Source organism: Grampus griseus (assembly GCF_964374135.1).
Source record: "Grampus griseus genome assembly, chromosome: 5".
In the NCBI taxonomy this organism is placed as follows: domain Eukaryota; kingdom Metazoa; phylum Chordata; class Mammalia; order Artiodactyla; family Delphinidae; genus Grampus; species Grampus griseus.
Genome location: NC_138998.1, coordinates 13,371,457 through 13,515,635, shown reverse-complemented (window position 1 = coordinate 13,515,635; position 144,179 = coordinate 13,371,457). Strand labels below are relative to the sequence as shown.

The window sequence follows — 144,179 nt, the reverse complement described above, 5'->3', positions numbered from 1 at the left end:
TAAGATTTTGTTTTGAAAAAAAAGTACTTTAGATTAAAAATTATATCAGGAGAATGAAACTACTGCCACAAAGTGCGTTATGCTGGGCAACTTCTAAAAGATGTTCACTGAAGCCTGCTGGTAGAAAAGGTCAGAATCACAGAGAGTGGTCTGTAGAGAATCCCTCTCTCAGCAGCCAGCCTTCAAGTTCTGAAGCTCAGGAAAGAGAACGACTCTAAGGCAAAAAAGAAGAAACACATGGGTCTTCAGGGAAATGCACAACTTAACCTGGAGTTGAGGTGGTCCGGTGCAGCAAGAACGGAGAGGGCCAAGAAAGGAAAACTGCTCCAACAGTTCAGGGGTTTATCTGAGGGAGTAAGGGTGCTGCGCAGGGCATTTACACCCTCAGAGGACACCAAGATAAGAACACAAAGACATTCTTGGAAACTGCTCAGAAAACATGAGTTAGAGCTCTGTGGAATGTGGTGGGAATAAAAAAGCAGTGGGGTTTTTAGTGTTGAGAACAATGGCGTGGCGGTCTCGCTGAGTACGAATAAGGGTTGTTGATTGTCCTTGCTGGAAGCTGAGGAGTGGGATTTCTTATCCAACAGGAATTTGTGCCTGCACTGAGGGATTTGTGACAAGTATGTATACAAGGATGTATAGTGCATGAATTTGGAGGAGTTTATACTACCCAGGCTCTTGGCTTTGAGTAGTTCAGTTCCATTTTTAAAAATTATTATTAACTGTTGAAATTTACTTGGAGCTTTGAAATCTTCTCTACCCTGGTATATCCTATGCTCTTAGCATTTCACTTTATGCTGTTCTAAATATTCCCTGCCCGTGCTTAATTTGGTATATGTGATGATTCATGTTGTTTGCACAAAAATAGTAAGTCTGGTAGTCTGAGGAAAGAACAAATAAAGTTGTAAAGAAAGGGCAATATTAATGTCATTCAGTCTCAGTCTTACATATTAATACTATTTTACTTTTTCCTGTTGGAATTGATATTATTAACATGTGACTATTTTGTTGATACTTTGTGCCCTGATATTGCCCTGATTTTGTGATTTGGGTTAAGGAATATAGGAATCTGAGTGTAACATAGAAACAGGGAGGATAAATTTCCTATAAAGATGCATATTGATATGTACAGAAACCATAATAGAAAATTTTATTTAATGATAAATAAAAGTGGTCCTACCTATATAGAAGTAGAGGGGAATTGTAGCAAATATCTTTGGAAACACAGAGAGAGCTATGAAGCCACTGAAAACCATGCCACATGAGAAGCAGCTGAAAAACTAGGATTTCTTAACTTAGGGAAACTAAACCCACTGAATATAAAAGCTGTCTCCAAATAGTTGGAGGCTTCTGGAAGAATAAAAGATTGGGCTTGTTAGGTATGGCCTGAGGGACAGATGATGAGAGATGCAGTTTCCTGAAAAAATGGAGCAGAATGTCTGTGACATTCACATCTCTGCTTCTGGCTCTGAGAGGAAATATAGCACCCGGGTGTGCAACGCAGCCATGGTGGCCACATGCCCACCAATGGAGAAGACAAATAAAATGGGAACATATTGACAAAGTGTCTGCTCTGCTGACTGTGCCTGCACCATGGCCAGAGATAAACTGTGACCGGCTCCTGACTTGTTCTCCTGAAATCTGGCCCCAGGTGTAAAGGGGGAGATACATAAGCCAAAATAAAGACAAGGTAGATAACAGGTGATTTCAGATTTTTGTAGAGATTAGCAGAAATCAGGTATCAGGTTTTTGTAAACCTTAGAGACAGTGGCAATTCCAAAGAAAAACCTATGTGAAGACCAAGTACAGATTCTTCCCATCTGGCCAGTGCAGCCATGGACATCCCAGCAGCACCTACATTGATTTGGTCTACTGTATGCTTGCCCCATGCTGGTCTCTGGGAAAACTGCTGCCACAAGGATTTGAATGCTTAAGAGTTTGGGAGTGTATATTTGATTTTGTCCTTAAAAGCTTAGTATCTGTTCCTGGAGGTCCTTGCAGCCCACGTGTCAGACGACTTGAGTAGTTAAAAGAACTGAAGGGGTTAAGAACATGTTAGCCTATACACACTACCAAATGTAAAATAGATAGCTAGTGGGAAGCAGCCGCATAGCACAGGGAGACCAGCTCAGTGCTTTGTGACCACCTAAAGGGGTGGGGTAGGGAGGGTGGGAGGGAGGAGATATGGGGATATATGTATACGTATAGCTGATTCACTTTGTTTTACAGCAGAAACTAACACACCATTGTAACGCAATTATACTCCAATAAAGATGTTAAAGAAAAAATGTTACCCCAAAGTATACTACACGCAGGGGCATGGTAGCATGCCTGATGCCACAGGGTCTAATTGACATGCAAAACATGCTATAGGACAGTGGTCCCCAACCTTTTTGGCACCAGGGGGACCGGTTTGGTGGAAGACAATTTTTCCATGGATGGGGAGGGTGTGGGGTGGGCGGGGGGAAGGTTCAGGCAGTAATGCGACTGATGGCGAGCACTGGGGAGCGGCAGATGAAGCTTCACTAGCTAGCCCACTGCTCACCTCCTGCTGTGCGGCCGGGTTCCTCACCTGTCCACGGCCTGGGGATTGGGGACTGCTGCTATAGGATGTGTCTGAGAGGCAAAATGTTGTCCAGGGTGCCAGGGTTAAATCCCACTTCCACAAGTGATTGGCTGTGTGACTTAGGCAAATTCCTTATCTTCTCTGTGCCTTTACTTCCTCTTTTGTAAAATGGAGAGAACAATAATAGTAACTACATCACGAAATGAGGATTAAAGGAGTTAATTCACGGAAAGAGCTTATCTCAGTGCCTGGACATAGCAAGCAATTAATAAATGATTATTATTTGAGTATCAAATTGGTTTTATCATCGCTGTGCTTAAGTCAAAGACAGAATCAGACTCCTGCTTCCCTGTAAGAAAAATAAGCCTAATCTAGTTATCTAAGTATTTGGGTATGATTCTTGACAAAGATGTAGAAATACATATGCCCAGGGGCATGTTGATGTTTCCTACCTCTTTCTTCCTTTATATCTCTAAACAAGAGTTTACCACAGACTCACTACTTTATCCTGTCCATCTGTCCACTCAGTAATTCTAACTTTAATAAACATTCATTCAAATATTAAATTCCTCAGTAGATCTATAAGTCTAGGTATCTTGCAGATACCTCCCAACATTCCAAACACTGAAGTCTAGTTCTTCTCTTTGCATTTCTAATATTTGACAGTATACTTAGTCCTTTCCAGAATCATCTTTGGCTTAACAATGCTACCTTACCGAATTTCCCTCAAATCCATTTTTCTCTTTAAATCTTACTATGGACGTACCCAGATTCAGGGCTTCTTGATTTATTGCTTGGACTACTAAAAAGGATTCCAGCTCTAACCTTTTATTGTCTCCTGTCTCTCTCCTTTCTTCTGCATAACACTTCCCTCTTCTACACGGTCATCTAGACCTCTCTAAAATGCAGATTTGATCAAGTTTATATACTCCTCATTGCCTATATTTTAGAGTCTAAAGCTCTGGGTGAGGTATTTATGGTTCTTCATGGTTCCAGTTTACCCTTCCAGTCCTGCCATGTCTTCCTGTGCTATTCAGACTTGAAGACTATTGGCTGATTCTTCCCCACTACCTCCCCTGTCCCAGACAAACACAGATTACCCAGGACCCTTCTGGGCCTTTGCTCATGCCAGTTATTTTCCTTAATGCCCTTTCTCCTTTCTCTACCCTGAAAAGCTCTCCTCAGCCTCTAAGATCCAGCTCAAACGTCACTGCTGTAGAGGTTTCTTTGCCTTCAGCTTCCTTGCACAGAATCCCTTGGCATTGCTTTCATATAGCATTTTGACAGCATTGAAGACATAGCTGGCTTAAAGGCAACAGATTAAATGCATAAGTGGCTTACTGTGTTGATTAGATTAGGTGCTTTTTAAATATATGAATTCTTTCTTCTTCTACATCTTAACCTCAGTAACTAGCTCAATCCTTAGCACACAATAGTTAATCAAGTAGGTTTATTGAATGAATGAATTAATGAAATCTCCCACCTCCAGTATATTTTCACTTTTCGTCAGCACAATCAAATAAAAGTTTGATTGTTTTGCTTTAAGTTATCTGTTTACTAATTTCTAGCAATCTACTTATGCGTGGGTAAATGCCACACTAGAGAGATGGTTCTGCTTTTCTTTTGGAATGCCAGTGGACTCAGCTACAGGAAAGGGGTGATGACCACCACTTATTTATTCATTGCTTATTATGTGTCAGGCCCTGTTCTAGGCTCAGGTGATTCAATGAAAAGAAACACAGACAATGCCCTTACTTTCCAAGATCTTTAATTCTATAAAGAAGAGACAGAAAATAATCAAGTAACCAGAAAAACAAGGTAATAGTGTCTAGCGATAAGGACAGAAAATAATCAAGAAACCAGGAAAACAAGGTAATGGTGTCTAGTGGTAAGGACTAAAAGGACCATAAAATTGGGTGATATGGTATATTGTAACTAATTAGGGATGGGGGTTAGAGTGGGTGGTTCCTCTCTGATGAGGTGAGATCTAAATGTTGAAAAGGAGCCAGTCATGTAAGATCTGGGAGTGGAGAGGACAGCCAGGGCAGTCTAAAGATAGGAACTGGGAAAAGAAAGGCAATAAGTGTGGTTGGCACATCGTCCGCGAGGAAGACCATATAGTGCCAGATACTTACTACCTGCTTTCCATATTTCTGCCTTTACATCTAATCACATCCTTGGAAGAAGGTTGTCCACATTTTATAGAAGAGGAAACTGAGAGTCAGAGCAGTGAAATAACTTTCTCAAAGTCCCATATGTTGGAAATGGAAGGAACAATTATTCTAAACAAATTGTGACTGTCTCAAAAGTTCAGGATCAAAGTCAGGCTTAAGTAAAATGATTTTAGATATCATTGCATCATTACAGTCTTTTGATAAACTACTGTGTGAAAAGAAGCAAATACACTGAAATCCCTTAATATATTGCTGATATTAGAAGAGATGATATTGCCCACCTTCAAGGGTAAATGTACTTTTAACTTTAAGCTTTTCCTTGTTTGCAAGTTATATATTTCAAAAATAATTTTTATCCATTTAGAACTATGGTAGAAGCTATGTAACAACAAATTTCATTTTAATGGAATTCTAATAGGTCAAATTAAAATGCCAATTGGTATAAACACCAATAAAATGAAAACTCATGGTTTGATGAGAATATCGACTATTTGAAAGTTTTTTTCTACTGAAGTATAATTCACTTATTATATTGATTTCAGATATATTACATAGTGATTCAATATTTTTATACATTACAAAATGATCACCCAAATCTGGTTACTATCTGTTACCATACAAAGTTATTACAATATTAGTGACTGTATTCTCTATGCTGTATATTACTTCCCCATGACATATTTTATAACTGAAAGTTTGTTCCTCTTAATCCCCTTCACCTATTTTGCCCATCCCCTCACACTCTCTGTTCTGGCAACCACCAGTTTGTTCTCTGGGTATATGAGTCTGTTTCTGTTTTGTTATATTTCTTCACTTGTTTTGTTTTTTGGATTCCACGTATAAGTGAAATCATACAGTATTTGTCTTTCTCTGACTTTGTTTAATATAATGTAATATCATCTAGGTCCATCAATGTTGTCACAAATGGCAAAATTTTATTCCTTTTTTTTTTTTTTTTTGGCTGATCAATATTCCAGTGTGCAACTTCCCTGGAGGTCCAGTGGTTAAGACTCTGTGCTTCCACTCTAGGGGGCACAGGTTGGATCCTTGTTGGGGGAACTAAGATTCCACATGCCGCGCGACACAACCAAAAAAAATAATTCCTCTGTGTGTGTGTGTGTGTACTACATCTTCTGTCCATGAACATAGGTAAATAATGCTGCAATGAACATTGAGGTGGCATATATCTTTTTGAATCAGTGTTTTCTTTCTCTATGGATAAATACCCAGAAGTGGAATGCTGAATCATACAGTAGTTCTATTTTTTATTTTGTGTGGAACCTCCATACGTACCATTTTCCATAGAAGCTACAGTAATTTACATATCCACCAGCAGTGCACAGAGGTTCCCTTTTCTCCATATCCTCTTCAACGCTTTTTGTTTTTGACTCTTTTGATGATAGCCATTCTGACACATAGGAGGTCATAACTTGTAGTGGTTCTGATTTGCATTTCCCTGATGATTAGCTATGTTGAGCATCTTGTCATGTGTCTGTGACCATCTGTACGTCCTCAGTGGAAAACCTTCTATTCACGGGCCTCTGTACATTGTTTTTTTGGTCCCACAGCACTGGGATCTTAGTTCCCTGACCAGGGATTGAACCCACTCCACCTGCATTGGAAGCACAGAGTCTTAACCACCGGACTGCCAGGGAAGCCCCTGTACATTTTTTAATTGAATTGGTTTCTTTCTTTCTTGTTCTTCTTCTTCTTGTTCTTCCTCCTCCTCTTCTTCTCCTTCTTCTTCCTCTTCTTCCTCTTCTCCTTCTCCTTCTTTGTCTTCTTCATTTTTTGTTACTGAGTTTTATGAGTTTTCAAAATAAATTTTGGATATTAACCTCTTATTGTTTGCAAATATTATCTACCATTCAGTAGATGGCCTTTTGTTTTACTGATGGTTTCCTTTGTTATGCAAAGGCTTTTTAGTTTGATGTAGTCCCATTTGCTTATTTTTGCTTTTGTTTCCCTTGCCTGAAGAGACAGATCCAAAAAATTAATGCTACAACTAATGTCAGAGAGCTACTGCCTATGTCTTTTTCCTAGGAGTTTTACGATTTCAGGTCTTCCATTTAAGTGTTTAATCCATTTTGAGTTGATTTTTGTGTATGGTATAGAAAGTGGTCCAGTTTCATTCTTTTGCATATGGCTGTCCAGTTTTTCCAACACCATTTATTGAAGAGACTGTGCTTTTAAAGTTTAAGGATAAAATAAGAGGCAATTCAGTGTTAAAACACAACATTTTTCTGTTAAGCCTTGTTTCCTATTGATATTAAAACATTCTACCAATTCTTCAGGGCTGACATAGCACATTAAACTAATAGGAAAATGCAACCATGAAACAATTGTGGGCACTTCAAAAATAGCATTCAGTTTATAGTGAATACAATGAACAGATATGCCTCTGTTCTGTTTTTAAAAATTAATGTATCAGTGGTCAGTGATCATGAAAAGGCTGATTAAAATGTTAAAATCCCATGTAACTTTATTCCCTTGGGCCAGAATAAGCTTGAGGTGATATGGAAATTAATTATACTAACACTGGGAGATATTTCTTAAACCAAAGGTACCAACAGACTCAAAATTAGAGTAGTATCTAAATTAATGGATATAGAAAACTTGGCCAGCTGCCTTAAAGAATCAGGCTGCCAATTTCTAGAATGTACAGGAAGAAAAAGTTGACCTTCAAAGTCTTGTCTAAGAAACATGTCTCCTCTCAGCAGTAAGATTCAAGTTTTGAGAAACTGTCTTGGAGAGGAACTAGTATAGGAAAACTTTATCTATCTGGCAACTACCAGGGTGTCGTGACCATAAATCATAAAAAGGAAGTAAAAAGGATTTGGGCCCGTGTGTTCCTTAACCATCAGAGAAATTTACTAGTGTAAATTCCTGAGTCTTAGACACATGGCAGAATGGGCAAGGGCTGTTTGCTGAGATTTATTTTTCGCTCCAGGTATGCTTTTCCTGTCCCAGTGATCTCCTGGTAATAATAAATATCCTACTTTACATCCAAAAACCTCATTAGAAATAAGGACCATAGTTATCAATTTGGTTTTAGGAGCAAGAGATTAGAAGTGATGTTTCCCTGACTTTATACAGTCTGCCTCACTTCAGAAGAGGGACAGAGCTTTGTCCATAAAGGTGTCTCCTTATAAACAAAGAAACAAACAATTTGTAAGGTTTTCTGTACATGCCTTGGAGATCTGTGCTTGATTAGGCTTCGGGAGGCTAAGGAGGAATATGACTCAATTAAGTTGAGATTTTGTTAAGGCACAGATGAAGGAGAACTGAGAGTTTTATTTTTAAACGACCCCCCTAGGGTCTTAATAAAATACGAAGTAGTCATTACTTAACGTACTCTTTGGTCCTTCCTAACAAAACTGGAAGAACTTTAAAGAGCATGTGATTTCCATTTTACCCCATGGGTCTATGTCTCTTGGTCAGTTTGGAAATCAAGCCTAAAACAACAACCAAAGAAACTTTAAATTTACATCCAGGTTAACAAACAGGTTTCATATTTCCTGCCAGATCTCATCAATTAGAGGTGGCTGCCTGGAATTCTGTGTTGAGCAGAATGGTAAAGTAGATTGACTCAGTGGAAAGGAAACCAGGATGGGTTATTTTTGTTTACCATGGACTCAGGGAGGAACTGTGACAGGGCCTATGCCATGTGTTCACTGACTCTGACGGAGATATTCAAAGAAACAGTGAAGACAGATGATTGTTTCAGGGATCATGATGGAGGAAAAATAAAACTTCCATACCAAGAAGGTAGAAAACATAAAAAGTACATACGTGTGTAGTGATTCCGGAGTAAAGTCATTTATTCATTCATTTAAAAAGTTTATTGCATGCTTATTTAATAATAATATTATAAAATATATTACATATAATATAAATATATTTTTATTTAAGATACTAATATATTAAATATATAAATGTAAAAATAATGTAAAGTATGCATTATATATGAATAATGAAACAATAAATATTTACTGAGTGTATTTTCCAGGTGCTAGAGATGTAATAGGAAACAAAACAAATTTCCAACTCTGCTATATTCCTTGTGAGGAAAAAAACAAACAAAAAAAAGCAGTTAAACAAATAAATACATGCCTGTGAGTTATAAAGGCTGAGAATAAAAATAAAGCAAGGAAAGGGAACAAAGATTATTGGGAGTGCTGTTTCATATGAAATGGTTGGTGAAGGCTTATCTGAGAAGGCAGCCTTTTGGGTCCTGTGGAGGACCCAAAAGAAGTCAGGGGCAGAGCTGTGCAGATGTACAGGGAGGGCACTCCTCCTTCAGGGAGGAGCAAGTGCAAAGACCCTGATGCCAGGATGTCCTTGCTGTTTGGGGAACAGCAAGGATTTCAGTGGGGCTGGAGTCGGGACCACTGAGAGTGGAGGGGATGAGGTGAGAACAAGGGCAGATGATGAGGGCCAAGCCTAGTCGGCCATGGTGAGAAAGTTGTCTCTTATTCGGAGTGAAACAAGTTACCAATAGAGAGTTCTGAGTGGAACAGTACCATGATCGACCTGGCTGTGTAGGGAAGGGAAGGGGAGAAAAATAGAAAAGAATAGACCACTTAGGAGGCTGCTACGATAATCCAGACAAAAATGATTGTAGCTTGAACCAGTTTAGTTGTGGCAAAGGTGAGGAGAAGTGATCATATCACGATATATATATATATATATATATATATATATATACATACACACATATTTCCATATCCATATAATATTTACATTTTTTAAATTTTATTCAATTTATTTAAACTGGAAAAATAAACTCAGCTTGCCCATTTCTCCTGCTCCCCACCCCCTGCCTCTTGCAGCCACCAGTCTGTCCTCTGTATCTATGAGTTTGGGTTTATTTGTTTATTTGTTTAGATTCCACATATAAGGGAGATTTTACGGTATCTGCCTTTCTCTGTCTTACTTATTTTATTTAGCATAGTGTCCTTGAGGTCCATGTATGTTGTCACAAATGGCAAGATTTCATTCCTTTTTAGGGCTGAATAATATTCCATTGTATATATGACTCCATTAAGTTGAGGTTTTGTTAAGGCACAGGTCAAGGAGACTGGGAATTCTTTACAACTTTTCTATTCATTCATCCATTGTTGAACATTTGGGTTGTCTCCATATCTAGGCGATTGTAAATATGCTACATGGAACATGGTGTTATATATATCTTTTTCAAATAGTTTTCGTTTGGAACCCTTATACTTTTTTCCACAGTGGTTGCACCAACTTACATTCCCACAATTTACATTCAAAAGGATGTATTTTGAAGGTAAAGGTGATGGAATTTGTTAATGGATTGAAAGTGAGATGTGAGAAAAAAATATCAAGAAAAACTCCAATATTTATGGCCTGAGCAGCTGGAGAAATAGATTTGTCATTTATTGAGATGGGGAAGATTGTGAAAGCAGCAGTTTTTCAGGAAAAATGTTTGGACATGTTAAATTCTTTTTAGCTTTTAAAATCAACTTCATTATGGTATAATCCACAATAAAATGCACCAATTTAAAGTGTTCAGTTTGGGGCTTCCCTGGTGGCTCAGTGATTGAGAATCCACCTGCCAATGCAAGGGACACAGGTTGGAGCCCTGGTCTGGGAAGATCCCACATGCTGTGGAGCAACTGAGCCCGTGTGCCACAACTACTGAGCCTGTGCTCTAGAGCCCACGAGCCACAACTACTGAAGCCCGCGTGCCTAGAGCCCATGCTCTGCAACAAGAGAAGCCACCTCAATGAGAAGCCCACACACTACAACGAAGAGTAGCCCCTGCTCGCCGTGACTAGAGAAAGCCCGCACATGGCAACGAAGACCTAATGCAGCCAAAAATACATAAATTAATTAATTAATTTTAAAATAAATAAATAAAGGGTTCAGTTTGATGAGTTTGGGCAAATGTATTCACTTGTATAACTACCATTGCAGTCAAGATATATAATGTTTTCTGTCACTTCCAGAACTTGTCCTAGTCCTTTCCCCAGCCACCATAGGCCCCAGGCAACCACTGATCTGCTTTCTATCCATATAGTTTAGATTTGTCTATTCTAGAGTTTCATATGCATGTGGTCATATAGTATATAATTTTTGGACTGACTCCTTTCAGTCCAGAGCAATATTTCTGTGATTTCATCCATGTTGTGTGTATCAGTAGTTCATTTCCTTTTATTGCTGGGTATTGTTTGCCTTTTTATTACTGAGTTATAAGAGTTCTTGCTATATTCTGAATATTACTCCTTTGTCAGATACATGCATAGCAATATTTTCTCTAGTCTGTGGTTTGCTCTTTTTTTGAAGAACAGTGCACATTGATGAGCAGAACTTTTAATTTTGTTGAAGTCTGATTCATCAGATTTCTTCTGTGGTTTGTGTTTTTTAATGTCCAAAAAAATGCTTGCTTACTCCAGGTTTGCAAAACTTTCTTCTATGTTTTCTTCTAGAAGTTTTATAGCTTTAGCTTTCAAGTTAGTTTTTTTTTTTTTTTTCGGTACACAGGCCTCTCACTGTTGTGGCCTCTCCTGCTGCGGAGCACAGGCTCCGGACGCACAGACTCATGGGCCCAGCTGCTCTGCAGCATGTGGGATCTTCCCGGGCCGGGGCACGAACCCATGTCCCCTGCATCGGCAGGTGGACTCTCAACCACTGCACCACCAGGGAAGCCCTCAAGTTAGTTTTTATATATGATGTACAGTTTATTTTTTTCAAATGGATATACAGTTTTTCTAGCACCATTTGTTGAAAATAATTTACTCTCCCCACTGAATTATGTGGGCACCTTTTTCAAAATTCAATTGACCATAAATGTGAGAGACTACTTTTGGATTCTCTATTCTGGTGAATTGATCTGATTATGTACTCTCATGGCAGTTTCACACTGTCTTGAGTATTAGTTGTTTTTTTTTTTTGCAGTACGCGGGCCTTTCACTGCTGTGGCCTCTCCCGTTGCGGAGCACAGGCTCCGGACGTGCAGGCTCAGCGGCCATGACTCAGCCACTCCATGGCATGTGGGATCCTCCCGGACCCCGGGCACGAACCCGCGTCCCCTGTATCGGCAGGCAGACTCTCAACCACTGCGCCACCAGGGAAGCCCCTTGAGTATTAATTTTATGGTAAGCTTTGCTTTGCTTTTTCCTTCCAGGTAGTGGTAGTAGCTTATTGTTGTTACCAATATCTGGATTTTCTCATCAGCCCTTGTTTGGCTTCTCAGCTCTTCTAATTAGCTGTGTTACTAACAAATACATTAAATTCCCTTTGCTGTAAATACTTCAAGTGGTTTAGGTTTTCCAGGTTTAATTTGACTAATATAAATTCTCACAAAATTGGTGGGTAAGTCCTATAATTATGCCCACTTTACAGATGAGGAAATTGAGGCACAGAGAAGTTAACTATTTTGCCTATAGTTAAAGAGCTAGTAAGTGGTGAAAGGCAAGTTTCAAAGCCAGGTAGTCCAGCTCCTGAGGTTGTGCCTTTAACACACTTCTCTGCTGCTGGCAGACTTCATTATACAGATGATATTCAAACCTTGAAGCTGAGTGAATATATGCTGAATGGAAATAGGAAGAGATGAGGTCAGAGGACTGAGCCAGGAGAACTCCAATATTTAGAGCTCAGAAAGATGAGGAAGAATCAACAAAGGAGACTGAAAAGAAGTAATGCATGAGAGAGGAAAACCACAGAAAGGAGTGTCCTAGAAAGCAGGGGGAGAAAGTGTTTCAAGAAGGAGGGAGTTATCGACTACATCAAATGCTGCTGGTAGATCAAATGAGGTGAGAATTGGGAAATGCTCGTTGGATTTGGCAACATAGGTTGTTGATGATCTTGATAAGAACAGCTGTGGTGAAACTGTAGGGGAGAATTAGCCTGATTAGAGTGGGCTCAAGGGGAGATGGGAGAAGAGAAAATGGAGATGGTATACACAATTCTTTAGCTTCGTTAGTTTTGGGGGGTATGGGTGGTAGCTTGGAGTGATAGTAGTAGGGGTAGATGAAGTCACGTTTGTACGATGATGTGGATGACCTAATGAAGAAGAAAATATCTGTGATGCAAAAGTGAGGAGAGAAAACTGCAGACCCCAAATCCTGGAGGGGGCAATTGAAGATGGGAGTTAGACCCAATGCCAAGAGGGAGAGTCAGCTGTAGGTAGGAGGAAAAATAACCCCTTTCTAGTAGCAGGAGAATAAGGCAGATGATGTGGGTACAAGGTGGTTTGACAGGTTTTGTGGTAGGAATGTGTGGAAGTGCTCTTCTGGGAGCTTGTATCTTTTCAGTGAAATAAGAAGTTGGACCATTAGCTGAGAATGAAGAGAGGCAAGAAAGTTACAGCAACTTAACAAAAATGGAAAAGGTATCAATTATGAGAGTGGGAATTAAATAGATCAGGGAAATATAGTAGAATTGCCAGGTGGTAGCACCAGGGACTTGCTTGAAGGTAATTATCAAACATTCAAACTGAGGTTCAGTCAGTTGATACTGAATAAGTAGCTCTCATTTTTTAAATGGCCACTTTCACTCCAGTAACAATGTTGGGAAAATTTAAAAAGCCAAATCTTTGAATTTTTAAAACCTGGCCAAAGGAATCGCCCTATAATTTTCCAATTAAATTATACTATTATATGAAGATAACTTTCTGATTTTGATCATTTTACTGTGGTTCTGTAAGAGAATTGCTTTTTTTTAGAAAATACACGATGATACTTGAGGGGACAGGGACATTATCTCTGCAACTTACTCTTAAATGGTTCAGAAAAAGGATAATGGGTATGGAAATGGAATATTATTCAGCCATAAAAAGAAACGAAATTGAGTAGTGAGGTGGATGGACCTAGAGTCTGTCATGCAGAGTGAAGTAAGTCAGAAAGAGAAAAACAAATACCCTATGTTAATACACATATATGGACTCAAAAAAAAAAAGGTTCTGAAGAACCTAGGGGCAGGACAGGAATAAAGATGCAGACGTAGAGAATGGACTTGAGGACACAGGGAGGGGGAAGGTAAGCTGGGACGAAGTGAGAGAGGGGCATGTACATATATACACTACCAAATGTAAAATAGATAGCTAGTGGGAAGCAGCCTCATAGCACAGGGAGATCAGCTCGGTGCTTTGTGACCACCTAGAGGGGTGGGATAGGGAGGGTGAGAGGGAGACGCAAGAGGGAGGGGATATGGGGATATATGTATACGTATAGCTGATTCACTTTGTTATACAGCAGCAACTAGCACAACAATGTAAAGCAATTATACTCCAATAGAGATGTTAAAAAAAAGAATAATGTGTATATATAAATGTACATATACATATATACATGTATATATGTACATTATGTATATTATGTGTATATATATGTATGTGTGTATATAGAGAGACACTGACAGAAAGGCAGGGAGAGCAAGAGGGAGACAGAGAGAGAGAGAGAGCGTGAAAATAGAGCAAATGTAGCAAGTATTAATATTTGGCAGAATATGGATAAAAAGAATCCAGGATTTGTTTACACTATTCTTGCAACTTATCTGTAAGTTCAAAATTATGTCCAAAAAAAAAAAAACCCACAAAAAGACTGGCTAAAGATTTTTAAGCCTATCTTTGAGATGAAACACATTTGAAAAATTACTAAAATCTGATTCTTCCTATAACCTTACAATGCCATGATTCAGAAATTTTAAGTAACTATTCAGAAGTTATATTTGAGAAAAAAGTCAAGGCAGGATTGGTGCTAGTTTATTTTTAGTCTGTGTCTCAAAGCATTAGGAGTACTCTTCCATTGAGATATAAATGTCTATTATGAAGAAGGAACATGGTTATACTGCTTGTTGCATAGACCCTCTCTGTATTTGCATTTTCCCCAGGACTGTGCAGCATAACAAAGAACTACTTACTCAACACAAAATTCCAAGAACCATAGTTGATTCCTCTCACTCCGTCTGCACATCTAGTGCATCAGAATATGCTGTTGATTTGATCTCCCATATCCATCCTGAATTCCTCACCTCACTCCGTCTCTGTGATCTCTTTGATCATCATTCTAGTCCATGTCACCACCATCACTGCCCTGCAAACCTGTTTTCACTATTGCCTCCCCCTCCAATTCATTTTCCACATTCTAACCAAGGTCTGTTTAAAGTCAGTCATGTTTATGACTGTTAGGGAGTTTGGGATTGACATGTACACACTGCTATATTTTAAATGGATAACCAACAAGGACCTACTGTATAGCACAGGGAACTCTGCTCAATATTATGTAACAACGTAAATGGAAAAAGAATTTGAAAAAGAATAGATACATGTATATGTAAAGAAAAGGTTTTTAAATGATTAACTGATGAGGAGAAATATTTTAGTTTTGAAATTTATTTCTAAATTTTCAAAGAGCAAATTAAAAGAGGACTCCCTTCATCAACAACAGCAAAAAATAAAGTCAGTCGTGTTTAGATACGTAAAATATTCCAATGCATTTGGAGTTTTCTGGGCCCTGCATAGGCGTCCAAGCATCTCTCCTCTCCTCCCATCATTCTTCACACTCCAACCACACCAAATTTTCCATGACTCCTGGAACAAGTCATGTCTGTTCCCATATCCGCTGTCTTGGCTGGAATGCTCTTCTCTCTCACCTCGCACATCTCATCATTCATGCAGCAAAGATTGACGAAGCACTTGTCATGTGCTGGGCAGTGTTCTAGGATTTGAGGTTACAATAATGAGAGTGCAGACATGGCCTTTTCACAGGGCTTACGTTCTTGTCAGTGACATACTCAGGATGCTTAGAGCCTGAAGTTAACATAAATTTGACAGGCCCTCACTGAGAAAAAAAGAACCTACAAATTACGAGTACAAAATTAGGTACAAAAGTTAGCACTTATTTAGAATAACAGAAGAAATTTCAACCACTTTCTTGGCCTTGGAGATCAAGCCTTCCTGATACAGCTTGCCTTCCCCTCTTCACCCTGAACACTGCACAGCTTCCAGAAACTCCCAGCACTTATAGGGCCCCCAGGCAAGACAGGGACTCTGAAGTTTAAACTTCACTAGCTTCATGGGAAACTTGCCCCTAATTCTGTGAACAAGACAGATAATAAACAATTACACCAAAAATATTTTTAGGGAGTGATAAGTACTATAAAAAATACAAAAGTAGGCCATGTGACACAGAGTGCCTGGGCAGACAGTATTAAATATATTGGAAGTGAAGATCTTAAACCTGATTCCAGAGTAAAGATCATACAAAAGCCACAAGCCTTTAAAGGTCACAAGTTCTTTGCTTTCTTAACTATTTCTATTGCAGCACATTTTAAAAAGGGATTTCATAGAAGGGTAGCAGAAGGCTATGTTGCATTTATTATGATACAAAATCGTTTATATCTTTAAAAAATCTATACATTTAGTTTTCAGAGAAAGGAAGGATTTTGCCATAAGATAAAGCAAGCAAGATAGGCAACTGTCACTTTTATCTTTGAGATTGTGTTTCAGATCATCTTGCAGGGTATTAAAGGCATATTAACCTACCCAAAGCCCTTTTGGAAATTGTCTTCAAACTCCAGGGCTTCTATTTAAACAGAAGCGCACAGTGCAGTATCTATTAGAGAAATTAATGGAAAGAAGAAATTGTCTTCAATTTTAATAGAAGACAAAGAGCTAGAGATGCGGAAATAGGAAAAGAATATGAAAAACATTTAAATTCTCAAGTACCTCACTGTAAATGGTAAAAACCCAAAGCCTGTGTGTCAATTTAAGCTACTGAAGGGTACGGTCATTTAGAGTCAGAGAGAAATGGAGATTGTCAGCAGCACTGTACTGTCTCAATCTGGAAGAAGAAAGAGATGAAAACTCTACATGTTTCTAGACTTTCATTGAACCACTTCTTTTAATCTACTTGAAATTGGACTTTGTCATTTTACAAGAACACTACTTAGCTCTGCAAGATTATCTTAACAAAAGAGTATTTCAGTTCAGGAGTTTAGAGAAATTAATCAAATGGAGTTGGCTGTCATAATGACCATTCTGGCTTTCATCTTCACTGAGATAAAGTTATACACTTATAAACAGTCAGGAATGAGAGTGCTCCCATCTCCTCTTTCAAATTCTCCTGTCAGAAAAGTTCAGAACAATTGATGCAAACTAGTTGCAGAGAATTTTTGTAATGGAATTCCTTCTGTCAGCCAGCTTTTTTGTTTGCTTATTTGTTTTGCAAAGGGTGGGAGTCTGGCTAATTACTTTTTATTTCAGGTGATATAGACTATGGTAATTTATTTTTTTTAAAGTCAGTAGACAGAAACATATACAATGCAAAGTAAATCTCTCTTCCCATTTCATGCCCAATCTTTCTCCCCAAATGTAACTAATAAGAATAGTTTCTTATGGACCCTTCAGGGAATAGGGGAAAGATATACACACACACGTACACACACGTACGCACACACACACACACACACAAAGGTATACACATGTTTAATGTTTTACACAAATTGCATTGTACACCAAAGAGTGTTTGAATCTTTATATTGTTCAATTTGAATAACTGTTGCCAAATTACCTTTCAAAGAGATGGTATATTTTATTTTCCCACCAGAAATGTATGAATGTGTCTGTTTCTTCATACCCTCTCCAACATTGAATGTTAGCAAACTTAAAAAAATTTTTTAATCTAAAAGATGAAAAAGATCATCATTTTTACTTCTGCTAATTATGAGTGAAAGTGAATATTTTTTCATGTTTTTTGGCCATTTATATTTCTCTTTCCATTAAGTACTTATCACCTTTGCATGTTTCTCTACTATATTTTGTTTAATGTGGCAATGTGTGTAAACCATTTGTAAGTTTAGAAAAATCACCATTTGTAAATAATATCTCTTACAAATACTTTTCCAAGATTTTAAAAGCACCTCCCATGGTGCTGAGACCCAGTTGTTTCTTCCTCAGAGCTTTGGTATGAATACCCTCATTTTTCTAATTATGCATGAATTGGAAGAATTAAGTTCAGCTTTGGACAACCACAGGTAGATGACCTTGCCTATGTGCTCTCTCATATCATTTTGTTAGAAATTCACCATATAAGAAAATGGACAAAAGACTTCAATGAGTACCTCACAAAAGAGGAAATCCAGGGACTTTCCTGGTCGTCCAATGGTTAAGACTCCGTGCTTCCACTGCAGGGGGCACGGGTTCAATCCCTGGTCAGGGAACTAAGATCCCACATGCTGTGTGGCCAAAAAAAAAAAAAAAATCCACACAGCCATCTCGGAAAATTGTTGGGTAGCACCTATCCACAGAATCTGACAGTATGTATACTCACTGACCCAGAAATTCAACTTCTAGATATATACCCAACAGAAGTGTTTCACATGTTCACCAAAAGACATATAAAATGGGTTCATAGCATTTCTAAACTGGGAGCTACTCAAGAATGCTTCAACTATAAAATGTGATATACTCATGCAATGGAATACTATACAGTAATAAGAATGAACAAATTAAAACTCCACACTATAATATGGATGAATCTCACAAAGATAATGTTGAGAAAAAAATAGAGAGAGAAATCTGTTATGGATTGAATGTGTTCATCCAGAATTCATATGTTGAAGCCCTAACCCCCATTATGACTGTATTTGGAGATAGGGCCTTTAGGAGATAATTCAGGTTAAATAAGTTCAAAGAATGGGGCCGCGATTAGATAGGATTAGTGTTCTTATAAGAAGAGACACTAGGGAGCTCACTTGCTTTCTCTCTCTGCCATGTGAGCGTGCAGCATGAAGAACTGTGAGAAATTAAATTTCTATTGTTTAAGCCACGCAGACTATGTGTTTTTTTTGTTCTTTTTGTTTTTTAATGGCATCCCAAGCACACTAATACAGAATCTATTATAGTAATCCTCCATTTATGTAAGTTCAAACACAGGCAGAATTAATCTGTGGAATTAGAAGTTAAAATAATGGTCACTCTTGGGAAAAGTAGAAAATGACTAGAAGGGAGCCCAGGGAGATGTCTGAAGCACTAGCAATGTTCTGTTTCTTGATGTGATTGCATGGATGTCTTAACTTTGTGAAAATTCATTGAGATGTACACTTATGACTTATGCATTTTTCTAAATGTACATTATACCAAAAAAATTACAAAAATTGTCTTTTAAAAAATTTCAGAGCCTTAGTTCACTGCTCCTAGCCAGGACATAGTTTTCTGGGGGTCTTATTTATTTATTTATTTTACATGGAGCTACTCTTAGGAAATAGCTCATTCCCCCCAATCAGCAATTTAAATAGAGAATCCCAGATCTTCAAGTCCCTCACTGTCTTTCAACAGCTGTAATTCACAATTCCCTCCCATTCAGACATTCTTTTTTAACTACAAAACATTAGTTCACAGAAAAGAAAATTAATTGGATTTCACCTGTAGTTGTCCAAGTGCCTCTTCTCTCAGATGATTTTATCTTATTTTCTTTTCTGGCATCCTCTATATTAGATCCCTAAACAACTTTTAAAAGATCAATTAATTTAGGAATTATTATAATTTTTTAGACTTCTTACCTAGCCTGCCTCCCAGAGGGTGAGCCCTGATGGACTTGCCTACCTCACTGATAGAAAGTGGTTTGTATTTCATACTCTCAAAGGATTTCGTATGTTTTGCCCAAGCTGACATCTTCATTTCTCCATTTTTCTTCAAACTGTGGTGATTGTCTGTAGGAGGGGAGGGGAGGCATGAAGGGGTGGAGATCAGTGATCCTTTAGGATACAATTCATATTCTTTCCCCCAGATGCTTATGGTATGGATGGAGGATGCCTATCATATTCTGGTTCTCTTTCCCTGGCTTGGTTATATAGCTATTTGTTTAAATCCTGCTCCCATAATAAAATTTTCTTTCAGCCGTGTCTGTAGTTTTCACTGTTTTAAACTTATTTTTAATTTTTAATAGTTTTTTTATTTTTGGACAAGGAAAGTTCTACAAATACAAATTTTTTCATTATCTTACCCCCAGAAAGTCCAAGTCAAGTTTTCCTAACTACCAGATTAATTTACTTAGTTACCATATCTTCTAAGATGCATTAGTAGGTAGTTGATTTAAAAACAAAAAACTTGTATAAACCCCTATAAATGACAACAATAATACATTTATGCTAAGTTAAAATTGTCAAAACTTTTAATAAAGACTCCTGATCATGATTGACCCAAAATGTTACATAGTAGAATTCTATCAGTTCAGACCTCAAGAAAGAGGAAGAACATCTCCTTCTCCTCAAAGGACATTTAACCACTGAATTATTTTTTTCTTGACGATGACAGTGTCTTATTTACTGTTCACTGTCCTACCCCCACTGCCAGCACCCTGGACAGTGTCCAGTTCTAAATAAATATTTGTGAGTGAATAAATAAACTAATGAATGGGAACGTAATCATAACCAATAAAATATAAATATAGCATGCTGAAACTGGAAAAATAGAAAGGAGAAACATCTCTTAGCCATTTCTTCACACTTTTTTTTTTTTTTTTTTTTTTGGCGGTACGTGGGCCTCTCACTGCTGCGGTCTCTCCCGTTGCGGAGCACAGGCTCCGGACGCGCAGGCTCAGTGGCCATGGCTCACGGGCCCAGCCGCTCCACGGCATGCGGGATCCTCCCTGACCGGGGCACGAACCCACGTCCCCTGCATCAGCAGGCGGACCCCTAACCACTGCACCACCAGGGAAGCCCTCTTCACACTTTTAAAGCACTTTGCCAGAATGGTACCAAAAATCAAACTAAACATTTCACTTAATAAGTTAGAAAATTGAAACCCAAGAATAGAAAATAATTTTAAAGGATGACACCAGGAATGAATGGAAAATAAACACATAAAGAATAAGTTGGTAAACAAAACCATAACCTGACTCTTTGAAAATGCCACAAAATGAACTATTGTTTAAACCTTAACAGGAAAAAGATTGAAAGGAAAACTCTATATTGATATATTTGAAACATCTCAATATTTTGTAAATAGTAAGTGTAATTTTCCAGTAAAACACCCATTTCCAAAATTACTCCAAAAAGGGGAAGAAAATATGAATTTGTCGAAGCACTACCCTCTCCAAAAGATACAGCTTCCAGATGATTTCATAACTGAGTTATTTCAAATCCTCAAGGAATAAATAATTCTTCTGCTTTCTAAGTGTTTCCAGATCTAGAAAAAGAAGGATCACTTCCAAGTATATTTTACGAGGTTAACATATTGATACCAAAACCTGGCTAGAGAATGATATTAAAATAGCTAATACTTAAAATGACCTTTTTGTATAACAAGCACTATTTAACTGTTCTAGGAAGATCAATCCATTTAATTCTCACAAAATGCTTATGAGATAGATGCATATTATCACCCTTTGCAAATAAGAAAACTTAGACACAGAGATGTTAAGTAACTTCTCTAAGATCTCACAATTAGTAAATGGTGGAACTGGCATGCAAGCTAGGTAACTTGGTTCTAGAAAACAAGCTATTAACCATTACACTTCCTGCCTTCCATAGAAAACAGAAACTACAGCCCTACCTCATTTATGAATGAAGATGCCACCATCTGAGATAAATTACTAGCAAGTTTCATTCAAAAGTATATTAAATGGTAAAAGAAGAAAACAAACATATATCATGACCAAAGTAGGATTTATATAAGAAAATCAAAGAAGATCAAGAGTATAAAAACAATTTATATAATTCTTAAATTCTAGGTAAATTAAAATTGTATGTAGTCATTCAATCAGATAAGAGAACAAAATAAATCATATATGAAAGAAGCAAAAATTATTTTTGTTCTTTCACACACATATATGAAAGAAGCGAAAATTATCATTATTAAAAGAAAATATAGGGAACACAAGAAAACAAAATGAAAAAACTTTAATAATATGAAAATTCAGTAAAGAGGTTGTTGAATAGATTTGACTGGGGGCAACTAGACCCAGAGTCTCAAAGCAGGAGTTGTTAATCAGTTGATCACTTTCTTGAATGATAAGGATAGGATAGAAGGTGGCCATAAATACAATACATGCCACCTAAAATTACTTTGGGCACTCAGTCAGAGGTTACTGACTTTAGGAATAGACCTTCGTTCATACTTGCCCTTTGGGAAGCTGGGGCAAAAATAATGTTCTGAGAGATTGCAGCAAAAGTATGTAATTTTGTGTACGTAAAACAGCCTCTTTGATCTGCAAATGTCCCTTTGGGCTAGCTAAAAGCTGAAACCACGTTATAAAGATCCTTCTTTTTAGCTAGAAGCGTTCTTAATGTGTTAAGTGAAATGCCTATGGTCATGATGGTTTACTAAGGCATTTCTACCCTAGTGCAGGTAATTTAGAGCAAGTATGTTGGCCTCTTTGGTCTTCAGTTTGTTCATTTGTAAAATGAGAGGGGTTGAACAAGATAATCTAAGGTTTTTTCCAGCCCTAACATTCCATGATTCTAAAGCCCTCAGATCCTTCCCAGAGGGCAGGTACTGATGGCTGTAATGGAAGGAAAGTCCTGAGGTCCTGATGATATTAAGAGAGAACAAAACATGGGTGGGATGGGGAGGGGACTTGATGCAAGGAGGGCTAAAGACAAATCCAAGTGTTTCAGAACTTTGTCTAAGGTATGCCTCATAAAAGGATAATTTTTTATGTAACATATAAAAAATTAGATGTGTCAGCCATACAAGTAAAAATTATCAAGCATTCTTAATTCAGCTTTGTTCTGAGATATGAAGTCATGGAGGTGACTCTATTAAATACTATAACAACCATTTATTTCTAAGATCCTGTTACTAATTCCTAGTGTGGGTTTTTTCCCCCACACCAAGCAATTCCCTGGCACCAGCTAGGTGTCTGTAAATTTAACTCAATTCTGACATTATGTACCTGGAGATAGCATCAGATTCCATAGTTAAGAGTTCAGTCCCACAAGACTGCCCTCCATTTTAGGTGCCAATAGCAAGTCCAAATTATTACCTGTGTTTCTAATGAACTGGCTATAAATCAGAGTTTCCCATGACCCCGCTCCTTGTGTTCAACTAATTTGCTACAGTGACTCACAGAACTCAGGAAACCAGTTTACTCACTAGATTACTAGTTTATTATAAAAGGATATAATTCAGGAAGAGCCAGCTGGGAGAGGTCCACAGGGCAAGGTATGAGGAAAGTATGAGGAGCTTCGATGCCTTCTCTGAGCACTACGCTCCCCAAATCTCCATGTGTTCACCAACCCAGAAGCTCTCCAAACCCTGTTGTTTGGGGTTTATATGGAGACCTCATCACCTAGGCATGATCAATGAAATCTTTGGCCATTGGTTATTAAACTCAGTCTCCAGCGTCATCCGCTTCCCCAGAGGTCAGGGGTGGAAGTGGGACTGAAAGTTCCAACTCCAGGGTTGGTTTCTCGGGCAACAAGCTCCATCCTTCGGTGACTAGGGCCTTTCCAAAAGTCACCTCATTAACAAAGACACCTTTATTATGCTCCTCACTTTGGAAATTCCGAGGGTTTTAGTAGTTCTGTGCCAGATAGAAACAGAGATCAAATATGTATTTCTTACTAAAAAACCGGAATATCACAACTACAAACTTGTATTTGTTACAGGTATATAGAAATGAAGTTGATTTTTTTTTTTTTTTTTTGCGGTACGCGGGCCTCTCACTGCCATGGCCTCTCCCTGCCATGGCCTCTCCCGTTGCGGAGCACAGGCTCCGGACGCGCAGGCTCAGCGGCCATGGCTCACGGGCCCAGCTGCTCTGCGGCATGTGGGATCTTCCCGGACCGGGGCACGAACCCATGTCCCCTGCATCGGCAGGCGGATTCCCAACCACTGCGCCACCAGGGAAGCCCGAAGTTGATTTTTTAATATTTACTTTTTATGTGTCTTATCCTTACTAAACACATTTATTAATTCTAACAATTTATCTGTAGGTTCTTTTAGATTTTCTAGGTACATATCATTACATTTGAGAATAACAACAGTTATATTCGTTGCTTTCTAAAACTTATAACATTTTTATTTCTTCATTCTGCCTTATTGCCCTAGTTAGGATTTTTTTGTTTCATGTTAAATTGAAATGGTGGTAGATGGCATCCTTGTCATATACTGTAATTCTTTTGTACAGTTAACTTTTATACAATTAGCATTTATTTAGATTTACCTATTTACCTTTGTCTTGCTCATCATTCCTTCCTGCCTTTCTGAGCTTTCACCTGCATACTTTTCCATACTTTAACATTTCTTTTGGTATGGATCTGTTGGTAACAAATTGCTTTAGTTTTTCTTCCTTTTTGAAGAACCTATTCTTTCAAAACTTTGAAGACTATCTTTCCATTGCCTTTGGGCTTCCATTCTTCATGTTGAAAATTTAGCTCTCAGCCTAACTGGTCAAGAGAGTTAGTCCCTAGTTACCTGTAAGAAGCAAACATAAATCTTTGTGGAGAAAGGTAATATAGGCTTGGAATTATATCACAAAATTTTTTGTATACAGTCTCCAGCACTCAATCAAAACTAACCAGGCATCTGAGAAGAAAAGAGAACAGAAACAAAACTTCGGAGAAACAGTGGACAAAACTGACAAAACTACAGGTAAAATCCTGCTTCCTCAGCCCCCACTGCTCCTCTGTTAACTGCTTTTAAGGCTTTTCTCCTTGACTTTGGCTCTCAACGTGGTCACTCTGACGTACCTAGTTATGATTTTCTTCTTTTTTTCTTTTCTTTTTAAATTTAGCTTCAGCTTTCTAAATCTGTGAATGATATCTTTTATCAGTTTGGGAAAATTCTCAGCCACTATCTCCAAATAATGTTTCTTACCCTACTCGCTCTCCTCCTCTGGGACTTCAGTTACAAGTATGTTACATCCTCTCAATGTATTCTGTATCCTCCTGCCTTTTACCTTCTTTTCTTTATTGCCCACCCCTTTGTCTCCCAGTGTTTCATTCTGGGTATTTTTTGGGTTTTGCTTTGTTTTGTTTTATTTTACTTTTCTGACTTAGGTTCAGGGTCATTAATCCTATACTTATCTTCAACTTAGTTCCTTCTTTTTTAAAGTTTCCAGTTGTGTGTCAAAATGCTCATGCTTCTCTTTTATGTCTTGTATCATAATAAGCATAATTATTTTAAAATCTATTTCTGATAATTCCAGTATCTATTTCTTCTCGATCACTTCTATTAGAGGTCTATTGTTTATGGAAAGTTTTGTTTCTGTTCCCTTTTTTGCTCGTGTGCTTGGTTATTTTTGATTGAGTGCTGAAAATTGTGTATAAAAAATTGTGAAATAATTCCAAGCATAGTATAATATTATTTTTCTCCACAGAGGATTTAGATTTGCTTATTTACTGGTGAGGGAATAACAGTCTTGGTTTACCTTAATCCAATTTAAGGGATAGATGTGTTTGACACTGGACTTCAGTTCCTGGAATAAAAACAGATTATTTTCGTACACCCTGATTCTTAACGTGTGGCCCTTTGGGTCTCAACCCAAAGCACAGAGACATTTACTATTTTGTTTGTTTGTTTGTTTTCTTTTGGCAGGTGCTAGCCTCAATTTTTTTCTGTCTAGCTGTACAAAACTTTTAAAAGTACTGCTCAATCTCAGGCTCTCAGACATCTTTTCAAGAATTGACATATGACCCTAGAGGAAAAGTGCTCCAAATTGAGGACTCACTTCCTAGGTTACCTTTTTCTCCTAGATTTTGACCCTGTGACTTTTCACTATCACTTTTCACTATCTTCCTTTGTTTTTCTGTTGTTCACAGTGGGAATTTTGTTCTGAATTATGCAGTCTGCTATTATTGATAAATTTATTGATAAATTTTTCTTAACCATAATATAGCTGGATAAAAGTTACTGACTGAGTGATCACAGAAGTACCTTATACATTTTATATTAAAAGAGGTAAAAGGATTTTAAAATTATATTTCTAGTTCTCCAAAGTATAATTCAGATAGAAACATTTATTTTTCAGGCAGGAAAACATGACCTTGTGTTCATTATGCGATTGATTTTGTTATGCCAACTGATCTCAGCAAATTTTACACCATATCATCCTCTTACAAGGGATATAATAATTGTTGTCAGGCAAAGGCAACCATACTACAAAATAATATTTAACAGAAAGTTATTTAGAATCACATTGTATCATATGGTGACCTTTCTGTCAGTGAGATATTTAGAATGTAGCAGTTAAATGTATAGCCTTTGGCAACAAAAACACCTGTGTTTGAGTTCTAGGCCCATCATTTGCTGGGGTAAATTAATTTCTCCAATCCTAATTTTCTTATTTGTAAAATGGGATTCATAATGCTATGTACCAAATCAGGAATATCTTGAGGTTAAAGAAACCACTATTTAGAAATGAATTATTTAGCATAATGCTTGGCATATGGTAAATATTTAATAAAGATATTTATTATTAGCCATTATGCTAGATCACAATTTTCCAACCTTGGCTCTATTGACATTTTGGGCTGGATAACTCTTTTTCTGTGCAGATATTCTATATATAGTAAAATTTTCACAGGTATCTTGACCTCTATTCACCAGATGCCAGCAATATCCCCTCAGTGGGACAACCAAAGATGTCTCCAGACATTGTCAAATGTTGCCTGGAAAACAAAAATTTCCTGTTTAAGAACCTCTGTGCTAGAGAATCATGTATATACAATTAGTCATCCTATTTAAGTGGGAAAAATGCTAAATTTGAAGTTAGAATATCTGAATTACTATCCTAGATTTTCCCATTATTAATCTATGAACTTCAGAAAATTCCTTAATTTCTCCCATCTGAGCTTCCCCACTGTTTCTGTATACACACATATGCATATATATGTTCATATGTTATATAAATGTGTGCAAATATATGTAGCTATTTAATATACATGGCAGTTCTTTTTATCCTTAAAAGGATCATACATGAGCAAACTGTGAAAAATAGCTTTGTAAACTTTCTCAATATTTCATTAGCTTGGTAAAGAAGAAAATAATAACTGCATACCTCCAGTTTTGAGACTTATAGAAACAGAAAACTGGGCATCACATGTCTTTTACAGTGAAGTAGAATCTTACTGAGAAGTTAGGTCAATTCAGTGGTAGACAAAAATTAGGTAGAGCCAAAATTACCCTTGAAAACCTATTAGAAAGGTGCTAAATTGGAGACCTTTTAATGACCTCTTAGTAATTAAAATATATCCAACGTTTAGTTCATATTGGAATAGATATCTGTTTCTTTAATTGAGTACTAGATGAAGTGTTTGGAGGCACATTTTTTTTTTTGGGAGGCACATTTTTTTTTTAACTACTGTATTATGTTTAACAACTGTATTAACCCTCCAATTAGCAAAACACTCAATGATGGGAGGCATAAGCGACAGACTAAAGAAAAGAAAAAAATCAGGCTAAAGTTTGTGTTTCATTTCTCTTGTTCATTCTGAGACAGGTATACTCCATTGCATGGCATGATGAGGATCATCACACACTGGTTGTTTATTCATTATTCATTTAACCACACATATGTCGAATTTAAGTAACTCAGTTGTATTGATGGGACTCTGAATACTCTTCGATTCCTTTGCCTTTGAACATGCTGTTACCTTTACCTGGAAGACTTTCTCCTCAATCTACCTAGTGAGCTTCTAGGTATCTGGATTCGTTTCCTAGGGCATCTTTAGCAAAGTACCACCACTGCCAGCTTAAAACAATCAGAAATTTATTGTCTCACAGCTCTGGAGGGCAGAAGTCCAAATGCAAGGTGTAGGTAGGGCCAGGCTCCCTCTAAAACTTGTAAGGGAGAATTCACTCTTGCCTCTTCTAACTTCTGGTATTTGTTCGCAACCCTTGGCATTCCTGGGCTTGTAGATGCACCACTCCATTCTCTTCCTTGATTGGTTGCATGGTTGCCTTTTCCCTGTGTGACTCTGCTCTGGGTCTATTCTCTTTTTATAAGGATACCAGGCATATTAGATTAAGGCTCACTCTAATATGATCACATCTTAACTAATTATATCTGCAACGACCCTATTTCCAAATAAATTCACATTCTGAGGTTTCAAGAAAGACATGAATTTGGGAGGAACACTATTAAGCACAGTAGAGTAGCGTTCGGCAGTTTCCTCAAAGATAATCCCTGTGAATTCTTCTTTGTGTTTTTAAATTGACGACTTTGGGCCTTCTTTCATCAGCACACTCAGGTAGCTGTAGCAACTGTTTCTCATTATCACTCTCTCCCCTACCAGACTGAGACTCTTAAGGAGAGAGAACACATTCTGTTTATTTTTATATCTTAAGCACCTACTATATACACTAGCACATGTATGTCCTTGATAAATGTTTGTGAAATGAAATGAATGAATTACGCTTCACCTAGATCCTGAAGACCCTCCAGATATAAAGACAGGTGGAACTGTTCTCCTTTAAATCTCAGCTAAGGTAAAGTGGAATGGAATATAGTAATACACAACTTTCAACAAAGTACAGGCTATAATTATCCTTAATTCTTTATAAAATCTATGTCAATAAAGTGAAATTTTGTCTCTTTATCTGTTACTACATAACAAAAAATAGCATAACAGAGTCTCACAAAATTTGAAGGGACATTGTCTAATTTAAAACATGAGCTATATGACATAAACAAAATCTACTTTGTAGAGCCCTGGGAGGTGCTTTAAATAGACAGGCAGTCATCGTCCAGAGCAGCCAAAGCTGAGGTAAAGTGAGGGCAGTGACTAATTAGAAGAAGCATTCCATACATAATAAGACACTGTGGTCATAAAAGAACAGTGTTTTCAAATTTGAACCAAACTGTACTGATATGGGCTGATGTTCCAGATTACTGTTGTTGCTGTATATGGAGCTGCTTTCACACAGGCAGCTTCGTACGTATGTATAGTGTCTTCCAGGATGAATAAAGAGGGATTGATTTTTTTAAGCCATTTGGGAGCTTCTAGCTGGTTCACTTAACAGAATCAAGGACTGTTAGACCAGGAAAGTATGTTAGATATCATATAGTCCAACTTGCATTTTGTAGAAGTGAAACTGAGGTTCACAGCTTAAATAAATATTCTGAGTTTCAAAAGTCAACTTTTAAAGACTATTTAAGATAGAAAATAAATATTTCCCAGTATTTATCTCTTAAAGAAGTATATAAAATTGTGACATAACCTCATTTATAAAATAATGTATATGAACATAGAAAAAGGGTGGAAGATGTATAGTAAAAGCATATACAAATACAGATGATTATTGTCTTCTTTACATTTTCTGATGTTTCCTATTTCCTATAAATAAATAACATGAGCTGCTGTGGTTGATCCCAAGGCTGGGCTCCCTAAAGTTGTTTGTTCACCTCTCCTTGCTCACCCATTGCCAATAGTGAAGGCACCTCCATGTAAAACTTAATTTCCTGTGGAGCAGAGTTTTAAAGTAATTAGGATAAACATTAAAGCAGTTTTTCCCAAATTTCAGTCATTTGTATTTCATGTTAGTGAGTTTGAAATATCTGAGTACCAGCTGAATATTACTTACCTTACTGAAAGTTTTTAAAAATTATTTTTGAACAGATACTTTAGCAACAAGATATAAGGATACCAAACAGGCACATGAGAAGTTATTCAAAGTCACTAGTCCTTAAAGAAATGTAAATTGAAACCACAATGAGACACACTACACACCTGTTCCAATGGCTAAAATTAAAATATTGACCATACCAGTGCTGGCAAGGATGTGAACCAAACGGAACTCTCATACATTACTGGTGAGAATAAAGAAAGCTCAAACCACTTTGGAAAACAGTTTAGCAGTTTGTTAAAAAGTTAAGTATGACTATCATATCCAGCCATTGCACTCCTAGGTATTTATCCAAGAGAAATGAAAGCATATGTTCATATAAAGGCTTGTACATTAGTTTTCATAGCAGCTTTATTTGTAATAGCCTAAGTAGGAAACAACACAAATGCTAATGGATAAACTGTGGTGTATCCATACAATGGAACACTACTCAACAATAAAAAGAATGAACTTTTGCTATTACATGGTTGAATATAAGAATAACTATATTAAGTGAAAAAGCCATACAAAAGAGTATACTTTTATAAATCTAACTAACTACATATATATGTGTATATATATATATATATGTAATGATTACATTTACATAAAATTCTAGAAAGTGAAAACTATCATATAGTGACAGAGAGCCAAAAATTGTTGCCTGACCATGAGAGAAAGTTAGGGGAGGGCAGGAGAGAAAGATTATCGACGGGCAGGAGGAACTTTTGGAGAAGGATGGATAAATTTATTATCTTGATTGTGGTGATTCTTTCATGGATATGTACATATGTCAAAACTTATCAAATTGTACACTTAAGTATGTGCAATGAATTATATGTCAATTAAACATTTATCACGGTGTTGAAGCCAAAATAATTCCCCCCAAAACTTGGATACTGTAAGCCTGTCTGATACAGTATCATTGGTGTTATTAATCAGCTACTTCTTTTGAAGTCTCTATACTTATAACCACCTTTTCCATTCCATTCTAGCTGGACTACCACTCACTTAACAGAACAAGTTTTACTAAATTTGGCTTAGCGTGAGTGACATTTGAGACCACAGAATTTTACAGCAGTAGGGAGTAATTGAAAGTTTTTGAACAGCTGAGGAGTGAAATAATCTGAGCTTCTGTTTAAAATAATCAACCAGGGAGTAAAGTGAACAATAAATAGGGATAAATAAAAGATGAAATTGTGCATTTGTAAGGATAATGATTAAAATGTTTGTATAATAATTCAGAAAAAAATAAGAGCATTCATGCTGGTTAATGTTGGCTTTGGGAATGGCACGTAGGGGAAGAATTCAAGAGATCCTGTGGAGATAAAAATGTTAGTACTTGGAAACTTCCTGTATGGGTAGTAATATAGAAATCATTAAAGATCACTTGGATGTGTCAAGCCTAGATGAACTTGGACAATGTTGATTCTATAAAATGTATAGGTTCACAAAAGCATGGGTATGTGAAATGTCCTGCAGATGGAAGGATAGGTGGGTCTACCACTCAGGAAATACACTGGACAAACTGATGTAGACTTGGTAGTTGTCTGTCATGAGATCATAGCTGAGATAATGAGAATGGATAAAAATAATCAAGGAAGAAATGGTAGAGAGAGATTGGTTCAAGATGGTGGAGTAGAAGGACATGCGCTCACTCCCACATGTGAGAGCATTGGAATCACAGTTAACTGCTGAACAATCATCAAAGGAAGACACTGGAACTACCAGAAAAGATACGCCACATCCAAAGACAAAGGAGAAGCCGCAATGAGATGGTATGAGGGGCGCAATCACAATAAAATCAAATCCTATAACCACTGGGTGGGTGACTCACAACTGGAGAACAATTATACCACAGAAGTCCACTAACTGGAGTGAAGGTTCTGAGCCGCACATCAGGCTTCCCAACATGGGGGTCCGGCAATGAGAGGAGGAATTCCCAGAGAATCAGACTTGGAAGCCTAGCAGGATTTGATTGCAGGACTTTGACAGGACTGGGGGAAATAGAGACTCCACTCTTGGAGGGCACACACAAAGTAGTATGAGCATCAGGACCCAGGGGGAAGGAGCAGTGACCCCAGGGGAGACTGAACCAGACCTACCTGCTAGTGTTGGAGGGTCTCCTGCAGAGATAGGGGATGGCTGTGGCTCACCACGGGGACAAGGACACTGGCAGCAGAAGTTCTGGGAAGAAGATGGTGGAGTAGAAGGATGTGCGCTCACTCCCTCTTGCAAGAGCACTGGAATCACAACTAACTCTGAACAATCATCGATAGGAAGACACTGGAACTCACCAAAAAAGATACCCCACATCCAAAGACTAAGGAGAAGCCACAGTGAGATGGTAAGGGGGCGCAGTCACAATAAAATCAAGTCCCATAACTGCTGGGTGGGTGATTCACAAACTGGAGAACATTTATACCACAGAACTCCACCCACTGGAGTGAAGGTTCTGAGCCCCACGTCAGGCTTCCCAACCTGGGGGTCTGGCAATGGGAGGAGGAGTTCCAGGAGAATCAGACTTTGAAGGCTAGCGGGATTTAATTGCAGGACTTCGACAGGACTGGGGGAAACAGAGACTCCACTCTTGGAGGGCACACACAAAGTAGTGTGCTCATCAGGACCCAGGGGAAGGAGCAGTGACCCCAGGGGAGACTGAACCAGACGTACCTGCTAGTGTTGGAGGGTCTCCTGCAGAGCGGGGGATGGCTATGTCTCACTGTGAGGACCAGGACACTGGCAGCAGAGGTTCTGGGAAGTACTCCTCAGCATGAGCCCTCCCAGAGTCTGCCATTAGCCCCACCAAAGAGCCCGGGTAGGCTCCAGTGTTGGGTCGCCTCAGGCCAAACAACCAACAGGGAGGGAACCCAGCCCCACGCATCAGCAGACAAGTAGATTAAAGTTTTACTCACCTCTGCCTGCCAGAGCAACACCCAGCTCTACCCACTGCCACTCCCTCCCATCAGGAAACTTGCACAAGCCTATTAGATAGCATCATCCATCAGAGGGCAGACAGCAGAAGCAAGAAGAACTATAATCCTGCATCCTATGGAACAAAAACCACATTCACAGAAAGATAGACAAGATGAAAAGGCAGAGGGCTATGTATCAGTTGAAGGAACAAGATAAAACCCTAGAAAAACAACTAAATGAAATGGAGATAGGCAACCTTCCAGAAAAAGAATTCAGAGTAATGATAGCGAAGATGATCCAGGACCTTGGAAAAAGAATGGAGGCAAAGATCTGAGAAGATGCAAAAAATGTTTAACAAAGACCTAGAAGAATTAAAGAACAAACAAACAGAGATGAACAACACAATAACTGAAATGAAAGTTACACTAGAAGAAATCAATAGCAGAATAACTGAGGCAGAAGAATGGATAAGTGACCTGGAAGACAGAATGGTGGAATTCACTGCCACGGAACAGAATAAAGAAAAAAGAATGAAAATAAATGAAGACAGCCTAAGACCTCTGGGATAACATTAAAGGCAACAACATTCACATTATAGGGGTCCCAGAAGGAGAAGAGGGAGAGAAAAGACCCAAGAAAATATTTGAAGAGATTATAGTCAAAAACTTCCCTAACATGGGAAAGGAAATAGCCACCCAAGTCCATGAAGTGCAGAGAGTCCCAGGCAGGATAAACCCAAGGAGAAACATGCCGAGACACATACTAATCAAACTGACAAAAATTAAAGACAAAGAAAAATTATTGAAAGCAACAAGGGAAAAAAAAAAAAAAAACATACAAGGGAACTCCCATAAGGTTAACAGCAGATTTCTCAGCAGAAACTCTACAACCCAGAAGGGAGTGACATGATATATTTAAAGTGATGAAAGGGAAGAACCTACAACTAAGATGACTCTACCCAGCAAGGATCTCATTCAGATTCGAAAGACAAATCAAAAGCTTTACAGAAAAGCAAAAGCTAAGAGAATTCAGCACCACAAAACCAGCTCTACAACAAATGCTAAAGGAACTTCTCTAAGTGGGAAACACAAGGGAAGAAAAGGACCTACAAAAACAAACCCATAACAATTAAGAAAATGTTAATAGGAACATACATATCAATAATTACCTTAAACGTGAATGGATTAAATGCTCCAACCGAAAGACACAGGCTTGCTGAATAGATACAAAAGCAAGATCCATATATATCCTTTCTACAGGAGACCCACTTCAGATCTAGGGACACACAGACTGAAAGTGAGGGGATGGAAAAAGATATTCCATGCAAATGGAAATCAAAAGAAAGCTTTAGTAGCAATACTCACATCAGATAAAATAGAATTTAAAATAAGGAATATTACAAGAGACAAGGAAGGACACTGCATAATGATCAAGGTATCAATCCAAGAAGATGATATAACATTTATAAATATATATGCATGCAACATAGGAGCACCTCAATACATAAGACAACTGCTAATAGCTATAAAAGAGGAAATCGACAGTAACACAATAATAGTGGGGGACTATTATTATTAATAGTGGGGGACTTTAACACCTCACTTAACACCAATGGACAGATCATCCAAACAGAAAATTAATAAGGAAACACTGCTTTAAATGACACAATAGACCAGATAGTTTTAATTGATATTTATAGGACATTCCATCCAAAAACAGCAGATTACACTTTATTCTCAAGTGCGCACAGAACATTCTCCAGGATAGATCACATCTTGGGTCAAAACTCAAGCCTTGGTAAATTTAAGAAAATTGAATTCATATCAAGTATCTTTTCTGACCACAGCACTATGAGATTAGAAATCAGTTACAGGAAAAATATGTAAAAAACACAAACACATGGAGGCTAAACAATATGTTACTAGATAACCAAGAGATCACTGAAGAAATCAAAGAGGAAATCAAAAAATACCTAGAGACAAATGACAATGAAAACACGATGATCTTAGAACTGCTTTTGCTGCATCTATGGGATGCAGCAAAAGCGTTGTAAGAGGGAAATTTGTAGCAATACAAGCCTATCTCAAGAAACAAGAAAAATCTCAAGTAAACAATCTAACCTTACACCTAAAGGAACTAGAGAAAGAAGAACCAACAAAACCCAAGGATAGTAGAAGGAAAGAAATCATAAAGATTAGAGCAGAAATAAATGAAATAGAAACAAAGAAAACAATAGCAAAGATCAATAAACTAAAAGCTAGTTCTTTGAGAAGATAAACAAAATTGATAAACCATTAGCCAGACTCATCAGAAAAAGAGGGAGAGGACTCAAATCAATAAAATTAGAAATAAAAATGGAGCAGTTACAACAGACACCACAGAAATACAAAGCATCATAAGAGACTACTAAAAGCAACTCTATGCCAATAATATAGACAACCTGGAAGAAATGGACAAATTCTTGGAAAGGTATAACCTTCCAAGACTGAGTCAGGAAGAAATAGAAAATATGAACCAACCAATCACAAGTACTGAAATTGAAACTGTGATGAAAAATCTTACAACAAACAGAAGTCCAGGACCAGAAGGCTTCACAGGTCAATTCTATCAAACATTTAGAGAAGATCTAACAGCCATCTTTCTCAAACTCTTCCAAAAAATTGCAGAGGAAGGAAAACTCCCAAACTCATTCTATGAGGCCGCCATCACCCTGATACCAAAACCAATGATACTAGAAAAAAAGAAAATTACAGACCAATATCACTGATGAATATAGATGCAAAAATCCTCAACAAAATACTAGCAAACAGAATCCAACAACACATTAAAAGGATCATACACCATGATCAAGTGGGATTTATCCCAGGGATGCAAGGATTCTTCAATATATGCAAATTAATCAATGTGATACACCATATTAACAAACTGAAGAATAAAAACCATGTGATCATCTCAATATATGCAGAAAAAAACCTATGACAAAATTCAACACCCATTTATGATAAAAACTCTCCAGAAAGTGGGCATAGATGGAACCTACCTCAACATAATAAAGGCCATATATGACAAATCCACAGCGAACATCCTTCTCAATGGTGAAAAACTGAAAGCATTTCATCTAAGATCAGGAACAAGGCAAGGATGTCCACTCTTGCTACTATTAATTCAACATAGTTTTGGAAATCCCAGCCACGGCATTCAGAGAGGAAAAAGAAATAAAAGGAATACAAATTGGAAAAGAAGAAGTAAAACAGTCACTGTTTCCAGATGACATGCTACTACCCATAGAGAATCCTAAATATGCCACCAGAAAACTACTACAGGTAATCAATGAATCTGGTAAAGTTTCAGGATACAAAATTAATGCACAGAAATCTCTTGCATTTCTATACACTAATGATGAAAAATCTGAAAGAGAAATTAAGGAAACACTCCCATTTACCATTGCAACAAAAAGAATAAAATACCTAGGAATAAACCTACCTAGGGAGACAAAAGACCTATATGCAGAAAACTATAAGACACTGATGAAGGAAACTAAAGGTGATACAAACAGATGGAGAGATATACCATGTTCTTGGATTGGAAGAATCAATATGTCAAAATGACTATACTACCCAAAGCAATCTACAGATTCAGTGCAGTCCCTATCAAATTGCCAATGGCATTTTTTAAAGAACTAGAACAAAAAAATCTTAAAGTTTGTATGGAGACACAAAAGACCCCGAATGGCCAAAGCAATGTTGAGAAAGAAAAACGGAGCTGGAGGAATGAGGCTCCCTGACTTCAGACGATAATACAAAGCTACAGTAATCAAGACAATATGATACTGGTACAAGAACAGAAATATAGATCAATGGAACAGGATAGAAAGCCCAGAGATAAAGCCACACACCTATGGTCAACTAATCCATGACAAAGGAGGCAAGGATATACACTGGAGAAAAGACAGTCTCTTCAGTAAGTGGTGCTGGGAAAACTAAACAGCTACATGTAAAAGAATGAAATTAGAGCACTCCCTAACACCATACACAAAAATAAACTCAAAATGGATTAATGACCTAAATGTAAGATGGGACACCATAAAATTCTTAGAGGGAAACATGGGAAGAACACTCTTTGACATAAATCACAGCAAGATCTTTTTTGACCCACCTCCTAGAGTAATGGAAATAAAAACAAAAATAAACAAATGGGACTAATGAAACAAAAGCTTTTGCACAGCAAAGGAAACTATAAACAAGATGAAAAGACAGCCCTCAGAATGGGAGAAAATATTTGCAAATGAATCAACAGACAAAGGATTAATCTCCAAAATATATAAACAGCTCATGCAGTTCAATATTTAAAAAACAAACAACCCAATCAGAAATGGGCAGAAGACCTAAATAGACATTTCTCCAAAGAAGACATACAGATGGCCAAGAAGTACATGAAAAGCTGCTCAACATCACTAATTATTAGAGAAATGCAAATCAAAACTAAAATGAGGTATCACCACCTCACACCAGTTAGAATGGGCATCATCAGAAAATCTACAAACAACAAATGCTGGAGAAGGTGTGGAGAAAAGGGAACCCTCTTGCACTGTTGGTGGGAATGTAAATTGATGCAGCCACTATGGAGAACAGTATGGAGGTTCCTTAAAAAAGTAAGAATAGAATTACCATATGACCCAGTAATCCCACCACTGGGCATATACCCAGAGAAAACCATAATTCATAAAGACACATGCACCCCAATATTCATTGCAACATTATTCACAGTAGCCAGGTCATGGAAGCAACCTAAATGCCCATCGACAGATGAATGGATAAAGAAGATGTGGTACATATATACAATGGAATATTACTCAGCCATAAAAAGGAATGAAATTGGGTCATTTGTAGAGATGTGGATGGACCTAGAGACTGTCATACAGAGTGAACTAAGTCAGAAAGAGAAAAACAAATATTGTATATTAACGCATATATATGGAATCTAGAAAAATGGTACAGATGAACCAGTTTACAAGGCAGAAATAGAGACACAGTTGTAGAGAACAGACGTATGGACACCAAGTGGAGAAAGTGGGGTTGGGGGGGTGGGGGGATGAATTGGGAGATTGGGATTGACATGTATACACTAATATGTATCAAATAGATAATAACCTGCTGTATAAAAAAATAGATAAAATTCAACAAAACAAAAGAAAAAAATAAGAAAAAGAAAAGAAATGGTAGAGAGATGAAAAGAGAAGAAAAGATGCATAATTTACTGGACACAGAGAGGGAAAAGAGGACAGGGGAGGCTAGTGTAGGCACAATGATAGCATAGTGTTGCAGAAGCTGAGAACTGAAAGTTCAAGAAATATATGTGTTAAAGATTTCCGGACTAGAAATAATGGAGAAAATTAAAGCAGGTTTTCAGTAAGAAGGGTGAGAGTGGACAGCTCAGAGTTAAGAGAGGTTTGTCCAGGCCCGGGATAAGGTAGGAGGGAACGTGGGCATCCCTATAACAGAAGAGCACTAACCTGACACTATTTTTTTGAGGCACTTTAGGAGAATATTAATCATTTCTTGCTAGAATGTGAAATGGTGCCCTAGCAATTTATTGAAGATATTGGAGGAGGAGAAAAATTGTACTTTATGGAGAAATCTTTTTTATTTTTATATTAACACCTACTTCAAAGAGTTACTGGAGAAATTAATCTGGCCCTGGATTCCTTAGCAGAAAGAAACTCACTAAGTTTCAAATGAGTAAAAAGCAGCCTAATGGACTGGGAAGAGGCTCCATTACCTTCAGCTATTTTAATACCCAGATACTGGCTCAATTTAGCAAGAATGTGACTGAACTTATCCCTTATCTTGTGACGTCAGGCAATCCTAGCAAAAACACCTTACTGAGATCTGCCTTCCTACCCAGCTCCAGAAGCAGCTAGAAGTGGGCATAACCAGAGAGATCAGGAAGAGATTATTTTCCCTTGGGAATGTAACTGCCACCTTTACCCAAAGCCAACAGGTATCACAGGTGGACTAGGGGAACAGACAATAACTCTTCTATAAAAATACAATTTGTTTGATAGGACAGAAAACATGACAAACCACATTGTTTAATAGTTTTGAATCTTTCAAGTACATCAGTTTTGTCCTATTCAAATTTCTTTAATTTTCCTGGCGTAGTTTTGAAAGTTACAACGTATTAATGTGTATTGAACAAACTATTGTGAAGTAGCACTCCCAAATCACCATACTTGAAAAGATTTTTTACTTTAAAAAGTATCTTGGGGCTTCCCTGGTGGCGCAGTGGTTGAGAGTCCGCCTGCCGATGCAGGGGACGCAGGTTCGTGACCCGATCCGGGAAGATCCCACATGCCGCGGAGCGGCTGGGCCCGTGAGCCATGGCTGCTGAGCCTGCGCGTCCGGAGCCTGTGCTCTGAAACGGAAGAGGCCACGGCAGTGAGAGGCCCGCGTACCGCAAAAAAAAAAAAAAAAAAAAAAGCATCTTGCAGCAATGAGCTGTTAGTTTTACTTAGGAACTGGCATTCAAATATTTTAAGCATTCTTAAATAATACATGCACTAAAAGCCACTATGTACATACATCTGCATGTACAGATCAGATTGAATTTTAACAAGTTTTCTTTACAGTTGAATTAAAGAATGTAGGTAAATGCAATAATCTGAGTCGGTAAGAATGTCTGGTGGAAAGGATAAAGCGATGGGGTTAAAATAAGCTTTATCTTTGCAAATGAACTGGTGTAGCATAAAGCAGAAAACATGAGTCTAAAATCAAGATATTTCTATTTCACTTGGCACTTTTCCTGGAAACATTAGGGATTCAGGAGAAGTTGGGAATCAATTATATTTAAAATATGAGTATATCAAGGTAAGATGCAAACTTTCCCCTTCACGGGTTGCTTAGAAGCCACATTTCTTTCCTTTATCTTACTTGTCCTAGTTTTGACTATTTGTAAACAGCCCTCTCCCCCTTCCGCAGTCAGAGTCAGAAAGTACCAGAGATTTAAATGTAAACTGTGCCAAGGCTAAACAGCTGTCCCCAATCTGGGTTCTTCCTGTGGCTGCTGCTGTGTAGTACTCAACTCCCTGCTCCTACCCCGAGTCAGGGCCACAGATGTCCACAGGAAATGCATCAGAGAGGTCTGACGGGAGTGAATCAGATGCATATGTTTCTTGGTATGTGGTGATAGGCATTCTCAAAGTGCCTGTCACAGGCAGTACTCCCTCCAGGCCAGAATTTGTGAATTTAGGTTCCAGGCTTGTGAATGCCAAGCATCCACACAAGTTTGCTGTAAAACCACCTCTCCTTCCCCTTTTCTGTACATGATCAGTTACGGAACTTTGGAGAGTTGCCGTGATGAAACGTGTAATCATTTTGGGATGTGGAGGGATGAGCACATCTTTGCAATTGAGCTTAGTCACGTCCTCATGTGAGGGGGGAGTGCAGGCTGTCCCCAAAGGGACTTTACTGCCCCGCAATATAAGAGCACATGGAACAGTTTAGCCAGAGAATAGGCTCAATTCCACGTTTTAAAATGTAATTTTCATTCAGTTATAGCCCGTCAAAAAACTGCTTGATGGGTGAAGCTTGAAGTTACAATGTTTCTGAGCCTTATTTGTCCATCATCACAATTAAGTATTGCCTTTGGCACATAACAAATATTTAGATGTTTTGCCAGATTGTCAGAAACAACAAACATCCCATTGTTATGTTCTGTCATATGACAGAAATGCTACAATTTCAACAATTTGTTCAACATTCTATCTACAACTCACCACCACCAGCACCAAGTATTCCCTGTCTCAGTGAAGTGATAGATCCAACTATTTGCCCCAAACTACAGGAGTCCTTCTAGATTCCTTCTTCTGTACCTTCAATATTAAAAAATCCTAAGGCCTATGGTTTCCACCTCAAAAATCTCTCCTTTGATTGCCTTTGATCATGTGTTTTTAAGACACCTCTCATAAGAATTACTGCGCTCGCTTTCTAACATCTCTCTGCCTTCATTTTTGCCTCCTCTGGCCATGCTTCTCATTACCATCAGTGCAGCATAGGTATTCTCATGTACAACTCCGACCTTATTGCTCCCTTGCACAAATTTTACCATGCTTTGTATTGCATACATCCAAATGTAAGCAATTTACAGAGCATACAAATTCCTTCATTATCTGGTTCCTACCTCTTCAGTCTTCTCTTGAGAAACTGCTCCCCCCTCTCCTCCCTCCCCATGCCTTTTATACTTCAGCAGTACCAAACTGCTCAAAGTCAGCAAAAGTTTGCAATGTACCTCATACAATATTCAAGACATAGAGAAGGTTCTCTATGTTCTCTCTGTCTTGAACGTTCTTATCCTCTCCTTTTTCTGCCAAATACCTCCAATCAAGTAAGAAATGTGTTAAGTGATGGAGTGTTCTAATGTACCCAATGGTAAAAAGTTGCCCTCTCACATATTTCAAATGAACTTTGTATATATTACTCAGTTATAAAAATAACCATGTTCTATTGTAAATGCTTGTTTGCATTTCTCTTACCCACTAAACTATGGCTTCCTTGATTACCTAATCATCTTATCTTTTGTTTTCTTTGTATCTACTCAGTCTTGCAAAGGATTTGCTTGCTTTTTCACTCAACGTTATCTTTCTGAGTCATCCATATCGATTCGTTTAGCTGCAGTTGGTTATTTGGCATTCTGGGTAGTATTCTAGTATTCCATTTTATGAATGTATTACAATATTTTATCCATTTTTCCATCAATGGACTTTTGTTTTCTTTCTAGTTTTTTTCTTCTTATTATTATAGACAGTGCTGCTATGAAGCCTTGCACACATCTCCAGATGCACATGTGCACAAGTATGTATTTGAAGGTAGACTTGCTGGATTGTGAATCATGTACTTCTTCCATTTTTCTAGATAATGCAAGTATTTTCCAAAGCAGTTTGCTAAAGTGTAGTTTTGTTTTTTTTCAAAACTATATTGGCCAGTCAAAATTTTATTGGCCAATGTCAGTTAAATGTTATGTTTGGGGTTATCTTTTCAATGGAAATCAGTAGAATCTCTGTCAGAAAAAGTTTATTTGCATTGTTTTAAAAACAATCATTTCTATTGCTGTCGGTTTCCTACAAATTACTAAATCTTTGAATACATTTACATTACTTTTGATTTCAGAGTTGTAAAATAGCATGGCCTGTAGAGAGTCAACTGCTGTATAGACCAATAGAATCAGTTAATCCTGGAGGATCTGCTAGCCAGGGATCTGCAAACTGTAGCTGGCTGGCCAAATCCAGTAGTAGCCTGCTTTTTAGGCCCAACATACTAAGATTTTTTTTTTACATTTTTAAAGAGTTGTAAAAAAAAAAAAAGCAACAAACATATGTGGACAAAGCCTAAAACAATAACTATGTGGCCCTTTACAGAGTAAGTTTTCCTACCTTTGTGCTAGCCAATTCCCCAAATTCCATTAAAAATAATCTCTTTTTTTTGGGTAATATATTTATTTATTTATCTCAGTTTCCCCATTTTTTTTAATTTTATTTTTTTAACACACACACACTGTATTTTATTTTTACAAGAGATAAATCAGCTGACACCAAGCATTGTTAATGGATGACCACAACAAAAGCAACAATGATTGCAATTACCAAACACAAAACACACTCATACTATGTCATAATATTGACATGCAGTCCAGTAATCCTCCACTGTAACAGCTCCTTTACTTTGCAGTGAAAATTGATTTGTATATTTTTTGCCTCTGAGTCCTTGTGGGATCTCTTTTGTCCTTTATAAGGACAATTTTTTTTTCCTCCAGGCAGATTGTACAAATTAATATTCTTACCAGTGGTGTGTAAGAAGTCAGATGAGTAAAATTTGGTTTTATGTTGGAATTTTAATTGGCATTTGCCTATTAATTAGTGAGATTGTGTATCTTCTTATATGCTATGGTCATTTCTATTTAATATTCATTTTAATGCCTGATTATGTCTCTTATTCATTTGGGGTGATTATTTGGCCTCCATTTGCAGTTCTTTATATACTCTAATAATTTTCCACTTTTATGTGTTGGAGATATCTTTCCCTAGTGCATCGCTTGTCTTTGTATTTTCTTTGCAAAGTTTCTTTGGCAAGCAAATAGAATTTAATTTGTAATTAAACTTATCAGTCTCTTTATGTTTTGAACTTTTTGGGCTTTGAAATCACTCCATATCACAAGGTCATAAAGATATTCTCATATATATTTCTAACACTTTTAACACTTTAAAAAATTTTGCTTACCACATTTAAATTTCTAATTCATGTATAACTAAGTTTTTGTACTGTGTAGAAATGCAGTATTTTTCCAGCTGAGGTCTCATCACAATTTAAAGAATTTTAAATTCTTTCTATTTGTAATATCAACTCTGCATATATCAAGTTTTCTTAAATACATGAGTCTACTTTTTCTATCCCTATTTTATTCCACTGATATATTTTCTTTGAACCAATAAACTACTGCTAATTAGTAAATTATTATTAAAATTACTTTGTAAGTCTTGTCATCTAGAAGGTCAAATCCTTTCTAGTGGTTCTTCTTTTTCAGTATTGTCTTGGCTATAGTTTTCTCTTTGTTCTTTCGTGAACATTTTATAATCAGCTTATCATCTTTCAAAAAAATGTTTTGGGCATTTGATTGACATCTAATTTAATCTATAAGAATAACTGATATTTCTATGATATTGAATATTCAACTCTGAGTTCTTGATTTGTCCCTTAGTTTACCTGGTTTTCTTCAGTAACTTTCAGTGAAGATTTATAACTTGCATGTCTTTTATGAGATTTATTTCTAGGAAATATCTTTCTGTATCTATAATTATATTTATATCTATCTATCTATACAAATATCTGTATTTGTTACTGTAGACAGGTCTTTTTAAGGTTACATTTTCTAAATTTTTATTTCTGTTGTAGAAAAATGCAATTAACTTTTTAATACTGACCTTATATTCATTGATCATATTACTCTTTTACAAATACTAATTTTTTTTATTGATTGCTTTCATTTTCCAGTATTGACGATCATACTATTTTCAAACAATGGAAGTTTTGCCATCATTTGCTTAGTTCTTTCCTTCTTTATTCTTTTCTCCTTCCTCCTGCCTTCCTTTCCCTGCCTCCTCTCTTTCTTTCTTTGATTACTTTCTAACTGTATCGTCTCAGTCCTCTAAATACTGTACTTAATGTTGAACCAAACTTGTATTCCTAGTTTTTGGGTCATTCTTATACATTGCCTGCATTCCGTTTGCTATTATTTTGTTTTTGCTTTGAAACTCATGAGTGAGTCTGATCTTAATTTTCCCTTCAGATACTCTCCTGTTATTGGTGTCAAGGTTATATTAACCCATAAAATGAATTAGGAAGTATTCTTCAGGAAAGTTTGTATGAGAATGGAATTGTCCATTAATAAGGTAGAATTTGCCTAAAAAAAAAGTCTAGGCCTGTTTCTTTTTTCTTTCTTTATGGGAAGATTCTTAACTGTTAGTTAATTTTATTTAATGATTATAAGATTATTTAGGTTCTCTATTTCTTCTTGAAACAGTTTTTGTAATTTGTATTTTCCTACGCAACCGTTCATTTTATCCAATTTCTTAAATATATTGGATATAGCAGAATATAACATTTTCATGCTTTTTTAATTTCTGCTTTATTTTTTGTTTTTTCTTTTATTCATGCCATATAATGTTCAATTACAACCTCCTGACTCATCCATCTTATTTAGCCTTGCCAGTTTTATTTGTCTTTTCAAAGATCCAACTTTGGATTTGTTGCTCTTCCCTATTATATATATTTCATGAATTTATTATTCTAAGGTAATTATTTATTTCCTTCCATTTTCTTATGATTTATTCTGTTGTTCTTCTTCTAACTCCTTAAGTTGGATGCTCACCTCATGAACTTTCAGCTTTTTTCTTCTAAAATAAAAACTTTTAAGGCTGTAAATCTCCTTCTAGATAAGTCAATTGTTATTGATATGCAGTATTTTCACTGTCATCCAGTTATGTTTTTTTAACTTTCGCTATGATTTCATCTTTCATTCATGTGTTATTTTAAAACACAGTTCAATTGAGTAAAATATAAAGATCTAATGGTATTTATCCAACGATTCAGGAAAGAGGCAGCATTCAACCTAGCAGGTAGATTGGAGCTCTGAAGAGCTATACAGGGCAAGAAATTTTATAGACATAAGGGAGCAGGAATATGGCAGTTGTACTAGGGGAAGAAAAGCAGATTAGATATTCCTTTGGAGGATGGTAGTGGTCCACCAGGCAGATTACCTAACAAGTGCTGATCAGGCAATCCTGATTGGCTAGTTTAAAATTCCATTTTTGGAGTAGCCAAACCTGTAATTACGTTCAGTCTCACTTTGGTGTTGTGGGGCTTAACATAAGCTAAACTCCATTTGGGGCCTGTTATCTTGTCTTTAACATATTTAAAAGTGTCTGTGTGCATCATTTAACAATTTCTAAATGTACATGTGGTTTTGATTTAGCTTTCCTTAGTTGTGCTAAGTTCCAAGAATGTGTTATTTATAATGAAAAGTCTTTGAAATTCATTGGACCTTGTTTAATGGCTTGGTGTATAATCAATGTTTATAAATATTCGATGGATGCTTTAAAAACGTGTGTTCTCCAATTCTTGGGTAAAATATTCAATACATTTCCATTAGACAAGCTTTTAGTATTGTTATTCAGATCTTCTGTATCATTACTGATGTGTGCACATGCTTTATCAAATATTGTGAACAGTGTATTAAAATCACCCATTATCATGGGGAATTATCAGTTTCCTCTTGCAGTTCTTCTGTTATTTTTTATAGTACACAGTTCAACTTTATGCTATTGGATGTAACCAAGTTTAGAATTGTATCACCCTTCTGAACTGATTACTGTCTTCTTTGGTAAATTGTAAGTTTATTTTGTCTGATTACAATATAGCTACACTACACCAACTCTCTTTTGGTTCAAATTTGTTTGACATATCTTTTTTCCATCATTTTGCTTCAACCATTCTATATTATTATGTTATAGGGGTGTCTCTTAAACAAAAGATAGCTGGATTTTGTTTATTTGTTGTATTACAATCTTTGTCCTCTAACTGGAGAATTGGATCCAATTATATTTATTGTGATTAATATATTTGGATTTATTTCTACCATCTTATTTCTAATATTTCATTTTTTCTCTTTCCTTATCTTCATTTAGATTGCTTTTTATTTAATTCTAGTTTTTTTCCTTATGCGAAATTTGACCTTATATACTCTATTCCTATTTTTTTGGTGGTTACACTAGTAATTTTTACATGTATAATTAATTTAATAAAGTCTAAAATTAATCAGTATCATTATCCTCCTTTGCAACAACATAAGTAAGCACTTTAGAGTGCTTTAACTTAATTAACACTTTCCCAAGTTACAATCACCATTGTCCAGTATTTTAGTTGACATTTTCTCCCCCACACATTTTTTTAGTCAATGTTTTCTTAGATTTACCTATATTGTTACTGTTTGCTTACCATTCCTTTTTGCATATCAGATCTTCTATCTAGTATTATTTTGTTTCACAAATTCATTCTCAACAAGTTCCTTCAGTGAGAGACAGGTGGCGATAATTCTCTCAATTTTTGTTTGGCACAGTCTGGATGGGACCACTTTACTATAATTTTTAACTTGGGAATTTTCAGGTCACACAATTAATATAAATCTCAGCCCTACATCCATCTGAAGTCTGATCTGATCATGAATTTTCACCAGAAGCTTTTTGGTATAAATTTACCTGCCTGAAGTAGAGGCTAAAAAAGCAAATATATTTATGTTTGGGGACTGGGAAAGAGTGGAAATGGGATTTGAGTTTTTTCTTTTTTCTAGTTCACCTCTTCACTGCAGATGTTTCTTTTCAGTAGTCTCTGCTTTATGTAGGAATCTCTGACCTGATTTTCACCTTGTTCTGCACTAGGTTTTGTAAGAAGTCACAAGTTGTGTTAAGATTGAAGCTCTAGGTCACCTAGGTTTGACAGGGCCTCCTGAGATAGGTAAATGTCCCTAGGGCAGCACCATCTTCATCACTCAAATACCCTTCTGGATTCCTAGCTCTCCATTTTTTGGCTTCTCATGTTTTCCTTCCCTTTCTTGCTGGCTCAATGGTGCATTTAAAGGGGCTTTAAAAAATACTTTATCAAGCATTTGTAAGTGTTGCATACAAGTACAGCTTTTAAGGATCTATTCTGCATCTTTCTAGAACCAATGCATTCCACTCTTAATAACTTATGCATGGCAGCCAGGAGGACTACTGTTGTTACCAAAAGGGGGACCCCTTCCAGGGCCCGAGAGTGGGCTCTTGTCTAACACTTGGAAATGAATTGTCTGAGGAGAAATACGTGCTGACAAAGCAAAAGACTTTATTGGGAAAGGGCACCCAGGTGCCCTAGTAGGTGCCCTACTACCCTGGAGAGTAGCAGGGTAAGGGAACCTAGGAGAACTGCCCTGCCACGTAGCTTGCTGTCTCACGTTTTATGGTAACGGGGTTACTTTCCGTGTTGTCTCTGGCCAATCATCTTCTCCGTGCCCATATTTAGCCTGATTCAAGGCCCTCCCTGACAGTGCGCAAGAATTTCTCAGACAGGATGGTTTCCAGCACAAGGATTTCTGGGAGGTTGGTGGGACATATTATGGACTGACATCTCCTCCCTCCTTTTGGCCTCTCCCGAATTCTCCAAGTTAGTTTTCAGCGGCAGCACTGTGTTCCTTATCGTGACCTCCTGTTGTAAAACAACTTACGCAAGTGGTTATTACCATGACTGGCCAAGGCGGGCAGTTTCAGTCAGCAGTTCCCTAACATTTTCTCCTCCATCCCTGTAACTCACCAAACTGCATGCCTTTGGACAACCTCCGCAAACCTCAGTTTTCTGAGTTTCCTTATCTGGTGCCTCCTTATTAGATCCGTTAAAACAGAAATTTTTTCCGTTTACATAACCTCCTTCAGGGAAGAGATTTAGCATTTTTGATAAAACCCTTAAATTTCTGGGGACCTTTAATAAAATTAAGACTTCTTGTAGGAAACACACACTTGCTAACAGGTGAAAGTCTCAGTCTAAAAATAACTTTACACTTTGATTTTCGTTAACTGTATACTCTATCCTCATTCTTTTCCCCTATGAAATACCCTTATCAAGAGTGAATCTTTGAATTGGATTCCTGCAGGGCTTTTTTTTTAATTTTACAATAAGATAGACCTAAATATATGATATATGATCATAACTGAATAGTCTGAAAAGTTTTTATTAGCTAATCTTTCATTTATAAGAAAATTTAAATGAATTTGTTTTCATCTTTCAGCTCTAAGTTTAGAGGCACTATAAACAAATCAGACTATCTTAGTTTCTACTGGAAATAAGATATTCCTGAACTGCAAAGATAAATATTACCTTCCAAAGGAACTTTTTCTGTTTTAAAATTTTGTGCAAATTTGAAAACAGAACCTAGCTTGAAAAGTTTAAACAGAAATGTTAAGACCAAGCCCATAAGTTTTACTTGCATTTCCTGTTTATATGCAAATTTGGTGATTATTCTGGCTAAGGTATTCCCCCTCTACCACAAACTTTCATCATTATGTTAATCAGAAGAAATGTATTAAATTTTTAATGACCATGGCTCCTTATGAAGAAACTAAGGACTGGCTACATGAAAAAAAGAAAAGACTTTTCTAGCTCATTTTAATTTATTGTTAATTATGTAAGTTTGAAATAACATTTTGATGATTTAGCTGAAAAGTAATAAAAATTAAGTACTGGAGTGTTAGAAAAGCTAGATTTCTCACAGATTGAATTTGAGTAAATCACCTTTCTATGCTTCAGTATTTTCTATAAAGGGAGGATAACAGTAACTCAGCATTTGAGTCAGAATGAACTGGATTCAAATTCCTGGCAGTTTGAACTTAGAAGAGCTCCTTATGCTTCTTTGTGGGGTAGTTACATCCATATTGTAAGGATTAAGTAGTGTCTGCACCATGCACCAAGAAAGAGTAAAGAATAAAGATATGAGGAGAGTACTTTTGCTGCCGGTGAATTTAAGGCCCTTTCCTCCTCGCGAAAGAATTCAGAGACAAAGTGATAGGTAAAAAGTGGATTTATTTAGAGATACCACAGACAGAACGTGGGCCATCTCAGAAGGCGAGAAGCCTTGGGGGAAGCACACTCCACAGACAGAGTGTGGGCCATCTAGGAAGGCAAGAAGCAAGAGGCCTTGAAATATGGGGTGGTTAGTTTTTAATGGGCTGGATAATTTCATAGGCTAATGAGAGGATTATTCCAACTATTTTGGGGAAGGGGCGGGGATTTCCAGGAATTGGGCTATGGTTGACCTCAAAACTGTCATGGCACTGGTGGGTGTGTCATTTAGCTTATGCTAACGTATTACAATGAACATATGATGAGGCTCAAGGTCTACTGAAAGTCAAATCTTCTGCCATCTTGGATCCAGTTGGTTCTCACTAGTTGTCATGTACTGTGGCTATGTCATTCTTTTAAAGGTTGTGCCCTGCCCCCTTCCCTCCTGTTTCATTTTTGATTTTGCTATATTAATCTAATTATTTAATGATTGTTTTAACTTTTTCTTAATGTCTCTCCACTGTATTCCCTTTACCCTTTCATTAGCAAGTACCACTTTTTCTCCTTGCTTTTCAACTTTCTCTACTATAAAAAGGATGCAAAATTTGTCAGTGCAAAGGGACATCTCTCAAGCACTGCATCATTTTGATGTTAAAAATAGCAACTGCATGTTCAGGAAAACCCACCTGTATTTCCCTATTAATTCCCCAGGGTGTGTGTGTGTGTGTGTGTGTGTGTGTGTGTGTGTGTGTGTGTGTGTGTGTGTGTGTGTGTGTTTGCAAATATATAAGGAAAAGGGGATCAATGTTAAAGCTACTTATATACTTGGCATTGATTCATTGAACCAAAAATCATGGAAGCAAAAAAAGAAAAAATTAGGAGAGCTTTAGTTCTTCTGAGTTTATAGCTGCTAAAAACAGCTTTTATAAAGGAATCGCCTTTGTGCAAAAAGTATTTTCTTGTTTTTTACGCCCTTGAAAAGGAATCACATATCATACATGAAAATGGTGTGCTGCTTGACTGCATCAAAATGACAAGGGTCCAGCAGACACATTATAGCTAAATTTTAGTAGGTAGAGCAGACACACTTGAGCTTATTTTTCTCTGACTTTCTCACTCCCCATTCCAGCCCCTCGGGTACGCACGTTACACGATTCCCTAGAGTCAGAAGATGGGAGTGGAGAATTTCAGTACAGAATGTAGCTCTGGACATCACCAAGAAAAAGGAAGGGAAGAAAGAGAAGAGAGGGTAAGCAAAAGGGAGGGGGAAAAGGAAAGGAAGGAGAGAAGGAAAAAAGGAGGGAGGGAGCGCAAGAAAAGAATGAAAGAAAAAAAAACAGAAAGCAAGGAGAGAAAAAAAATAAAGAAAAACTGAGAAAGGAAGAAGCTTCGCTGAAGGGAGGAAAAGGAGCGAGGAAGTGGAGAAGGAAGAGTGTGAGAAATGTTTTTGTCTCAGGTCCATTAGAGAGAGAAATAGAACCCTTATCAGCACTACAGAATCTCGAAGAGGCAGTGTATTTTCTTGAAAGCCCCGAAGCTAAGCAATTCCAAGAATGTTTGGCAAAGCCCTTTGGGGAAGGGTGAGGGGGGGGGGGCGGGCGTGGGGGTGGGGGCTTTCTCACACCCCCACCCCTGGCCCCCTCACAGGATGTGACAGGATTTGGGAGACCTAGAGGAAACCTTCAGGTCACCCAGGGAACTGCTCCTCTCGCTGGTCCTGCAGTGGCGAGGCGGGGTGGGGGTGGGGGGGTGAGAGCGCCGAGACGCGCGGGGCGCGGAGATGTGCAAGTGGCGAAGCTGGACCCAGCGCAGGCGGGAGAAGCCGCCCGACTCCCGGCGCGGGATCTGCTGAGAGACCAAGGTGAGTCTCTCCGGGTGCGGGTCCGAGAGATGTCCGGGTTCCCCGTCGCCCCCGGGCCCGGGCCGAGGCGGGCCCGGAACCTCCCTGGAGTCCGGCCTGGGCTCGGCGCCGCCGCCCGCCGCCAGGAGCCCGCGCTGCTCGGGACGCGCCTGGGCGGACGCACCGACCGACCAGCGCTCTGCGGCGCTCCCCGCCGCCCGCAGACCCAGTGCGCTCATTGGTCGGGATGTGTCTGCTCAGCAGCCTCCAACTTCTCCCGAATCCCATGGGTGAGTCCCGAGAAAGCGAGCTGGCACCTGGGAGCTGGGGGGAGATGGGTCCAAAGGGCGCGAGATTTCCCTCGGGGGCGGTGGGAGCCGTTGGGACGGGAGCCGGAGGGGAGCGGCGGCCGCGCGGAGCGGCTGCGTGGAAGGCGCACGGAGCAGGGTCCGTGGCTCAGGTCCGGCGAGATCAGAGCGCCCGGGACCCCGCGGCTGTGGGCGAGGGAGGCGTGCCCTGGGAAGAAGCTGCAACTGAGACTTGAAGAGTGAGGGACTGGGGTTAGAGAGGGTGACCTGGACGAGGGCTCTGCAAGTGATGTCAGGTCGACTCTTCAGGTTCATTTCCATAGCTTCCTGCAGCCTCTGCCTGGGAGAGTTACGTCCGGTTACTGAGATCAGCGCTACGAAATTGCAGGCTGGCTGATTTGGGGGCTGGGAATTTGCCATTCCGCTGTAAAGACACTGTTTGTTTTTGTTTTTTGTTTGTATTTTAAAGTAAGGTTTGTTTTCATTTTGGTTTCTGTCAGATTTTCTTCTCATTTGTAACTCACTTGCCTATTTTTACTTTCCCTACCCTGAAGATCTTTTCATTATCCTGCTTCTTCATCTTGCTTTAAACCTTAGTTTCCTCTTACCTAATTTATGCTGATAGAGTGCTTAAATCTCGAGGGTTGGTTGGTGGGAGTGGTGGTGGGAGTTCTTTTGCAGATGAAAGTTTCCTTAATCTGTCTTAATCTATTTGTAGTATTTGAACAAAAGAGTAATTGCAACTGAAGTGTTCTCTTTATTTATTTATTTTCCAATAAATTTATTTATTTTTGTCTGAGTTGGGTCTTCTTTGCTGCGCGCAGGCTTTCTCTTGTTGTGGAGCACAGGCTCGCGGGCTCAGTAGTTGTGGCTTGCGGGCTCTAGAGCGCAGGCTCAGTAGTTGTACAGGACTGGCTTAGTTGCTTCGCGGCATGTGGAATCTTCCCAGACCAGGGCTTGAAACCCTGTCCCCTGCATTGGCAGGTGGATTTTTAACCACTGCACCACCAGGGAAGTCCCAAATTGTTCTCTTTAGCCTCTTGGTCAAGTTTACTCCTCCTCCATATACGATGCAAATGGTAATTTTATTAAACTGAAAAGAAGTACCTCGATATGCAGTGTCAGCATTTGGAAGCTACTAGTCTGCACACCGACTATGAAGGCATCTAGCTGGCATTATTGCTGGGTTCCAGCACTTAATCTTGGACTCCATGCTGTGTCTTTTGTTGTATAGCAACACTGCACATGGGAGTAATATGTTTGGGGCTTTGCGTTCAGAACTCCGTATTATCAGATCCAGGAAACACCTACAAGTTTCCCTTGTCCGGGGAAACAAGGAGGTGATTCCTCTACCATATGTGCCTCCTCAAATCTGCAGCTATCGTCTAAATATGGAACCTGTTTCTCTCTGTATTTTTTGAATTGAAGTACAATTGATTTACAATATTGTGTTAGTTTAAGGTGTATAGCATACTGATTCAGTATTTTTGTAGATTATACTCCATTATAGGTGGAACCTGTTTCTCTTGCTTCCTGTGCCTCAGTTTCCGTAATACAAACTGTAATTGCATAGTGTAACCTCAGAGACTTGCAGAAATGTTAATGTACTAATGTGTTGTGAAGATGAACATTGCTTTGGTTTATACTTTTCAACAAGCCAGTTATCCTCTGGGTTCTTTGATTTGATGATGTGATAAAGTAATGTGTACACTCAACTGGTATAAAAATTGCTGCTGTATATTGCTTTGAAACTCAGTTTCTATTTAGGCAAAATAATCTTTTATTCTTTTGGAGATGTTGTCAAGCTGAAGTTTGCAGTATTCTCGTTAGGGTAGATGTCCTAATCCTCTATCCTCTCTTGCGGAAGTGTCTACTTTTTGGCTTGAACTTTCCAACATATCTCCAATTGAGGTGGAATACTTTAAGGATGTAGGTATGTTTGGGGATATCCTGCTTTATATGGGACTACAAGTATCGACTTTATAATTTTTGTATTCTTTTGTATAATTGCCTCCTTTTCCCCCTCTCTAAAATGGGGTTGGGTGTGGTTGCATTGGACATCCAGGTATCTGAGGGATGGTGATATGTTTTTTCCTGAGGTTCAAGATTCTGACCCCTATTTTCTTAAAAGAAAATAGTGAATCAATTGGAATTACTGGAAATGAATGACAAAGTTAATTAGGAGGTTAAACTTGCCTCATTTCTGCTTTGGTCAGTGCTGTTGAAAAGTGCTTCTTAGGAGCAAAAGACTGAAAATTTGCAGGACGTTTATAGGAGGGGCAGATGGAGAGTTTGCAAGTGATTCAAAGATGATATTATTTTGATTCAGGTATAAGGACTAAACAGCTTCAGTCACTGCCTTTATTTTCCCCTGTAACAATTTCTGCTAAGGTGCGGAACCATTAAGAGCCCAGCTGCCTCAGTACCCCAGTCTCAAGGGTAAGAAGTAGACGCCCGGGAAAAGTAACCCAGAAGGGAGAAAGACATAACTGCCTACTAGTTTTCCTGCATGGTGAAAACCTGGTGGCGCAAATGAGCAGCTTCAATTTAACCCATGGCTGCCCTGGTTCCTGGCCCTAGATTTTACTAGAGAAACTAATTGTTTTTTCTAAGAAAGAACTAAAAAGAGAAGTGGGTCATATTATAATATATCAGGAGAACGTTTCTCTAGATTGTTTTCTGAAATATTATCAGAGCAGGGGGAGAAATACTCAGGAAATGGAAATACTCAAGCAAATGTGATTAATATTCAGATGCTCTTGAAGTCAGTCTTGAATTCATCTGGGAGAAGCGGGAAAATTATTCTTTATTGTTTACCTCTCTGTATGGTGTCCAAGCGTTAAGTATGTTTCCATCTTTTCTTTCCCCACCCACCTCCCCTATTAAAAATCCAAGGGCTACTATCAATGCAATTCCATATCATAACCCAAGAAAGAGGCTGTGAGACTAAGCCAACATGAGTCATATAACCATTAAGACATTTTAACATTCAGGTACACTACATTCCACTTTTATTGAGCAGACATGGTTTTCATGGTCTAATAAAATATTTTTATTTGATAGTCTGTCCTTGGTTATAGCCTCATGTAATCCCAGGGACAGCATGCTTAAGACTTTGTATCCAGAACTTTAAAGTCCAACTGTGACTCACTTATTAATAACTCACTGGGGAAATTAAATTCCTAGTTATCTGCTGATAACTGATGGCCTGATCACCCAGGCCATACTTCAAATGTAGAATCCGTTTCTACTTTATCCTGTGCCTCAGTTTCCGCAAAACACACTCTCAGAAAATTATGTGTATTCAACAAAGATTTCTAACTATGAGAGCATCTCTGAGCAGTCACTTCATCTAGGAACTAAATTATATGCTTAATTTGCATCAGGCTATACACAGCTAATCTGTTAGTTTACAATGCTCTTTTCTACAGTCAGGCAGAAAAATTGAACTTGTGTGTTCTAAGCTTTGGTGAATAGCTGATAAAGAGTCACTAGGCCTCTAAAAGAAATATAATGAAATCTAATATTTAGGCTAATATCCCCTTAATTTTACCCCCTAGACTTCTGCAATAAGGTTTAAAGTAGCTATCATTGTATGATGATGCAATTTTCTTTCAAAATGTGTTCTTTGTAATTGTATTCTTTGAAATGTGTTCATTGTAAATGTGTTCTTACTTGTGTAGCTTTGGGCAAGTTACCTGGCTTTTCTGTGCCCCACTATCCTAAGGTATAGAACTGGAATATTCAAATCCGCCTTACAAAGATTCAGTGAAGTAGTACATGCAAAGCACCAAGAACTGTGAGTGGCACATGGGAAGTACTCAATAAATATCAGCTATAATTAGCAGAAGTATTAATATTATTAATTTAAGAACAAGTTAAGTATCTTAATTGTTATCCTGACCTGCAAGGTTGAATTTTTTTAATCATATTTTCTTCTTCTTCAGTTGCACAAAGAAACAGTACTTACGGTTAGTATCTTTCATCCCAGATTGTAAACCATGACTTTTGGTCCAGTGAGTGACCATTTTCAAAATGTTGTCTAAACAGTTAATAGATACCCATATTAGCAGTTGTTGTAATTTTGAACTGTAAAATTAAAGATGTTTTTAAGATGAAAAAAAATACTACAAGTGTTTGTTCCTTTTTGTTTTTATCTGTATTCATATTTAAAATTATTGCTTAGTCAAAACCTCGAAGTATTAGTCATTGATTTCTAAGCTTATAAAGGAAGCCAGTGGAGCAAGCTATAAAATTCACCTTTGATGTTGTACAAAGTTCAGAAGGGTGAGTTTAAAACTTTCCTTAATGATGGTACAGAAGTTATTTGCTTATGAACTGCTGAAGGAATCGTCCGTGAGTATTTAACTGAGTCTCCTTGTCTGATTTTGCTTGGATCTTCAGTGATATGTCAAAAAAATCCAAAAGATTGTGACCAGGATCTGTCTAACTTATGTGACTATAGACTCTTTGCTTTCAGAATCAAAATTTTGACTTTCAGCAAAAAACTTTTATTTCTAATTTAAAATGAGTTAAGCTTTTACTTTATTCAGCCACATTAACCATTTAGAAAATTGTATATAGATCTCTTCTTTTTATCTATTGATTAATTTATTATGATTAGTTTGAAAAAAACTTTTTAATGTGGTTTTTTTTTTTTTTCCAGACTTTAGGTAATGGGCAGATCAGAAAGTCAGATGGATATAACTGATATCAGCACTCCAAAGCCAAAGAAGAAACAGCGATGGACCCCACTGGAGATCAGTCTCTCCGTCCTTGTCCTGCTGCTTGCCGTCATTGCAGTGACAATGATAGCTCTCTATGCAACCTATGATGGTGAGTTACTCACACACCTGTGCCCACAAACATGCAGAAGACAGTGAAACCTTCATCTTAGGTTTTTCCCATCTATTAAACAATGTGTTAAGGAAAGAGACACTTAAAGATGGTGATATAAAGATTCATTTATAAAATGTAACATCAGTATGCCAAAACACCTAACTTTGACTAAAGTACAATGTGTTTTATGCTTGAGGTAAGTTATTAATTGCCAAGTATGTTTCGTGCACTCGTATGTATTTTAATGAAGATTCTAATGTATAATTTTACTTGATGAAAGTATTCACAATTTTATAGCCAACTTCAATTAGTCAACTTCTGTTGTGTCATTGAAATTCGAAACGGCTTTACAAGAATTTAAGAGGTCTAATTTGAGCCTTAGAAGTTTTTCACAATAAGGATTAGAAAAGGTTGGTTCATTAATGGAAAAAAAAAAGATTACCAGACTAAAACAACTGATGTTTCAACTTAATAGACCTAGGGCTTAGTGGTCAGGGATGATATAAGAAATACATTTTTTTCCTTCATTTAAAAAATTTTAAATTTAGGATTTGCTTATTTTATTCCTCTATATTTTCTTCTAACTACTGTCAATGATATATAATACTTAGGTTTTAGTTCTTGCTTTAAGGAATTGATTATTTAATTGGCCGTTTATAAAAGAACAAAAGGTAGGGAGAAAGAATATGTGTATTGCAAATATTTATGCATATATCCTCCTTTTTCTAGATGGTATTTGCAAGTCATCAGACTGCATAAAATCAGGTAAGAAGATAGTTTTTAAATTTAATAGTTTTACAATTGATGTATAACATTTAAAAATCAAATGCTAATAGATCTCTATATTTGCTTTGTGTATATTTTTATTTGTTATAGGTCATTAATTAATAGTCAAAGAACATCAAAATATACTTAAGTAATAGATTTGTTAATTTATTCATTCCAAAAAAGAATTCACTCTTTTCAACCCCAGAGTATATGGTAGGGTAGAGATGGAGAACTATATCTGTAGCTTTATGGAGCTTGCCATGTAATTGGAGAAAAAAAATCAGCACTTGAAATGGCACGCATCATACCATTAAGTGCTAAATTTCTCAATGCAGATCATTAGAGGGGTAAGAATGAAAAAGGGAGTGACATATAGTTCTGTAAAGCAAGGTGGAAAAGTTAATTTGGGAGGGGTCTTGAAGCAGGGCTAGGATTTGGAAGTGGAGGTACAGAAGAGGGAATTCCAAACTAGAAGAAAGAACAGGAGTAAATCGTGTAGAGAAGCAGTGAAAATGTAGGCATGATAGATAGGGACACGTTATGGAGAGTTTGAAAATTCATATTTAGCCTTGATTTTGTAGTAAAAGAGAAAAGGATATTTTCCTGAACAGATCACTCGTTAAGGTAAAAGTTGGAAGATGATTCTGAGAACGCTAGGCTGGGTGGATTGAGTGAAAAGCTAGGGAGGGAGGGCAGGTAGGGGCTGCTTCTGTAATCCAGGTGTGAGCTTAGGAGGGCTGCTTGCAGTGGGATGAAAGAGCTCTGAGACAATGTGAGGAACAATTGGATGGCTTAATAGCACTGACTTGCTAAATGAAGGATATGAATACTTTGAAAATGACACCAACTTTGAAACCTCAAGGGACTCAGGAGACCGTGGCAGCTCATACTGAAATAGCAAAGTTACGAGGTAAGTTTGTTTTAGGGAGGTTGTGATTAATGTGGATTTAGACCTATTGCGTCTAAGTCAGGGGTAACATCCAAGTGGTGATAGACAGCAAGAAAGTAGAGATCAAGTGAATTTAGGATCTGTCAGCCAAGGGGTGATAGCTGAAGCCTTGGGAATATTTGAGTTCCTAAAAGTAGAAGTGTAAGAGCTGAACTTAAGAGGACATCAAGAATTAGAGTAGAAGGAAAAGAAAAGTCAGAGAAGGGAACAGAGAAGTGTATGGAGCTATAGAAGTCACATCAATTAGAATGTGGTGAAAAAAAGAACATTTTGACAAGGAGAAGAAAGGTGGTAGCTGGCATAGCACCTTGGATATGATCACAGTGTTTATGCCCTTTGACAAGAGATTCTAAACTTCCTTTCTGATGTCTACATTTCTTCCAAGAAATAATCTGTCCCAAATGATTTTTAACCATTTTCTGTTGGATTGTCTTATCTGGGTTTTTGTTATTCACTGACCTTTGCAAAATAGTAATGGGAAAATATTGTGGGATTCTAGGTTATAGTCTAATGTCCTTAGTATGTATGTGCTCTTTGTTTTTCTGTATTGCTTTTTGCCTTTTTTCCCCCCCGCACTGCATCTCAAGTACACTGACCACATGTACACTCTGGGACATGATGTGGGTAGCTTGAGGGAGACCTGATTGGGATACCAGCCATTTGCTCCTCAGTGTAATAACATGCACTTTCCCATCCAAGGGCCTTCCCAGAAACAAAAGAAGTTTCTTTATTCCTCAGGGAAATGGCTGCACAGGTGCCTTGGCTGGGAGATGTCCAGGGTCTCTGTGCCAGAGTTGGTATGTGCCCAAGTTGTCAAAGTTACCATTTGCTTCTCCCTAAATCCTATCTCTCCTTTCTCTCTACCAGCTGCCCTATTATATGCTCATGCTGTTCTGTTTTGAGTAACTCCCACTTATGTGTTGCCCTCTAATTATCTCTAAGTGTCTCAGTCCTCAGTATACTTGATGCATCTATTAAGTCTCTTAATCTGTAGGTTCTCTCAGATTTTTCTCCCTCTCACTCTTTTTTCTTGGATTTTATTTTTGAAGAAACTAGATCCTTTGACTAGGTAGGCATATCTTTGTAAAATCCTACAGGTGATTGTACCCCAGAGATCTGAGCAGGTTCCTTTAGTGGTACCCACCTAAGGAGCAATATGACATTTGGAATCTGGAATCTTACATGTGACTTAATGTTTAGAGGTATGGCTTTGGCTTTTTTTTATACTGGTTGGCAAGGCTTAACTCATTAAAATGTATTTAAACTGTATCCTTTAATTGTAGTTTAGAAATCATACCAAATGTAAAAAGCACCGCACAGAACTATACCTTGGCAGAGAAATGTATACAATAGAAGTAGCTTCAGTGGTAAACAAGGTTGCTGAATAGCTGTGTGTTTTTCTTCACTCTGCTCTTTTGGTTCACAAGCTGCTAGAATACTTTCATATTCATAGTTACTCTTCCTCCCTGGGGGGAAAATGATGAAACTCACTCTTATGGATAAAGTTTTTACGCCCTACACACACACACACACACAGAGAGAGAGAGAGAGAGAGAGTCCTCTACTGGTTAGAAAATATTTTCTGCCACAGAAAACATAACTATTGCTTTTAGAAGTTGCTTCAGATTAAGAAAACTCTAGGGGAAATCTAGGACAGAAAAAAAAGGGAGAGAGTGAAAGAGTGGAGTGGATGGAAAGAAAAGAAAGACAGAATAAAAGATGTTGAAAAAAATATAAAGTCTCCTACCAGCAATTCTATAGATTACTTTAAAAGATTGGGAGAATTCAAACCTGAGCACAGAAATTGTTGAGAATTAGAAAAGTTAGGTATTGATACCCAAGGCGCTTATTTCAAGTGAAAGTTGGTTTTAGCTGAAATCTTTCTCCTCATGGAAGGGAAAGTAATGGCAAATGCACTTCTCTCTTTGATCCTTTGAAGTCAAGGCATGGAGGTCAAGCCACACCAAGGCAAAAATAAAATACTGCAGAAAGCTTTGGATCATCTTGACATTTGTTTGGTGTTGGGTCCTTTAAATCTGAGCCTCTATAAATTTAAATATTTGTAATATACATAAAATGCTGTTTACAAGACGTACTTTAAATTAACTTGCCTGTATAAGAAATGCATCCCTCTGAAAGATTACACCAGACCTAAAATGAAACAAACACTTATTAACAAATTACAAGTTAGGGCAGTGTTCAAAACCCTACTATTAAAGTATGAGTAATACTATTCATCTCTTATTTACTATATAAGATTGTTAAAAACATGGAATTATAGAGCTTGGATGTGATTTCTCAAACGTCTCTGTGTAAATCTAAATCCTGAAACTGGCTTCCATTGCATTGCAACCTTACTAAGATTTCAAGGAATCATATACTTTAAATCAGAATTTCTCAGCTTCATCACTGTTAACATTTTGGGCTGGATAATTCTTTGTTATGGAGAAGAGGGCTGTTCTGTGCATGGTAGGGTGTTTTACAGCACCCTTGGCCTCTACCCACTAGGTGACTATCAGCACCTTCTCCCAGCTGTGATAACCAAAAAGTATCTCCAGACATTGCCACATGTCTCCTTGGGGCAGCAGTATCATCTCCACTTGGGTACCACTGGCTTAAATAATCTCAAGAGATCATCTAATGCTTTTCCCTTTGTGGTAGACAGAATAATGCCTCCCTAAAGATGTCCACTTCCTATCCCTGGATCTTATGAATATGTTACCTTATAAGGCCAAAGGTACTTTGCAAAGGTGATTATTAAGTTAAGGATATTGGGGAAATTATCCTGAATTATCGGGATGGTCTTATGTGATCACAAGGTTCTTATAAGGGGAAGGGAACAGGAGGGTCAGAATCAGAGAGAAAAATGTAACAACAGAAGCAGAGGAAGCCAAGTTTGGAGTAATATAGCCATGAGCCAGGGAATGTGTGCAGTCTCTAGAAGCTGGAAAGGGAAAGGGATGGTTCTTCCCTAGAGCATCCAGAAGGAATGCAGCCCTGTTGACCCCTAGAGCCATAAGATAATAAATTTGTGTTGTTCTAAGTCACTGCATTTGTGGCAATGTGTTGTAGCAGCAATAGGGAACTAATAATACACCCTTCCATAGTTCTTTTATTTGGGGGCTGTCTTTGAAGAGTTAAAACACACACACAGTGCTTCTTGCTAAACTAGTGTTTTATTACTAAATTGAGGTATGTAATATAATAAAGTAAAAATAGAAGATAAAATAGAATAATAATAGCTAACACTTACTGAATGTTTATGTGTCTGACACTATTGTAAGCAGTTTACATTGGATCCTCATAATGACCTTGTGAGGTAGGTACCATTATACATTCCTTTTACAGATGAACAAACTTGAGCTAGGATTGCACTCCAGGCAGCCTGACTCCAGAACCTGTATTCATGACCACTTTTCCCTGTTGCCTCAAAGGAGACCAGGAGTCTATCAAACTTTTAATACTCTGTGCCTGTACGTACAGTATTTGAGAACAGATTGCCTCCGCTCATGCTAGAACTTGGAACTAAAGGACATAAGATGACTCTCAGAGAGTTGAAATAATTAAATACAGACTAAGAAGGAGGAGAATGAATATTTCTTTGACCAAGAAACAAGCTACTTTACTGAGAACAGTGGATCAGCTTCATCAGTGATTTTAGTACATCAAACACAACATGGAATTAAGGGGTTTAAAGAAGCAAACATTAGCAGTGTAGTCCTAAACTCTCCAGGGGATAGAGAAACCAAGTTAAGATACACGAGCCATACAGTTCTCAAGAGAGAGCAAGACCATCTGTACAGTTGTGCAGGTTGTACACTGCACAATTGTGGCAGCCCTGAGGGACAGGTTTGTGGAGCATCAGGACCTGGATGAAACCCCTCATAACTATCCATTTCCTTTACTTTAATTCTTTACTCATCAAGCAAACTTTGGATGAGTATTTAAATATTAATACAGGGAAAGGAGGCATTCTGTTCACTTGAAAGATATGTTAAGCTTGGTGAGATTATGTATTCATATTCTGATTTATAATCACTTTTGTGTGGCTTGAGCTGTAACCCTTGAAGTAAATGAACCTTCCAAATATCTGAACATTTCTTCAAGGACCAGATCCTGGTAGTGCCCTAAGTGAAGTATCTTGTTACCAGCTGGCCTTTTCATGGCAGCAACAAGGAATCTCTGCATTGCTGTGGGCCATGGTCCCTCCTTTCTTGCCTGTTAACACCCCAGAAGCCTCCACGAAGAAAAATGACACAACTAGATGAGTACAGGAGAGACCGCAGACAGACTCTTGAGGGCTGCTAGGCATGTAACAGCCTTTCAGAGTGGGAGATGAGGCTATTTCATTATGTAATTCAGCTTGAAAAAATCCTTCAGGCAATAACGCAGCCGGCATCCTAGTGGAAAGGCTGCTGAAGCACACCTTTGTTAATTTAAATGTGGCATGTGGCAATTTGCTTTGGGCGGCTTCCCTGACACCATTCTCCTGACAATTGTGTAGCAATACTTGCTTCAAAAATTCTCCAGTCAAAATTAGCATCTGTCAATCACATCCTTTCCAAGAAAGGGAGTCAGTGATGTGATGTGATAAATACACACATATGTAACTTTTTTTTTTTTTTTTAACCTTCTGGGTAGATTTTAAGCAGTAGTGCACCATCTTTTTTTAGTGCAAGGTCAAGGTATTGAAAACATAGTATAGTTGGACTAAGTGGTTAAAAGGAAAGAAAATTAGCAATGCCTGATAAGCTTATTTGGAATCTTAAGGTTTATTTTACAACTGCGAACATTACCTGTGAGTAAAGGAGTGGATATAAACGCTAGCTTGCAGGGGGTGGGGTGAGGACCCCAGCTTTATGTTCAACATTGTAGAATGAGAAATATGGGAGGGCCCCTCTGCCGTTGAAGGGTCTTGCTTTGTCCTGCTCACCAAAATCCATGGTGTAGTAAGGTGCTTCCCAATAAGCCTTTGATATAATATGAAGCTCCAGTTAATAATATTGATAGATTTTTAAAGGGAAATTGAAAAATAAAGAGTTAAAAAGACTGTAAGGGGAAAGTTACACAAGCCCTTGAATCTTGAAAAATTTTGTTCTCTGAGATCATTCAGAAAAGGAAATTCTGGGGTGGGGGGTGGTTGTTTTGAGCCGATTTCTGACTGATTGAAAACTGGAATAAATTCTCTTTGTTCAAAACACCCTCACCCCATACCCACTAGAAGGGCTATAATAAAAAAGATAGACAATACCACGTGTTGGTGAGGATGTGGAGATTAGAACTATCATACGTAGCTGGTGGGAACGTAAAATATTTCAGTCCATCCCAGTGCGATATATAAAAACCATTTTGGAAAACATTTGGCAGTTTATGTGGAAAATTAAAAGTACACTTTCCATAAACCCAACAATTTCACTCCTAGGTATTTACCTAAGAAAAATGAAAATACATGTCCTCAAAAGGATTTCATGTGATTTTTAAATTACAGCGTTATTCATAGTAGCCAAAACATGGAAACAACCCAAATACCCCTCAATAAGTGAATAAACAAAATATGGTATGGGTATAAACGGGAATACTACACAACAGCAAAAAGGAGCAAACTGTGATACATGCAACAATAAGGAACCTCAAGAATGTTATACGAAGTAAAATAAGTCAGACAATAATAAAACCTGCATATTATATAATTTCATTTATATGAATTTACAGAAAAGGCAAAACTGTAGAGGCAGAAAGTAGAAGAGCTATTGCCTAGGGCCTGGGAGTGGAGCAGGGATTCCTGCAAATGGGCAAAAGGAAACCTTTTGGCGTGATGGAATTTTTCTAAATTGGATTGTGGTGATCACTGCACAGCTGTATAAATGTATTAAAAGTCCTTGGGTGAATCTTATGGTATGCGGATAAAAAGCAACAAAATCACCCTTATCCCTTTTTTCCCATCTCTCCAGTGTCCATTTGTAAGTAATTATCTTCTGTTTTGATCTTATGCTTGTTATTGTAATTAAGTATTGAGTCCGTTGATTCCTATTTCCACAATTCAAAGTGATTATGTGTAGTTTTCAGTGCCTACCAAATCACTAAATAACTTAAGCTTCTCAGTTTGAGTGAGTACCTATTATTTCATCGTATTAGTGTTATATTGATGAAAAGTCTGTGGAAATTGTAAATCAACTAGGAAGTTGAAGTTATTTCGGAATTAGACATTGGAAGCATTGTTTCCATGTGCTGGAGTTTCACTTTCAGAGCAAGTGAGAGATATATGTGGTATGGTAGGGCCAGGTGGACCTGTCATCTGTCAATCAAAGGCGGAATACTGGGTCTACCACAAAGTGGATACTGGTGACACTCATACTTCTGGGAAATTGTGGTTTTTCATAAGGGTTCTATGAAGTGTTTCCCTTTTCACCTTGACTACCAGTGTGTCAAGAGATCTGTTTTTAACCTATAATTATAATCTTTGTATACATTTGATTCATTAGCATTATTCATGCCCTCCTCCTTCTTTCTCAGCTAATGTATTTGATTTTATTTCCTGTATCCCTGTAAGGCCACTTTGAATTCTTTTATGAACAATGTAGGTTAATAATTAGATGACTAGAATATAGATAAATTCCAACAATAGATATGTGCAGGAGCAAGGCTGTTAAATAGTAAACTTTATTTCAAAGAGATGCAAGTGTTACGAATAATTAAGGCACAATCTTTTGAAAGATTACAGCTTCTTTTTCCACTAAGCCAACAACATGGTAGAACCAAGATGTAAGTTCAGGCCACATCCTGTGTTGTTAGTATGCGATCTTAATTAAGTCAGTTTAGCCCTCCGCGTTTCATTTTCCTTACCTACAAAATTGAAATTAAAAGTGTCTTATTTTACAGAGAAACAGCAAAGATTAATGACAGCCTATTTCATGTTATGCATCCTTCAAGGAGATGCACCACAGGTATAATGCACAGATATATCCCATTTAATGTGTTCTTTCATGAAAGTAACAGATGCGCTACTTAAAGCTATTTATTGAGGAAAAAAAGCTATTTAGTGAGAATCAAAAGAAAGCAGTCAATATATTTTTTAAGTGGAAGGTGTAGCCAAAAATAGAGAGAGGGTAGGGGTGGAGGGAGGGAGAGAGAGAGAGAGAGAGAGAGAGAGAGAGAAAGTACATTTTAGATAGTCTCGGGTAAAAATGTCATCTCTTATTAACATTTTCCTTGACTACTGTGCTCTATGTTAGCACAGGGAGTGACAGTTCAGCCTGTGAATGAACTGTGAAATGAACACAATCAGAAATGGGCACTTGGATCCATGTTTCCTGTAAAGCAAAACGCTTTTTTTTGTTTGTTTTCTGTAAAGCCAGTCAAGCACAACTTGATTTGAACACGTAGCTATTCTGTGCTTACCCTTGCAGACATTCACTGTTAGCCCTTCCCTCCCCAGTGATTAACCCCTCAAAGTAAATAAGCCAGAGGCCTGTGGTAAGAGGAGAATAACTAGATTCTTGTTATTCAAAGCGTGGTCCACGGTACCATCAGCATCAGCTGGGAACTTGCAAAAATGCAAATTCTCAGGCCCCACCTCAGACCTCTTGAATCTGCAGCTGCATTTTTAGTAAAGTCCCCAGGAGAGGAGAGTGCACAGTAAAGTTTGAAAAGCGCTGAAGACTAGTGATTCTCAACTGTGGCTGCTTATTAGGATAATTGGGGAAACTTTTCGAATATACCCATGCCAGACCTCCCTCCTCTCTGACACACAGAGTTCCAATTCCTTCAGCGGAGTGGTCTCTGATAAGTGTTGGGGGAAAGGAATTTAAGTAAATAAATTGACATTAAGATATGTAGGAATTCCCTGGACATTTGCATTTGTAAAAGAAGGTATATGTTAACCAACTGGTTGCTTTAAGATATGTAGGAATTCCCTGGACATTTGCATTTTTAAAAGGTATATGTTAACCAACTGGTTGCTTTAACGGGTGCGATTTCAGACTGTGCCGCTCAGTAAAAACTAAGTCAGAGCAGAGGGTCACTAGGCCTGTTTTTCTACTAATAATGGAGAAGCTGAACCTGGACTGTCCCCCTGAATTTCCCCAGTAGAATGCGGGCACAGATGTTTTCATAGAGACTTCAGAACAATGTCTTTCCTCATCCATTCATCTATTCATTCAGTCATTTTTTTATATTTCTCAAAATCATTAATTATGCACCTTCTAAATGTTGAGCACTTTTCTAGACACTGGGAGTATGAACTAAGATAAACCCTGTCGTCAGGAAAGTGACAGTCTGGTCAGCATGACAGACCAATAAACAAAATTACCATACGGTTTGGGTAAGTGCTAAGGCAGAGAGAAGCAGTGCTACAGTCATTCTGAGAACAGGGCGCCTAAACCACATCAGTCATTATAAACTGGCAGCTAGAGTGATTGTAACTAACAGGGCCAGGAAAGCATTCGCAAGAGGAAATGTCATCTGCTAGTTCAGAAGGCCACTCAGAGGTTGCCAGGCCAGTGGAGCAGAGGGCAGCATGTGCACAGGCTGGATGCAAGATGCATGCAAAGGCTGGGTGAGTGTAGGATCTGCAAGTGGTTCATGATGGCTGGCGTGTAATGTGAAATGCACTGGGTTATAATTCCTCTTCAAGTCTGTAGAAAATGAATAAATATGTTATGGGGAGCATCTAAAGGATTTTAAGCAGAAGTGGAACATATTCAAGCTTGCCTGCTGGCTAGCACAGACTTGGTGAAGTGGAGACAAAGATTTACCCACACAAGGGAATACTATTTCCAGGTCCCGGGTATGAGGGAGAGCTTAGCAAGGTTAAAGAACTGGAAGAATGGCTATAGGGCTGAGTCACAGTGGGCAGGAATGTGGATGTGAGAGTGGGGGTGAGAAGGGTGTTTGAGTGCTGGCACAAGAGATAGGCAGAAACTGAATCTTGTAGTCTGTGGTAAAGTGTTTGAGCCTTCGTAATAGCAATGGTAAGTTACAGAAGGAAGGGTTTTCAGTGAAACATGACTTGATCCGAATTGTTGAGAAGGGTCACTGACTGTACCTAAAGAATGACTCTGGGCAAGGAATTGGGCTACTGCGCACTTAATCTGGATGAGAGCTAAGGGTTGCCTGGATTTGATGGTAACAGGGTGGAGAGAATAGATGGATTTGAGAAATATTTAGGAGGTAGAATTTATAAGGCATAGTGTTTATGTAAATATGTGAGGTTGTGAAAAAGGAGTGAAATGTAACTCAAGTTTCTGGCGTGAGAAACTAGGTGGTAAGTGTTGCCGGTCACTGAGCCAGGGAACACAGAGGAAGAGCTGGTTGGATAATAGGCTGGGGCCCATGCAGCGAAAAGTTCCCTTTGAGACAGTGTAGATTTGGGATACTGGTGAGTCTTCTGTGTGGCGTAGTTCAGGGAAGTCTAGGTTGGAGATAAGGATTCAGGAGTCATCAGCATAGGGGAGAGGTGGTTGAGATTTCCCAGGAAGGAATGGAGATTTTTTCAAAGAAACTGAAGAGGAAGAGCCAGGGAGGTACAAGGAAAATCAGTAAAGTGTAAAATCACTGAAGCAAAAGTTAGAGAGTATGTTCAAAATCAGAGTCTGATCACTGGAGTTAAATGCAGCTGAGAGGTTGAGTAGGACAAGAAATGAAGGCAGAAAGGAAGAGGTTGAAGATTCCATTGAAGATGGGAAAGTTGATGGATCTTGTTCCTGGGGATGTAAGAGAGGATATATCCAGAGAAAAGATGGCAGGACCCCTCTTAAACAGAGGAGGACCCCCTCTTCCTCTCTTACCAGGGGGAAAGCAGCGATGATAGTGTGCATGCAAGTACGGTTAGAGGCTGAGAAGGATGGGAAGCCATGTGGCTCATCCAGTTACTTCAGTTTTCTCTGTGTAAGAGGAAGTAAGGGTATTGAAGGCTGGAAAGGGCCAGTGTATGGAGTGGGAGGGAAGGCTAAGCAGGACCACGTAGAAAGGCTGTGCACAGAATTGATGGCCCTGTTGAAGCTGAAGGCCATAATTTGAAATGGCATTAAACCAGGAAGTTATGGGGTTTTCCCAGCATCACAGGTAATATCTTCCACAGATATTTATGGAGTACTGTTCTAGTTGCTGCAGATGCAGAAGTGAACAACACAAAGTCCCTGCTCATAAGGAGCTTGCAATAAAGAAGTCAATCAATAAATCTGTAAAAAACATTCTTAAATATCTTAGCCTAGAGTTGGAAGGGAAAAGGTAGGCAGCTGGGAAGATTCAGGGTAGGCTCATGTGCAGGGGCGAGGGAATGAAATACTTTGCTGAGTTGATGGTTTAAATGATGACACCACAGGATGTAGGCTGGATAGAAGGTGAAAGAAAGGCAAAGGAAGAACAGAGTGAGCATGAAGTGAGAATTCTCAGGAAAGTAGAAGAGCAGGTGCAGAGGGAATAAAGAAATGAAAAAACTTCTAAGGATGGGAAGGCCAAAGTGTAGGTTACTCAAGTTGAATATTTCTTGGTGTTAACAACATTAGGACCATGAAAATGCAGGTACAGATGTGGAATGGAGGTGAAGGTCATGAGAGTTTCTAAGGTTAAGAAATTCTTAAGCCAGGGAGTAGCAGAGATTGTCCACATAGTCCCTGATGTTACTTGGGAAGATGGTAGAACATTTGTGGAAGGGAAGACAGAGCGAGGTGTTGAGTCTTTAATAAACAAAGATGAATGTCTAGGAAGTTAGCGGATGACAGAGATAAAGTAGATGAGGTGGGTGGGGCTGGTCAGCTGGCAGAATCCTAAATAAACACAGTGGAGAGGAATGATTTGGAGGCTGCATAGAGTGATAGAAGAAGACTGGTTTTGTTTTTCAGTGTGCAGAGTGCTGAGGGAGAGAGAGCTTCAGGAGAGAGGGTTTCCCTTAAATCAGAGAGCTGAAGGGAGTATCCGTGAGTAGGCTCAGGGCTTAATAAATCATGCCTTCTTGCCCAAGATGACTCTAGAAATGCTCTTCTAATCCTGTTTCCTCATACAACCCAAAGCCCTTTCTTTCATTCTCTAGAGGTAGGATTGTAGGAGATACCCTTCTGAATGGAGGGAAGTGTTTGCTGACAAGAGTCAGATTCTAGAATCATAGGATGTGCCACCCGATCTAGAAATTAGTCCACACGGGGTAGGGTTTTCGACTTCTTTGTTGTCATATGTGATAATGTCACTCCAGTGGATCAACAGCAGCCGGTGAAAGGAGACACTGGAGGGCTGCCTGTCTGGCATGTTGTGCGGGAACTCCGTTTGATGGAATTCGAATTACTCATGAATTCATTTTTATTTGTTTTTTCACCAGCTTAGATAAAAACTCAAAGTGAATCAGTGAGTTCTTATCTCAAAACAAAATGTTTGTTTAAACATTTTTCAGAGGCACGATCTCCCTTCAAAATTAAAAGAAACAAAAAAGTCCAAACGGAACTATCACATTTCAGATACTTTTCAATCCAGAGAAGTCTTGACAGTAGGTACCTTAGCTTGAAACTAATAAAGAGAGGTTTGGTCCACAGCACAGACTAAAGGATTAGGAAGTCAAACTGAAATCAATTAGCAGGTAACCAGTAGCCAGCAGTGCATCTGTTCCTTTGTGCTTGATGCTTAAAGCAAAAACAAGCAAGCCAACTATAAAATGGTGAAGATGGCTTAGGCCATATCTTTTAAGTAGTTCCCTTTGTTAATCAAGGCTTTCTTGAACTTCAAAGAAATTCTTATTGAAAGAACTCCCAAATCATTAAAGACTTGTAATAAGATGTGCTTGAGGATCTAGTAGTTATTTAAAAATACTTCCAGAAAAGAAAGTTTTTGTAAAATCTAGGGGCTTAATCTTCTGGTATAATGAAATTAATTGAGTGAAATTAGGATGTTTCTGATACCTCTGCCAGTCTGAAGCCAAAATGAATTCATTATCCCTGAACACATGTATATAGCAATCAATGATTTCACTAACTTAGAAGCCAAGAAACAAAGTATTAACAATTGTATTTGTTCAGAGAAATAATTTAATTATATTTAAGTGAATCAAATAAAAAAGCAATATATGAAAAGTCATTAACTGAACAGAATATTTCTCAAAGCCCGGTGTATATAATATTCTGTAACAAGGAAATGACAATGTGTTGAGAAGAAATGGCACAAGTGAAACCTTGAAAGTCCCCTTAAACTCGTATCCATGCAAATATGAATCTTTAAAAGAGAATATAAGTTAGCAGCTATAGATACTATGCAACTTTACATGATGTATTTCAACAACTATGTAATAAAATTAAAACAAAGAAAAGAAGTGGGAGGATTTGCAAAGCTGACGAACTGGTTGAGTTCCATGAAGGCCCTTGTTGCAGGATCAGCCCCTTTGCAGGCCCAGGCCCTTACTAAGAACAAGGTCAGCGACTCTGGTTCCATCTCCAGTCAGTCTCACGTCTGGTGAGCTGCCTCTGACCCCAGCTGTAGTGAGTGGGTTCCTACCTTGTCCCCTGGGACCTCACTTCTGGCTCATTCCCTAGCTATGGAAATTGAGTTTCTGCTTTTTCTTCCCCATCTTCTGGGACTGAAACCCAGCTTAATTCTTAACCTCATTGCCTTTTGCCTGAAGAACTTTCTTGGATCACCACACTGTCTGCTGGGTACAGCCCCCTTGTCACAGCTGCCTGCAGTTCCTTGTCCCTGTGTAGCTTCTCTCCATTGCTCTTAGCCAGGAACTTCCTCTGTTGCTGATTCCTTGTGGTCTATCTAAAATAAGATTCAGTCTCACTGGATTGGCTCAGACTGCTTCTACCTGAGCCCAGTTTATGTACATGACACACATTTTATATGGAAGAAAAATGTTTCTTCATTTGCTGAGGAAGAAACAGCTCACTAATGTTATATGCCAACACAGAAAGCCAAGGATCCGGCTTTTCCCTCAACCATCAGCCAACCACACCTATTAATTTTAAAAACTTAAGGAGGGAGGAATCAGTTCTTTGTCTTGTTTTATTTAAATATAAGAAAATCTAATTAAGTGTTGAAAGTTCAAAATTTTTCAGATACTGCCTATCCGACTTTAAATGAACAATAAAAGCCATTTTTATTCGAGTGTAGTAACAGGCATAAGAAACCAGTATCAAAATATTTTAAGATCTGATAAAGTAAAAGTATGGCTTTTAAATAACAGGTGGTGATAATTTCCTAACAGAAGACTTAACTGAGAATGAAGGATTCTTTTGGAGTGTCTGTTATGAACTAGTCATTGTGCAAGGTGTTGGAATTAGAATCGTTGCTGTGGGTAGAGGGTGTACCTATAATTATCATTGTTTTTATATTCTGCGGATTACCTGGTAATATACTTTGAGTTATTTCTTAGAAACTGCACATCTCATACTGATAACTTATTTCATGGTTGATGGTCTAAGGCTCCATCTCTCACCTAGCCATACAGTCATACGAATGATGCCATGATGTATGAACCTTACAGAAGAGGTCGTCCCGCAGCTTAACATCTGCAATCCACGAGAACTCTGTCTAGATTCATGGGGACACCTTGTCCAAACTAGGGCTCCTGAAAGCCTAAGTTGACTTGGCAAGGGCATGTGTTGAAGAGATGATTTGGAACTTTTTGACCAGCCATACAGATAGATTGAGGATGAAAGGACCCGCTTCTATTAGATGCCCAAGATAAGGACTTCTAGGACAAGGCTGGCTGTTTCCTGCAAGCTCAGCAAGAGTAAATCTTTCTTCCCATGATCAGATCTCTTTCCTAAACTGGACAGGGTGACAAAGGCCAAGCCCCTGACTATTAGTTCCCACAGGTCTCTTTCCACCAATCAAAGACAGGTAGGGTTCCTCCTGGGATTCTGAGGCCCTGGGGATCTAGCTCTTCATTCTTTATCTATCCTGTGTCCTTCCTTCTGAGAATGGCCTATCTTTCCACACTCACAGAGAGCCGCTCTACACTCCAGTCCCCTTTCGGTTGCCTCTTTTATCAAGGCTGTCACTCACCTTCTCTGCCTGGACCACAACTCTGTTCCTGACTCACATATCTGTTGAATGAATGAAGGAATGAAATGGCTTCCCTCTTCCATCTTTGCCTAGCTAACTCTTTCGCTCCCAGCACATCCTGTATGCTTACCCATGACTCACGTCTCACTTGTAGTTAGTTGTGCAATGTCTAGTTTTGCCCCTGTAATAACTATTTCTATCTTACTTATCACTCTGTTTCCAGCAGCTAGCAAGGTGCATGGCACATAGTAAGTTGTCAATAAATATTGGTTGCATAAATGAATATTTAATTTATTTTTTATATTTATTCTGTCAGGTTCCTTATCTTGGTCACAAAACCAATGTTGTCTAGGCAAGGTGTTTGTTAGGGCACCTGATACACAAATACAGCAGCAAGAAGTGGTCTCATTCGGGCTTTGTCTCACATACGTAAATTAGATTTCTCAGTTCTGTATCTCCCTCTCAAACTCTTCTCTGTCTGATCTATCTCCTTTGCTAGCAGTAAAGTCAATTACTCTCTTCCTTGGTTGTTTAATTTACCTAGTTAATTCTACCCTCCTAAGCTAGAACTGGGTCAACAAGGAAACAGTTTCTGTATGCATTTCTCTTTCCCACTATTTTCCTGTTTCAGGGAGATTTTTCAACTAATCTCCCACTCAGGTAAGCATTTCCAGCTCCTTGCGACCAAAATCTCCATTAGTCTACGCTTTCTTTTCCAATTCCAGTTCTCTCAGAGCTTCTTCCTTCTCAGTAACTCATCTCTGCTCTCCTTTAATGAGGCCCTGTGCTCGCCTTCCCTTGAGTGTCTCTGTTTGGCTAAGTGCTGCTGGGTTTTGACCATTGTCCTCGAAGGTTCCTCTATCCCAGGTTGCTTCACTCATAGTACGCTCATTCAGACTCCTGGTCAGCTCACACATACACGCATAATAAGCTTATTTATAGATGCACACTGCAAGTGACTCCTTACCTCTAAGTTACATAAAATAGGAGCTTTACTTGTCAACTGAATACTACATAAGTTCAGGAATTGGAAATGAGAACAGAGCATAACAACCCTTCATTTCTAGATATAGTTACACTATAGGAGTTCATATGCATCATAAAAGAAACAGTCTTGTGTCAGAGGAAGACCTGCAAATTCTGTGAGGGCAGGGATTATATCTGTTTATTCGCCATGACATATATTCAGATCCCAATAGTGTCAGACATGTAGGGGTACTCAAAAATAGTTGTTGAAATGAAATGAAAAGTTTCAGAGTCTTTTCATGGTCCACAGGGAAAAAAATCTTTTTGGAGAAGACAAATGATTTAGCATAACCCTCTGGGTCTTCTATAATAGAACAGAGATACATATTCATTAAAAAAATATAAACATGTGGAGCCTAATACCACCTTGTGTCAACTAAATGCCTAGTTTGTTAATACATACTAAATTTCATAGTGCCCACTGGAGAAGAGTTTTTTTTTGTTTTTACAATTTTGACTTCGTTTGAGGTAGCATTCTACAGCACCAGTGACCCAGCTAATCCTTTTGCTATGATCTTTTTGTACCACGCCCTAACCAAAATTGATGCAAAGGCAGAATGTTTTGAGTTACTCTCAGTAATTACATATTACTGAAGTTGGACTGATCATTTCTGTTCAACAGTGTGATCCAAAATTGCAAAATGTTTAAATGGGAGAAACATGGGTATGTAATTTCATTGCTTCCTCTTCAGAAACATCCACCAGTGTCCAGGAAGCTTGGGATCTAACTGATGAGAGTTACTTAGGGAACAGTGTAGCCTTTTCATAACCTTCTATATCTTTCCTTAAAAAAGGAACATTATTATTCATTAACATTATAATCAACACACAGCCTTGATAACTTATTTTAAGTGATATATTGTATTTAAATTGCAGTATAATCTCTAATAGCTTTTTGCCAGCAAAGACTCTTTTTGGATTTAAAATGCAAATTGGACTTGAAAAAGAAAATTTATTTTTAGACTTACGACACTTTAACTTAACTGTAACACAGTTTCAGGGCTTCCATTTGTTCACAGAATGTTTTTGGTTGTCAATTTTGGAGGAATCCCTACTGGAAAATTATTGAATGTCCTTTCTTGGCTGTGAGCCATTCATTTAAATGGGCTATGAGATAAGGCTGAAGAATTTCACTAATTTGGGGAGAGCCAACTAAAGATTATTACTGTAGGTCCATTAGACTTGAGATTTCTGTAATTATCTCAACAAGTTCTAAAAATCTAGTGTCAGATGAGGTGAAAAAGTTTATGTAGCTATGCTCATGTTATGGAGCAATAAAATCTTAATTGGGCATCAGAAAGACAGTGATTGCTACATAATTTAATTTGGATTCTCTCTCTGTGGAGCTTCCAAAATTTTTTTAATGCTATTTGGAGTTACAGAAGGATGATACTGTAGAAAAACATCAGTTTCAAATTAGACCTAGGCTCTATCTAAAGTCATATTGGTGGCTTTGGGCATGTAACCACTCTATGCCTAGGTTTCCTTAAAACAGAGGTAACATGTCCTATTTATAGAGCAATGGGAAGATATCATAAGGAAGAAATATAATCAAAACCAGAGAAGCAGTTTAACATCATAGTTAAGAGCCTAGGCTTTGGCCACCAGACTGCTTGAGGATAAACTTCAGTTTTGCTACTTACCAACTGTGTGACTGTGGATACAGATTCCTTACCACCAATTTCTATAGCTAGAAAGTGGGGACAAAAATATTGTTACCATATACAGTTTAAATGATGAACAAAGTCAAGGAATTTAGAAAATTGACTCGCGTGAAGTAAGCACTTGGCGCCTGACACAGGTCAAACATTGACTTGTTATTATTATTATTACATAAGCATCTTTGGCTGAAACCTAATGAAAATCCTATAGTTTACATTTTGCCTATAAATCTGACAGTGAGTTTATCTGTAAATCTGATAGCAACTGGATTCCAGGTTAACTATGTATAGCTTGTGCCTGTGTGTATGTGGGTGTGAGTGTGCGTTTGTGCCTATGCGTTCAAGGTAAATTGGTCACATGTGTACATGAAATACAATTATAAACTACTCCTCAAGCTAAAACACAAAAAATAGGTCTCCTTTCCTGAGAATTGCAGCTCTACAGAAAACATTCACTATCTTGGAACTTCCCTCAAATCTACCTGTGTAAATACACAGATAATTTCTGCACAGTTATATAGAGATGACTTTTCTTGGTGCTGACCAATTGGACTAGTGCAAGACTTGACCTTGGCTTAACTGGAACTTACCCAGTGGCTGACAGGGAGTGTTTGACTAAATGATTAACTAGCAGTCCTGATTACATCCAGCATCGGGTGTTCCCTCCCATTCTTCCCCCCAACCTTTCTTCAACCAAGATATCACAAAAGCAATTTGAAACAGGGATTTCATTTAAAAGGGAGGATTGGATTTTGCAAGAATCCAGAATGTTTGTAATGAAAACTGTTTGGTTTTATTAGTATTAGTTGGTGTGCTTGCTAATATTCAGTCATTTTCTATTTAGGAATGGTCCCCCAGATTCTAGTTTCCACATCGTTGCCTTCTGAATGGAGTCCTTTGTGACCCATTGTGATTACATTGCATTTTCCTTGTGTTCTTTCAAAGCGTTCTGACTCTGCCTTAATTTTGGTCAGGGGATGGTGGGAGGAGGGTGGCAGCAGGGGAATGAGGTCAGCAGTACTTTCAGAATGTTGTCAAAGGAGATTTTTAAATTGTCAAAAATTGCCTAGTAAGTAATATCAAGCTTGGTATCTATTAGTAAAGCAAACATTTAGGATAGGAGTTTGGGTCAGAAATGAATGTCCTAAGGCCTTCACAGGAGCATTTGCTCCTGGGTGCCCCAGCATTTCTCTGACCTCTTCTGGACACTTCCATAGCAGTCATAAGCCAGGCTGATGATTACAGTGATTTTTAAGATACCAAAATGAAAATGTTGTGTGAAAATGTTTTGGGAGCAAAAAACCAAGGGCGTAGTCCGATTGGGAGAGAACAGAGCTGAAAACAGTTTTGCTCATAAAGGCTTCCTTAAACCTTACTTATGCAGGGCAAGAACCATCAGTGAAGAAATTTTGCCACCAAGCCAGATATGTGGCATATATGTTATAAATAGATGCCTGGCCTATTTAAAATGTTCAACACCAAAATATATAGTGGCCAGGACTTTTTGAAAAATACAGTAGTAATTGAGAAAGAAGTGATTTGAAACCATTCCCACTTAATATTGTTGCTTCTTGTGCACATTTTCCTGGATATTTTTTAAAAGCCTCAAAGAAAAAATGGACAAAAGTGTAGTCAATCCTAATCATTTACAGATTTCCTATTTGCTAATTCGCCTACTGGCTAAAATTTATTTGTTACCCCCAAATCAATACTCACGGTGCTTTCGAGGTCATTTACAGACATACACAGATTGATGAAAGATTTCCATCACTCTGCACACATGTACCCAGCTGAGGTCCAACAAGGAGACTGTAAACAAGGGTCCTTCTCTCAGTCTATTTAGTGCCACGTTTTTCACATATTCTGTGCTTTTTGTTAGTGATTTAACTGTTTAAAATGGCCCCCAAGCCTAGAGCTGCAGTGCTGTCTAGTGTTCCTAAGTGCAAGAAGGCTGTGATGTGCCTTACAGAGAAAAGACATGTGTTGAATAAGCTTCATTCAGGTATGAGTTGTAGTGCTATTGGCTGTGACTTCAATGTTAATGAATCAATGATATATATTAAATCAGAAATTAAACAGAAACAGACATAAAACAAGATTATGTATTGATCAGTTGATGAAAATACTGTGTGATCAGAGGCTCATAGGAACCTAACACTATTTTCCAAAGGTCAATGATTCAGTATTTGTTAATTCAATGTTAGTGTTGACTTTAGAACAAAACCCATCAAATAACGAGAAGCAGCCCTATTCATAATTCCTGTTAATCCATTCGCATGGGAAAGCATCAGTGATCTACTAAGTAGGGATCCACGTTAAATAAACTTAAACCCACAATTAAGTGCGAGCAGAGAGGTTCATGCTATCCACTTTATTCATTTGCTGCTTGTGGCAATCATATTTATTTGAGATTTTCATTATTTTACTGAGAGTTTCCCCAGGATTACTTGACACATGCAGAAATCTCTTTAAAACACACATGAACATTCACACACACAGCACCAGAAAAGTAGCCTCTGTGGAATGTACATGTATCAACATAGAAATATTTCTTGTGTATAGTGCCTAAAATTCTATTTTCAGTTAGCAAGCTATTGATGCTGTTGGAAAGCATGGCATATAGATAAGAAAGGGGGATCATGTGACATTGGAAGCCATTGGCATTCAAAGACAGGCCAAGGATTGCCCCTTCTTGAGGTAGACATGTAGCAGGTTTCCAGTGTATCTGGAATTCTGCCATGTCTAATCATGTCTGGCAATGAGTAGAGTGGTTGTGTCTCTGGTCTGTTGCCTGAGAGGGCCAGGAGCCTCCTAAGATAGAGAGAGCTCATCTCAGAGGAATAAAAAGTCAAGCTCAACAAAAATGTCCCTTGAATAAAGCCTTTCCCATCAGAGAAGTGATTCTGAATATAGTTCAGCTTTTGCTGTTGCAGTCTTCCCCCAAACCAGGCCCATTGGTCCTTGTGGTTCTTGGGAGAGGGAGGTATGGAGATAAAATCTAAGAGAGCTCTTCACCTGGAGGCACCATGAACCCTCCTGGGAACTCCTCTAGGACAATGATGATGGAAGAGAGGCATTCTCCCTGTATCACAGGGCTCCAACCCCAGAGGTTATGGATGGGGTCTGGGGCAGGAGGTAGTAGAGGTAAAGCCAGTATAGAGAGTGGAGACCTGAGGAGAGTGGACTTGTACAGGAGACACACGTGTGGCTCCCTGCCATCCTGTGCCAGGGACTCAGAAGGGACAATTGTACTTAGAAATATGGGTTGTCATGACATGGGCCCATTTGTACTTACAGACTGGAAAGGCAAGAAGAAATAGGCCTGATTCATCTAAGTATGGGACCGTCTTTACTTCCTGATATTAGATTCCCCTGTTTTCATTTTCCGTGTTTCTCTATTGTCTAATCTGATAGTTCTCCCCTGGATGGACATTAGAATCACTGAGGAAGCCTTAAAAAATGCCTAGACCACCTCAAAGATTCTGATTTAAGTGATCAGGGATCTATCCTTGGCATCTGTATGTTTAAAGGCTTCTAAGGTGATTCACATGGTTAGCCAGGGTTGAAAAATACTGCTGTACAACATATCACTGAGAATTTTCACCCTCCATCATCCATCCTGTTCTATCCAGAGGAAGGTTAGGCAAGAACCCTGCTACGTGTCCACCTCAAGAAGATGCACTTCGGGGTGTGCCTTTGAGTACGAAACGCCTCCATGCCACTTTCCTGTCTGTTTGCCCCACTGTGAAGAATTCATCTGTTTTTTACCCTTTCTTCCCGGCCACTACAGACTCCAAATTCTGATGCTTTCTTCTTCCGTGGACTCAGCACTAGTTGCTGGTGATAAGGCTGACACTGAGGAGGGAGGGACGCTGTGGCGACAGAAAGGCAGGGAGCAGACAAAGTAAAGAAGGGGGCGTGGCAAGGGGAGAATAAAGGCTAATTGGGAAAGAGTGGAGGAGGAGAAAGCAATGGAGCATGCTCACTGCTTCTCACACACTCCCACCTAATGTAGCCAAAGTGTGGAGGGGAGAGGGTGAGCTTGGAGCCACGCACACCTAAGTGCAAGTCCTGGGTTTCCATCATTTACTAGCTGCTTGATCTTGGGGAAACTACTTATTCTCGTACAACAAAGAAGTGGGAAAGCTCAGGGATTCAAAACAAGTCTGCCTGATTTAAGCACTCCAAACACTTTCTCAGCTTATACAGCATGTCCTAATCCATACCCTCACAATAGACCCTGGTAATGAATACAGTAATTAATAACATCCCAGATGGTAGTTGAGCTTGTTTTTAAATTCCTATGATCAAATAAGTTGGGGAAATGTTACAAGAAGATTAGTTGGGAAAAAAATGATGTGCCACTTATTATCAGCGTAGAACATTCAGAATTGTCATTCATAAGAAGTAAGCTCATTACTAATAGATTACTTTTCTTGTCTTTATGTGACTATTTTCTTGAATTAAAAACAAACCTTTTTCTTACTGCAAAAGCAACACATGTTCACCTAATACAAATTGGAAAATAATGATAAGCAAATAAAACAAAATTAAACACACTCATAATCCCTCCACCCAGATATAACTGCTGTAAAGGCCTTTTAGACTTTCTTTGTCTATACAGATTTTCAAAAATCGTAATATACACTTTCTTTCACTTTATAAACATCTGGTCAACAGCATTCCACGCCAATACATTGGCCTTTACTACATCATTTTTTATGTCTGCTTACTAAGGTGAAATAATTTTATTTGTTTTTAAACCACATTTGTTTACTCAGATGTCAGAAACCCACAGATAAGGAAACATCTGAAGAGCCCAGGTGTGTCTATGTGGAGAGGTTGAGTAATTCAACGTGCAAAATATAAAAACAATTTTAACCAGTTTGACAGTGGTGCGTCTGTTTCCTATGGCCCGTCTACCCATGAGTCTACCGCCAACTTCAAAGAAAAGTCAGCACAGAGGGGGTCCAGAGGATAAGGTGCAAAACGAGAATCAAACCCATGATAAGAGATTAAAGGAAGGTTGATCAAGGCCCCAGCATAAAAGTGCTAGCCCATGACTTGCCTTGGCCCATGGCCCCAAAATATTCATCAGAGCAGAGCTCTCTTTGAAGTGATTGGAAGCGCCTGTGCTCAGATGAGCTCTCTGGTCAAAGTGGCATAGAAGGGGTTGGCAGACCTGCCTCTCCCTCTCTTGTCTTCACATCCCTCACAAATTGCTTGAATGCTGCTTCTTTGGTTTGTTGTCCAGATGTAAGTAGTGTAACTGGGTATCAAGTGAGCAATTCAACCTAAGAGGGAAAGGATCAACTTTTTCCATTATGGGAGATGTGGGAAGTAGGGCTGCAAGAACGTGGCAGTGGATTTGCGCTCATGAGCATGGAACTGCAGCCACTGCTCGTCCTTTTCAGGCAAGGCAGGTGGTACTTCCAGAGAGGCAGTGAGACTTGTTCATTCCTCTCCCTGTTTGTTCTACTTGCTCGTTACTTGTTTGCTGCTCTCCCAAATAGGAGTTTTTGGCTCTTTGTGGTGTTAGGACATAAACCATCCATTTCCTCAGAGAAGAGAGGAAAATAGAAGTGCTCCCAAAATGGCAGTTGCCTTTACAACATTCAGCTTACATTTTTAAAAGTATGTTAAAAGACAAGAGTTATATAAAATTGCTAAAAATGTGTGCTTAGAATGTCTTTAGGTAGCAGTTCTTTCAGGCTCCAATTTTCTGGTTTTTCACTCTACACGATAATCTTCTGTTCTTTAGGGTCTTTATTTTTACTTCCCCTGTCATCTAATCTTCATTTCCTTCAAAGTGCAAGGGATTTGCATTTTCTCTCTACCTTTTTAAGGTCAATTTCTTACTCTTTACTTGAGGTTTCAAGTTAGAAATTTTACTGACAAGTCTTTACTGAGCACAACGTTAGGCCCTGAGAGAAAACTGGAAAATGTATCTCCTCCTTTACTGGAACCACAGTCCCGGTGAAGAGACAATGGATTTTCCAACAAAAAAATGAATGTGATGTCAGCCGATATGGGCTTTGTAAGGACGATCCTTCATGAAGAAGGAGAATTTGAACTGGGCCTTGAATATACCTGAATTATGGTCAAAGTTACAGAAGCAGAGAACTGTAAGGTGTTTCATAGCAGAAAATGAATACATTCATTAAATTGGGGCAGATGGCTCATGTTAGAAAGTAGTGAAAGAAGCTTCACTAGGTATAGTGAAGTAGAATAGTTCAGAACTATAGTTCATAGTTAGAATGTGCTGTGACTCTGGATTTTATTATGAATGCAAGAGGATTATACTGAAAACTTGGAAGTGGAAAATAGCGTACTGAAATGACAGGACAATGTGAATCTGACTGACACACAGGATGAATGGGGTGGGGAGAGACCCGGGGCCATAGTTTGGTTGAAAGGGCATGAATAGAGCCTGAGAGAGAAGGGCCCAAGAAAGAATAGAAACTGGGACCTGGAAGGATGGATGGACTCTGGAGGCTGTGAAATGAGAGCTGGTCTGACCTGCAGGAGCTGGGGAGGGGGGCGTGTAGGAGGAGGGAAGAAGAGGCTCACTGATGATTCAGTAATGTCATCACACATAAACTTAACTGCATGACTTTTACTGAAGTGCTAGGTGATGGGATTACAAAGAGGTTAAGATCATCAACAGAATGGTTAGGAAGACACCGTAGGTATTCACCTGAGAAATTCAAAGTAGCCTCATCTAAAGCCTCTTTAAGACTGAGTGAGGCAGTGAGCTCTCAGGAGTTCAGAGAAAGAAGTTTTCCCTAAAGTTTGGAGTCATGGGAGCTTCAGGAAGAGATGGGACATAAGATGAACCTTGAATAGTGGGTAGAATTTGGAAAGAATCGGAGGAGGAGTTAAAAGGGTGGGGTGAGGGGGAGAGAAACAAAGGCATGAGGTAGAGAAGCACAGGAGTGTTTGTGGCACGTGGAGTTAGCCCATCTGGCTGGAGCAGAGTTTGTATGAAAACTCAGAGAGGAAAAAAAAAGAGAAGGTAGAGACTTTTGATTAGCCAAGTTAAAGAGTTTGTAATTTAACCTGGGCAACGTCAAGCCACTGACATTTTTGAGCAAGGGAGTGGCCAGAGCAAAAGGGTATTTGGTGAAGTTTAATCTGTGAACGATGCTCGACATATGTATAAAAGTAGGGAGACAATACTAGCAAGAGGAGTAGTTAGATGAGTTCTGGTCAAAAGGGATGAAGATGTAAAACTGATCATCTAAAGAGTATAGAAAAGAGGCAAAAGAGTTACTGATAAGCCCAAGGGAGAGCAAGAAATACAGAATTTTACTCGAGATTTCAAACACCGAAGGCTGTGATAACGATTGTGCTGTAGACCAAAGTATAAACGTCCAGAGAGGACTGGTTTGGAGGCAGCCCAGAGAGTTTAGTCTTAAAGAGATGGAACCTGAGATGACAGCTTTCAAACGTGTCCAGAAGCGGGGGCTCGAGGCTCAGCTGAAAGACAGATTTACCATTCCAAGTTGGAAAATTCCACAGAGCTCAGCAATTCTTAAAAGTGTTTAATTAACTTATTTATTCAGAAAGTGAAGTATTTTCAGAAGCTCACTTGAGAATTTATACTCTCTTGATGCAGATGAATTCTCAATTGCTCTTTTGTTTTCCTTGCGAAACAGTTCCACTTGTATGAGAAAGAACGAGGGGAGGGCAGTGGAAGGGTTTCCTCACTATTCCAGGTGTAGAAGTTGTGGGCATTGAGCCTCCTGTGCGTAATATTCTTCTGTTCAGTGGTAATACTTTATGAAGATTTTATACATCTTTCTGTCAATTGCCACACCCACCACAGTCAGTGTTTTGCACACTGTAAATACTCAGTGTTGGTTGATTTGCACTTTCGTCATAAATCTCAAAGATAAAATAGTGGACATAAGAAAAACTAACAAGCTTACAGCTACTCTTATAATGACAGACTCTACATAGACAAATGCAGAGCGGATATCAAATTTGAATTGCAAAAATTTTGTAAGCGAAGTACAAGAAGCAATCACTGTAGCTTCAGATCTTTACTAAAACGATAAAATCCATTAACAATCCCACATGCCTTGGAGCCAGCCTCCTAGACATTCAAAGGTCACAGCACCTTGAAGAGCGGAGTCAGCAGCCCAAGTTATCAGAGTGAAGAGTGACTCCAGGCCCAGGACGGCTAAGGCAGACCTTTATTCATTTTTTTTTTTTTTTTTTTTGCGGTACGCGGGCCTCTCTCTGTTGTGGTCTCTCCCGTTGCGGAGCACAGGCTCTGGACGCGCAGGCTCAGCGGCCATGGCTCACGGGCCCAGCCGCTCCGCGGCATGTGGGATCTTCCCGGACCGGGGCACGAACCCGTGTCCCCTGCATCGGCAGGCGGACTCTCAACCACTGCGCCACCAGGGAAGCCCTGCATTCATTTTTTCATCTGACATAGGAACTAGCAAGAAGCTCAGTTATTTAAAGGAGGGGGTGAGATATAGGATAGGAGGACCCAGACCTCTCAAGAATAAAACCAACCAACTACAGTAAAGGAAGGAGGACTATACACAGATAATATTCGTCATTCTACCTGAATCCACGGTTACACAAGTAAAAAGAGGAGCATCAGTCTGGTTGACTAGATCATACAGAAGCAATGTGTCTCTTTTTTCCCCTTCCAAACTTACAAAAATACACCCTTCATTTTATCTTATCCTTTCTCTGGTCTTTCAGCCGCTCGACTGATCCAGAACATGGATGCCACTGCTGAGCCTTGTACAGACTTTTTCAAATACGCCTGCGGAGGCTGGTTGAAACGCAACGTCATTCCCGAGACCAGCTCCCGTTACAGTAACTTTGACATTCTAAGGGATGAATTAGAAGTCATTTTGAAAGGTTAGTGGAGTTTGTGTCTATGCATCAAAGATTTCACTCTTAATATATCCATTTCTTAAGATACAGCTCTTAGCGATTACAGGGAGTATCGCAAAAGACTAAAGTCGATAATCCCTCCAAGGTTTGTGGACCACCGCTGAGTCACTCTGAGGGTGGTAGACGCTGAAATGGGTATGTTGGTATCTCTTAGCATTCCTGCTTTCATTTGTAGGTACACACGATAAAGCTCTATTATCCCTGGAGATGGGACCTTTATGCCATTTTACAGAAGAAATTAAATTATTGCCAGTAAACACCACCTGCATGTTCTTTCTACCCTGGCCCTGTGTTGAGGTCACTGTGAGATGTTACTGAGATTTGCCTTCCCAGAGTAGGTATATCTGTTCTAACCCAGTTAAGACACTCTCCCTGGGAAGTTGAGAAAGCAGTGTCTAGTCCTTTGCTATCCTCCATTCTCTGTTCTCCTCTTTTAGAAGTTACTTTGTAAAAAAAAAAAAAAAAAAAAATTCGCTATTTTCTAATATCCAAACAAGAAGAACAGTACATTCATTTCATCTGGAGCATGGACAGTACTATCACACAAAGATAGTTATTTTCAAACCATCAAGAAGACTATCACATTAAATTCCAAATTCCTCTGTAGTATTTGTTTTCTTTTTAATGTCCATTTCAAAAAAGTAACTTCTCTATGGAACATCACTGTTCACACACACACACACACACACACACACACACACAAAACTAAGCTGGGTGATGAAACTAACTCTCAGTTCTGCACCAGGAATAATGATCTGGTGTAAGGGGTTTGGTTTTTCCTATAGGGTTTTGGAATGGGAGATGTGTGAACATATGTACAAAAGTTTTTTTTTTTACCAAACCTGCATTGAAAATGTTAATTGCAGCTGCAAATAAGCAATTATACTGATGTGTTTTATCAATACCCTATTTCAGATGTCCTTCAGGAACCCAAAACTGAAGACATAGTAGCAGTGCAGAAAGCAAAAACATTGTATAGATCTTGTATAAATGAATGTAAGTGCTCTGTATTTTATTTTATTAGGAGTGTGCCAAAATATGCATAGTCTTCATAATATATTTATATTCATTATTTTCAAAAGCTGCTATTGATAGCAGAGGCGGAGTTCCTCTACTCAGACTGTTACCAGATATATATGATTGGCCAGTAGTGACAGACAACTGGAACCAAACATATGGTAAGGCAATTTTCCTTCTTTTAAAAAAAAATTATTTCCATATAAAATCTGTTATTATTACAGTATCATATTAATGCACTAAAGCATCTAATGATATACTTCACCTTTCATTGCTTTAGGTTCTTCTTGGACAGCTGAGAAATCTATTGCACAGCTGAATTCTAAATATGGGAAAAAAGTCATTATTAATTTCTTTGTTGGCACTGATGATAAAAACTCTATGAACCATGTAATTCATGTAAGTTTGTGTGGCCAACAGCCAAAGTTACTTTAAATTGCAGTAAAACTTCCACACACATTGTTGTTATTGATATTTAGAAATAATGCATATTCTCATTTGAATTGCATGAGCAAGGTGGTAATAAGTTCAAGGACAGATGCCTGGATTCCCAATTTTGAAAGTGTTTTCTTGATGCTGTGGTTTAGACATTCAACTCTCCTTCCTGCTACCTTTGTTTTAGATACCTCTCCCTTTATAAAAACAAATGATAAGAAAGGAAAGACTCCAGGTCTCTCCTGTTTAGAAAAAGCACCTGATTTCTCTGTATGTTCATGAAAGGAGCATGGTCTGGTTTACATAAGTAATACAGGTCAGAAATTAGAAATTCCTAATTGATTCCAAAAAGATCATAGAAATGGGATTTTTAACACAATTTTGGTTCTTGCTAAAGAATGTCTGTACTTTTTTCTCAATTAAGGTAAACAGAATCCCATTCTTTTTAAGTGGCTTTATTTGATTTTTTTAAAGTGTAAGCCACTCATTTAGGTTTACCTAGGACAAGATTTACTTAACTGAGTATGTTCGGAATAGAGTGAAACATCTAGGGACTTTTGTTTAGTCTCCTGTAAAAGAAACTAACCAAAAGTTGCAGGTCACAGAAGCATAATTATGTCACTGTTGCATAAATCTTTATAGTCATTTTTATTAAAATCATGAAAGAGACTGAACCCAACTCTTGCCTACAGTGGACCCCTTTCTCTCTTCCTACATTCTCTCCTTTGGCTCTCAAGTGCCAGTATCCTGCATGATCGCCATGAGGGGGTTTCCTAAGGAGGGTCAGGAGGTTGAAGAAGGGGCAGGGCTCTTCCCGTGGGGATGCCTTTTGGCTCTTTCCTTACTAGTCCTCTGGGTTCTGTTTCTTTTGTATTGGCCTGGCCCTTTACAGCTGCTAGGATTCTCACTCTCACCCATAAATGCTCTAGTTTACCTCATCCATCTTACCGTGCGGCGCGTAAGAGGGACTCTGACAAAGCCGCGAGTATGTCCACAAGTTTTTGCTAGGTATCCAAGGTGTCCAGAAGTTTCTGCTAGGTATCCAAGGTGGACTGGACACACTAGAACCGAGATGAGTTACCTCTTTCACACACTCAGCTGGCAGCTGGGTCTGCTGGCGTCCTGAGCAGGACAGCTTTGGAGAGAACTGAGGAGGAATCTCCTCTATCCCCTTAGGGTAGAGGATCTCAAAATAATCAAGATTTCTGCTAGCTTAGAATTTCTTGACTTACCATAGAGGTTTTCCACCTTTTTTTTTTTTTTTTTCTGTCCCAATTAAGGGTGGGGGTAGAAGAGAATGTCCCTCAGGGAGCATATTAGAATCTCAGGAAGCCAAAATGTCCTGTAAAAGTGTAATGCTCCCTAGTCCTAGATTCTAACATGTATTTGTTCACCTCCCCCTTTGTTATGCATTAAAAATCCTTCCCCGTGTGTGTTTTTTTTTGTTCAAGATTTCTTTGGTTTTTCTCAAATATCTGCAGCACAGACTTCCAGATTATCTAGCTACCCATCAGTTTAACACTTGGAAGCAGTAGCGTGGAAACCATTTCCTATGTATTCACTCAGTGTCTGCTTGTTACCCTTATAAAGAACAAGAATGCTAGGATCTTTTTTGTTTTTTTAACATCTTTATTGGAGTATAATTGCTTTACAGTGGTGTGTTAGTTTCTGCTTTATAACAAAGTGAATCAGCTATACATATACAAATATCCCCATATCCCCTCCCTCTTGCGGCTCCCTCCCTCCTACCCTCCCTATCCCACCCCTCCAGGCGGTCACAAAGCACCGAGCTGATCTCCCTGTGTTATGCGGCTGCTTCCCACTAGCTATCTATTCTACATTTGCTAGAACACTAGGATCTTGCTCATACATAGATAGGCGTGCTTGTAATTTGTCCAACTGTTCTATATCAACTGAATATTTTCTTCTTCGCATATTTTTGTATAGATTGACCAGCCTCGACTTGGCCTGCCTTCCAGAGACTACTATGAATGCACTGGAATATATAAAGAGGTAAAAACAAAAACAGAAATCCAACAAAATAAAATGAAACTACAGAATTTAAACTTAACGCTCTATGTCCTTCACTCAGGCAGATACTGAAAATCACACATAATAGTGAGCTTCCTTTGACTGAATGAATATTCTAAACTAAGAAACAAAGAAACTTGAAATTCCTTGTTCGTGTCTTGACCTTAGTACTTAAGTCACGTGACCCATTTTGAAAAGTCAATTTTAAATGTTTTATTTTCTCTATAAATTTGATCATTTAAAAAATGAACAGGTTAATCATGGTCTAGGTCAGTGCCAGTGAGGACCAGGGAATGGTCCAGTATCAGACACATCATACTCTGCAGCACTTTTCTAGAACCTTCTGATTTGACTTTCAGAGGACTACCCAGATAGGGGCACTGGGTTCAGACAAACCTTTGCAGTCACCTTCTGATTCTAACATTCATCATACCGCACAGAACTGCTTCGCTTTGCCTCACAGCCTTGCCTCCCTCAAGCTGGTGTTGATGTGCTTTTGCTTCTTGATATAAAGGAACCATAGATGATAAACTTAGCAGTGTAATATATTATTAGGTATTTGGGGAAGGTGTTGGTTCCATAAATGTTTTCCTCATTATTTTGTAGCTCAGAAGTAAGTTAAGTTTACCTTTGATTATTCTGATGGGTCACGATGGTGGTGTGGCTGAAATTACTTCTTAATTAAAATTATTAGCTTTATATGTTTATACTGAGTGTGCATTTTGCCTCATTATTAAATTCAAAATAGCATGGAATAAATTCATTGTAAAGTATCTTTTTGAGTAGCTACACAGCATTGAAATGAAGAAAAAGATGTATTGTAAAAGTCCACAGTTAATAACACAGACAGTCAAATGGGTATGGGACATTTGAGTTCATTACAGGTATTGTGTGGCTTGCAGCTATTGGCTTTATGAGCTGTCTAGCTGCTTCCTGTTGCAGAGTTGAGGGTGAGTGAAGAATTTTGGCTCATTATACTACATTTTCATTGTCATCAAGTAGGATGTTTTTCAAATTTAGGATTTTGTCCTAAAAACATAGCAAATTTGTCCAATCCTAAAAAGATGTATTATTTTTTTTTTTGTATTTTAACATTCCTGATATCAAAGTATACCCACCAGTTAGTGTATACATTTAATGTGGTAAAGTTTCTTTTTTGTTTTTTTTCTTTTGGAAAAGATCCTGTTGTTAAGATGATGGTGTATTTGTGCATTTTATGTTCAACGCTATCTCATAATCGAGAAAAGGTCATAATCTAGAGCTGTCTTTCATAGGCTTGGGTCATATGGAAGCATTTTGTTTAACCTGTGGCTGTTTTTTTTTTTTAATTTTAGATTAGATTATATTTTGAGAAATGCATATTGTATTCCTCTGGTTATTTTAAACTTAAATACCTCAGTTCCTTTTTGTTTTCTGTACTTTCCTTCCTAAAGAGAGAACAGGCCTTAAGGCAATAGAAACTCAAAGGTATTTATTCTTGTAGTTTTTACATGGCAGAATGGTATGTTTTCTTACTAATTAAGGTTACTCATGCACAGACTTTAAGAGCTAAGTGGGACATTAGAGAATTTAGTTCAACCCCTCATTTTACAAATGAGAAAACAGAGACCCAAATAAGTAAAATGATTTGCTTAAGTCATGGATTAGAAGATCTATGTGTCAGGAACATTCATTGTAAGCAATGGAAACCTACTCTAACTTAAATTCTGTAAAAAAAAAAATGTTTTCTGTTTGTCACACCTAAATGTAAAGTTCTAGGGATGAATCAGGCATGGTTGGTTCCAGGGGTTCAACTGAACCATCTTATCTCTTTTCCTGTTCTCAAGGTGCTACTTTCTTCTGTGTTGGAGTCCTTCTCTAGCAGGCTTTCTCCATTGTAGCATCAGAGATGATCCCTGGCAGCCTTACAATCCAGAAAAAAGAAATTCTATCTCTCTTATTCCTATCAGTTTCTGAGGAAAGCGCTCTGATTGTTCCTGCTTGAGCTACCTGCCCTTCTCTTGACCAATCACTGTGTCCAGGGAACTGGGCTCTCTGATTGGGTAGTTGGTACTGCCAACCCATCTCTACAGCTCAGGAAGGGAGACCCCTTGATCAATAGTTCCACCAAGAGGAAAGAGAATAGAGGGTTCTGTTATGAGCAGATGAGGAGAAATATCTACTATAGCCCTCCTCATCATGATCCTGTCTCCTGGTTCCCAATCTATTTTTCCTTCTAGATGGTGCTATTTCTATAGAAAAACCTGGAGAGCAAATCTCATTTAAAATTATGAATTAAGCCGGCTCATGTGGATGACACAAGGTGCCAAACAAGACTACATAAACACTCTTTTTCCAGGAGTTTATAATGTAAATTTAATAACACAGTGTTCCTACCAAATGTAAAATAGATAGCTAGTGGGAAGCAGCTGCATAGCACAGGGAGATCAGCTCGGTGCTGTGTGACCGCCTAGGGGGGTGGGATAGGGAGGGTGGGAGGGAGATGCAAGAGGGAGGAGATACGGGGATATATGTATATGCATAGCTGATTCACTTTGTTATATAGCAGAAACTAACACACCATTGTAAAGCAACTATACTCCAATAAAGACGTTACAAAAAAAAAATAACACAGTGTTCTATAGGCCAAATATTAGGCAGAAGGCCACATAGCCGTCTATATAAATACTGAACAAATCCATACATTTATTTTAAAAATTGGGATTTATCTGTGTGGCACCTTGTTGTATAAAGTGTCCTTTCCCAGGAAATAAATAGAACTTCCTAAATGTCGTGGCAGATGAAACTGTTCTCAAAATGGGTTCATCAAGGAGCCACTCATGCTGGATGTCTCTTGTTAAAGAGATAGAACCTTATTTCTGAGGTATTCTGATTATCTGAAGAGATCACTTAATGACACATTGCTACCTCAAAGGACAGAAGTAGTGAGATTTGAAACAATCCTATCCCATACAAGAGTATACATTTCCATGCTAGGAAAACAATATGAAAGATACATATTGCCCATAAAAAATAATCATCCCATTCATGGAATTTTAAAATGGAACCAACCAATTACTTCATGTGAGAAAGCTCTCGCTTATTGATTCACTGAAAGGAATGACAACCTTAATTTTCTTGAAAAATCACCACCTCCAGAAGAGTCTCTGAACTCTATGGGGATGAATTGGAATTGGTCTTAAAGTTTCCCTTTCTCTACCTCTTTAGCTTTTCAAGGCTGATTGCTGCCTTGTCCTTCTTCATAAGGAATCTGCAGGTTAGGTACCCAAAATATTTGAGCATAATTGGATCACAGATATGTTTATGTTCTGTGTCTGTCTGAAAAGGTAAAATTAGCCAGGGTAGTGGTTTCTGAACCTAAGGACCACTTTGTGTGTGCCAATGACAGTGCTCTGTGTAGCCACACCTTCATGTTTACGTTCTTCAAGATTCATTTTACTTATTTATACATTAACAAAACATTATTTGAACAGAGCATCTCAGGGCTAAAAGAAAAGTGAGAAAACCACTGATCTAGCAAGTGAGAGCCCTAGGAGGTAACAAAGGAGTTGGAGATTAGAAGCTATATAGTATAATGCTATGGGGCCTGGCAGGGGTGGAGGAGGCCAGAGTCATGAAGAAATTTACAGTGCTTAGAAAAATTTGATGTTCATTAAAAAAAAAAGGGAAACATTTCAGGGATGAAGATAGAGGACTTGGAATATGGCCAGAATGGTTAGAAGCCAAAAAAGAGGTGATCCGGGGCCTCTTTCAAACACAGTCCAGGGAAATTCTCTAAGCTGTACCTGCTCTGGAAAGAGCACAAGCTGAGTTTTGCAGTCCTTTAGATGAGCAGGTATTGGAACTGAGGGTAAACCTAGAGAGGATTTTGTTTGCCCACTTACCCAAAATACAAGCTCAGAGAAACTGCTCCGGACTTGGACTGCGATTAGAAATCTGATGACATAGGAGGTGAGGGAAACTTACTCAATATACTTACAATTTAACTTTATTTTTATTGAGCCTCTACTATGTGACAGATGCTTTTCTAGGCAGTAAGGATACCAAGGAAACAAGGCAGAAATGGTCCTTATTCACATGGAACTCATGTTCTAATCGGAGGAGATAGATGATAAAGAAACAAGTAAATAAATTAAAGAAACAAGATAAATGGAGATAGTGTTATAAAAGAAATAAAACTGGATGATATGATACAAGATGAATGACTGGGGGTAGGGGTCGGTGGATAATTTAGATGTGATTTGATTTGGTTTTTAAAAAGATTGCTGTGACTGCTGCTTGGTTGACTTGGTAAAACGGATCCTGCAAAGGAAGCGGCTGACCTCATTTTGTACTTTCTGGGCACCAGGTGACTAATAGTCAGGAGGTTTCACCCAGTCCACAAAACCTAAAGGAGCTTTTGAACTTGAGACTTCCTGGATACGACAAAACAAATTTTTTAGATCAACTGAACTCAGTTTGTACAAAGAACTACATGCACCTTCCCAAACATATGCAACAAACCTTAGAAGTTACACAATAAGTTCTCTCATACGAATCTGCAGGCTCTCTCATTAATAACTTGATGAAAGCCCCCACCAGTCCCCATGCTGGTCCGTAGTGGATCCTCTTGTAACCTGTGTTTCTCCTACTCCAGAGCCCTGCTAGGATTGGGGGCTGTTTCTCACTTCCTGTCCCCAGGAATGGCTGCGGGATTCTCTGTGTCTGTGCCCTTCTTTGGGGAGTAAGCCTCTGTGTTCTGACAGCTGCATGATCCCTGACATGCTGCTTCAAGTGGGAAAAAATCCCAAGCCTTCTGAGAGGAAATATCTCTCTCCTGCTGGGGGCCCCTGTGTGTTCCCTCAGGAAACTTTTCTGTGTAACACTATTAAATAACACCACCGGCATCAGTGGCTAGGAATAAGACAGTTCTGTGACTTTTCGGTCACTGCATGCTCCACATTATGTCTTGGAAAGGGAAGGGCAGAAAATTGGTAAGAGCTAGGTGTCCCGGAACAGAAACTTTCAAAGTGAAACCCCTGGTCCGTAGCTGTTGGCACACCAAGGTACAGAAATATTGGCCAACCTGTCCAGAGAGCTCTCTGTTCCTCCCTGGCACTTGCTGTTACTTATTAACAAAGATACCAAGTATGAAGGACAATAGTGGAATGGCATCACTCTCTTGCTCTTTGGCAACTCTAACAAATATCAGCTTTCTTCTAAGCAGGAGAAGTCCAACTTCTGAACAGAGCCAATATATAAATATTATTGCCTGGTCCTGCAATATGAAGATAGTCCTAATTAGAGTAACAGTTCATGGTGTTGGGTACCGGCAAATATCATCTCACCAAAAGTGTGTAATTTAAAAGTTCACAAAACTGCAATTAGGGATTTTACCCAACCATTTAAAACGAATTAGCGTCTTTGAACCTGCTATTATAAGCATTAGAATTTGCAGTGTTTTATTTTTAAAGGAAGGACTACATAGACATTTAGGTTTTGGGGGTTTTTTCATTTGTTTTTGTTTTTGTTTTGTCACATAAAGGATTCACTGTATCAAAGCTTCAACTAGGTTACCTTACGACTGTCGAAAAAGGTAGCTGCCTCTGACCCTTATCGTAATAACTAGTTGCTCTCTTAGTGACAGAAAAGAAAAATTGACATCTGATTTAAAAAATATCCTGGCCAATGTACTTTTTAAATGTTAAAATATGTGTTGATTACTTTTTCGCCAAATTATGACAATTGCTATTATTTGGCATTTTAAAAATCTAGAAGTATCTCAAGGAAGAAAATCAATACCTTAAGGTAGAATCATATCTTGTAGAAAGGGTTTAACAGCAGCAGTAAGCCTGGGTTCTGACAGCTACTAGATAAATTTGGAAGCCAGGAAAGATAATCAAGATACTAAGACATGTTTTAATCAGTCACATTGTAATAGGTTGCCAGGTAGTGGAGCTCATTAAAGGAAGTAGTGTATTCCATGTAAGTGTATTAAATATTCAAGCATCTCAGAAGTTCATGGTATAATATGCTTCCAGTTTTCTGGGAAACTTTACCAGCTCAGAAGACTAGAAGCATTTTCCAAAGTTCTTCCGCTTGCCAAATTCTATGGTCTTTAAATAGATCTGTAAGGATAAAGATACTGGAGTTAAAACCAGTTTGCAGAGTCAACGAAATGGAGGAGAACACTCTTATTATTGTTTTCTCACCTCATTAATGAAAAAGCATCCCATAGAGTAAAAAAAAAAACTCAGTAGATTGATACTGGAAAATTTTAATTACCATTTCCTTCATAGTCAGTAGTAATTCCCTGCTGAATGCAGATGAATTTATATGATTTGAAATGCAGTTAATTCAAAGCACTGCATGCTTGTACTTTGGAATAGTTGGTCCCATGAGGTATGAACTCAGACATATTTGTTTTCTTCAAAGTGAAACAAGAATTCTGATTACTTTTTAATAGGAAAAGAATGGAGTTGGCAAGAATATACATAAAAACATCCTTTTATCCCTGTTACCTTAGTGATTTGGTTTTTAATACAGACACATGGCTGAAAAATAGTTTCTTCTATTGAGTAGCAGATCCATGGATAGAGATGCCAGCGAGACAGGCTCACAATCGCTGGGTATCCTTGAAAGAGAGAGCCCTCTCCCTGGGAAATTGTTTACTTAGCATTTAGTAAAGGTCATGGGATGCCAGTATCTAAAGGTGTCTTCTTGAATTTCAAATTAATAATGACTTTGTACATTTTACTTAGGTTCTTGCTTGATAAAATATTTTCATTTTCCCTATAAGTTTTATGTTTGATTCTCTTAATGAGTCACTGTGAATTTAGATGTGCCTTTGCACTCACAGTGACTAGAAGGGTGCCCCTTTCACTGATAATAAACTAGTAGGGTTGTAAAAGCCCCTTGAAAGTGTGGAATTGTTAAGCACTCTACAGCTTTCCTTCATATTTACCCTGTGTGGACAAGTCTTTGAAGCATAGGACTACCCATCGATCCCAAACTTGTGTGGTATGGCTTTCCTAATTCGGTCATCTGCGTGTCACCAAACTGGTGCTGGGACTTGAATGTGGTGGGATCATAATTTATTTTAACTGCTCATAGAAAATAATAGCTAAATAGCAATGTTATGAAAGTGGTATTAAATTTCCTGGGTTCAGTGCCACTCTGAACTTGAATAAGGTATTTATATATTCTATAAAAGGTCAATAATAAAACTAGTTTATAGCTTATCTTCATAAAGTTAAAATGTGTGTGAAGATAAAATGGAAAGAATTTGAGTTCTCAGAAGAAAGCTGATATTCAAATCTATGGTATCTTAGAAATTTCACAGTAATGACAGCCAGCTTTGGAATTAACTAAAACCCACAGATTTGTGTTGGAGGAGCTCATGAGAATGCATTCTCATTAAAAAAAAAAAAAAAATACTGCTTGGCCAGAGAAGACAAATAAAAGATGTCCTGATAATGTAATATGTTTGTGGCCATCTCTTCATGGATAGTTGAAAAATATATATATATGTGTGTGTGCAGAGAAAACCTGTTAAAAGGAAATTTTGCAAAAGAATTTATTATTTAAGAAAAAAATACTAGGTTATTGCTTACCAAATGTTTTACATCTGCATTCTTATTAAAGCAATTTGTTTGATTAAAAGTTGAAAGTTATAAAATCTCCGTAACCAAATGGTTATAAGTTACTTAATACTTTCAGAGTGATCCTTTATTGTTCTGCTATAATTCAAAGACACATTGACTTTCTGAGAATCTGTACAGGTCATTTCTTTTAGGATTCAGGAATGGATTTCTATTTTGTTGTGCTTTATCTGTCACCAAAAATTAATACTGAATGGAAAATAAGTTTTAAGTTAAAGCACCATGATGAATATTTAGAAGATTCTTCAGCAATGTACTGTCATTTATTTCTTGCAGGCTTGTACAGCATATGTGGATTTTATGATTTCTGTGGCCAAATTGATTCGTCAGGAAAGGGGACTGCCTGTCGATGAAAAAGAGATTTCTTTGGAAATGAATAAAGTTATGGAATTGGAAAAAGAAATTGCCAATGTAAAACACATTTTCTCTGATACACTGAACAATGTCAACCACTTTTTATTTCTTTCTCTTCTCTATCGTATTTTAAGGGTAAAATGTACATCTCCTTAACCAAGTGATAAAAATGCATAGCTCGGGAATGGATCATTGACTTCAAGAGGACCTTTAAAACTGGAATTTTACAGTAAACCAGGTTCCAGACATCCAGGAGACATACTTAATTTGACAAATATTAAACTAGATCTACTTAATGACCTATTATAAGTGGATTACATCAATATCCTAACCATTTACAGTCAAACTGTTGTTGAGATGCCCTTGAGATTCAGGACACACTTGATTGCTAGCTATTCAGCAAAGCTGTTTTAGTTTTGATATGTACAGTTTTACTTTATATTATTTTAAAGTTTAAGGTGACCACAGAAATTGTCTCTATCCCTTTGCTAAGAAGTATTTAGCCTCTGAACGTGGCCACACTACAGTACGATATCACTGAGTTCAAACTGTCAGGCTGCTTATTAGCTCAGGGGAGATCCAAGAGGAGGAGTTTATCAGCAAAGCCCAAGGGGTGTGTTCCTGAGTTTCCTCTAGTTCCAGGTCAATCCTTAGAGTCTGAGTTGGCACATTCTTGTCTGAAGTTCCTCTGACGGGGTCTGCAGTCTCAAGCGAGTGAGCTCTGTAAACAGCATCCGGGTTATTGATTGAACTCACGGTCAGTTTCAGTCTAGTATCCACAGAGCTCTCTGACATTGCAAACAGCAACCTGCACTCCTAAATCCCCGTCTGCTTGTCACTTTATCATCAGAACCTTGAAGACTGAAGATCTTTCAGGGAAATTTTGGCTTTCCTGGGGCTACATGAAACCAAAAGTGTAGAATCAGAACCAGACTTTGCTTGGAGCTGCAGCTGGATGAATGGCAGTTTGATGGGTTGCATGTGGTTCTGTGTTGGAAACAGAATTTTTAGAGGAGAACAGTTTATTACCCTGGGTTTTTACCTCTGGCACCTTCCAAGACCGTGTTCTCCTTTGATCAGCCTCAGCTTCTGTAGTAGTTGTATCTTACCTCAGAATTCTTTGTGTCTACATTTTCTCTCCCCTCTGAAACTCTGAGATTGTAGTGGGGTCTCAGTCCTCCCTGAATCACCTATGTGTCTCTAACAGTGTCCAGCACATTATTGCGTGCAGATGTTACAAACATAATTTTTAAATGAATAAATAAGTGACCTAAAGGGGAAATTGGAGCCGTTGTCACTTGAGAAATAATTCCCATTTTTACATTTTGTTTCTTTTCGCTTAAAATTGCTTTTACTCCTTTCAACCACTAGTTGGGCAGTTGTTATTGAAATTTTCTTTTTTGATTCAATGAAAAAAATAATACTGGATGCTGTTGATAACACTGAACTCGTTAGGCCAGATGAGCGGACAGTCACAAAAGTAGATGCTAGAACTCTCCAGATAATTTGCCACCTACCTGTGTTATGTACTAGGAATTTTCTCAGTCTTACTTGCTTTAAATTCTTGTAGAAATCATTGTGCTTTTTTCTACTCTTTTTCCCGTCTGAATTTTAACTGGGACACTGAATGGTGGTAGGTGAGAGAAAGAGTATTTGAGAGAGAAACTGGAAATGACTATATTCAAGAAAGTCATTATCATATGAAATAGCCACAGACACAGCTGAGCTGCCCATTTGGCCATAGAAGGAAAGAGGCCTGTAAATATTGCTGATGTGGTTTGGCAGTTATGAAAATACAAAAAGATTTTTGAAAAATTTTATACTTGACACTGCAGCCAAATCTTGATAATTGTTACTGAATATACTTAAAATCTCTTATATTTCTCTCTTCTTCTTGATAAGACAAAATAAATTATAACACAAATACAGAATAGAACTTAAATATAATTATGTTGTACCTATGCCATATTTCTTTTTCCCTTGTATATAGTTATATTTTTCTAAAGAGTTCTTGACCTAAAATAATGATAAGAAATTAAATCCATAGGCTACAACTAAATCTGAAGATCGAAATGATCCAATGCTTCTTTATAACAAAATGACATTAGCCCAGATCCAAAATAACTTTTCACTAGAGATCAGTGGGAAGGTAAGTAGCAGTTTTATGTACTCTCTTATTGTGCCATTTTCTAAAATTATAATATTAAAATGCAGTTTGTTAAAATTTAATGATTTTTTAATTTATTGAAATAAATTGAACATCAAAATGAATTTAGACGACATCAGCCATTTGACTCATGAAAAGACTTGAAAAAAAACTATTTGACATAATTATATTTAATTAGTGTGAATTTCAAAGGTAAAAGTCCTTTCAAGGCAGCTATGTAATAATATTAGAAATTATCATAGAAAAGGGTTTGGAAACATTAAAAGCAAAAATCCTTCTGAAGGACCATTATATAGCCATTGGACTTGGACAGTCAAATAATATAAGTACCAGATTTCTTTTTAACTCTGAAAAAGGATAATTTATTCATAGAACTTGCCATGTTCTCATCAAGGCCATCTGTGGAGGTGTTCAGAGCAATAATGGAGAAATAGAACATAAGAAACAGAAAAATCTATAGGTTCCATTTATAAACATCAATTGATATCTTTTTGCTTAGTTGTAATTCCTTAGCTAGTATTTAATAATCTCTTTTAAGGCTATGAATGTATTCTATGTATTAGTTGATGCACACAATCAGGTAATGAAGCAACATTCATGGAAAAATCTACAAACCACCACATTCAGTGATGGAATTCTCTTTGTCACTAATTGCTGAAAACAAGGACTTTTTAAAGGCATAACCTACTGAATTAGGAATTTCTTACATAGAGCTTTTTAATATAATAAGTGTTTAATGAATATGTTTTGAAATAATGGGCCAAACTGCCAAAGGAAATCAAGAAAAGTACATAGCATCTCACACTTAGTAAGTGATCAGTGTATGTATATACTTCTAGGCATATATATATAAAATTACAGAGCATAAGATATTGGTAACCTTAAACATTCTCAAACATTGAAATGTGGCATTTCAGCAAGATCTGCATAATCTCCACTTCTGCTGTTTTTTCTTATATCCATTGGTGGTTGGATAACCACAATTCCCATTTAAAGAATAATAGATAAGACTCCATCTTCTGGCAACTCCAAATCCAGCTTCTGACGTGTGAGAACTGCATGGCTGTAGACCTGATATTGATGGCTTAAAGTACATTTTGTTCATCTTCATTGGACCATCTGTGTTGTATCTATACATTTACTATACCTCTGCTAGGACAACAGTGTGCTTTCATTTACAACACCAGCTCCACTGAGATGTATTACTGTGTTTAAATTGATTATTTATTAATATCCACCTTTAAGAGATAAACATTTTATACCCATTTAAATTTTTGCATAAACCTAGGAAACTTTATGTTTACAGCTAAATTTCTTTTTTTCTTTCATATTGGTTAGACCAAGAATTTGACACTGAGCCTAATTTCTAGCATATGTTCACTGCACTTAGAAGCTTTGCTTTTGCTCTTAAATGGTTGGTTTAATTCTTTTATTTAAATAATTATGCTACAGAACTAATTTTTATTCAAAAATTGATTGAAGCAATTAGAGAAAAATCCCGAACAGATATCAAACTGACTATTGTGATAATTATATAGTGATGCAACTGACACTGTAACCATGTCTGACCCTGTAACCATAACTGAGTCTTGGACCCAAGAAGAGAAATCCATAATTACTCAATGTCTTGTGCCTGCTTTTTTCCAGCCATTCAGCTGGTCAAATTTCACAAATGAAATCATGTCAACTGTGAATATTAATATTCCAAATGAGGAAGATGTGGTTGTTTATGCTCCAGAATATTTAACCAAACTTAAGCTCATTCTTACCAAATATTCTGCCAGGTAGGTATGTCAGAGTGCCCGTGTTCCCAAAGTTTACATTTAATATCATGCTTTAGAAGCTTTGCAGCCTCATCTTTTCTGTTGCTGGGTGGTGGGTTTTTTTATGCAGAGATCTTCAAAATTTAATGTCCTGGCGGTTCATAATGGATCTTGTAAGCAGCCTCAGCCGAACCTACAAGGAGTCCAGAAATGCTTTCCGCAAGGTGAAGAAAAAATCTCTCTTTTCTTAAGACTTAAAGCATAAAGCGATCCATGGTTATGAAGGCTTACCATGTACATTACTAGAAGTGGTAAACTTTGCCAAGAGACAAAATGCCAGATGCTGGGTACGTTGCCTGTACTTAAGCCATGTTGCCTAGGAAAGCCAGTTTTCAGGTGCTCTGTGGTCCTATGATTGTCTTCTCTGGCACCGTGATTGAATTGCCCGGGAAGGGCATGTATTGGTTATTTGAGCAGTTCGTGGAAGAATACTAGCTTGGTTTTTTGTTGTGTTCAAAGTAATTTCAGGGGTATCTATCTCAATTAATTTGATTTTTCTGGTGCTTATAACATACTAGACATTCAGACAGTTGGACTACATTGATGTGGACAATCCCCTGAGAATATACCTACCTGGAGATAGCCTTAAGACCTTTTACTAGACTGTACCTGCATTATTTAAAGAATCATCATTTTCGTCCTATTGTGAGGGGAGAGGGCAGGAGGGATTGAGGAAGGAGAAATTCTCACAAATATATTGGTTGGTGTCACGGAAAGGAAATAACTCCCTGATTGATTGAAATTTTTAGTTTTTACCCTTTAAAAGAAAATGTAGACATATTTTTTAAATTAGAGAATGTAAAAATGGTGTTTTGCTAAATTTCCCTTCCGTAAGTTAATCCCTTTATTGGTTCTTAAATTTGTACACATGCAGTTCTTCTAAGTACTGGAACTTCAGCAAAAACTTTAGAAAACAGGAATGTGTTTTCTTGTATACCAGATCTCTCCCCTGTTACATTTATTGAATATTACTTCACATTTATGTTTGTACAGTGGCAACAGTGTTATTTTGTTTGTTTGGTGGAGAGGGTTGTTGTTTCTAACTCTGTCTAGAAAGATATTAACTTGCAATAGCCAACAGTTTTTCTAGGACGTGCTACTGAAAATATACCTTATTTCCAGATCATAGTAAGTAATAATTCAATTGGATTACATTTTATCCTATGCAAGGACATCCTGACATGTGAGGAGAAGCAATGAATATTGCAAGAATTTAGGAGACATAAAGAACAGAGTCCTGTGAAATTTGTGCTCTTACCACGCTTCGGCCATGTACTCCTGGTCAAATGCCATTTCCTTTTTCTCTCCCATAGGCTCTTTATGGCACAACATCAGAAACAGCGACTTGGAGACGTTGTGCAAACTATGTCAATGGGAATATGGAAAATGCTGTGGGAAGGCTCTATGTGGAAGCGGCATTTCCTGGAGAGAGTAAACATGTGGTAATGTTTTCTGCACAATACTCTATCAGCGTGTGTTTGCAATGATGGGCAATTACAATAGTCCATCATTTGGTTAAAATTTTATTAATTGGCAGAGAACTTCTGAATCACAATTTGCCATTATTTCCCAATAAATCTTATTCTCCCTCCCCCATGGGTCTGGTTATGTTTCTGATCCTAATATTGTTTAACCCAAAACCAATTGTCTGTATTCCAGAAGCAATGTATTCACAATACCCAGTCACGTGTTCTAATGATATAGTCATTTGTAATCTCTTCTGTTATCAAAATTGACTAAGAATTAGTATTTTCTTAAAAACCAGAAAGTAAACCAGAGTTTATTTGAAATGTAAGACATGTACTTTATTTTTTATTGTTACTGAAATGAAGACAAGGGAACTTAAAGACATGGTGAAAGAATCTATTGAAATGCTACCTCATGCTTAACTAAACTACTAATAGTAATGACAGTATTTTATGTTAGTTCATCTTTCGTGATAATGGAAACCATACATTCTGAAGATGATTTTTATTAATTTATGCATTAAGACCTATTTAATCATTAGTGTTGATAGTAGCAGTGTTGCTTTAAAAATATAATTACCCACATATATCCATTTGTTTAGATCACCAGTTTGTTTATTAGTTTACATTTATTAACATATCATTGAATCATATAAAGACAGCTTATAGCTCTATTTTTTTTTAAATTTGTGTTAGAAAAAATTAATTCATGGCCTAAATTTGCCTTCTGTTCTTTTGGTTTAAGGTTGAGGATTTAATTGCACAGATCCGGGAAGTTTTTATTCAGACTTTAGATGACCTTACTTGGATGGATGCTGAAACGAAAAAGAGAGCTGAAGAAAAGGTAAAGAGCAAAATGCAGGGCGAATTATCAAAGAAAAATCTATAAGAAAAGATTAACTTTTAAGAAATTTGGGGAAAACATAGTATTCAAAGATTGCATAAAATAAAAGCAAGCTCGTTCAAGCTGCAATGTGTCCAGGAACACTTTTCAGGGATGAAGAATTTTTTTTCTATGACTTTCATCTTTTATTATCTCTTTGTAACTAGCTCCTACTTTCCATGTTTGGCTCAAAACTTTGAAAGATCTCCAATTGTCCTCTTTTTTTTTTTTTAAAGGAAGTCTTCACAAAACAAGAGGAAAATCTTGTGTGAACAAGAAAGCATTAGAAGATATTATCAGTGGTTCATGTTTTTCCTCCTTTTATGAAAAATATTTAAAAGACCTCACCAATATCTAAAAATATCCCCTAATCTTTAATGTAAATTTCTAGCTAAATTTTTTTTAAGCATGCACTACTTAGTTTTTTTTTTAAATGACCTAGGGAGAAAAATACTAAATTTCTATTCAAGCAAATGTAAAGTAGTGCATTGAGTACTATAAGGTGACCTACAGTTAGAGGGATGTTGAAGGAGCTTTTTATAACTATTCTTATTTACCCCCATTGTGCACCTTTTATTGGGACTCTTAGTATCTTGCATTAGAATAAAAGTGAGATGTCTAAGGAAATCTCAGGTTTAAATTTACTATGCCATTGTGTTGATAACTATATAAACCTAAAAGGAACATGTCCAGTGAAAACTGTATGTGTTTATGAGCAGTATTCACATGCAGCCTGATTATTCCTCTGTAGTTAGGGTAACAGGAAGAACAGACCGTTCTTTGAACTAACACAGAAAGAGTCCATAAATCTATTATAATAAGAGAATCAAGCTGTAGTCTAGTTCTCTTTCAGGATTAGATCACATGAAAGGTTTATCTTTTTCAGCTATCACAGAGCCCTGAGTGGGTCAGGTCTAGAATTTGGCACCCCAGTATAGCTATCTTTCCATAATTCTGTAGGTCCTCAGAAGTTCAGGCTGGATTTGCTCCTTTCATGTTCTAGCTATCAAACATGGTACTATTTGATGGTAGCCAATCAAATTGTTCTAGGTAATCATTTCCCAAGGTGGTGTCATGAAACTCTGGACCTGCCAAGTAGCTCTGTGAAAGATTCCCATGGTCAAAAAGAGTTTAGGAAACATTTCCTGCAGGAAGGCTTCCCTGATCCCACCCTCGACTAGGTTCTATACCTGTAGGGTGTGATCTTATGGCACCATACATCACACTTGAGAGTTAAGATTCATTTTATTGCCTACCATTGACCTTTATAGTAAACTCTCCAGGGGTAGAAATTTTTGCCTAGCATTGTATCCTCAGCCTCTTACAAAGTACCTGGCTTGTTGTATACCCTTGAAGACAAATTGAATGAATAAATAGACAAATTAATTCATCCCATTGGGCACTTACAATTAGTTAATTTTAAACTCTAAGTAGTCTTTCAGTGAAGAAGCCTGCTTAACGTTTTTGTCACAGTATCTACCCCAAATATTTGGCAATATATCCTTTTCATGTAGTACCTCTTATTTCTGTAGATTTTGTATCCCTTAGGACACCTTTTGGGGAAATACCTTCTAGCAAATAAAGTGCCATTGAGAGGGAGATGATTCGTTATGGGCTGATGGTATGGAAAGGAAATGGGCTTGGCCAAACTGCTTTAGTGACACATCTGTCTGATCCACTGGGGAAATCCTAGGCTTATGAAACAGATTTGTAACAGAACCACATCCATTTGATGGTAAAACAAATAATTCAGAGATGCAAGCTTAATATCCCATGAAAATATTAAATTAGTTAAATTATTTAAGAGCAATGTGATATGATAAAATCAAAAGTCAACTATCTTTGAGAAAAATGAGAGAAATAAAAAATAGAAATAGGAATAGCAAATAGTAAACAAGTGATACTGATGAAATAATTACAATAAGTAAGCAATTTTAAAATAATAAAAATAGAAACAGTAGTAAGGTAGCGGTAAACATGAGATGGTATAACAAGGAAAACGCTGTTTTCTACTTGTTTAACTAATGTCATTCATTTAACTGCGGGAAGTTAGGTACACTAGCTCTGGAGACCAAAGGAGAACATAAAAACTCCAGGAACCAATATTTAGGAAGAATATTAGCATTAAACCTGTAAGCCCACATCTGTTTTCTCAGCCAAATCAGTGAAGTGGAAAGATAATTATAAGCTGCTAGAATGGAAGTTCTAAATATTACCCCTCCTGTAAAATTGAAGAAAAAAGCCTTTCAGAGAAAGAGTTCATAAAAGTACAATACATTTGGAACAGTGACTTGTCAATTTTCATTTTGGTTTTCTTGGGAAAGCTGTAGCCTATGAGAATAGGGTATTAGAAGCTAAATTTCAGAACTATTTTTTGTTTATTTTGAACTCCAGGAAAAAGCCAATGCAAAGATCTCTGTTTAAACGTTGTCAGATATTCGTCTTGTAAACAGTATGGCTCAGGTCATTCAACTGCTGTCAAGGGCAAATTATAATGTTTGCATTTGGAAGTTCATAATCATGCTCACATTCAATATTCTAATTTTCATAGGCCTTAGCAATTAAAGAAAGGATCGGCTATCCTGATGACATTATTTCAAATGACAACAAACTGAATAATGAATACCTTGAGGTAAGTCTTTATAAAGACTGCACTGATGATGCCTGGGGCTGGTGGCAATGTCATTTATAGCTATGAGGGGGGCCAGAAATTATGTGAAATAGCCTACACCCAGAGGTCTTATTATATTGATATTAAGCCTTTAACACTGAAGCCAGAACTATGTTTGTTTTAGTTTTAACCTATTGTTTCATGGGCTGGTCTGTATTTGATTTTGTTATTTTGCTTTCCATATATTCCATTTTAAGAGTAGTGATAAAAATCTGGTGTTTTTTAAAGAGCATTAAGACATAGACATTTAAATGATGAACAGGCAGTACTCAGGCTTCTTATCTCATTTTATACACGCCTGAAAGTCAAATCTTCAGCTTTCCTTCCACTTTCTAATTATTCCTCCACTGGGTAAACCAGGTCATGCCTTCTCTATTTGAAAAAAAATCTACTATTTGAGAATGGGGAACTATGTTATTCTCCTTTGGTAATGTAACAATGAAAAGAAAACAGAGTTGATTGAAGTCACTACAGTATTGATTTCAGACTCAGCTAAAGGTCCTGTCATTAACCTTGCAGTCACCACAACTACTTGAAACCCTGGTGACAAGGTGACCCTTGCCTAGATCTGGGGATGACAGCGATTCCTAATCTGTTGATTACTAGCATAACACGGGAGTTTGCAAGGCATAGTGTCCTCTTTTCTTTTTCCATTTGCAGAAAAGCTTGACTTTTTATAAAATGAGCTGGCTGTAGCATGTGAGTCCCCGGGGCCCTTGTGGCAGGAGTCTAATGGCTGAGCACATAGTCTCACCGCTGAATTGCTTGGGTTCAAATCTCAGCTACACCTCTCACTAGCCGGCTAAGAGCATAAGCTCAAAGTCAGACTCCTAGGGTTCAGATCTCATTAACTTGGGCAAGTGACTTAATGGCGCTTCAGTCTCCTCAGCTTTAAATTGGTGGTAACAGCCCATCTTCATAAGATTATTATGGGGATTCAAAAATGTGATATATGAAGTTCTTATAACTTAGTAGGTACTAAATATGAATGCTTTTATCTTGTCTGTCCTGTAAGGATTAATATCAATATAGAAAAGCTTGTTTGACGTTTAGTTTCGTTTAATTACAAAAGAATAGACTGAGGTAGTGATTCAGCCAGCGCAGCAGCGATCTGTAATATAGAACTAAGCTCGTTGGAACTTAACTTTTCTTTGGCAAGTTTTGGTGTTCTCTGTTAACTTTATTAAGTGATAGAATGTAAGAAAATATCTCTTAATGTTATTTAGCAAAAACTTTGAAGATACCAGTTTTAATATTTTTCCCCAAATCTTTTAAATTACTATAGTTGAGCTACAGGGAAGACGAATACTTTGAGAACATAATCCAAAACTTGAAGTTCAGCCAAAATAAACAGCTAAAGAAGCTTCGAGAAAAGGTGGACAAGGATGAGTATGTATATTCCAGTTTTTTCTAAAAATATGTTCATTCAGAAGAGGGACCTTGTTGGATTAAGAGAAAGAACCTGGTTTAGAATAATGTTAAAAGGTGTCATGTTCTCTTTCTATCGAGTACTTCTAAGAGCATCTAAGACTATACCAAAGATGACTCAGGGATTTAATCAAAATTTAAACTTTTTTCATTAAGGTGTCCTTAGATTACCTTCGGTTTCTCCTCATATGATTGTCTGTCCCCTCTACTTTGTTTGTGGACAGGGCTCTCAAGAACACCTTAGCCTAAGTAATCCATAGCTCCTGCAAGCCTTCTCTGAGGCTGTATTACTGTACACGGCATTATCATCTGCCCTCAGCCCCACCTGTTTTCTATCGGTCCATCATCCTGCAGCCATGCCCTTCCTAGATTGCTCCAGGTAACACTTCTGTCAACCTTGTCGTAGCCAAATATGAGATATCAGGACTCACTCTCATTTGTAGTTTTCAAATGCTCTTAATCTCTGCTTACTAGTGGCATTAGTACATTGTAGTAACTATTAGTTTAATGTTCATTTTTCAGTTAAATGGATGTGTCTAACATATTTATCAACATAAGTGTTTATGCACTTAAATCCCTAGAACTGCTTGTGCTTTTAGCTCCTAGAGAGCAAGGGACCATTCAGCACAGTGCTGAACACATAGGAGGTTTTCAGTTAAAACTAAATTAATGAATGAGTGAGCAAGTGAAAAGTAAATATACTAGTTTGCTTTTTGTGGTAACTGACACAATGCCATACCAAGTCCAGGTGTCATTGGGAACTGGGAGAATCAAAGGTGAACTTTGATTGTATTACATTACATTACAGCAGCAGAGGGTATGAAAGACGTGTTATAATAAATTGTATCACCAGGAGGAAAATGTGCCAAGAAAGGTACAAAGTGCAGAAGGACTATTTGATAACAGGACTCTTCTATTAGTAAACCAGGTCCAGGTTAGACAAAATTCCTAATATGGAAATGCCAGTTTATTTCAATTCCTGTACGACATTTTGAGCCCTTAAGGTACACTGAAAAAGAGATTGATTTCTTTTGCTGACCTCTATGTTTACACTGGAGCAAATGTCATATTGTCTGGTGCTAAAAATGAGACAGAAAATGTCACAGAATGTTTAGTGTCCCAGGTGGGAAAGAAAGATGGAGAATGGGCACATATGGTTTGTGTTATAATCGGTTGTCAGTCCTATCTCTAGAAACAAACAAAAAGTCATCAAAAATAATATCCTGTGGGAAAATTTATAATCTGAGAATCCTTCTAAGTCTGAATATTTTTATTTCTTTAAAACTACATATAGTTACACTTAATGGTTGTTAGCACCGAGTAAAATATCTACATACAAATATCATCGAATATTCTTTCTGAAAATAGCTAATATAACCTGCACCCACCTGACACCAGAAGATTTCTTCATAATTTAAAAAATAGTTGTTGAATTATTGCTTGATGTTTTCTTTAGAAGTTAATATAGTCCCAGCTCCATAGTCATTTCGTAAAATGGTGTGCAGTTTTCATTCCTTTTTATCGTATGTGTTGACTTTCTCTGAGTCTTTTTCTCTTTACTATAGATAATCGAAAGTGACAATTGTATATAATATTTAAAAGAATATTTGCTCAGTAGCATGCATAGCTCAGTAGTACTTTTTGGATCCTTTCTGTGAGCTTCTGACTGTTAATCACAAGTGCAATATGATGTATAAGGTCTTCTCTGCCATACCAGGCTAGTTTTTCTTCCTTCCCTATCTTCTACCTGTATGCTGAGTACAAGGGTTCAAAACTCAGACTGCACTTTAGAGTCACCTGGGGCAGAAACAGAGACACAGATGTAGAGAACAAACGTATGGACAGCAAGGGGGGAAAGTGGCTGGGTGGGGGTGTGGTGAGATGAATTGGGAGATTAGGATTGACATGTATACACTAATATGTATAAAATAGATAACTAATAAGAAACTGCTGTATAAAAAATAAACAAAATAAAGTTAAAAAAAAAAAAGAAATAGTACTGATTCCCCAACTCTACACCACCCTAGATTGTGATGTACATGCCTGTAGGCGGGGACCCAGGTATTGGTATTCTTTTTAAGTCCCGCGCCCCCTTCTCAAGTCAGAACCCCTGCGTTAGTGTTTGTTCCTTTTTGTGTTGACTCATACTTGCTCATATTCAATTTTGTGAAATCTTTTTACAAGGTGATATCTTTAATTTGGCAATTTAGCTTTAAAATTTAGTGTTTGTCTTCCAAAATATTGGAAGTACTTTTGACAGTGACTGCATTAAATCATTAGGACTGTACCCTGTAGATTACAGCATAATAAAAGTTCTTCCTATTTTATTGAGTTTTCTTATAGTGAAAGTTTTTGACTTAATTTGTACCTGCTTAATAGCAATAAAGTCACTATGTTTTCTTTCCTTTTTTATATAGCATCAAGTTCAAGTCCTCACTGTGTATGTTCAGGCAGATAACATCTATTGCTTCTACTTTATTCATGTAACCTGCAGTTAACTCAGAGAATTACATTTTCAGATGCTCAAGTCCTCACTCCTAGGGTCTTGCAGGACAAACAGGTGTCCATATCCACAGTAGGGGAGACAGAGATGAGAAAAGCTATTGATTACAGTAGGGTTATATTGTAGGGTATTATAGAGAAATGATGATGCATTAAATTTTCAAGGCAGCAATTAATTTAAATAAATTCAGTCAATTAACCAAAGAGTAAGCTTCAGGACTTTTTCTTTTCTCACTCCACATGCTCTCACTGGGCAGACTTGTATACTTATTTGCATCTTCTACTATCATTATGACCCCTGAATACATGTATCTGGCCCAGGTCTGTTTGCTGCGCTCCAGATCCAAATGTCTAGCTGTCAATGAAACATCTCCATGCAGGTGTTCCATTGATCCCACAAACACAGCATTTGCCTTTTTGAGAAAAAAACTTATCATCTTTCTCCCTTGATCCCCCTAGTTTCCAACTTCTATCTTATTGCTACCAAGGCAGAAACCAGGGGTTCATCATCCTAGACCCTTTCTGTCATCTCTGATATCTACAGTGATACCTACTTCAAATCCCATTCAAAAAAAAAAAAAGTTTACATCCACCAGCTGCTAATTAAATATTTTATAGGCATGAGGGGGTGTGGATCTCCATCTTAACCATCTCCATTGTCATGCCCTAATTCAGACATTTCTCATTGTTCACCAGAGTGATGATAATATTTTCCTAATCTTATCATCAATCATCTCACAGTCCTTCAGCTTACTCTCCATGCTACTGCCTTAGAGAGCTTTTAAAGACACAAATTGAGTCATGTCATTTTCTGATGAAAACCTTTCCATACGTTTGTTTTGCCCGTCTCATGAAGCGTGTACCGAGCTCTGCGTACCTCCCTGTAACAGCACTCCAGAATTCCTCTAGAGTCACCCTACCCCACAGCATTGCCCCAAATCTCCACCCGTAGGAATTACTGTAAAGTCATCGCTGCATCTCTTCCTCCTCCTTATCCCTTACCAGGGCCACCCTTTCTGCCCTGTTCATTTAACAGAAACCAGCACATGGTGTGATTCAACTTGAGCGTTATCTCCTTACTCATAGCACCGCCTTACATGATCCTCTTCATCTTGTCCCTGTGCTATCCCTTACACACATTTTAGTCACAGCACCAGTACATCTGATTACATTTAGCTGGACTAGGCCTTGTTGAAAGCAGAAACAGTGTATTTGTGTCACCAGAGATTGAACATTGATGAGCAGAACGTCGACCTCTCCTCAATGATGATGGAGTGAATGATTGATAAAATTGCCAGTTTGTAATAATGCTTACAAAGTGAACTCAGCCACTAAAGTAAATACTGACACATCCAAGCATTTCACCATCATTGTTGGTGAAGATGTCCAACATGATCTCTGCTGTTCTCTCTGCTTAAAAATTCAAAACATTAAGGAGGTCCGGAAGTCTGCATGTGATATGCCTGAGTTAATCATCTGGCTAAAAGGACTTCTGCCCATTTGAGCCCCTGGCAACTGCAAAGGACAAAGGTTTAAATTTAAAAGGCTCTTGGCTCATGTGGTTTCTGAGTGCCTAGCTTGTGTTTCCAAAATTATCTCAAACATCATGTTCTCTGGGGACTTAATGACAGTTTGTAAAGAGTTTCAAACACATCATGTTATCAAATAGTAATAATGTTAAATTGAGACTGTAATATCCATTGGCAAAATTACTTAGTGATATATCTAAAATGATTTACTGCCAGTAACATGATTATTCACTTAGACTCCATGGAACAAACGTAAACCTCTGAAAAGAAACAGTGTACGGGAACAAAATAAAATGAATTCCTTTTCTTATTTTTAGACTTGATATTATCTTGTTAGTTTCTCAGGACAGAATTTTCTGTAATATAATTGGGAGAGATAGTGCCAGTGTTTGTAAATTATGACCACTGAGCATGTGGAGTTGCATTTTGTAAACTACGAGGACTTATTCCATTGCTGCTTCTTTCCTGCTGTTGTACATCAAAATAAAAACAAGCTGACATTAACAGCAGCCAGCTCAATAAACATTTTATCCAGCAGCTACAGTGTGCAAAGCACTGTGCTAAGGATATAGCACAGTAAAGTAATGAGTAAGGATAAAGAGGATAAAGTAATGAGTAAGACTCATAGCCTGTAATCTAGTAGAAGAGGCAGGTGAGCAGCAATGAAAGCTGATAGAAAGCAGAGTTGGTTGGTGCTATTACAAGACAACAAAGTGCTAAGATAGCACTTTTTTAAGCCACAATTAAACCTTTACTTATTAGTAAAACAACTAATTGTTGTTTTACTAATTGTTGTTTCTCTGGAAACAACATGTCAGCATTTAAATTAATATTGAGGTGAACAGAGGATTCACTTAAAACAAAACCAGACAAAATGGTTGGTTCATTTCTGTCTTCTTCATTGCTTCAAGTCTGCTGTCTTTTCTAATCTGGGCTAATTGAATGTTTGCAAGCCCCTGAAATGAGTGTTGGTACTGAGGTTGGCAGCCCAACAGCTGTGGCTGTATGTGGTTCTTCCTGAAAGGCCAACACCATCAAAAATAGCAGGGTGGCTGGTACCAGCATAGTTTTGCCACTGCTGTGAGTTACTATCACTTTTTCATGTCTCAGTTCTGCCAGTTACTATCTATGGCCTTTTAAAAGCCATGAAGTTTCCTTATTTATAACATGAGCAGGTTGATTTAGACTTCGTAACATCTCTAAGGTTCTTTCCAGCACTAAAATTTTATGGCCCTTACTGTGAAGTTTTGACAAGAGCCAGGATGTTTTACTCCCTGGCTTCTCCACATCAAGTGACCCAAGAGAAAAAGAACATATTCTTGGGAGTTAGGGAAGTACCTCACTTCTTTCTAAAATATCTCTTCTGATATTTACCCTTCACTAATGTTTCTAGACTCAATCTTGTAACTAACTCTGTATCATTGAACTTAAAGAAGAATAGTTATAGAGGACTTATGTGGGTAAATGAGAGGGCACACAGGTGGAGAGTTGATAGGACCTGTCCAGGGTGGGCACGCAGACTGCTGGAGACTTGGGACACAAGTGACTCTCCATGATGTAGATGTATGGGGAAGATACACAAAACAGATTATTCGGCTCATCAAGTACTACTCAGCCAGAAAGACAGAATAACAGATAAACTAAACTTGGACAAGTCACTCTAATTCCCTATGGCAGTATCTGCCCTGGTGTGCCCATGTTCTACACATATTATAATAGATTAAAATGTTAGAGTTCCATCTTTTAGATTCCCATTAGGCCAACAGACTATGCAATTTTTCAACATGTTTTTGGGTTATAAGCAAAATACATTTTACCACTAAAAACATTTCTGCATTTTAATTAGCACCCAAGCAGGGTTTTGTTTTCAGAGGGGGAAGAAGAGGTAGGGAGGGAAGATAAAAGTTAAAAGGTTTAAACAGGGAGAACTTTGCAAAAGAAGTCTAGAACTTTATACCAGTGAACCCTCTTGAGAGGGCAATGTCCAGATAGTACATGACTTCCAGTTTCCATGGCTCTCTACAGCCTGCATAACACCTAGGCTTAGTGCCCTCCACCCTCCCAGGGTCCCAAGGATGAGAAGGGTCAGTACTCTTGGGGCTTGGAAGGACCCACTGATATGCCAAGACCCAAATATGTGTTGAGTGCCTATCATGTTCCCAACACTGTGCTAAGCCCTAGAGATACTATTAAGAACAAAACATGAAATACACAGTTGGGACTACATTGAGATTAAAAGCTTCTGCATAGCAGAAGAAATGAAAAGGCAACCTAAGGAATGGTAGGAAATATTTGCAAATCACATATCTGGTAAGGGGTCAATCTCCAAAATATACATCACTCCTACAATTCAATAGCAAAAAAACTAATAACCCAATTAAAAAATGAGCTAAGAATTTGAATAGACATTTCTCCAAAGAAGACATACAAATGGCCACCAGGTATATGAAAAGATGTTCAACATCACTAATCATCAAGAAAATGCAAATCAAAACCCCAATGAGTTATCACATCACTACCGTTAGGATTGCATATTGTTTTTTTTTAAAAAAAAGACAAAAAGTGTTGGTGATGATATGGAGAAATTTGAACCCTTGCACAAATGGTTGGAATACAAAAGGGTGCAGTAGCTATGGAGAACAATATGGAGTTTCTTCAAAAAATTAGATATAGAACCACATGACCCAGTAATCCCACTTCGGGGCATATAGCCAAAAGAATTGAAATCAGGATCTCAGAGAGATATTAGCACTCCCATGTTCATTGCAGCACCATTCATGTTAGCTAGGATGTGGCAACAGCTTGTTTCCATCGACAGATGAAAGGTGAAAGAAAATGTGGTCTGTATATGAAATGGAATACTACTCAGCCTTTAAGAAGGAGATTCTGCAGTATGCAACAACATGGATGAACTTAAGAACATTATGCTAAGTGAAATAAGCCAGACACAGAAAAATAAATACTGCACGATTCCACTTATATGAGGTATCTAAAATAGCCAAATTCATAAAATCAAAGGAGAGAATCATGATTACTGGGAGCTGAGGGGAGGAGGACATGAGGAGTTGTTCATCAACAGGCATAAAAATTCAGTTAAGCAAGATTAATAAGGTATAGCATCGTACCTAAAGTCAACAATAATGTATTGTACACTTAAAACGTGTCAAGAGGATAGACCTCATGGTGAGTGTTCTTACCAAAATTTTAAAAAAGAACAAAACATGGAACACCCCTGCCTTCATGGAGTCACTGTCTAATGAGCTAGACAACAATGGACTTATAACATCACGTTATATCATTGCTAAGAGTTATACAGGATGTAAGAGCTTTCAATTCTTTCCTGAAAGATCGCAAGGTTTTTCTTAACCAGGAGAACAAGTACCAAAAGAAAATTCTGACAGAAAAATTCCACCCGCCCATATATGTTCCAAATTGAGCATTTCTCTGAATTTGGCCCGTGACCCACATGAGGGCACACGTGCGTGCATGTACACACATATAGAATTATTGAAGACTAAAAAGATGGAGTCTTGCTGCCAAACTTAGAACCACACACAACCAACTGATGACTTCTAGGAAGAAAATTAGAGTAGTGATTTGTGTTGCTTTCTGTTGAAAGAGAAGTGGATTCTCCCAATGTCATGTCAGCATAGGAGTCCTGGCTCTCACCTCTCAGAGGATCAGGTGAGTCACTCAGAGTACTTCAGTCATGTAAACAACTCTTATGCAAAAACAATGAACAGTGGAATAGGCTCTTTGGTCCTACTGTGCTTTTGCCTTTGGGTAAAATATTGTACCTTAGGCAGCAGTGGAAAGAGCTTGTGCTCTGGAGTCGGGGCAGTGATGGGAGGTGGGGGCTAGAGGGAGTGCGCAGTCCTGAGGTAAGATTCTTCCTCTGCCATTTATTCGCTGTGTGAACTTAGACAACCTACATAATACCTCTGAGCCTCAATGATTCCTTTATAAACTGAGGATAATAGCATTTATTTTTGCCTTGTGGGTCATTGTGTTGTGTAATGTGCTTGCCACGTAACTTAGGTGTTCATTAAACAGTAGCTATTGTTGTTAAGATCTGGTCATGATGAGACTTCAGGGTGGCATAGAGGCCAGCATCCTAAAGCTTCTTAGGGAAAGGGGCAGCCCTGAATGTGAAGCAGTCTAAAAATGAGCACTTTCATTTTAGAAGAGGATGGCAAGGAAATGGCATTCATTTTTGTGATGAAATTTTATGTGTGATGCAGATCAACATGTTAGAAGTAGGGGATTTGATTGGAAGATGAGAGTGTCCTCTTTCTCCCTAGTTTATATATCCTTTTCCCTGTTGTATTGCTAAATCTGTAAGTAGGAAAAAGAGTTTGAGCTATGATGTGCCTTAGTTTCTACACCTGAAAATTGGAGGTGTCATCTATCTTATTCGTATGGTTTGAAAGGTGAATGAAAATATATAGAAAAGCTTGAAGTTTTGATGAGGGAATATTAATAAATGTAAAGCATTACAGTGGCAACTGCAATTACAAAATGAGAATTCTCCTTTCCAGAAGTACTTGAGGAAGACAGAGAAAACCAATGTATTGTACTGCTGATGTCAAAGGAGTTGCTTCAAGGCCACAAGATGCTAAGAAATTGAATGCTTTCAGGGAAAGGAGCATTAATGATTTTGTTGCTTAAATTTTTTAAGTTGCACATGAGTGAGCAAAAGAAGTTTTATTCCAGGTGCCTTTGCAATCCAGTGGGTTTATTATATCCATAAGGCTATAGGATCAGTCTGTAGACTTCTGCTTTTCTTCCCTGCAGTAAAAATGATGTCTCTGTTCTTTCATCTCATCACCACTTAGGTTCTTCAGGGTAATAAGAGATAGAAGAGAAACACACCTGGTCCCCCTCTCAAGGGTATATCATTCATATTTCCCAGCTACATTGTTAGTTCAGCTTCGAGGGCCATGCTGCTTATAGTGGCCCTTTGTCCTACTGTAAATGCCCCAAAACAAGAATAAGATTACCTGACAAAATTATGTCTCAGAAATTTTAAATAAAGTTTGCTTACTTCTTGCTTCCCCACCCTTCACTTTATACCACACACACCCATCCATACTCCTACACACATACCGGAGGCAGGAAGAGAATTCAAAGAACAGGGTGATATCTACTCCATCTCTCAGGTTCAATACCTGCTCTAGGAGATGCTCGTGTCTGGCCTCCATACTTTAAAGGTATCTTCAGATAACCTGCACTATCCATTATGTTAGTGGATACTTGGTTTTCTCTTTAGTTGTGCAATTTCTCTTTCCTATGCTGCTATTCATGGTCAGATTTGTCTGTTTTCCATAAATGAAAGCTTCTCCTGAAACTTGGAGGCTGCATCCAAATCAGAAGAACTTACATATTTTGTTACATCACCATTTACTTTGAAAAATATTTTTTGTCCTATTAATTTAGCTTTTATACTAACATAGTGAAATATTTCATGATTGACCACAAATATTAGACATTGAGTCTGTAGCTGTTATCATCACACTAAGATGTAATGATCCAGTCACAGTACCTCGAGTTCTGATCATTCCCAGGGACAAAGTGCCCTGTACTTTTGAATCTGGGTAATTACCCAGGGGTAGTCTGAGGACGCACTGTGAAAGATCTCAAGGAAGAAAAGGCAAACACTGCACACTAGTGCTCTGTGAACCTAACCACCATAATTCTAATTTTATTTGAGTGTCCTGTGGTCATAAATAGCTACCTATTTTCGTGAAGGTGTAATTCACAGTGGACATTTTAATATGTAAAACCCTCCCTGCTGGAAAGTTACAAACATTAATCAAAGTGCAATCTTAACCCCCCTCAAAGTAATGTAACAGAAGAGCAGAAAAATCACTAAAACAAAAGATGTGACATTTATTTTTACAAAAGCAATAAACATGAGATGGGTAATATAAACTTCATTCATCTGTGTCCTACTTCTGAGATCTGTTGCTATCTGAAACATTAGTTTCTTGTATCTAGTTCCTTCCCTCTGTAATATAATAATTTTAAAAAAAAAGCATTTTGAATTGGGACCTTTTGTATTTCATTATTAGCATTGTGCCTGAGTCCAGAACCAGCAATTTGCATATTATTTGTTATTACCCATTAAAGTCCATGCAGAGTATACCATCACTAAATCAGAAGTTCATAATTGAACAAATGAGACCTGAAAATATGTTAAATTCATTTTTATAACAATTGAAATTTAATAACTTTAATAATTATAAACTGTTTATGCATAAAATCTACTGCCATATTTGCTATTACCAGGGAGGAAGAAATTTTCCTCTACCCTTCCAGGATCTTCTGGCTGGTCTAAGAATTAAATTGACATGAGACAGATTAACAGGAGAAAAGTCAAACAAAGTTTAATAACATGTATATATGGGAGAGACCCAGGAAAACTGAGTAACTTGCCAGGATGGCTGAATCCCTCACCTTAGGTACCATCTTCAGCTAAATACAAAAGGAGATTGGGGTAGTGGCTGGAGACTTCAACGGGGAGGAGGGCAATTCACAAGGAGATGGAAAAGCAAGTGTTTGGTAAACACTTGTTCTCTGGGTCATGCTGAGACAATGGAATACAGAGTGGACTCTGACCTCTGGGCTCTGTCAAGTTTCTCCCACCACACCTGGCCCATATTCTTTGAACTTACCTCTGGTGATGGCTCTATTCCAGGAACAGGACCTCTATCTAAAAATTTTTTAGGCAGTTAGGAGGCAGGTCAAAGTCTCTTCCTGAGTCTTTTGGGCCTTGATTTGTTTTCAAGTCAAAATAATCCTCATACCAAATAGACATTTGGGGGTGGCAAGTTTTGCTCTCCTACACTATCAGAATGTTGAGGACACATCAGAAATATCTTTCTAAAGTCACTGCAAGGAACAGCGTTTCTCCTCAGGAGTAGTATGAGCACATTTCCTATTTTGCCCCTCCTGCCAGACAACCTTGAACCATACTTGAGTCATAATAACTGTGTGAATATATATAAACATTTTCCAAGTTACATCATTTTCCCTGATCCTGAGTTTTATTTATACAAATGTTTTGTTTCATAATCTTTTGGGTCACACAAACAAAATCTACCTGTCCTATGTAGTTTCTGATCTCTAGATTTTAGTCTAACACCCCTGGGATTACAAGTATATGTTTTTGTTGTGAGTCACCACAAAGCATGTGGGAAAAGGTGGAGTTTAATTAAAATAAATAAAATTATATGCTTATAATCAACAACCTGCAAGGAATTAAAATATTGATGACTCAGCTGTGATGAAATTAGGGAGGACTAAGCTATCTGTCACACCATCCTGTATGAAAATGTTTTCTGTTTACAACAACAATATCAAACCAAAGAAGAAACACATTGATCAACTATTCCCCCACCCACACCCTCCATCTTCAAAGTTATTTTCTTCCTAAAGAAAAATTCACAGAGATTCTATCTGGATTTTCTTTTCAAGTCCCAAATCCTTTATATGAATGTCTTAGTCATGTTATTGGAGACAGAATTCATGCTTAATTAGAATTTATCAGATAGTTATTATATGTCGCCCTCCCTGAGTTATTTTTAAGAGATCAAAATAGGACTCACATCTGAAATCTGACAGTAGTTATTGAAATTGTAGCTAAAATGCTGATTTAGGGGTGCTGACCTTGTATTGCTTATCTTGCAAAGCAGGGTCTGGAAACAGTTCTGATTTAACCTCATTGCACTAATTACTATAAACTCCTTCCATGAGTAGGATAATAATTGCCATTCTAATTGTTGCCCTAAAAGTGGAATAACTACAATGCAGCCATTAGATAATAATATATGATTGTCTTAAGTGTATGCATGTGTGCTGACATTTAAGGAGGTATCTGAAGTCAAGCAGTACCCATTTTTCAATGAGTATATGAGGATATGTGTAATAGTCTATTAAGATGGTAATATTACTCCTGTTGCACAAAAGTGTTTAACAGTGATTATTGATGTGCGGTCTTCATAACATCTGAGCAGAAAGACATTGGAACACTGGCACCATCCTTTAGCTTAACGCTGGCTGGGTTGTTGTTGTTTTTTTTCTCATTCTGTCTTGTATTATAGTTATTTATGCCTCTTTATCATCTCCTCAACTAGAGTTTTCTAAAGTCAGGAATTGTATTTTATAAAATCTTTAGATTCAATATAGAGCCTAATTCATGGCATACACGGGCAAATCTACTTAAGAACCACCTGAATTTCATTTTACAGTCATTATACAAAAATATCCCTTTGCTCTCATAGCTGGTATGCCATATTTTAAAGAAATAATTTTAAATGGCAATAATCAGAGGAGGCACATTACCCAAAACTAAATACCTGCCAAAGGGATCTCTTAGTCCCCAAAAAGGCTCCTCGTAAACTATGAATTTAAAAAAATTTAATTCATAGTTTACAAAGAGTCTGAAATTTTAGCAACCTGCATTTCGATATTCTGTCAACTGCTCCAGAATTGTTGGCATAGTTTACCTAGTATCAGGAACACGGAGCTAAACACATTTCAATATAATTTTAATCCATTGCAGTTTCCAAAGAGATACATTAGAATGGGTTTTGTACTGTCAATTGCCTCCAATAAAAATTTATGCAAATTAAAAAACAGATTGCAAACCTGGATATATTCCTGTATTTCAAAAAGTGGAAATACTTTCAATGAACTCTCTCACCTAGTGAGCTAATTTTAATTTGTTGATCATATTTCAAACAGAAAGTTAAGATTCATCTAGGAACAGTGATAATGCTTTTATTGTGGTGAGCAGATTAAATCAGGTAATGCAGTATCGTTTGTAACAAGTTCTTATGTTTTCTATAGGTGGATAAGCGGAGCAGCTGTAGTCAATGCATTTTATTCTTCAGGCAGAAACCAGATAGGTAAGGTCTACTCCTAAATAATTATTTAATATTTCTCTGTTGTTCCCAAGCGGTAGTGCTTTGCGTGACCAATTTATTATACTCCCCATAAAAGCACAGCGAGGCTGAGTTACGGATTTATTGAATATCCTCCTTGAAAGTAAATGCATCCATGTACCTCTTTTCACTATAATAGCAAAATTTAAATCAGTGTAAATCACACTAAGTAGTTTTGTTTCTTTTACAATATTCTCATTTATAGTTGAATGGTTTGTCTTATTTCTAACTACTTTTATTTTATTTTTAAATACTTTTTTAAAGTCCCTTATATCGCCATAAAGTTATATTAACTTTAGGACTTTCTAAGTGTCAGCATCTTAGGTGGTTTAACATTCCAAGAACCAAATTTTCAGAAATCCAATTTTTTTGTCGATGTTGTACACTGGCACTGGTAGAGATGGTCCTGTTCTTTATCATCTTTTTTTCTAGAAGATTCCAAGAGGCTCAGAAAGTTGAAAAGTCAATTATGCTAGGTTGAACCATATGAAATTTTATTTATTAACCACTTCTGATCAAAAAAATTTTATATGTTCCCTAGTAGTAGTATCACAGAAATATGCATAGAAATTAATACATGAGTGAATAATATAATGAATAATGAAATGGCTTAATATAACAAAGATATATTTTTTTCTCTTCCTGGGAATACTGCGACATCTTGAAACTCTCTCTTAAGTATCTCACAGATAGACCCATTTTTTCCCAAGAGTCTTTAGTATGTAGAAAGGCAACCAACTGATTCAGTACTTCAGTGGGAGTATTCTAAACAAACAGTACAGCCAGCTTCTCCAGGTGTACTCAGTCCAGCCCTTCATTTCTCAGTGTAGTCAAGAATCAAGAGGGAAGATAAAATTTGATGACACTTTCCCCCATTGCCTTTATTTTATTTTTATTTTATTTATTTATTTTTTTGGCCACACCACGCAGCTTGTGGAATCTAAGTTCCCCGACAAGGGATTGAATCCAGGCCCTTGGCAGTGAAAGTTGTTGAGTCCTGACCACTGGACCACCAGGGAATTCCCCCCCACCCCCATTGCTTTTAAACCTAGGAAGTGTTAAATTAAGAAATCATCCACATTTTCTTCTAGTATTTTTATAGATTTTTATTTTTGGAGCAAATCTTTAGTCTATCTGGAGCTTATTTTGGTACATGAGATGAAAATGAATTATGATCAGAAAAGTTTGTCTTTATATAACAAATAGGTAATAATTAAGGCATGTGTACTGGGTTAAAGTCAGTTAGTTCGAAGTCTAGGGTAATATATCTCCCAGCTAGTGAAATGATTACCTAAACCTAGATCAGAGCCTGTTTAATGATCAACTCAGAACCCATGCAGTCTATCTTTGTTATGTATTCCTAGACACCATTCAGACCTTTTCTTAGAAGCTCCATTATCTTGGGAGAGTCTTCACTTTGAAGACCTCTTGAGGTCTGTCAGTGTAAGATCTAGTTCATTGTAGACTTGGACAGAACAGGATAATTGACTTTTAATGGAATCCCAGGGCAAACTGAGGTGGCCTTGACTTGAATTCTGCATTAGGGCAGACTAAGGGATATTGCTTTATTTTAATCCAGCTCAGGATCCTATCAGACCTGACACTGATTCATCCCCATAAGAAGAGCCATACAGACCTGTGGGACCATTCTGGCATGTTCATCCTTTCATTTCTTCTCTAGAGCAGGTCCACCCAGTTTAGGTCAAGATGGGCCTAGTTTGGCTTTGAATTACCCCATAGCCCTGAGGCTGGCTCAAAATTGGTCTGCCTCAGAGATTCCCTGATCTGAGAAGACCTGGGAATGTTCTCATTTTGAATTTAATACATTCAAACCAAACAAGCGTACAGCAAAAGGAAAAAGAAGGTAAAAGTGTGCTAACATTTCACAAAGTAGACAAATATCCTCTGAATAGTCAAGAAATGGCTGTGATAAACATTCTTAATATATAAGAAAGACCTTTTAAAGATACTGAAGGTAAATTCATATGATGGAAATAAGAAATCTGAAAAATTGCTAACGTCTTTTCATATGCTTTTCATATGCTTATCTGCTAATAAAAGCAGTTCAGAGAAAGGGAAAGTGTCATGCAAGAGGAGAAATATTTGACATGTATACGTTTTCTCCTTAACAATTCATTTAAATCTCCAGAGTGGGGATTGTCTTAACTAAAAACAATTGAAGATCCAGATCTGTATCTTTCTTCTTGATAAAAGTGTATTTGTGTGTCTATCTATACCTAGAGATATAACTTTTGCAGCACTGTCTTAATGAACTTGATATGATGTGCATTACATAATTAGAATTGGTATAGAATAACATGTCTCATAAATGATCCTCCCACCTTCACACAAATACCCTAAGCTAGATCACATACAATTTCTAATGGGATTGGTCTTTTTGTGTTATGGTGATAAATAACTTGTTTTATTATTGTATAGGGAGTTATTCATATTAGTAATTTCTACTGTTTAATTCAATTCCCTCCACTTTTGTCATAACTCATAGTTACTCCATGGAGCTTTAGGAATCTTTCATGCCGTTAGGAAAGCTGTGCTTGAAAGTTTTGTCAAATGTTTCTCTGTAAGTTTCAGACAACACTCAATCATCCTATTAAACTTTCAAGTCATTTCCAAGGAAATGCTCAAGTCATTTGGGAAGTCTTACTACTGCTGCATTCTCCTTTTTCATTAACAAGAAATTTTTTTTAAATTTTAGGAAATTTATGGATTATTTAGTGTACTCAGTCTGGGTGATCTATGACTACCTTGACATAATTAAATTTTCTAAACTTGTCTTAGTCATTCTTAGGAGTCTTATTTTCAGACTTGAGAATTAAGAGTAAATGTTTCTGAACATATTGCTATTTCATTTGATATAAAAAACAATGTTTAATTTTTTCCACCAAAATTGAGTTTATCTGAATGCACTCTTGAGCTTTATATCAAAGATTCTAAAGTCGAATTGCTTGCAGCCTTAAAAAAATAAACCAGGGCAGTGAGGGGCTGGGGGTGGGTAGAAACAGCCTTTTGTTTCATGGACCAATGAGTTATTTAATTAACTAACTTGTAGACAATCATGAACATAAAAAATGCACAACTAAGCAGTTGGTTATTATCAAGAGTTGTGATGCCGACTAGTAACAGTGATAAGGCTAATGGGGAAAATCCTCATCATAGATATTTAGCTGACAGAGTAAAAGGAGAAATCATAATTTGCAAAGTTGAACCTGAAGACTAGTATTTAATATGAGCCATAAAAATCTTATCACTTGCCTGAAGAATGGCATATCAGGGTATAATTAAAGCAGCAGGATCTTTACAGTTAATGTTTAGTCTTGATAGCACATTTCATAAGAGCATTTTATATAATGGATGGATTTTAATCAAAGTACATAGTGTGGGAGATAGTGTTCACTTTAAGTTAATAAAGTACTGCACATAATTTTTGTACTTCAAGCTAAAAATAATTTCTTGGCACTGTTGATAGCTCAGGCAGCTACACGTGAGGTATAACGTTCATCAAAATTCTCCAAGGACAAAACTATTTTTTTTTTTGTAATTTTGAATGTTATGGCAACTTTCAAGATATTTTTTTAAAGATCTGGAGAGCACTTAAATTGCCCAGTGTATTTTAAAGTCTCCTCTGTAAATATCTAATATTTATCCCTGAAACCTTGCAAGGTTATGTCATACTCACTCCACCTGAATGACAAAGAAACAACATTTGCTACTCTGTATTAACTAGGTCTTAAATTTCTTAAGGTCAGGGCCTTTCTCTTGTATTCTTGATATCCCATGTAGCAATGGCCCGGGGATTTGCATGCATAGTAGGTGTTGAAACTAATGATTTTTTTTCGATTACAGAACATAATGCTTCAGTGGATACTAGAATTGTAGAACATGAAAGATACAATTACAAAACCATGGACGTTATGAGGGAAGGGGAGAGTATGGGGGAGGCAGAGAAATAGAAGACCATAGAGACAAAGGCCAGTAAGAAGAGGCTGTATCTAGTTAGATTATCTAGATTATCTATCATGGCAATGATAAGCCATCAAAGGTGTTCTAGCAGAGGAGAAATAATGACTACAGTGGCACTTTTATTGGCAGACAGGATAGGTTGGATTTAGGATAGATTGTAGTAGGGTGAGACTGGAAGTAAGAAGACCGATTAGGAAATTAAGTTCTTGAGGCAAGGAATGAGAGTGTGAACTAGGAAGGTGGCAGTAGGACTGATAGGAGGAGATAAACAGAAGAGATGCTACTGGAAAGAAGGTACATGACCTGATCTTTTCCTAAATAGATCATATGAGACTTCATAAAAGAAAGGAGACATCGAAGATAGACAGAAAAATGTTCAGTTTGGGTGACTGAGACCCTTCACATGCTATTAGCAGAAATAATAAAGTCAGAGTGATGGCTTCGAAGGGAAAATGATGAGTTTGATGTCTGACACATGAAATTTAAATAGTGTGAGACACCTAAGTGTAGAAAGTTAGCAAGGTAAGACAGATGTCAGGGTAGACATAAAAATTACAGTTTATTTATTTGCAAAGTCTTTAGGACACCGTAGGAAATTCATTCATTGATTCATCATCATTGATTATTCATTTATTCAACACATTTCCTGAGCACCTGTTATGTTCCAGGCACCATCCAGTTTTAGGTGCTGGAGATAATGAACTGAGAATTCAAATGGACTCAAAAACAAACAAACACATGTATGTACAAACAAATCTGTGCTCTCAATGAGCTAATATTTGAGGTGCCATGGGGACAGACAAGAAAAAGAAGGACCAAACAACCATAAATAGTCATACATGCCTTGATGAAAATAAATAAGGGTGGTGTAATTGGGGGATACTTTCGATTGAGTGGCTCTGTTTATTTACTAAGCTATTGTAGATGGATAAAATGTTAGATACATTAAAAGTAATACTTCCATTATTAAGTAACTATTTCTCCCAAATATTTGCAGTTGGGGAAAAGACCTTCTGCATGAAGATGATAATTTTCCTTCGCTCTAAACTCCTTACAGTGGGGAAACAATCTTAATAGATGTTACAAAGTCAATTATGATTATAACTCACAGATGTGGTGCCACTCTGGGATGAACTCTTTACTGTCATCAACAATAAAAGACCTGCATTTGTTTCTATCACAGAAGATTTTTGTACACAATTAAGTGAAACTGACATACTGGAAAACAGCTTAGCAGGCAAGAAGCCAACCCCAGGCCTGTCATCACAGGATAAAACCACAAGTAGTCTTAACTGTCTTCTTTCTTCATAGTCTTCCCAGCTGGCATTCTGCAGCCCCCGTTCTTCAGTGCCCAGCAGTCTAACTCATTGAACTATGGGGGCATCGGCATGGTCATAGGACACGAAATCACCCATGGCTTCGATGACAATGGTAAAGTGCAATTGATGCTTTTCTTTGGCTGAGATATACCCTAGTAAACCTCATTAAGAGTTATTATAATTTATCAATACAAAAACACATTTATTCATCAGCATATCATTGGTCTAATAATCACCACACTTTTAGTGTTCCTTTTAAATTGTTGCTTAAGAAGATCAGAATTTTCTAATAGTGAGGTTAGCAATGTGTGCTTTTTACTCTGACAGAATAAAACAAATATTCACATTGAGAAAACATTGTGATATTTGTCAACACCAATGATAATGTTTGGTCTTATTTCATGATTGTTTATGTCTTATCTCTCTAGACTTTTAGAGGGCAGAGTCCACGTCTTAAAAATCAGATGTAAACTCAGAAAGTAAGGTGCCCACAGGACTTTTAACTGCTTGTGGTCAGAGACATATTTTTTGCTGCATCTTGCACCTACTACCTAGTTCAGGGCCTTGAAAACAGTAGGTAATTAAATGTTTACATGCTGCCCAAAATGTAAAATAGTTTTAGAAATGAAATTTGAGAGGAATAGAAGTAAGGATGTAAAATATGTAAAGAGGTAATAGTTGAAGTTATAACAAAGATCGATTCACAAGTGGAAAGAAAATAACAAGAGAACAGTAGAGGGAAAATAATGAAGCCTTAATCCAACTTTAGAGAGACAGAGGAAGAAAAGGAGACAGGAAGGACTTAACTAAGCTTCTGTTAACTCAAACTACACAACAAACTTCACAGGTAGGTATTAATACTATTTCCATTTTTCAAACAGAAAAATATAGATGCACATAAGACTTGCTCAAAATTACAAAACTGGAAATTGGTGGAACCAGGATGTGGGTTCAGGTAGCTTGTCTTTATATCCCTTTTCTTATTCGCTACATCATAGATAACTGTTTAAAAGATAATAAAATCAAGTATCAAACATATGACGTATATAAATGCTGCTAAAGCTCAAAAGGGGAAAGATCAATGTAGTTAAGATTAGCAAAGGGAAGGGTTGGGCGGAAGGGATAGTTAGGGAGTTTGGGATTGACATGTACACACTGCTATATTAAAATGGGTAACCAACAAGGACCTACTGTATAGCACAGGGAATTCTGCTCAATATCATGTAACAACCTAAATAGGAAACGAATTTGAAAAAGAATAGATGTATAACTGGATCACTTTGCTGTACATCTGAAACTATCACAACATTGTTAATCAACTATACTCCAATATAAAATAAAAAGTAAAAAAAAAAAAAAATTAGCAAAAAAGCTCCAGGAGAAAAGGTGACTTTTTCTTTGTCCTTGAAGTATAGCAAAACTATGAGTCTGCAATGTCTAATGAAGGGTTTGAGATATGAAATGAATGCCAGAGTGAAATATTGACATCTTTACAATCTCAAAACATCAAATTAAACAGACCATCCAACAGAAGCAAGTCATGATTTCAGGAGTGTTTGTCTGATGGCCTTGGCTGAGACATCAACAGCCAAGTGGGTGACATACCTGGATTAATACTGAGGCATATCAGCAAAGAGAGTCCCAGCAGCCGGGGTTTCATCAATTCTGGTTGAGAAAGCAGAACAGTTTATCTCATCATCTGTCCAGTTTAATGTTCTCTCACATACTGGTATTTCAGTCCTTGCACTTTGAATTAAAGATATCTTATTGCAATTGTAATAAGTTCCCATTTTAGTTAAATAAATATATATTCCAGGCAGAAACTTTAACAAGGATGGAGACCTCGTTGACTGGTGGACTCAACAGTCTGCAAATAATTTTAAAGACCAATCCCAATGCATGGTGTACCAGTATGGAAACTTCTCCTGGGACCTAGCAGGTGGACAGCATGTATGTCATCAGCATTCTCTTGAAAAGTTATATTCAATCTTAAGTGAATTATTGATGCTTTCTTTTTTTTTTTTTTTTTTTTGCGGTATGCGGGCCTCTCACTGTTGTGGCCTCTCCCGTTGCGGAGCACAAGCTCTGGACACGCAGGCCCAGCGACCATGGCTTCACGGGCTTAGTTGCTCCGCGGCATGTGGGATCTTCCTGGACTGGGGCACGAAGCCGTGTCCCCTGCATTGGCAGGCGGACTCTCAACCACTGCGCCACCAGGGAAGCCCTATTGATGTTTTCTTAACAATCCAAACATAGTTAAGGGTCTTTAAGTGTCTTTTTTTTTTAACAGCTCAATGGAATTAACACACTAGGAGAAAACATTGCTGATAATGGTGGTATTGGCCAAGCATACAGAGTGAGTAATATTTTCTTCCCCTTTTAGTGATTGGAGTGTATATTGATCATATTTAATCACTCATTTAAAACCTTTTGCAAAAAACATATAATGTAAGCAATAAATGGATGACAAGAAAATGGAAAATTCACAAGGAGAAAGGGATTGTAAATATGCTAACCAGAAGGGGCAATACAGTTGATATGATTGAGCTGAATACCAGTCTCTAAGCTTTGAAGAAGCCAAGGAGAAAAGGAAACACAGAATATTTTAATGATAGAATTGAGATAAGCAAGTTCCACAGAGGAGGCGATATTTTTCTAAGAAATAACCTCTGAAATAGTTATTTTAGAAAAGATAGTATATAGAAAGGTTTATTTCAGAGTCGTTGATTGATGTACCGAGCATGACCCTCAGTTTCATGGCAGATGAAGCGGTATTTGGGAACAATAATCAACATAAACCACAGGCATAATATTAAACTACAGTCCATTACAATGACAGTGAGGGACTGAAGTGATATGGTCCCAGCATGTGGCCTTGTAATGGTGTAAACCATTCGACTCAGAGGAGTGTATTGTTGGAGCATCCCTTAGAATCTCATTTGGACTTCCCTTCATTCTTAACATTCGACGATACTTTCTGAGGGCTTTACTATGTGTTTGGCCCTTGGTACTGGAGATCCAGCTTCGCACCCTCCATAAAATATGCCATTATTTGATGATTTGAACAAGGATTAAACATGGTCTAGTGGATACTATGTGCACAAGAAAAAGTAGGGGTTTTCACAAAACAGTGGAGGAATAATGGTCTTGGAAGCAGCAAGGAGTGAGCATGATTTTGAGTTGTTTTCCCAATGCTGAGGTGGCCCACATGTGGGAGAAAAAACAGAGTCCACTTGAGAGGATACAGGGGACAAGGTGTCTACAGGATAGAATCAGGCTACTGACATAAAGATGGATGGAATATTCATTGGAGTGGGGGAGGATATAGGGTTATTTGTTCTCCATCGAGATATTTGGGTTGGAGGGGAGGAGGGAATTATCAGAGTAATGCAGGAGAGTTGACTGGTGGGGCCTGTGACTTGGCAGTGACCCTGGATTATCAAAGTGTGAGGCTTGGGAAATTAATCTGGCTGCAAAGTTTCCAAAAGAATGAGTTCCAGCCAAGTCCTGGGAGATGGTAGATTACTGCTTCTTTGAATACTTGGAAATTTTTTTGCTGGATGCCAGACGTTGTGCATTTTACCTTTTCGGGTGGTGGATATTTTTGTTTTCCTCTAAATATTCTTGAGCTTTATTCTAGGATGCCATTAAATTCCTCAGAAATGGCTTGGTCCTTTTAGATCTTGCTTTTACAATTTGTTAGGCATGTCTGGGGTAGTGCTCAGTCTAGGGATAATTATTCTTCACTGCTGAGGCAAGAACCTACAGCGTGAATCTTTCGTTCTTGTCTTGTGTGATACCAGATGTTTTTATCTCTAATCCTTTTCTGTAGTTTCTTCCCTAGCCTTGGGTAGTTTGCTCACATGCATACTCAGGTACTCAGCTGAATGCCTGAGGGGCCATTGATCTCTGAGAGTCTGTTTCTCTGCAGCTTTCTCCTCTTCATTACCCTTTCCTTGGTGTCCCTGAATTCTCAGCCCCTTCTCCTCACCCTCTCAAGGAGTCTGCCAGGCTCCCACTGGGGTTTTCTGCTCTATTTTGTGGCCTGGAAATGCTCAAGTCAAAAAGCTGGGGCAATCGTAAGGCTCCTCCATTTGTTTACCATCTCCCAGAGATGACTTTCCTTTTTGCCTGATGTCTAGTGTCATGCAAACCATTGTTTAATATATTTTGGCTATCATTTGGTCATTTCAGTGGGAGGGTAAATTCAGTCCCTGTCACTCCATCTTGCCTGGCAGTGGAAGGCATTGGGCCTTCCTCCATGGTGATTCTAATACGCAACCAGATTGAGAATCACTGCTGTAAAAATTCAGCCTAAGTCTGGGTTAAGGGTACTTGCATGGAGATCCTCATGTAGAACAAGTACAGATTTATAATAATGAAGCAAATTACAATTGTACAAATATGTTATTATACATGAAATCTTGACTTGTAATGCTCCCTGCTAGATTATGAGCTCCCTAAGAGGAGTAGGCTCAAGTCTTTCCCATATCCCCAGCATCTTTGCACATTACAGACTCAATAAATCTATGTTGATGGCAAGTAAGAAGAAAAGAAATATATCTTCTGTGTATCTAATATCACCTTTCTTTGTATTAAACTGAAACTAACACATCTCAGAAAGTTTGTTGTCAATCCTTTTCTTAAGTGTATTTAGTAGAGGAAAACTACATTTTTCAATAGTGTCTATAGATCCTTAAGAATTAAGAAAATTTCCTGATGTTCATGTAATCTAAATTCCTTTTTCTTAATGTGACTGAGGTTCAATCTATTTTGCCCTGTCTTCAGGGGGCCGTAATAATTGCACATCCTTATTCTTAGAATCATAGGGTGCTAGGCCTCTAAGGGCTGTTAAGAGACTCCCTTGACTTTTGTCAGGACTCACTCATATGAAGTCTGGTGTGAGTCTCTTTTGCTGAGAGTAGTACCCAGGCCAAGTATAGCAATTACAGACTCCATTGGCAATCTTTTCTTCCAACTGGCTAGACTCACCCATCTATATAACAACATTTAGATAAGTTTTTCATCACTATTTAAGTCATCCATTCATTCAGCTAACATTTGCTGATCATCTGACATATGCTAGGCTTTTATCATCTGTTAGTCATTAATCTTGTTCTTTTCAGAGCATTTGTAAGTAAATACTAGTTTTCTTTCTAATCCATTAAATACTTGTAGGTTGCCATAACTAAATATATTATTATGGTGATTCTGATATAAAAGTTTAATTACTTGGTTACATGATCTTTGCATAGATTTATATATAAATTTGGAAATTATAAACATCATGTTTCTCTTTCATTAACTGCCTAGGCCTATCAAAATTATGTTAAAAAGCATGGTGAAGAAAAATTACTTCCTGGACTTGACCTAAATCACAAACAACTGTTCTTCTTGAATTTTGCCCAGGTATTGTATCTTTCTTGATTGATAGATATGAAAATCATCTTGAGTTATAATTTCATAGTACGTTAGATATTGCATACTGAGTTTTCTCGTTTTAATCCATTGTGGCAGAGCATTTGATTGACTAACTTTCATTGTGTGTAACAGACCGTCAGACCGTATTAATGATAATTGTGTTCCTGGCTGCCTATTATTGAACATTATTTGAAGAGTAATTGGTTGAGGAATGCAGAATTCCAATTTAACTTTTGCGATAGGAAGTTTGCTTTTCCTCCAGATTGCCCAAACAAATAATCCTTGATGGAACCTAAGTATGCTGCTTTCTTTTTTCTATTTCTGTCCCTAGGTGTGGTGTGGGACCTATAGGCCAGAGTATGCAGTCAACTCCATTAAAACAGATGTGCACAGTCCAGGCAATTTTAGGTGCGTGGTTATGAATATCTGTTGAGGTGCTCCAATATTGGCTCCATTATTTCAAATTTGGAGGGTTTTTTCGAACTCGATGATTCTGTAAAATTTGGAAATCCAGTACTTTTCTTTTTCCTTCTTTTTTTTTTTTCTTTTTTCTTTTTTCTTTTTGAGGGTCTCAGAAAGGAGTAACAGAACACTTCAAGATAAATGTCATGTTTACACAAGCATAGCCGTGACTGCTGTTATCCTCAGAATATATGTGACCTAGGTCCAGTGCTTGATGAATTCCAACAAAGATGTCACCTCAGAAGAGTGACTCTATTTAAAGCTAGAGAGACATTTCTAAGAGGTTGCAAAAGGCTTAGGCCTAGAACCAATGAGTAGCTGTTCCAAAGAAAGATTTCCATTCAACACAGAGAGAAACTTTCCAGTAATTAGAGGTCTCAACCTCTAATAACTTTGGAGCAAAGTTATCCCCAAAGCTCCAGGAGAGAGTACCATGAAGGAGAAGTCAGAGAACAATCTGCTAGGGATGCTGGAGAAAAATTCTGTGCAGAGTGGAAAGTTGAGTTATAAGATATCTAAAATCCATCCCAAATCAGAAAACCTAAGAGAATACTGGATTGAAAGAGAATCAAGCAACCAGCATTTGAGTGTCAAATTCTAGACCCCCATGTATCTATTTTAGGACTGAATTCCTAATTCCTACCTCTTCCGCAGGCACTAAAATCTTCATCACTGATTCATTGATCAACAGCAGCACCTCTCAGGCATGAGTGTGTGAAAAACCAGTTAAAAAATTTGTAGGTTTGTTGGAAAACAGAGTTTGAGAACAAAAGAAAACTAATGGGCCAATTTTAAAAGATCTTCCTAAAATAGATATGAACATACTGCCCAGACTATTCACTCCTGGGGAAAAAACTCATGCAGTTGTGAAACAATAAAATAGCACATTTAAAATTAAAGAATTTTCTCAGCTTGTTCTAGTATCATCATCATCATCATTTGGTGTTTGCCTTAGCAGTTTTTTCAAAATTCATTCACTCAACAATTGATTATTGTACGCCTATTATATGTATAGTGCAAGCTAAATTTAGTCTTGCTAGGATATACAAATTAGCTTCTTTTTCGGTAATGAGCAACGAAAGTCCCTGGATCAATTGTCATTATGGTTTTGTAACTTTTAGTTTTAATTTTTCTTTTCTTTTCTTTTTAAAATTTTTCTTCCAGTTTTATTGAGATAATTAACATACAGCACTGTATAAGTTTAAGAGGTACAGCATAAGGGTTTGACTTGCATACATCATGAAGTGATTACCATAATAACTTTATTGAACATCCATCATCTCATATAGATACAAAATTAGATGAAAAAAACATTTTTTCTTTGTAATGAGAACTCATAGGTTTTACTCTCTTAACTGTCATATATAACATACAGCAGTGTTAATTATATGTATCATGTATATTACATCCCTGGTACTTATTTATCTTATAACTGGAAGTTTGTACCTTAAGTTTGTACCTTTTGACTACCTTTATCCAATTCCCCTCCTCCCCACCTCCCACCTCTGGTAACCACAAATCTGATAGCGTTTTCTCTGAGTGTATTTGTTTGTTTTTGAGCATAATTGACTTACAACACCATGTTAATTCCTGGTGTACAACAATGATTCAATAGCTTTAATTTTTTAAAGTTGTCTTTTTCCTTACTAAAGTTTCAGAGGTTAAGATCTAACAATCTGAGGATAACAGATAAGCTCACACAAATGACCATAACAATCTAATTTGTCAAAGCTCTGCACTACATATCCTCATGAACAAAAACATATATCCATAAAAAGCCTAGGTGGATTTAAATAATATTAATATAGTACCTTCTACATCTGGCATCCTCAGAGAACAAGAGGTGGCACATTAATTTTTGACAGCTAACATTTGTCTCTTGAGTATTAACATTTTTATCTTAACCCGTGGATTAAAATTTCTCTGTTTAAAATAACTTTTCTAACTTCCTGCCTTATTAACACAGTATCCTGAAGAAAACCTAAGTTTTCTTTTTTTGATGACACAGACTTCTGTTATGACTATTACTTATAGTTTCACTGTTTATTGAGTTAGTGAAAGCCTCAGAAGCTATAACATGTGGAGTTATTTATTCCTACCCTACAGAGACATTAATGGTGATTTTCTTGACTTTTCAGTTTATTTTTTTTATTAGAGTTTTTCTATTTGTTTGTCTCTTCCCTAGTTCTCTTTCTTGTTAAGGTATTGCCTGCATTCAACTGTGCCATTCCTCCATTCCAATTAGCTCAGAAAACATATCATTATACTTTATAGTAAAAAATGAATGCAAGCTTTGAAGTAAGAAACCCTTGAGTTCCATCAATGGCTCTGCCGTTTATGAGCTATTCCTTAACTTCTGGGTCTCAATTTCTTGATATATAAAGTGAGGATTAAATTATCATGAGAGCTGCTAGGAGGATTAATGTTAATATATATGAAGTGCCTATTACGTATATGTGTTTGAAAATTAGTACTTGAATTACTTTTACATGAGGGAGATACGAACAGGATAAGAGTTCCTATGAATAAAGTATATGGATTTTGCAACATTCCATGTTAGCTGACAGTTAAGGGCTTTTTTTTTTCCCCCTCATTTCTTATGTCTGCATAGCTCAAAATGTCAGTAACTGATCACTGGTTAAGTGATCATGTAGGTAAATATGTAATTGTTTTATACCCCCAATTTTAAATTGAAAAAAGTATTTTATTAGAAACATGTAGAATTATTTGTAACTTTTATTTTCTTTGTTCTGGTCCAAAAGATGCCTCTTTGACCATTTTTCATTCATAATAAGAGAAGTATGTGTTGATTTTTTAAAAGGGTAAATGGAATGCCAACCTTTTGTCAAGGAAATTATTATTTTCTCTGGATGTAAAGGGATTTCCTTGGCAAAAGGTTGAGGTCACACTTAGTTTTGGAAACAGGCTGCTTCCTGGCTGTACAAAGTAAAACACATTTTTTTAAAGAACCTTAAAAACTAATAGACATTGAGTTGCTATTGAAAAATTGTGCATGGTGGTTTCTGTAGAAACATTTCTGAAACAAAGGGCGATTTTGTAACCTTATGCTTAAATAACCACAGTATCAAAAGCAAAAGGCAAAGTATAACTGTAAAGAATCTATAAAACCATATAAAGCTGAATCTATAAAACCATGTTAGGTCTAAGCTATAATTATTTTATTCTTCCTAACTAAAGTTTTTTGTACTTTAAAATAAACTTCTAAAACTTTAGTATTTAAAGCAAAGCCGTTTCCTTATGATATTCTAGAAATTTAAATGACTTCATTTTGGAAATCCAGCTTCTGTTAGCTGTCTACAGTCACTTCAGGGAACGGTTGTTATGATAATATTTACTATATGATCTATAAATGTGTTTCTAAAGTTATTCAGATATAATATTTCTTTTTTTAACATCTTTATTGGAGTATAATTGCTTTACAATGGTGTGTTAGTTTCTGCTTTATAACAAGTGAATCAGCTGTACATATACATATATCCCCATATCTCCTCCCTCTTGTGTCTCCCTCCCTATCCCACCCCTCTAGGTGGTCACAAAGCACCGAGCTGATCTCCCTGTGCTATGCGGCTGCTTCCCACTAGCTATCTATTTTACATTTGGTAGTGTATATATGTCCATGCTACTCTCTCACTTCATCCCAGCTTACCCTTTCCCTTCCCCCTCCCCACGTCCTCAAGTCCATTCTCTACATCTGCGTCTTTATTCCTTTACGGCCCCAGGTTCCTCATAACCATTTTTTTTTATTCCATATATATGTGTTAACATACAGTATTTGTTTTCCTCTTTCTGACTTACTTCACTCTGTAGGACAGACTCTAGGTCCATCCACCTCACTACAAATAACTCAATTTCATTTCTTTTTATGGCTGAGTAATATTCCATTGTATATATGTGCCACATCTTCTTTATCCATTCATCTGTCGATGGACACTTAGGTTGCTTCCATGTCCTGGCTATAGTAAATAGAGCTGCAATGAACACTGTGGCACATGACTCTTTTTTTTTTTAATATGTGGTCTTAATTAATTAATTAATTATTTTGGCTGTGTTGGGTCTTCATTTCTGTGCGAGGGCTTTCTCTAGTTGCGGCAAGTGGGGGCCACTCTTCATCGCAGTGTGCGGGCCTCTCACTATCACGGCCTCTCTTGTTGCGGAGCACAGGCTCCAGAGGCACAGGCTCAGTAGTTGTGGCTCACGGGCCTAGTTGCTCCACGGCATGTGGGATCTTCCCAGACCAGGGCTCTAACCCGTGTCCCCTGCATTGGCAGGCAGATTCTCAACCACTGCGTCACCAGGGCAGCCAACATGACTCTTTTTGAATTATGGTTTTCTCAGGGCATATGACCAGTAGTGGGATTGCTGGGTGGTATGGTAGTTCTATTTGTAGTTTACTAAGGAACCTCCATACTGTTCTCCATAGTGGCTGTATCAATGTACATTCCCACCAACAGTGCAAGAGGGTTCCCTTTTCTCCACACCCTCTCCAGCATTTATTGTTTCTAGATTTTTTGATGATGGCCATTCTGACTGGTGTGAGGTGATACCTCATTGTAGTTTTGATTTGCATTTCTCTAATGATTAGTGATGTTGAGCATTCTTTCATGGGTTTGTTGGCGATCTGTATATCTTCTTTGGAGAAATGTCTGTTTAGGTCTTCTACCCAGTTTTGGATTGGGTTGTTTGTTTTTTTGATATTGAGCTGCATGAGCTGCTTGTAAATTTTGGAGATTAGTTCTCTGTCAGTTGCTTCATTTGCAAATATTTTCTCCCATTCTGTAGGTTGTCTTTTCATTTTGTTTATGGTTTCCTTTGCTGTGCAAAAGCTTTTAAGTTTCATTAGGTCCCATTTGTTTATTTTTGTTTTTATTTCTGTTTCTCTAGGAGGTGGGTCTGTGATTTATGTCATAGAGTGTTCTGCCTATGTTTTCCTCTAAGAGTTTGATAGTGTCTGGCCTTACATTTAGGTCTTTAATCCATTTTGAGTTTATTTTTGTGTATGGTGTTAGGGAGTGTTCTAATTTCATTCTTTTACATGTAGCTGTCCAGTTTTCCCAGCACCACTTATTGAAGAGACTGTCTTTTCTCCATTGTATAGTCTTGCCTCCTTTATCAAGAATAAGGTGACCATAGGTGTGTGGGTTTATCTCTGGGCTTTCTATCCTGTTTCCTTCATCTATCTTTCTGTTTTTGTGCCAGTACCATACTGTCTTGAGTACTGTAGCTTTGTAGTATAGTCTGAAGTCTGGGATCCTGATTCCTCCAGCTCCGTTTTTCTTCCTCAAGATTGCTTTGGCTATCTGGGGTCCTTTGTGTTTCCATACAAGTTGTGAAATTTTTTGTTCTAGTTCTGTGAAAAATGCCATTGGTAGTTTGATAGAGATTGCATTGAATCTGTAGATTGCTTTGGATTGTATAGTCATTTTCACAATGTTGATTCTTCCAATCCAAGAACATGGCACATCTCTCCATCTGTTTGTATCATCTTTAGTTTCCTTCATCAGGGTCTTATAGTTTTCTGCATACAGGTCTTTTGTCTCCTTAGGTAGGCTTATTCCTAGGTATTTTATTCTTTTTGTTGCAATGGTAAATGGGAGTGTTTCCTTAATTTCTCTTTCAGATTTTTCATCATTAGTGTATAGGAATGCCAGAGATTTCTGTGCATTAATTTTGTATCCTGCTACTTTACCAAATTCATTGATTAGTTCTAGGAGTTTTCTGGTAGCATCTTTAGGATTCTCTATGTATAGTATCATGTCATCTGCAAGCAGTGACAGCTTAACTTCTTCTTTACCGATTTGTATTGCTTTTATTTCTTTTTCTTCTCTGATTGCTGTGGGTAAAACTTCCAAAAGTATGTTGAATAATAGTGGTGAGAGTGGACAACCTTGTCTTGTTCCTGATCTTAGAGGAAATGGTTTCAGCTTTTCACCATTGAGAATGATGTTGGCTGTGGGTTTGTCATATACGGCCTTTATTATGTTGAGGTAATTTCCCTCTATGCCTACTTTCTGGAGGGTTCTTATCATAAATGGGTGTTGAATTTCGTCAAAAGATTTTTCTGCATCTATTGAGATGATCATATGGTTTTTCTCCGTCAGTTTGTTAATATGGTGTATCCCTGACTGATTTGCATATATTGAAGAATCCTTGCATTCCTGGGATAAACCCCACTTGATCATGGTGTATAGATATAATATTTCTGTATAAGATATAAGGGTCTGATCAATTTTTTTAATAAATAAATTTATTTATTTATTTTTATTTTTGGCTGCGTTGGGTCTTTGTTGCTATGTGCAGGCTTTCTCTAGTTGTGCAGGCTTTCTCTAGTTGTGGCGAGTGGGGGCTGCTCTTCGTTGCGGTGCGCGGGCTGTTCTTCGTTGCGGTGTGCAGGCTTCTCATCATGCTGGCTTCTCTTGTTGCGGAGCACGAGCTGTACACATGCAGTCTTCCATAGTTGTGTCATGAGGGCTCAGTAGCTGTGGCTCATGGGTTCTAGAGTGTAGGCTCAGTAGTTGTGGCGCATAGGCTTAGTTGCTCTGCCGCATGTGGGATCTTCCCGGACTAGGGTTCGAACCCATGTCTCCTGCCTTGGCAGGCAGATTCTTATCCACTGCACCACCAGGGAAGTCACTGATAATTTTTTAAAGTAAGTCCAAATAGACAAAGTGATATCAATGTCTGCTACCTAAATAGTATGGTGCTAATTTAGATACCTATATTGCTTGAGATCATCTTCCAGTCAGAATAAAGGACACTTTATAGAACCTACACCACTAATAATGCTAGAAATGTTTTCCACAGCTTAATATCTAATACTTTTAAAAAAATATTCTTTCTAGTGTTTTATTTAGACATTTTAAAGTAATATGGCTATTTTGTTCCTTATTATTCTATGATTTAGTATGCCTAAGCTAAACCCTCTTTGAAATACTGATGTTTCCTCCATTTACCTTAAATATTAGCATTGGTTTCTGACATTTTATAAATGGTGTGGATTTTGGTGGGCCTTGAAGAATTTCTATTAGCACTTATTAATCTTTAGCCCATACCTGGGAATCTATTCAGGCATTTATTTCTTCATGAATTTATAGAGGAACATGTGTAGACCAACGTGACCTTACTTTAAAAGAATCCTGAACATCAGTTAATGATAAAAATTGGACAGTTTACTCATGAATGAAGCTGGTTAACCTTGTAGCCTAGTTGTTTATTTAAGAGACGTAGCAAAAGATTGTCAGAGAACTCATTAATTGTAAAATGCTCATTCAGTAATGAAAAAGAAAAAAAACAGTTAAATTCAAGCAGGAGTAGTCAGATATAAAGTTCATTGTTGGTTACATGATGTTCAGCTCCACATATCTTAGGTATTTTCAATACAAGTGATTATTTGCCATGGGAATAAATAGCAGTAGTATGATAAAACAGCAGCAGTATATATTTTATATATTAAAGTAAAAATTTCAAGTAACTTACTCTAGGAAATAATCAATAAAAACTTTTATTATATTCTGTTATTATAAACACAACACAAAAACTACATAGTTTTCATATAGCATGAAATTCATTTAAAAATGAATTATGATCCCACTCTTAGTGAAGGGATTCACTTTAATAATGTATCCACATTTTGAAATAGATTATGTCATCCATCCAAAGATTTGATGTTATAAACAACCAAACACTAATTAGAGTCCTAGGGAAATAAGTGAAGCCTTGGTACATTGTTGACCTAATTATTCAGAATCATATTATCTAAATGGAAGTTTTTGGATGGAAAGAGAGGAGCTGGAATGGAGACAGAGGGCTGAGTGTGCATTAGTTTGGGTGTTGCTGCATGGCCAAATCCCAATGGTGTCTTGTGAAGACTTTCTTGTTTTAAGGTTTGTGGGTTTTTTTTAATTTCTTTAATATTTTTAAGAGAAATGTAGAATTACGTCTTGGGTTTGGACATTTTTACTGAAGTACTTATCTCCATACGGTGATATCTAAGACAACAATCCCTTGAAAAAATGTTAATAAAGTAAAAAACAAAAGAAAAAGCAGCTCTTTCAGCCAACGACCCTCAAATGCTTACCCTGTCCATCAGGGAGCTTGCTCCCCAGCTAGAGGAACAGTCAGACCACCAGAATACTGTCCCTCAGCCAGTGTATAGGGCTTCCTAATGTAGGAAGAGGATCAGATTAAATGAATCAAAGCACCTCTGTAACTCAGAGTCTGTGAGCCTAGAACCTTAAAGGTACTAATATAAATCCCTGATGTCTAAAATCTTTATATTCTTACATATATGATCACTTTGACCATGTATCAAGTGAACTTGTTCGAACTTTCAGGTGTAAGAAATGACATATTATTATTATTATTAATCAAATTAATTCAAACTCTAGGCTCCCACCCAAAGCCAAGAGGTGAGAAATTTAATTTCAGTCATTTTCAGTGTACTCCTTTCTAGGGTTATACTGGAATCCAAAGGCATCTCATGAGTCTAGAAATTAGGGAATAACCTCCTTTCCCAGCCTGCGATGGGTGCTGACATCCTTGCAGTCTGATCGCCCTATCTGAAGTCGGGTGGCTCCATTTCCTTCCATTGGTCATGGTCAAGGGAGGCAAGAACTGCCCCTCTGGACGTTCAGCCTCCTCGACAGCCACGTACCATCCTATCAGAAGTCCTCTCGGGGCCCTGCTCACAGTGACAGGCACGTCCTTGTCATTCATATAACCTGCCTTTACTGGGCCCCTCTTCAGTCTTGGGGAGGCCAGTCTTCTCCCTCTCCAGCCAGTGGACGAATAGAGGTAAATTCTTCTGCTCTACCCTCCCCAACTTCAACCCCCAGCCCTTCATACCAGAGAGATTCCTTTCCATCTTTAAGACTCCTCTAGGAGTCCTCAAAAACATACAACCAAAAAAGTTTTCCTCCCTGAAGGATAGTGGGGTTTGAGAAATAGCTGATGTGGTGATGGGTGACACAGTAGGAAGGAGAACTTTTAGAAATTCGATGTGGAATAGAGATAGGGAAAGAAAATGCTTTCTTCCTCTCTCTGGTTGGTCCACAGTAGCAAATAAACCAAAAACACTGAGCAGTATTTTTCTTCGTAATGCCCTGTTACTCTCTGCATATAATCACCATGGCCAGGTGACAGGCTCATTCATTATTTCCGGAGTCCTGCAATAAGCAAAGCACTGTGCTGGTCTTTGGCGGTGCAGCCGGGAACAAGGTATACACAGTATTTTGTCCTCATAGAGATTATAGTGTAGAGAGTATGTCGGGAAGTAAAGAAGGAGAGAAAAATCATTGCACATCGTGATAAGTGCTGTGACAGGCTAGCACAGGTGGGAGAGACTCACGTGGACTGTTCCAAGGAGACCTCTGAGGAGGTGTGTTGAAGCAGCGGCATGAAGACTGAGAAGGAGTTAGCCGTGTAGGCACTAGGGAGTAACTTTTGCAGGCAGTGTGGTTGGCAGGAACAGCAGGTCCAGAAGAGGGCAAGAGCTTGGCGAGTTTGCATAATGGAAAGTGAATCTGTGTAGTTTGAGCTTCATGAGGAACCGGAGGAGAGACAGACCATGAGGAGGCCTGGAAGGTAGGCTGGAGCCATAAGGACGCTGGAGATGTGGAGAGGAGTTTGAATATCCTTCAAGCCCCTGGAGGGTTTTAAGTAAGAGAATGACTGAACTTGATTCAAATTTTAAAGCTCACTCTGACTGCTGGGTGGAGAAGGGGTCAGAGGGGAGAGAAACGCTAGGATGTATACATGTCCACACATCTACCATGTAGGGAGATCTCAGTAAGCCCAAGGTGGCTGAGATGGGATGGTCCCAGTGGGAAGAGAAGGGAAGGAGCTGGTTCAGGGTTGATGGGAAAACATCACCTCTGCATCACTGTACTGACCTGTCTGCCCCTCAAATGCTGCTTGGTGCCAGTAATGGGCTGGACAGTGTTGTTTTTGCCTATTGGGGTTAGAGTTAAGAGGAAATTGACATGTTGCCAACCCTTTCAGGCTGAATCCAGTTTCTGATATCTGTGGGGTTCTTTTGGGAAAAAAGAAAATAATTGTTATCTTCCCTATTAAATCAAATATCTATTTAAAGTCTATTATATTGAAAGTTATTGTGTGAGGCCTTTCAAGATACAGTAAGAAATCATAATTTTATTCTTTAACCAAATTCTTCTTAAAATAACTGCAATTCCAAATATGAATTATTCACTTTTCTTACAAACACATATAGCGTGTTTATAAATTGACTCCCCATACCAAGCCTAAGATGCAGGTAATATTATTATATGCATTTTACTGAAAAGGAAACTGAGGCACAGAGAAGCTAAATAAATACGACTCATAACCAGGATTCAAACCATGCCATCTGTCTTCAAAATCTGCTTTTAACTCCTGTAGTTTGCTACCTCTCCATTTAAACATTCTGTTAATGAAAAGGAAAGGGCTCATTCTACCAGTTGTTTTTTTGTTTGTTTTCTTTTTAAATTTCCTTTTAAACTGAAAGTTCCAAACCTACACAGCTGGCCTACATAAAAAAAATTCAGTAGAGCTCCTGCATGGTATGGACATGAGTATCAAATGCTGATGGTGACTTTTGTTTGTTTCACAGGATTATTGGGACTTTGCAGAACTCTCCTGAGTTTTCAGAAGCCTTTCATTGCCACAAGAACTCGTACATGAATCCAGAAAAGAAATGCAGGGTTTGGTAATCTTCAGAAGAAGCGGTGCAGTCCTTGCCTAGACTTGCCCACATCACAGAAATGGGGAACTCTATCTGAGAGAAAAAGGACCAGAGAGGTCACTGATTACGTGGAGGTAGTTCACGGGGGTGAGAGCAATAAAAATGAAGCTAGGTTACTCTGGAAAAATGTGGAGGGAGGAGAGGTCTAATGTCTATCAAATCAATCACTTCTCACTGTATAAATAATGCTTAATCTCTAAAGAGAATATTGCCATTCATTGCTGTTTCTCATATGATCTGCCAGTTTGATGTTTTCTCTTGATGTAGACCGGCATTTCTAATCAAAGGGAGAAAGAAGAGGTGGAAGAATTCCGTTGGCACCAAAAGCACAGCAGTGACGTGAGAGTTAAAAACATGTTGCCAATGTACTTATTTTTACTTTTATTTGCAAAATTTATGCTCCTTCAAAACTCTTCCAAAGAATTCTTATACATATTGGGGCCTTGGGCCTTAAAGTAGTTTTAATCTAATTTTGCCAATCATCAGTTACTCATTCTGAGAGCATTGTATTTTAAGCACTCTTAGGGCAAAAATGAGTGTCTGAAACTGTTTTTTGTTGTACCTGCTTTGACTGATAATGAGATTCTTGAGGCTCCCTGCAATTTTCTAAGCAATTTCTTGTTCTCTCTCTCTCAAAACTTGGTCTTTTTAAGAGATTTGTAGTAATGTGTAAATAATAATTTTTATATTTAATTATTAACTACACTTATGACTAAGGAATTGTTATTATAGGTAATCATTGAATATTGAAGCTTCAGACCAAGATAAATAGTTATGAACCAAGATCTGTAAAGTGATGTACAGATGAAGATTTGAGACTTTTTAAACTTATAAATCATATTGATGAAAAGCTTTAAGCACAAACTTTGGGGTAAAAATTGCCATTGGACAGTGGTCTAAAGATACATGAGAGTTGCGGTTTACAAGCAGGATTTTCAAAATTAAATCTGTCCCTGAAGGTGGCCATGATAAAAGGGCAAAACTGCATCTATGTAGCTCTGCATCTCCTTATCTTTTCAGGTTTGTCATCTGATGGAAATATTTTGATAATAAATTGAAATTGTGAACCCATTACTCACTAAGCTTATTGTGCCAGCCATCTAGCTTTGGAAAGCGCATTTCTGGATAGAAATGAGACGCTTCTACACATCCAATGGACTTGCTTCTAAAATTCTAACTCACCTAGAGTTCTGGGAGGGGGAGGTCTAGTCCCTGATAGCAACTCAGCTCTCAAGGCTTTTATGTTCTGTTTTCCTGTCCTGTTTGCAAGTTTAGTTCATTTCATTACTTGATTAATATTTTACAAAAGGAGTCCAAAATACTTATTTTTCCTAACAAAGCATGAAAATGAAGGAACATCCAAAATATGAGTGTTGGTTTTCCTGCCTCTTGAAAAATGTCCATTTACATGTTTTTTTAAAATGGTATTAAAATATAACATATATACCAAAATTTAAAAACATAAGTGTACAGCTCAATGAACTTTCTCCCACTGAACATGTCCCTGTAACCAGGACTTCTGAGAAACAGAACATTACTAGCGCCGTAGAAGCCCCTTCTCCCAACTATCACTTCACTCTTCCAAGGACAACTACTGTCCTGACTTCTAATATCATCCATTAGTTTTGCCTGTTTTTGTCTTTTATGTAAAGAGAATCGTTCAGCATGTATTCTTTTGCGTCTGGCTTCTTTCACTCAGCTTTCCGTTTGTGAGATTCATCTGTATTGTTGCATGTGATTGTGGATTCTTTGTTCTCATTGCTGAACACTATTCTGTTGTGTGTGACTATACTACAATTCATCCCTTCCATTGTTGATCCGCTTGAGGAGTTTCCAGTTTGGGGCTGTTACAAGTAGTGCAATTATGAACATCCTTGTGTATTATCATCTTTATGTACTTGAGATTTTAATGGGCTAATTTCCACAAATCCTTCCTAAAATTATTATAAATATGGAAAATACAGTTTCAGGCTATTCATGGATAAAACTTTATCTTTTTCTCCTTTATCACTACCACCTTTATTGTGGATAATTCAAAGTATACTTATGTGTATATTTCCTTAAAGTAAACTTAAGACATTCCTAAGTAGTATTAATAGTTGGAGCATCCAGTGCTGAAGAGAAAAGCGATCTCTGAATTATTTAATTTCCATCCTGTCAGAGCAGCTGAAGAACCAGAACTGAAGAGTGACTGGTACAGATTATAAAAAGGCACTGGACTCCCCACTGCCAGCTCTATAAAACATCCGGCTCCCATCCTTATGAAATAATTTGAGTGAAGTTTTTTGGAAAAAAAAGTTTCTCCAGTGCCTGGATCTTTTATCTCTAGAAATATAAGACTTTCTGAGGCCAAGGGCTAGACCAAAGTCAGAATACCAATACCTCCCCTGCCCTCACACGTGCAGCCATCACTAAGTATACGTGGCACAGTTGTTGAGTTGTATGGGACGTTATGGTCTCTCATAAACACTCCCAATCACGTGGTGTTATCCCATCAGTTAAAACCTATCTGTCACGATCTCACACGTTAAGTCTAACCATGCCCGACTCCGGGTCAAGAAAAGAGTTAATAAGCTGAGACACCAAGGGTTGGGAGCTGATGTCACTCAGGGATGAAGATAGAAATGTTCTTGGCAACATCATTGGTAAGGTGTCTGCTGCATGCTGCACTGTCTATGTAAATTCTAAGTGCAAGGTGGAAAGGACACTATCCTGGGAGAAGAGTCTTTTCTTATTCTAATCTGGTTCTGCCACTAATGACAAAGTGACCTTGGGCATTTGATATCTTCTCTTGGGCCTCTGATTTCCCCACCTGAAATAAAGAGAATTAGGTTTTGTTAGTAGTTCTTAGTAAGAGAGGGAGAATACATCCAGTGCTGTCTTAATCTATTCCCCAGTTAAGACCCATTGGATAAAATAATCTCAAAACTCCCATGTAAATGTCTGAGTCCAATTAAACCACATTATAATCCAAAGAACAAAGACCAAAGTTTCATTGAGATTGGGTCTGTCCTGTTGTTAGAGTTTCCTCAAAAGCCTTTATCATTCCTGTTGTCCCAGATGTAGTTCTCCAAGTAGACGATAACTGTTAGTTTGGAAATAAGACTCCACCCTGCCAAAGATGGAAAATCAGGAAGTTTTATCAGGTTCCAGTCTTAAAAATAAAAACAAATATTTTTCATACTATTGCTTTTATTCCTAGTCGGCTCTGTTCCAGCCTCCCCACCACCATCCTTCCCACCCCACCACCCCCCATGTAAATCCTCACAGCATTTATGTCTTGAAAAATGTTAAGCCCAAATGGAGCTTTTATCTCTGTAACCTTACACTTCCTGCTAGCTTCAAATTGAATCTTTTAAAACTGAATGATAGGGCTTCCCTGGTGGTGCAGCAGTTAAGAATCCTCCTGCCAATGCAGGGGACACAGGTTCGAGCCCTGGTCTGGGAAGATCCCACATGCCACGGAGCAACTAAGCCCGTGCGCCACAACTACTGAAGCCTGTATGCCTAGAGCCCATGCTCTGCAACAAGAGAAGCCACCGCAGTGAGAAGCCCGTGCACCGCAACAGAGAATAGCCCATGCTCGCTGCAACTGGAGAAAGCCCGTGCACAGCAACAAAGACCCAACGCAGCCAAAAATAAAATAAATAAATTTATTTAAAAAAAAAGAATGATAGAAACTATTTGACCAATATTTTCTTGTTTTCACCACCCCATTCTTGCAAAGATACCACAGTTTTCTGATCTGATTTGTTTTCAAAAGATAAGAAAAAAAGGTGGCCAAGTGCTATAGGGAATTACAGGCATAATCAGGTGACTTAGGCGGGAGCCAAAACTGTTTTTGTGCTGTGCCTGGACTGAGGGACTTGACTTTTGGTTGATCAGGTGAAGAGAGGCGCCACATGTGACTGGTGTCCAAGTGGCACATGTTTATTGCATTCTGATCTCTTCTTTAACAGTGTTGTCTTAATTTCAACTTTTTTTTTTTTTTTTTGCATTTCCTCTAAAACAGTGAGAAACTCCACTAGCGTTTTCATCCTTATAGCCAAACGTGCTTCTGTTTTATTTGACCAAGCAGATCCTCTAGGTTGTGCAAGTGAAGTCTGGCAGAAGAATGAGCATTGGCTCTTGCTGGAAACAAGGTTGAGCTCTCATCCTAGGCAGTGAAGAAAGACGAAGTTCAGCCATTGTGACTAATTTTTATACTTCTGGATTTCCTTTCTAGCCAAAACTAACCATTTTTTCAGGTCTATCAGGCATATTAACATCTGATTCCACTTCTGTAAATACACTTGCTGTCATTTCTGACTTGATCATCTCAAATTATAATGCATCCTGAAAGTTTACTTTACATCCAGAAGACAAAAATGGGGTCAAGTACCTGGATTATCGAATACCTTGATGTTAATCCTTCAACACACATGCTATCCAAGCTCTATGTTCCCTACAGTATGTCGTCAAAGATGTAATGGCAAGATGGTCACAGCAGCTTTATCCATGATATCAAAGAAAAAAACTAAACAGCAGAAAATGTTTAGATTTGTTCAAAGAAAATATGAAAAGGACATAGTGCTGAGTATGCATAATGATTTCAATCATGTTAAAATACTGTTGCATAGGAAAAGAATTGGAAGAATATATGCGAAAAATTAATAGGGAATATCTCTGATTGGTGATATTACAGGTGATTCTTATTTCCCTTTTTTCCTGAATTTTAAATATTTCTGTAATGTGAAAACAGTAC

General features: G+C 37.8%; 1 protein-coding gene across 5 annotated transcripts; it reads left to right on the top strand.

Annotated features, from left to right (window-relative positions):
* Window positions 1–50,044: 50,044 nt before the first annotated feature.
* On the top strand, window positions 50,045–140,408 carry MME (membrane metalloendopeptidase). Of its 5 annotated transcripts, XR_014296746.1 has the most exons (24): window positions 50,045–50,170; window positions 55,124–55,293; window positions 56,026–56,061; window positions 82,408–82,569; window positions 83,521–83,601; window positions 83,688–83,783; window positions 83,903–84,021; window positions 86,005–86,070; window positions 94,005–94,139; window positions 96,130–96,231; window positions 97,897–98,033; window positions 98,143–98,236; window positions 99,386–99,514; window positions 100,284–100,382; window positions 102,973–103,053; window positions 104,378–104,481; window positions 117,402–117,460; window positions 122,789–122,908; window positions 124,613–124,746; window positions 125,087–125,152; window positions 128,110–128,205; window positions 128,549–128,625; window positions 139,304–139,509; window positions 139,703–140,408. XR_014296746.1 is itself a non-coding variant. In XM_082654358.1 (23 exons), the coding sequence occupies exons 2-23, from the start codon at window positions 55,134–55,136 to the stop codon at window positions 139,401–139,403; spliced, it is 2,253 nt and encodes a 750-aa protein (XP_082510484.1). In that variant the 5' UTR covers window positions 50,045–50,170; window positions 55,124–55,133; the 3' UTR covers window positions 139,404–140,408. The 5 variants fall into 5 exon arrangements, 4 of the variants coding, with proteins under 4 accessions (XP_082510484.1, XP_082510486.1, XP_082510487.1 ...); XM_082654358.1 differs by having other exon boundaries at window positions 139,304–140,408; XM_082654359.1 differs by lacking the exon at window positions 50,045–50,170 and adding an exon at window positions 50,310–50,439 and having other exon boundaries at window positions 139,304–140,408.
* The last annotated feature ends 3,771 nt before the right edge of the window (window positions 140,409–144,179 follow it).

Bases quoted from the DNA above. Each gene is read 5' to 3' on its own strand.
- MME (XM_082654358.1), top strand. From the start codon at position 55,134: ATGGGCAGATCAGAAAGTCAGATGGATATAACTGATATCAGCACTCCA. The intron at 96,232-97,896 runs GTAAGTAGCAGT...GCTTTTTTCCAG, and splicing joins CACTAGAGATCAGTGGGAAG to CCATTCAGCTGGTCAAATTT. The intron at 117,461-122,788 runs GTAAGGTCTACT...CTTTCTTCATAG, and splicing joins TTCAGGCAGAAACCAGATAG to TCTTCCCAGCTGGCATTCTG.